Here is a 144,179-nt window from a genome sequence, read left to right as displayed (position 1 = left end):
TATTCCATTTGATCCTCACAACAACTCTGGGGAACAAATAATACAGGGATTATTATTCCCATTTTACAGGTTAGGAAACTAAAGCTCCAAGAGGGCAAATGACTTGCCCACAGTCACACAATGAGATAATCATCAGAGTTAAGATCTGAATACAGGGCTTCCTGGCTCCAGTTTCAGGAGTCTGTGTACTAGAAGATGTTGTTTTGTTTTATTTTACTTCAGATTAGTCCTAAAATTTAAACTTGAGTATAAGAATGCTATTTCTGGGGTAATGTAGAGACAATACATTTGTCATAATCTGTGAAAGGATTGGTTAAGACATGGCCAGGTATGTGTTCCTAGAAGCAATGGCCTTCATACCCCGGACTTGGTCAACTTCAGTCCAAGAGTTGAGATTTAGATGCTGAATGGCTTAGACTGACTAGAGATGGCACTTATATACTTGGCACACTACCTGAAAATGTGTCAAGAAATATTACTGTGTATTATAACATTAGTGCCCACTTGTCAATACTTCCTTTTTCTCAATTATGTCTCCAGAACAAAACACATTCATGTTCTATTTACATGACTTTCTATCCCCATTCCTAGGGCTGGCTACATGTATCTTCCCCTCTTACAGTTTGGCCTGTTTTGAAGTTTTCAACTCTGCCTAGAACCAACCTGTTTATCATATAGTTTGTGTGATAAACATGATAATGAACTTGGATTGAATTGGTTCACGACACCAGAAAGGTTATGACCTTTTGCACATGTGAGCTAATTTATTACTTAACCAAAAACATTCAAAAGCCTTACTCAGGCTGAAGCATGATGACTAAAATGAACTAAATCCCTCAAACAGCCCTTATGACGGTCCCTGATAGATAGAGTGATCCACCTTCCACAAAAAGATTTCATAACTTTATTGTTGGAAAGGAATAGCTAAAGTTATGCTGAAAATAGTTTCTGAAATTAAAATTGTATTCTTAAAAGAATGACAATGATGCTAATTCTTTCATTCTCTCCTTCATCCATCTCAAGAATCTGCTCCTGACTCCAGATATATATTTTTTTCCTCTACCATCCTCCGGTATGTTTCTTATCCTAGAAGATCTCTCTGCCCCTATGGCCCCTTCCTCTTGTTCCTCTGAAACCCCTATTTTAAGGAAGGACCACTAGGCCAACCATGGTCACTCCTTCATTCCTCTCTGAGCCCCACTCCTGACCACATAGGTATCTCCTACCCTCTTTTTAGATTTTTTTTCATACTGTCTTCCCTCCTTGAGGTAAATTCCTCAAGGACAGGAACCGTCTTTCTTTTTGCCTCTATTTGTATCCCCAGGACTTAGTACAGTACCTGGCACATAGTACACTCTTAATAAACATTCATTGATTTGACTAATTCCTGTTTTTACTTGAGAAGTGTGAAACAATTTGGATGGTTTGTTTTGTTTTGTTTTCCCCATAACATAACAATGAAATTCCATATGATTTACTAATACAAGAGTACATTAAGAATAGATAACTTTCTTCTGTGTTCAAATTCCTACCACTTTCATGGACAGGTAGAGACAGGTAAATGGGCAGGTGATGCCTACTCCCTTCCCTTTTATATACAGAGTAGACTACCTACCTGTATCTCTTTGTGTATATGTCAAGAAGCACCCTAGCCTCCTAGTTTCTTTCTAGAATTCTATCTCCTTTAATCTAGAGCTTGGAGTGTTAAAAAATCATTTAATTGTTCATACATTTTATCAGAGTTGGAATGGCCTCTACTTCCCATTTAGACTAATATATCCTTCCCAACTTTGGTGATCCAAAGGAATGTAACATTAACTTTACAGAGTAGAATAGGTTTATTGAATGGAATCATAATTTTAAAAGATGCAATATTAAAAATTTTAGCTGTTCTATCACTATCTTAAAGAAATGAAAAATCTATACTTTCCCCTCCCCAATCTTTGGCTGAGCATTCCAATGTACCCAAGTGTCTGTGTGCATGTCCTAGTACACCATTTTCAAAGTCAAGAGGGGAAAGAGGAGGAATTACCTCACTAACATCCAACCAAAAACCACATTAAAAGATTAAAAATAAGACACTATCTTGGACTTTTCCTCAAGGATAGCCTCTCATCATCTCTTTTCCCCAATCCACACCTTGAATCCCTGCTCAGCATAGTGCTATGTACAATTTCTACCTTCTCCTCTAACAAGGAGCCATTAAATCATTAGGGTCACCAGTTTCCAGGAAACTGTGGCTTCACAGGTAACTCAGAAAACTTTGCCCAAGGGGTTGGGGGAGAAGGAGAATCCAGTATTCCTTTTTCATGAGCAGAGTGACTCTTATCTATAATGTCTTTGCAATACATTTACTGAATATGCTGCATCACTATCTGACATCCCTAACTTTACTGCTATAAAGTAGTCAATTCCCTTTCTGTTAAAATTCCTGGCTGAAGTACTACATTAAGATAATAACTTGAGCAATCCAATTCCTAACCTGTACTTCCTGTTTTCTACTGAATAGATAAATATAAGAAATTTTAAAGTCAGAATTCAAGCTCTTTCCAAAGACATATGCCATTCCCCCTCTCATGAAAAATTTTGTAGCCCCTGCAAAATTACAAGGACACTTGCATATCTGTCAATATCATAATAAATATTAAAATGCAATATAACTAAGATAATCATTCCCACATCTTGGGTAATTATCCTAGGGTGCCATTTATTCAATATCCATATTACTATTGCATCCAGCAAACAGCAAAATGCAAATTCTAGCAACAGGGCTACTTCAATGACTACATGTCTAAATTATATACAGAACATATTCATGTACCTGTAGCAATAGTATGTATCTCTCACTAATGCATTTATAAACAAACATAAAATAGACCCAAAAAAGAAGGGAAAGAAAAGAAAAGAAACAAAAAATGCAATTATTGCTGTGATCTCCTTGAGGGAAGGAGCTGTCTTTCTTTTTTTATTAATCATATCCCTAGCACTTAGCACAGAGCCTGGCATGTATTGAGCATGTAATAAATATTTATTAGATTATACTAGATCCTTTAGATAAAGAGTTCTTAACCTGGGATCCACAAATTTTATTTAACTATTTAAAAACATTCTGAAAAGGGATCCATAGGCTTTACCAGACTTCCAAAGGCGGGGTCTATGACACAAAAAAGAATAAGAATTTCTGCCCTGGATTTATGCAACAAATGAACTGTAATACATCATCTTTTGCCATCTCTTGCCATTCTCTGGCATTACTGTGTATGCTGATAGATTACAAACTCTCAGGGAGATTAAATTAGATGATCACAGCCACAAAGCCTAGATTCTAGGTTATGTATCTTCTCTTCTCTCTAGTTCACTAACACATCATCAATCGCCTACTTCAAATCAGATATCCCAGAGAAAAAGCAAACTCAGCATGCCCAAAGCATAACTAATTATCTTCCTCCTCTCTTCCAAAACTTCCCTATTTCTCTCAAATGCACCACCATTCTTCCAGTCTCCCAGATTCCTAATCTTGGCATTATCATTGACTCCTCTGCCTTGTCCCACAAAGCCAATCAACTACAAAATCTTTCCATTTATATCCCCACATCTCTTGCATCCGTCTCCTCTCTAATCACAAAGCTACCACCTAATTCAGGTCCTTGTCACTTCTTGCTTAGTTTATTGCAACTATGTCTCAAGTCTCTGCCTACTATAGTTTGTCTTCCACACAGCTGCCAAAGTGATTTTCCTGAAGTGCCAATGGAACTATGCCTCTCCTTTCTCAACAAACTCCAGTTTATTCCATTGCCTGTGGAATAAAATTTATATTCCTTTTAGCTTTAAAGCCCTTTACAACCAAGCCCTGACCTATCTTTCCAACCTCATTATTTATTATTCTTCCTCCCATATTCTACAATCTGTACAAAATGGCCTTCCCTTGGTTCCCCACACAGGACAATACCATCTCCTATCTCCGCTTTTACACTAGCTATGCCCTATGCTTGGAATGTACCTCTTACTCATCTCTCCTCCAAATAATGCATAACTTCCATCAAAATGCAGTCCATGCCTTAACTTTGACATGAAGTCTTTCCTGATCTCCTCAACTGCTAGTGGACTTCCTCTCAGACTATCTTATATTTAATTACTTTGCATTTATTCCTTTATATTTATGCTGTATATACTGATAAAGTCAGATTCCAGATTCAATTGCTATGTAGTAATGATATAATACAGACAATATAATATGTAATTTATGTAATGACAGCTAGGTGGTGCAGCGGATTAAGTGCCAGGCCTGGAGTCAAGAATACTCATCTTCCTGAATTCAAATCTGGCCTCAGACATTTACTAGCTGTGGGACTCTAGGTAAGTCACTTAACCTTGTTTTCCTCAGTTTTTTCATCTGTAAAATGAGCTGGAGAAAGAAATGGCAAATCACTCCAGTAACTTTGCCAAGAGAACTCCAAATGGGGTCATGACTGAAAACTACTGAAAAAAAACAACATATGTAATATGATAATTACATATAATACAGATGTGGATGTATATATTATATATATTATTTATATTTATATTATAAAATAACTGACCCATGTGTGATATACATAGATAGACTTTTAGATCTGGGATCTGGAAAGCACCACTCCCTATCTCTAAAAGGAAACTTCAATTTCTACCTTTGTGGAGAGTAGGGAGAAGGTCTTTAATATGCCACCAATAGTAACGGCAGAAGGAATCCAGATCTCCAGAAGAGGCATTGGGTTAGAAACATGTCTATCTACCACACCACCAACACTTGCTGCTGTCATGCAAGATTTTTCATTCTGATCAAGTGCACTTTCATGTTGCTTCAGCTCTTTATAAAGATATTTCAACATCTCTGAGAAGGTTAAAACTGCCCAAACTCTGAGGTATAGTAAGGATAGGAAACCTCAAGTCCCATTTTTCTGGCCTCTGATAGTTTACATCCCTGATACAAATCCATAAATCTAGCACATTTCTTCAGAAAAGTTAGGAATAAGCAAGGGAGTATGCAGCACAAATTTTGTCCATTGGAAAGTATATCTGGTAAAAGTCAGTTTGGCTAAAAATAAATCATCATTTTGAATCACCATTAAATGGATTAAGACTTAATGAAAGAGTACAAGTGGGAACAGTCATCAGAACCTATAGATGAGAATCTTCCTTGCCCTCAACTTGAAATTTTTTACCTTCTTATCTCAAATCCATCAAGATAAATAGGATGTGAAGCATATGAAAATCTATTGGGGGAAAAAAAAGGAAATAAGCATTTACTAACACAGTGCTATCAGTGCACATCCATTTCAGCCTGTAGTGACCTTTTGCTTTGGATTCCAATGTAGAAAATAGATCTTTTCCTTCAAAGTAAGGTGTGTCTGGGATGTCACCTTTGGGCATGTGCAGAGCAAATGATTGCAAGTGATTAAGTAGTCTGTTGACTGTCACCAGCGTGAAGAATATGACTAAGAGACCACTCCAGCCCTAGCATACTAGAAAAGGATGATTAGTTTCTATGTGCTACATTTTCCCATGAAGAAACTGAACTACCTGTATAAATCATATACCTCAACATTTTTTCAACTAAATGGCCTTGACTCTGAACTTTCTTAAAGCTGTATGCAGCTGCCTACAACTAAATAAATTTCTAGATGGGTAACTTCATTTATGTACAATTTACCAAATGTTTTCCAAAAATATTTGTGATCCTTTAATACTGCCTTATATACTAGGTTTGGTCTGTCAGGAGGCATAATTATAGCATAAAACATTAACTTTACTACTTAGACATTTCATTCTCTCTTATCATTGAATAAAAAGATCCCAGGTGTTTCCAAAAGGGTTGCTTTTCATTTTATTTACATAGAATTGCTATAGATTAGGAACATAGAGTAGAATTGGAAAGGAAGGAGCTTCCAAGATTATCTGAATCAAACCCCTGATTTTACAAATGAGGAAACTAAGGCCCATGGTTAAGTGACTTGCCCAACACCCTCCAGGGAGTAAGTTTCTGAGCCAGTAGTTGAACCCAGATTTTGGATCTGGTCCCTTCCCTATACTAATGGTTCTCAAACTTTTTGGTCACTAGACCTCTTTACACTCTTAAAAATAATTAGAACCAAAGCAGCTAGGTGGTGCAGTGGATAGAGCACTGGCCCTGGAATCAGGAGGACCTGAGTTCAAATCCAACCTCAGACACTTAATACTTACTAGCTGTGTGACCTTGGGCAAGTAACTTAACCCCATTACCTTGCAAAAAAAAAATTTATTGGAACCTTGTCCCACAGATCTCCTGTCTATGTGGGTGATGTCTATCAATATTTACTATATTAGGAATTAAAATGTCTTAATATTACAATCAAAACAGTTGTGATCTTGAAGGTCTCCTAAAGGGAGAATCTTTACAGGTCCCCAGACCACATTTTAAAAACCATTACCCTGTACCATGCTTACACACCAGCACTTCTGCAGAGGTAATTTTGTTTTGTTTTGTTTTGGTTTGGTTTGGTTTGGTTTTCACCTTGAAGCTTTATTTCTATGTGCCTTTTACAAATTCATGTTCATGTTTGTTGAATACAGATTTCTGGAAACTTGTCTAACTTGCTGATATTAAACAGACCTACCTCTCTAAAATCCACAACATCCTCTGATGCCTTATCAAGGACTGGAAGTGACTGACCCTGGGTTCTGGAAGGTATCTATGGGGAGAAATTAAAATTTAAAACAGTCTTCAGTGCAGCATGACCCTCTTCTACTTCCAAAATGGCAGTTACTGAGTAGTAAAAAGGGAATAAAAAGTAGAAATGACACACGTGACAGATTCAAAGGAATATAGACTTGCGTGAACTGATGGAGAGTGAAATGGGCAGACCAGGAGAAGAGTTGGGCATGACCATGTTGGAGAATTCCTCAACACAGACATCTTAAGATCTTCCCAGGAGATTAATTCCTCCCAACTAGGTACATTTGACTAGGGGTCAATAAATCAAAAGGCAAAGATAGAAGATAGTTTATTTAATATCAATTAATTTACACAGTTTTAGGACAAATGGCAAAAAAAACTTATCAGGTTAAGCTCCTCATTTACTTTTCTAATTTCAGAGTTTAAGTGGAACAGGTTGTCAGATGATTTGGGAATTGGGGGATGAGGGTAAAAAGTCTTAACTTTGGGGTAAGCTTGGTGTGAAAGGTGTATTCCCATGTAGTAAATCTCATCATACCAAGTTGGTGAGGATGGAGGTCTCTAGTTAATCTCACCAGAATTTATTGGAGGGGAAATGGAATCCATTCAGAGTTTATCTTTATTTAAACAACCCTCAGGCTATATTATTTTGAGCTCTAAGACTACTATTTCTGGGGAAATGTTTCCCTACACTCATAGCACACAGGTTTTGCATATTTTCTCCACAATGACAATAATAATGTAAGGAAGAATAACCTTGAAAGACTCAAGAAGCAAAGCAGACTCATCATGATTTCAAAAGACTGCTGACGAAATGCATCTCTAGCCCCATTCTCTTGGCAGAAAGGTGAAGGACTAAAGGTACAGAATCAGGCATTCATTCTCAGACATTGCTGAAGTGTTGATTTGTTTTGCTTGACTACCGCACATTTGTTGGAAGAACAACTTCTACTCATATCAGAAAGAGAGGAAGGTTAGTTAGATTATGATAGACAAAATTTTTAAAGCACCAAAAATCATTTAAAATGCAAAACTATGCCTTAAACACTCACTATTATATAGTTTTTCAACTATAAAAAAGTCATTTAATTTTGGTCCTCTTAATGTGAAGACCAAAGATCAAAGAAATCATATGCTTTGGGAAGAACTGAACTACCTGTCAACCTGACGTTTTCAGGCCTTTGACAATCTGCATCCAAACTACCTCTCCAGTCTTGTCCTCCCTTTGTATACTCTACTTTCTTTTTTTTCTTTTTTTTTCTTTTAGGTGAGGCAATCAGGGTTAAATGACTTGCCCAGGGTCACAGCTAATAAGCTAGTAAGTGTCATGTGTCTGAGGCTGGATTTGAATTCAAATCTTGACTCCAGGTCTGGTTCTCTATCCGCTGCGCCACCTAGCTGCCCCAGCACACTTTACTTTCTAACAAAACTGGACTCCTAGCTATTCCCCAAACTAGACATTTTTTTCTCACTCCTGGACAGTAGCATAAACCATCACCCATCTTCATGTCAGCATTTCAAAGTCTTTATCTTCCTTCAACACCCAGCTCATGTGCTATACCCTCAATGAAGTTTTCCCAACTTTTAATACCTTCCCCCTCCTCAAATTGTTGTTCAATCATTTTACTTGTGTCCAACAAGAGTTACCCCATTTGGGGTTTTCTTGGCAAAGATAATGGAAAAGTTGGCCATTTCCTTCTCCAGTCTATTTTACATATGAGGAAGCTGAGGCAAACAGGGATAAGTGACTTCCACAGGGTCACTTAAGGGTCTGAGGCCAGATTTGAACTCAGGAAGATGTGTCCTCTTGGCTCTAGGTCTTGCACTATATCCACTGCTCTACCTAGCTGCCCTTTCTTCAAATTACCTTGCACTTAATTGTCTGTGCACTCATTTCTCTATAACAGATTGTAAGCTGCCTGAGGGCAAGAAAAATTTTGGGTTTTTATGTCTATATCCTCAGTACCTAGCACAATACCTCCTACAAAGTAAATACTTTGCCCATGTTTCTTAAATTGAATTGTGTATATACTACTGTAACCCCTAAAGGGAGAGGGGAAGTCATATATTATATGCTCAATATGGACGAAAACATGACTTCTAACTGGCAGAGAGAACAGCTGAGTCAAAGTTGTGTACCTCCATAAGAGATAGTGTTGGTGCAAGAGTTTTTCAAGGGAGAGACATGTGTGGTTGCGTCTCTTCATAAGAGACACACATAGAGAGGAAAAGACTTTGGTAGCTACAGACATTTAGGGAAAGCTAGCCCTACAATATGTCCCTGACTTCCAATTTGCCTCCCCAGAGACTTTAGAGAAGGAATTTCCCCTTGGGTGAAATAAGTATATAAGCCAAAATCTCATTTCATTCCTAGTTAAAGATCTCATTATGTGTTTTTCTGGCATATTCTAATCTCTGACCTCCTTTTACAATTTGCTTGGATAAGTGGATCTACCTGCTATTCTATATTTGTGATGATATTTTGTGTAACCAGCATTTGATGGGAAAGGATGAGCTTTCAAATGTAAGTAAAACGGCTATCTACCCCCTTTAGAGCAACCTTTGAACTTCCCCAAATCAGATATTTTTATGCCCTAGGCCAGCAATATCTAAGAGGACAGATAGTTCTAAATCTAGCCTGATCCTCCTTATATAGATAGGGATGGAAAAGGAACAGGGTGTCCAGACATGGTCCTTATCATATTCCCCTTAAGGTGGAAATCAGTTTCCCTAGGAGAACGGTGGACCAGAGAATCTGCCTGTAAGCGACATATCTATACTTTTATACAATCTATGTAGAGTCCTCTATCTTACGCTGGCATACTTCACTATAAAAAATACCACCATACAGTTTAAACAAAAGGGAGTTTCAAAAATTCTAATAAAGACAAATGAAGGAGTTCCCAGATTAGCTTTTAATTAATTTTCATTTTACACCTAAAGGGTTCTTAATCTTTTTTGTGTCATAGATCATTTTTGCAGGCTGGTGAAGCCTATGGACCTCTAGCCCATTGCCTTGTTGAAGATAAATTTTTATCCTATTTTCACAACTAGCTTTTATATACCACAGGGAGGAACAACTCCTCTGATCAGAGTCCATCCTTCTGAGTCTCAGTTAACATACTACCTTTAATTTCAGTTAACATATTATCTTCAATTTCATATGTCCTTTATCTTCTTTTTTAAGACTCCCTCATTACATTTTCCTTTTTATCTTCTTCCAAAGTGCAACAAGGCAAGGGGCTAGAGGGAGGTTTTTCATTCCTTCTGCCCCAGGAGATAATAATAGCAGCTTGTGGAAGAAATACCTAGCAGAAATAACCTGATAGCTTTGACAACACTACTGAACCCGAAATCTCCTGTCCAGAGGAGGGAAATTTTGAATTTCTCAGGCAGCGTGATCTTTATATTTGATCTACTCACCAGAGAAGGGAGATTTTCTTGGACATCTCCAACTTTTAAAGGCGCTTTATGGTTATGAGTAACCTCAAGTTTAAGAGTTCCCCACGGTCTAGAGAAAGAAAGAGATTTCCTGGTGCAGTGGACTCTTTGGAAAAAAAGAAGAGAATAGTCCACATAGTTCCTGCACAGCATTCTACTTTGAGGAAAAAAAAAAAACAAGCTCTCCTTGTAGAAAGAAGAGTATATTTCACATAGCATAGTTTCTCATTTGGAGGGCAAAGTCAGTGAGTTACTTGAATAGCACAAGTTTGATGGGAAAGGGACTACTTGTTTATTAGCCCACAATGTATGTTTACTTTCCAGGGGGAGGCTCAATCATTGGGTGTTATTATGAGTCTTGGGAAGACTATAGAACTCTGTGGGAAAGAGAAACTCAGTGGAATATTGAAGGGATAATGCAATGAAAATCCTGAACTCAGTTCCTTTCTGAGGAGGTGCTTATCTAAAATAAGCCATATCCTGAGCATATTAAGATATTTTCCTGCAGCAAATCTAGGCATGAGTAACAAACCAAAGGAAGATAATGAGCCTTACAAGTCAGTTCCCAGGAGTGAAACTCTGGATTCCCTACTTGCCTTAAAATGTCATTCAGTATGGGGATTAAGCATGAGTGCTATTATAATGTAAGTTGACCACTTAACAATTTCATTTCATTTGGCTGATTAAAGAGCAGAGCACCAAAAAACATAATTTTGTTAATCTTTTATTCTTTATTCTGCATCTACTCCCACAGGAAGGCAGAATTTTTCTGATTTCTGGGAAAAGCTTGCAAAAGCCAAGTAAGGAAAATCATTTCTTCAGTCCATGGAGCTCTGTTCTAGCTCTCATCATCAGATCCTACTTTACCTCCAATCTAAACTAAATAGGGTCCTGAGAGCTCTGGAATTACAAAGTCCTCATTCAGTACTGCGGCCTGACCTATAAGGGTCATTATCTTTCTTTGATTTGTTACCCATATCTAGAGCTGCTCCAGAAAAATTTCGTGGTATGCAGGGTACAGCTTATGTATAGATATTCACAAATATGGGTAAGAGGGGTCTTTACTGTTCCTTCATACTTTAAATATCTCAAAAGAGTAAAGTAGCCCAGACTGGAAATACAAAAAGTCAAAGCTGCCATGCTGATCAGTAGTGAGACTGGGCCCATGAATAACCCTTGTACTTCCAGCCTAATAGAGATAGGGGAATGCATTCTTTCTTTAAAACAACAACAACAATTTGATCAATTTGGATAGCACCTCCATCCATGCAGGCCACAATGCTTTATTACTCAGTCTTCATAACCTGAAGGTGATGAGGGAGACAAATCATCACCTGGTAGGCAACTTCCCCTTGAAAAACCTCTTTGAACTTAGTGAGGCTGGTCTTCTGGTGACACACCCATACTTATCCCATTATTAAACCTATACTTGAAGTTTTTCAGGCTGCTAGAACATTGGAACCATTGGTATAGCATTTGAGAACACTAGATCACCTTCATACTATGATGAAGGATTGGGAATGGGGAGGACTTTAGAGAAAGACCCAAATAAATAACACTCTGGAACAGTTTTCTTATATCTCAAGTATTTTAACCAGTAGGTCAAGAAATCAATTCTCATAGTCATGGTCTTTGTCTATCTCTACTTTTCAGACTAGGATTGCTCAGGAATAAAAGCCCAGGGGAAACTCTACTTTTGGGTACCTTGCTAGTGTCTGTACCTGAACATCACAAAACAGTGGGTAAAAGGAGGCAATTTTTGCCCATGATAACACTATAGTAATAAGGTCACCAAAAACTAGGAAACAAACAAAGAAAGCAAACAAATAAACAAACAAACAACAATCACTTTAACCAACATGGCTAAGCATTTTGTGATTTTGTGACTCTGATTCTTAGCAGGAAATATTATTACCTAATTATAAGACAGGATAATAGATGCAAAGGAACCAGGCATTCTTTCTTCAAAGCACTTTCCCTTGACTCATATGACTGAGAGATATCTTTTTTCATGAATTCTATCTATTCATAAAGAGATCTTACAGAATATCCAGCCAGGGGTCTTATGAGGAAAGCAAATGTTTAGTCTTAGTAGAGGAAGTATGATACCTACGATGAAGAGAAAGTCAATTTGTGAAAGGACAGAAATTCTTAACTTGAGATGTACAAATTTTTTAAAATTTGATGGCCATATTTCAATATGATTGGTTTCCTTTCTAATCCTATGTATTTTATTTTATTCATTTTTTAAAAATGTTATTCTGAGAAGGGGTACATGGGCTTCACCAAACTGCTAAAGTGATCCTTGACACACACAAAATTCAGAACCCTGACTGGCCTTGTAATCAGGAAGACCTGAATTCAAAGCTTGACTTTGACATGTACTAGCTGTGTGACCTTTAGCAAATCGATTAACCTCTCAGCACCCCCAAGCAACTCTCTAAGATAAACATTAGGGGCAATCAATCGGGAAGCATTTATTGCCTACTATGAATTAGGTACTGTGCTGGACACTGGGGGTACAAAGACAAAAGTGAAAGAATTCTTGCCCACAAGAACCTTATATTCTAGTTAGTAATCATCATGCACATACATGGAAATAAACAAACAGATACAAGGTAACCTTGGGGAGAAAGCACTAGCAGCTCAGAGAACCAGGCAACCACGAAATCTCATTTAAAAGCAGGCACTTGAGTTCAGTCTTGAAAGAAGCTCAGGATTCCAAAAGGTGGAACTAAGGACAGAGAACATTCTAGGCATGGGAGACATACATTATAAAGGCAAAGTGATGGAAGATGGAATGCCATGTGTAAAGAATGGCTAGAAAGTCACATGGCTAGATTGTAGAAGTTCCTAGTAGGAAGTAATGTATAAGGTTAAAAAGTCAGGTTGGGGCCAGGTTCTATGGAGCTTCTAAATGCCAAACAGAAGATTATAGGGATAATTACTATTTGGGGGGTTATAGATCCCTTTGGCAGTCTTAAAACCTGCCTTCTCAGAATAATGTCTTTAAATGTATAAAATAAAATGTATAGAATTGTAAAGGAAACAAATTTACATTTATCAAATATACAGTTTTTTTGGTAAATACAATTACCAAAATATTAAGACAACTACTGTCCTAGAGGTACCAGGGAGCCACTGAAGTTTTTGAGTAAGGGAAGGTGTAACTCAGTCAGACCTCAGCTTTAGGGAAATTACTTTGTCAGCTATTTGGAGAATGAATTGAAGCGGAAAGATATTTGAATGAAGGAAACAAATTAGGAGACTACTCGCAATAGTCCAGGGAAGAAGAGATTAGGGCTGAAACTAGAATGCTGGCTATTTGAGAAGGGACAGATACAAACAGTGGTCTGTTGGCAAAACATATCAATATTTTGCCCTTTTAAAAATGGTTCTTTTATAAATATCAGTTTGCAGGGGTTTTGCGAGTGATTTTGAAATAATGGGTTTTTATGAAAATTCTGAAATTGACACTGCCAGTAGAAAAAGGTAACCTTGTAATGTATTGTTTTGAACTAGAATGCCAATTAGTTGTGTTTAGTTGTGGACTTACAGCCACTGTTCAGTGCAAATTATGTGAACACACATAATTTGTTCCTGATTTAATTGCTTTTATTTCTTTAAAAAAAAAAAACCTGTAAAATAGCTCCCCCTCCCCCATGCTAAGGTTGATTTCTTTTGTTTATTTGTGTTAGTTTTGGTTTGTATGTTTTTCTTTAAAATAAAAATGATAGTATTAAAATAAAAAAACTACCAGTTAACAACTGGCTCTCTGAAATAAAATGTATGTGCAACACACTTTGAAGTTAAATCTACATTACTAACATTTTATCTATCTCTTTCTTAAGTCTAAACAATCAACAAAATGTTAAATTAAGCCCTGATTTGTAGCATTTGCCAATTTCTGAGGTGCAAATGCTCATACTGAAAATTTAACAATCAGCTCTTGAAAACTGGTATGAGTTACAACAGCACAGTCCTGAAAGAAGATTTGTTAACCAATTGGAAATGTGTGGTGATCAAGAGTAGAGGATAATACCAATATTGCAAACCTGGATGACTAGAAGGATGGTAGTGTTATTGACAGAAAAAGGAAGTTCAGAAAAGGTATGGATTTGAGAGGAAAGATAATGAATTCTGTTTTTGGATAGGTTGAGTTTGAGCTGTCTATGGCACATCTATTTCAAAATGCCCAATAAGTGTTTTGTGATATGGGACTGGAGCTCAGGAGAGAGTTAATAGATGGATATATAGGTTAAGGAGGCAGAAGGTTGGGAAAGTCATTCCTAGTAGGGAATGATTCAGAATAAGGGAACGAGAAGGTAAAAAAGCTTTTATTAAGCACCTACTATGTTCCATGCACTGTGCCTTAGCATTTTAAAAAGATTATCTCAGGGCAACTAGGTGGCGCAGTGGATAGAGCACTGGCCCAGAAGTCAGGAGGACCTAAGTTCATATCTGACCTCAGACCAAACACTTGACACTTACTAGTTGTGTAACCCTAGGCAAGACACTTAACCCTAATTGCCTATGAAAAAAAATATTATCACATTTGATTCTCCCAACAACTCTGTGAGGTAAGTGCTATGACTATCCCCATCTTACAGCTGAGGAAACTAAAACAAACAGAGGTTAAATGACTTGCTCAGAGTCACACAGCTAGTGTCTGAAGCCATTTTTCAACAACTAAACTGTTAGGAAGTTTTTCCTTTTATTGAACCAAAATTCTACCCCACATACACCACTCACACTCCTTTAACTTCTTTCCATTGTTCTTGGTTCTCTCCACTGGATATGGACAGAGAATTGAAAGTAAACAGAGTTATTACAATTAGTACAGTTCTGCCAGTGAACCAAAGATGATATGGAATCAGGAACTTAAAACAAGGTTCAATAGTATGTGTACTCTTTGAACAGGAAGAAAAGTTCAATTGGTTGATGACCATTGCAGAGAGAATACATGGAGATCGTAGATTAAAACCAAGTAATGGAGGATGTTCATATGACTGGGATGGAACATGCCCCTCAGGAAGAATGAGGGCTAGATCCTAGAATAGGCAAGAGATGGAAGAAGCCGAGCTTCACAGAAAGAGTAGAACAAGATACATTAATCAGGACAACCTATGAGGATATAGAATTAGTCAAGTGTGACTTAGAATTTCTATAAAACTTAAGTCAGAAAGATTTTGAGGATAGTAAAGGAAGAAGAATTGCAGAATCTTAGAATTAGAAGTCACCTGAGAGGCCATCTAATTCAATCATTATTTGAACAAAAATCTTCTCTACAAGACACTTGAAAATGGTCATCCAGTCTTTGCTTGAAGACTTCCTTTGAAGATACTTAAAGAAGCTCTTTTACAGAATGCTCATCATCATCCTTCCTTTTCTTGAACTCACTATCAACCAAAGTAGTCCATTTTGCTATTAAATGCAAGGAAGTTTTTCCTTACACTAAACTGAAATCTGTCTCTCTGAAACATTCACCCAGTACTCCTAATTTTGCTCTCTGGGGCCCAACAGAACAAATCTAATCTTCCTCCACAAAACCTTTCAAATACTTAAAGATAGCTAGCATATTCCTACAAATATTTTATTCTTCAATCAAAACAACCCCAGTTCCTTCAACTGATTTTGTAAGGCATTTCCACCAGTCCTCTCATCATTCTAGGTATCCTCCTCTGAATGTCTTGTAGCTTATTATTATCTTTCCCTAAAATGTGGCCCTCAGAATTAAACACATTATTACAGGTGTGTGTGTGGCCTGAACAGGATGGAATTTAGTATGACTAGCTTCTCTCCCTGTTAGGTGTTTTGTAATGAAGCCTAAAGGAACACAATTTTGTTTTTGCTGCCACATTACACTCTTGATCCATGATGAAACCCCAATTTTTCTCCTGTTTTGTTTTTGTTTTTCAGGGAAGCTAGTATCTAGCCGAACTTCTCATGTCTTGATTTAGGAAGTTTATTTTTTTGAAGCCAAGTGTAAAATTTTATATGTATCCCAGCATGATTTAGTGAATAAAGAGCTGGCCTTAGATCAGGAAAACCTGGTTCAGCTCTTGCCTCTGATATTACTAGCTATATGACCAAGTTATTTAACCTCTCCGATCCCCAAGCACCTCTTTAAGACTATAAGTCGTAGAAAATGTGTGAGGCTGCATTGTTAGAAGTTCCTTATCAGGAGCTCTGTATAACAATGGAATTGTAGGACCATTCTTTTTTTTTTCTCATTAGATTTGGTCCATTGTTCTACCCTGTCAAGATTTTTATGGATCCTGATACTGCCATCCAACATGATGACTGACTCTCTCAGTTTTGTCTCATCTGCAAATTTGATAGGCTGGCAGGATCAAAGACTTATAGCAGGGACCTTTAGTATTATCTAATCCAACATTTCATAAATGAGAAAGCTGAGGTTAAGAGAGGTATAGTGATTTGCCTAAGATTAGGTAGTAAATGTCAGAGCTGGGATCTGAACTCAGGTACTAAGACTCCAAATCCAGTGTTTTGTTTTGTTTTGTTTTTCCTACTTTATCATACTGCCTCTATGGCTAGACTAGGTCTTTACTCAAGTCCTTGACACATATTTAGACACAGGGTCAAGGATAACTGCTGGAGCTTTGTAGAATGACATCACTCAGGGCAAACAAAGAAGGAAAAAGGCAACGTGTGGAAAAGACAATGGATTTGCAGTCAGAACCACCAAGATTGAACTGTAAAATCAACAATGCAATAATTCAATTCAATTAACATTTAAAGAATCAAGTTGGATACTTCTAACCTATCAAGATAGAGAAAAATTCTTCTCATCTAGGACCCAAGGAATTTCCAAGGCCCTAGAACCATTAAGAATGCAAAGAATAGTGAAGGAGTCAGGCTTGAAGTCATTGCAGGTCTTCTAGATCCCATGGAAGATATCAGACGAGGAAATGCTTACATTGAGCAGTGGGTGAAGCCAGACATTTCTCCCCTGGAGCTAAGGTTGGGAAGGTGGTTGTAGGATTGAGTAATATAGTAGTTTTGCCAAACCAAATCTACTTCAGGCCAGACTAGCATTCAACACAGGCAAGATTTGAGCTGACTGACTCTGGGAACAAGATCTGGAAGAAAGTTGTCGGGCAAGGAACATGGAGGCATGAAGAAAGTTTGGAGCCTAGTTTCCCATACCTATGCATGGAAAACTTGGTTTAGCTTTTAAGGGACTCATAACTTTGTGATTTGTTCTTTTTGTTTGTCATTTAAAGGGAGGAGGATGGTAAGAAAAAACAGAAGGAAGGGAAATAAAAGGAAGAGAAGGGAGAAGAGGGGAGGGAAATTTTAGAAAAGGAGGGCAGGAAAGGAAAGATGAATGAAAGGAAAGAAAGGGAAGATGGAAGGGTAGAAATTTAGTTGACATTTTTTTTGCCTGTAACTGTTCCCTTTCCAGAGCTATCGTCTCTCTTAAATCTTATTCTTCTTTCTCTCTGTCCCTACTTATTCCCCTGTTGATCATAAAATATTTTAATACCAAGCTTTTTTTTTTATATTTGCTTTACCTTCTTTTTCTTGATTCAGATAAGACTGAGATTTATGAGATGGTTGTTCCCTCTTCCCTGATTCCATGTTTATATATTCTTCCTCTGATGCACCCTAATTATGAAGAAAATTTCCTCCCTCTTACCTCATGTATTCTTTTCCTTCCCCTAACTTTCAGAAAGCAAACAAAACAGCACAAGAACACACCCATTCCCTGAATTTTCCTTTCTTTATTCCCCCTTGGCTCTTTGAAGACAGTAAAATTCTGAATGGACAAGGATCGCTTCTCTCCGTATTAATATGGTGTAGTGCTCTGAGAAGATATCAATTATGTTGGTGATAGTCAGTTACTCTGCCTTGATATACATTACAATATCTTTTTTTTTAGTCTCTTTCATTTGCCCCCAGATATCTTCAGATGCCCTTGAGAAGAAATTTTGGCTGAAGGCTTGCAGTAAATAGTATCAAGTACAGGATTGAGTGGAAGGAGTGTGATGCAATAGAAAGAGCACTGGATTTAGAATCAGAGACTCAGTTCAAATTCTATCTTTACTTCTTATTAATACCCGTGTAAGCTTGGGGAATTCATTTAATTGCATTGGACCTTGGCTTTCTCATTTATAAAATGTTTAATTAGATATCTAAATGCATCCAAGATAAATCTGACTGGATATCTTAGCAAGGCAATATCTGGAAGTCTACACTATAAAGAATCTATAGCACTTTCCTGCCTGATTCAGTGCCAATAAACTGGATTCTGTTTTGGTACCCACCAACACTGAAAGCTATCCAGTTGAGCCCTGAAAACTTGTTTATCAAGTGCCTGTTACCACTATCTTTTCAGTCATACAGGCTTATATCCTAGGTATCATCCTCAACTCCTTTCTCTTACCCCCTCATATCCAATTCTTGTCATATGTACCTTCATAACATATCTTGTACATGCTCACTTCTCTCCTCTGACACTACCACCATCTTGGTGTGGGCCCTCATCTGCACATGCTTAAACTATTACCAAAACCTTCTGGTTGGTCTCCCTCCTCATTATATAAATTATATGAAAATACATGTTTTATTTACTCACAAACTCTCAAGTGGAGTAATTAAGACAAGGTTGTATCTTCACCTGCAGCATTAGAGTGGGACTCTGCTGTATGGGGGTTAGGCCCTATTTCTACTGCTGTCCAGGTGTCACTGCCCTGCTTTGGTTCTGGAAAAGAACCTCTTCATTATGGTCTCTGGTTGGGAAATTGTCTGAAACTAGAACTTGTTTCCTTCTGCATCCCTACACTGAAATCTAAAGTTGCCAGTTCCCCAGAGCCAAGACCTAGACCCATTCACTGTCATAGTCCCCTTGATTCTGAGGTCAGTAAGTCACAATAGTCTTGGTCTGTCTCCTGGGGTAGCCTCAACAGGAAGATGAGACTTTGACCTTAGACACCTAAGCTCCTCCTCCTCCTCCTCCTCCTCCTCTTCCTCCTCTTCTTCTTCTTCTTCTTCTTCTTCTTCTTCTTCTTCTTCTATTTCTAGACTGTACTAAACCCATCAAACATCCCTCTTTTCAAAAGCTTGAACTGTGTGTATGCTTAAGATTAACTTCATTGGAAGGAAGGATTCATTAGAGCACTCAAGTCACAAAATCAGCAAGGTTTTCAGCTCTGTTTCCAGCTCTGAACTTCGGGGTCCATTAGTATTGAGATCTTTCCATGCACTTCATACTGCTCCAACTCTGAAATGAGCAAGATACAGTTGTATATGGAAAATAAAGAGCATTTGATAAGTTTTGAAAGTCCATATCTATTTTTACAACATACCATAGATTTATTGTAATCTTTTCAGAATTCTTGTACATATGACATACAAATTTATTTACCAAAATTTTACTTAATCATAATCATAATCCATTTACATGAGTTAAGATTATTTCACACTCAACACGTTATAATAGGTGGAGGGTTGACCTCGGAGTCAGGAAGACCTGAGTCCATATTCTGCCTCTGAAATATATTAGCTACATTATCATAAACAACTCACTCTAACTTTCAGAGTCCCAGGCTATCCTCTATGACTATAAATTGAAGATAAGATTGCCAATCTGTACCAATGGAGGGAATTTCCCTTCCAGGAATTCCTCATAGTAATCAGATCATAAGTCTGTATGGAAAAATAAAACAAAACAAACAAAAACCCATCCCATGTTAAAAGTAAACATATCATTCTGAAGAAATGCTCTAATGTGAGAAAGTCAGAGAAACTTGGGAAGACTTGCATAAACAGATACGGAGTAAAAGCATATATTCATGGAATATGTTCATAGAAAGAGCAATAAAAATACATCTGAACTTAAAGTAATGACTAAAAAATACCAGAGGAGGGAATTTTTTAAAAACAAACAAATAAAAAACCCCACTTCCCTCTTCTTGGTAGAATGATGTCAACATGCTCAGTATGTTCGTTTGTTTCTCTTAATTACTTTCTTTGTTATAAAGGAAGATTTTATAACAAGGAGAGGGTGGTACTAGAGAGAAGTGATGGTGATATATAAAAAACAATATGCTTCAATGACAAAAAAACATTTTTAGCTTTTCTTTACACAGGAACAAAAGACAAAGTATGAGGAACATTTTCATGATGTTTTGCACACATTTGAAAATGTGTTCAATTCCTTTAGAATTATTAAATATATATGTATATGTATATCTATATATACTAGAAATTGAGCTTTTAATGTCATTTCTACTATTTCCTTCATTCCAAATGGGTGAATAAAAGGTTAATATGACTTTATCAGAAACAATAATCTATCATAGTATATTTTAGATAGAAGACTATGATCAAGTACTTCCATTCACATAGTGAATACCTTGTCCTATCCTGCAGGTGATCACTCCCACACCAGAGAAAGAACTACAATTAAAACATAGAAAATCATATTTCTACTGCAGATAAATGCAGTACCTGCACAACCTGGAAAAAATGTGTTATGACAATTGGATGTTTTTCCCCCCTCTTTTAAAAAAAATAAAAGCCTGAAGGAAATTCTAGCTCAAGAGTCTTTGCCAGATGACATAGCAATTCATCCTTTTCTCATTCATAAACAAAGGAGAACCTGAGTATCATCCTACATGAATACTCAGTTCTGACTTTTTTTTTTTTGGCAATAGAAATAATCCATTGGTTTCATCTGCTAAGCTTGGTAGCAATGGGTGTATGGTGATACTTAAAGGAGGACCATAACACTAATTCAGCATGCCAAACTAGTTTTTTCCTCTTTAGTTCATTTCAAATGATCTGAATTCCTTATGTAACTTATGTTGGAAACCTTTCTACACACAATAAGACTAAGAGAGTCTTTCTGCAGGTGATAGAGGGGGGAAAAAATCCCACAAATATGTACAATGAGTGGTTTTCAGTTAAGATAAGCTCAGTTGAGCCCCTAAATAGATTCAAGGAGAGAGACAAACAGACACAGAGGCAGAGACTCCACTTTAGTTCATTTGGGATACCGGCTGCTTCCAAATTATGCTGATTTTTTTTTTATATTATGGACTCATTCACCAGTACAGGATGCCTACTAAGAAAGTGCTGTAAACAGGTAGAAGAATGTTACTAATTCATTCCATTTGTTTTAGGTTGCAAATTTGTTGTGAGATGTGGCTTTAAATACATGCTCAAAAGAAGACATGAATGTAAAATCATTCTTTGGACCATATGGTTTCAGGGAGAAAGTAAGGGAGTCAGAAACCTGAATTCAGGACCAAACACTGTTACTATATTGTTTATGTAAGTCATTTCGATTTTTATTTGTGTTTTTGGTTTTGTATTTCTCTCATTTGCCAAATGAGGATTGTAATGCTTCCAACCTACTCTATGGAGCTTGTTTCAAGGATATTTGTACTTGTGAAATTAATTGAGGTCCCTTGATGGGAAAACATCATACAAAGTGTAAAATACTAGTATGTAAACTTTGTTTAATGCTGTCTTTAGAGACATTATTCTTTAGGAGATATGTCTTTTCAATTTTTTTTTTTTAGATAGCTTAACTTAACTTTTTTAGATAGCTTAACTTTCAAGAAAGAAGTTGTATGAAAAGAAAAATGTTTCAATGAGATAAATAATACATTGTAAGTAGTATATGACTTAGAAGTTTTAAAAATAATTCATTAACTTAATTTGTTGGGTTTGTTTTTAACTAAAGCAGAATTTAAGATGAAGCTCAGATGTTAGATCTCAGTCTTAAGTCTATTTCTTCCTATTGAGTTAATTTCTATGTCCCCCCTTTTTTTTCCAGGCAATTGGGGTTAAGTGACTTGCCCAGGGTCACACAGCTAGTAAATGTCAAGTGTTTGGTCTGAGGCCGAATTTGAACTCAGGTCCTCCTGACTTCAGGACCGGTGTTCTATCCACTGCGCCACCTAGCTGCCCCTATGTCCCTTTTCTTTGTAAGAATTACAGTATCACAGAATTGAAGGGCTGGAAAGGACCTCTGAGGCTAACTGGTCAAACCCATAACCAATACAAGAATCCATTCAATGATAAATCCTCAACAATTGCTCAGTCTCTGCTTAAAAACTTCCAATGAGGGACAATATGTTGGGAAGGAAATAAGCATTTATGTGGCATCTAATGTCCTAAGCACTATTTTTACAAATATTATCTCACTTGATCCTCACAACAACCCTATGAGGTAGATGCTATTATTATTCCCATTTTACAGTTAAGGAAACTGAGACTAAGTGACTTGCCCATGGTCACACAAATGTAACTCAGGTCTTCCTGACTCCAGGCCCAGGACTCTATCCACTGAGCCACCAGCTGGCTCTCTCATATTGTTTCCTAAAGCACCCCACTCCACTTTCAGATAGCTCTAATTGTTAGGACACTCATTCCTTGCACAAATCTTATTTTGGCTCTCTCTGACTTTCATCCTCTGCTCCTAGCTCTATCCTCTGGAGCCTAGAAAAACAAATCGAATACTTCCTCCATATGACAAGGCTTTGAAATTCTTTTTTTAATTATATTTTATTTTTTCCAATTACATGTAAAAACAATTTTTAACATTCCTTTTTTTTTAATTTTGAGTTCCAAATCCCCCTCTTCCCATCCCATCTCCTGAGACAGCAAGTAATTTGATATAAGTTATATAAGTGCAATCATGCAGAACATATTTCCATAGTAATCATGTTGTAAAAGAAAATACAAATAAAAATAAAGAAAGAAACAATAAAAAAGTGAAAATAATATGCTTTGATATGCATTCAGACTCCTTTAGTTCTTTCTCTGGGGGTGGATAGCATTTTTTTTATCATGAGTCCTTTGGAAGTGTCTTGAATCATTGTATTACTGAAAATGGTTAAGTCATTCATGGTTGATCATTGTGATATTGTTGTTACTATGTACAATGTTCTCCTGGTTCTGCTCAATTCATTCTGCATCAGTTCATGTAAGTCTTTCCAGGTTTTTCTGAATGCATCCTTTTTGTCATTTCTTATAGCACAATGCTATTCCATTGCAATCATACACCACAACTTGTTCAGCCATTCCCCAATTTGTGGGCATCCCCACAATTTCCAATTCTTTGCCACCACAAAAAGAGCTGCTATAAATATTTTTGTTCAAATAGGTCCTTTTCCCTTTTTAGAAAATCTCTTTGGTATACAAACCTAGTAGTGTCATTGCTGCATCAAAGGGTATGCACAGTTTAATAGCCCTTTGGGCATAGTTCCAAACTGCTCACCAGAATGGTTAGATCAGTTCACAATTCCACCAACAGCACATTAGTGTCCCAATTTTCCTACATCCCCTCTAACATTTGTTATTTTCCTTTTCTATCATATTAGCCGATCTGATAGATGGGAGGTGGTACCTTAGAGTTGTTTTAATTTGCATTTCTCTAATCATTAGTGATTTAGAGCACTTTTTCATATGACTATAGATAGCTTTGATTTTTGTCTGAAAAGTGAGGCCCTGAAATTATTTTTTATTCATTTTGAACTTAAATACATAAAAAGAAAAAAAGATTATGTCCATGTACACAACACAATCTAAAAGGATTAACTATAAGACCATGAGTTTACATTTCACACTGTTTACTTCTTTTGAAAAAAAAATATAAGCATTACCCATCATTTTATGCTTTCTGTGCTTCCTTCTACATGTTCTTTTATTCTCTGCTGTGCACTTTTTATATTTTCCCTCCCTCTCCCTCCATCCCCACCCTAGAGATGGCTACCATTATACACACACGTATATATGTATGTATATATATAATGTATATATATATATATATGTGGAGAGAGAGAGAGAGATGTAAAATACCATACAAACTTCTATTTATCAGTTCTTTCTCTGGAGGCAGATAGCACCTTCCTTCATAGGTCCTCTGTAGTTAATGTGGGTATTTATAACACTCAAAATTACTTAGAAGAAAAGTATCATGATCCCTTTAAGTTCTCCTGGCTAAACATCCCCATTCCCTTCAACTGATTCTTGTATGATATGTTCTCTAATCCTCTCTTCATGCTGGTTACTCTCTTCTGGATATTCTTCAGCTTCTCTATGTCTTTCCTAAAATCTAGGCACCCAGAAGAGAAAACAGTATTCCACATTGCCTGACCCTAGCAGACAGTGTAATAGAATTATTACCTGCCTTATTATGAACATTATGTCTTTCTTAATATAGCCTAGGGTAGTATAAGCTTTTTTTATTACATGTAGAGTCATATCCATACTAAATTTGTAGTTCACTAAAACCCTTAGATCTTTTTCATACAAACTCTTGTCAAGTTATACCACCATCATTCTGTATTTGTGAAGTTGATGTTTAAAAATCCAAACATGAAACTTTATATTTATTCCTATTAAATTTCATCAAATTCAAGCTCTAAAGTTTCCTTTTAACTCTAAGTTTTACCTGTTGTCCTAGTTGTTTGTTTGTCTGTTTGTTTGGATCCAGACTCTGCCATCCAATTTGTTAGCCATCACTACAAATCTCTTGTCATCTGAAAATGTGACAAGTAAGCCAGTAACAACTTTGTTCTTCAAGTGATTAATGAAAATATTAGAAAGCAGAAAACCAAGGACAGATCTCTAGAGTACTGAACTACAGATATCTCCAAGTTATCATCATCTCAATAATGGCTACTTTTGGATCCAATTATTAAATTGGTTCCAAATCAACCTAACTTTATTTTTACCTAACTTGTATGTCTTCAACTTATCCATAAGCATAGCATGAGAGACTTTGTCAAATATTTTGCTGCAAGTAAAGTCTATTATATCAACATTATTTCCTCAATTTATCTAGTATCCAATAAAAAAGAATATTAGGTTAGTCTGGCATGACCCACTCTTGGTCAAAAATAGTAACACTCTGGATTTGGAATCATAGGATATACAATTCAGTGTAAAAAGAACTGGCTCCATAGAGGATCTGGGTTTGAATTTCTGCTTTTGATAATTATTACCTATGTGATCTTGGGCAAATTATTTAACAACCTCTCAAGGCCTCAATTTCCCTACTTATAAAATAAAGAAGTTGTATTATATCACTTCTGAGGTCTCAGTTCTAAGATCCTATGACCTGGGTCCTAATCCTGACTATGCCATTAACTACCTTAGTAACATTGGAAGTCACTTAACCTCTTTGAGACTCAATTTCTTTTGCTTTCAATAAGTGAGTTGATTTCCGGAACCTCTTTCAACTCTAAATCCTATGATCATATGGTATTAATAGAGAGAGTACTGCACAAAATGTCAGCAATTTTAATTTTTTGAATAATAGAAAACCCACTGCATCTGCAATGACACCTAGAAAATCAATCAGAAATCATTCATTAAGGATCTACTATGTGACTGGCCATATGCTAGATACTAGGGATACAAATTTTTAAAATAACATAATTCTTGCACTCAAGAAGTTTACATGGCATTGGGGAAAATAAGATGTATATAAGTACATAAAAAAACAAATTCAGAGTTAATTTGGGGAGGAAGGTCACCAGCTGTTGGGGGAGATTAGTAAAAATTTATTTAAAAGATATTAAAGGGAATAAAGGATTCTAAGAGACAAAAGGAATGCATTCCAGAAATGGGGAATAGCCATTAGAAAGGTATACCAATGGGAAATGGAGTGTCATTATGAGGAACAGCAAGAATACCTTTTAGACTAGACTAAGACTTCTTAAACTTTGTCCATTCACAGCCCCTTCAGCACTTCTTAAACTGGACCCCATATGGAGTCATGACTCACAGTTTAAGAAGCACTGGACTAGACCAAAGAGTGAAGGAAAGGGAGCAATGTATAATAAGGTTGGAAAGGTAGGTTGGGGCAAGGTTGTAAAAGTTAAACAAAGTTTTAAAAAAGTTAACTATAAAAGTTAAACAAAGTAGCTTATATTTGATCCTAAAGGAGACAAATTGATCCTAAAGGAAGCCATTGGAGCTAACTGAGTAGGCAAGTGACAACATTAGACCACCTGCAAGTTAGAAAAATCTCTTTAGTAGATTTATTGAAAATAGACTAGAGAAGGGAGAGACTTAGAGTCAGAAATACCAATTAGTAGACTATTGTGATAGTACAGAAAAGAGGTAATGATAGCCTAAACTGGTGTGATGGACGTATGGCAAGAGATAAGGGAGTGAATGAAGGTTATTTGCTGAGGTAAAGATTACAATATTTGGCAATTGATTTGATATGTGAGGGAGAGTAAGGAGTCTAGCATAGTGCCAAAGTTGTGAACCTAGGTAACTAGAAGGATGGTAGCATCCTGAACAGAAGGGATGTAGGTTTTGAAGGAAAGATAATGAATTCAGTTTTGAATGTGTTGAGTTTGAGATGCCTATAGGACACCCAGTCTGAAATATCTGATAGGCACTTGAAGGTATGTGACTAGAGATCAGGAAAGAAACTAGGATGGATATATAGATTTGGAATTAATTTGCATAGTGATAATAATTAAACCCATATAGGTTAATTTGGTTACAAGATGAGAAAGTATAAAAAGAGAGAAATGTCTAAGACATAACCTTGTAAATAGATCCACAGTTTGGGGGTGAGGGGGATAAGGGTATGACATGGATAATGAAAAAGCAAAAAATAATGGGAAAGAATGGTTAAACAAAGAGAACCAAGAGAGTACAATGTCACATAAACAGAAAAGTATCTTTTTTTAGTTAAAAAAGAGAGAGAAAAGAAAGAATAATAGAGAAGGTGGTCAGTAGTGTCAAATGCTGCAGAGAGGTCAAGAAGAATGAGAATTGAGAAAAGGCTATCAGATCTGGTATTCCATTGAGTGATGAGATTGGAAGCCAGATTGTAAAGAGCCATTCAGAAGCGAGTGAAAGGAGAAAAAGTGAAGGTAATAAAAGTAGATCGATTTTTCTAGAAGTTTGGTGGTAAAGGGAAAGAGAGCTATAAACCTGTAGCTTGAGAAGATAGTAGATTCTAATGAGAATTGTTTTCAGGTTAGGAGACACTTGGGCATCTTTGTAGGCAATAGGGAAGAAACTAATAAATAGGTTAAGAATGAATATTAGAGAAGGAGGGGGGCAGTGATAATGGGAACAGTCTGATGGAGAGGATGGAAGGGGATAAGATCAAGGGTACATATAGAAGGGTTGATTTTGGTGAAAAGAAAGGTACTTTATCAGGGACTATAGTAAAGGTAGAGAGAATGATGAAAGACATCAGGTGGTTTTGTGATTCAGCAAAGGAGGATGAGTCCCAATGAATGATATGTATTTTCTCAGTTGTTGTTTATCCTTCATTTTTGAAGAGGACCATTGACATCATGGAGTGATGTCTTGACTTGCACATGAATTGGATTTAAGTGAGGCAGAGTTGCACAAAGTCATCAGCCTCACTCTTTTTTCCAGAGTCATCAAAGTCCAGTGCAAGACAAAAGTCAGGGGATGACTATCAATGGCCTGGGATGCAATGGATGACTTTCGTATCTTCATTGTCTGACTAAGCTCTAAGCTTTCCAAGGCATCTGCTTCAGCCACCTTCATGGCCACTGGAACAAAACATTCTCTTCTGCCTCTGCTAGGGTAAGCCTTTACATGCTTGGAGTAGCCATACCACTGACTCATTGATGGGTTTGAGGTCAGTTGGTTACTCTCAATCTGGTTTAGCCCAAATGCTACAGCTTCTTGGAGTCACAGGTGAGAGACAGAGATGAGTGTAGCTCATCCACCTTTGGTACCCACCTGTTACAAGGAATGGGGAGGGGATTGTATATGAGGAAAAAAAGAGAAGGTTTGAAATAAATTTTGTTCTAAACAGAATTAGCAATAGAGAATGAACTATGGAGGAGTAAAAGGACTGTTTTATATGCTCAGTTGGGATTAGATAACATAAATTTGTAGTGGAGCTGACTTGATAAACTGCACAATTTTTCCTTCATCTCTGTTCAGCAGCATTTGAGTAGGAGAAAAGGAGGCTGAATTGGTAGCAAACTAGACTTCTGGTTTGGTAAACTGTGAATAGCTATAGGACAAAGCAACAAGGAATTCCAGAGTAGAAGATGGTATGAATTAGAATTGATCAAAATTAAGAAGAAAAGAGAATGTAGAGCAGGAGCAAAGGTTTGGAAAAGTATGGAAGGACCCAGGGACCAGAAGTGGTCCTGGTCAGGACATAGAATGGATTTAGAAGGGTAGGGCATAAGGAGAGAGAGAATGATGGGAGGTTGAGATTTGAGAAAGTGAATTTGGAGTTTTGATCATTGAAGTGGAATATTTGTGGATGAAGTTGTGATACAGGGTGTGACCATTCCTGAGTGTAGCTGAAGTGGTGTGGAAGAGTAGGTCAGGGGAGTTGAGGAGCCTGAGAAAGTTAAGACAAAGTGTTTCATCAACACCATATGTTGATGTCCCCTGGTTAAAAGGCTTAGAAATTGAGGCAGAGAGGAAGAAGTGAGAATTACTTGGGAGTTATGGATAATTGCTACAAAAATTCTGACTGGGTAATAAATTTGAATGAAGTGAATCTTAAAGAAGGAAAGGTTGCTAAGCAATAGAAGCAAAAGGAGAATGTAGAAAATTGAAAAGGATAGTGGGAAACATGCATAATTCCAACTCCATTTCTAGAACTGGTATGTTAAAGGCATAAAATAAAAAGTGAAGTTAGTTCTGTAGACAGTGACCAGACAAACAGTGACAGATCTTCAGGGAGGTCTCTATGAGCATGAATATGTGGAAGGAGCCCAAGAAGAAGAAATCTAAAATGAAGGGAAGTATGTTAACTACCAAAAAGAAAAAAAAAACTGTTCCAGAAGGTACAGTGAAAGAGGTGAGCAGGGTTAGAGTGGGACATGGGAGAGGTAGGGTTGAAGTGAATGTAAATCAAGCAATCAGATTCAAAGGATTGGAAAAGGAAGAATGGATAGGGTGTATTTGTTAGTAACAGGAGTTGAGTCCAAGAAGAGAGCATTTGAGCCTTCCTTAAATTGGTGTTCTCTGTAGGTAATGGAAGGCTCAGACTCCTTGTGCCTCAGACTCGTCATTCAGGTAGTAGTCTGTATAGGGTGAGAGAGATAGGTTCCTTTAGGTCAGGGGGCAGCACTTGAGGACCTAGAGGGCCACATGTGGCCTTGAGGCTACAGGTTCCCCACTCCTGCCTTAGGTGGTAGTCTGGGGTGGGAGAGGGGGAAATCCATGAGCTGTTTCTATTTCAGGCCATTGGTGTGATAATAATACCTGTTCTGACTTACAGAGTTGTTGTAAGTATAAAAGTTCACCTTTGTCCACTACTATCATCCAGCTTCCTGCGGGCCCCCCACCCCCACCTCATTCAAATTAATGTAATCCCAGACATCCTAGATTATAATCACAAAATATGAAGGAAGTGTGAAGGAATTTCCCTACAACCCCATAACAATGTAGTCACACTTGATGAATTTATACTTAATGTGTAAACAAGACATCAATTACACCCTATAATCCTTTTATGAAGTGTGAAGTGAACCTCTTTTGGTCATTACAATTAGCTAGCAAACAAGTCAGTTGTGACTCTCAGAGTTTTAAAAAGCTGGAAGAATTTCCCCAGTTCACCATTTCAACAAAAGACCTTTCCAACAAAGAAAGGATATAGAGCAGGAGTTCTCAATCTTTCTGTATCATGGACCCCTTTGGCAGTGTGGTAAAACCTATGGGCCTGTCTTCAGAATCATGTTTTTAAATGCATAAATTAGAATACAAAGGATTACAAAGGAAACCAAGTATATTGAAATAAATTATCAAAACTTTAAAACAAAACCAGTTCATAGCACCAGCTTAACACCCCCTTAACATACTATTATGGTCTTTTTAAGGAGAGATGCTGAGTTGGAGTTGCAACTGTCATTCTATGAGGCTTTTCTCTGTGGGGTTAAGAAGAGATCTGTGTGTTTAACTTTGATTTATCATAGAAATTATGGAGAAGACAGAGAGAAAGAAGGTGAAAAGAAATTCATTTCTTATTTGAATTTTCTCAACTGTTAGAAGATATGGCCTAACAGAAAACTGAAGAGATGTTTCCCTGCCAATGCAAGGGGATAAGCAGGAAAAGAGAGAAAAAGGAGACTGAGTTACCTTCATTCATTAGGAAACTTTGTAATATTTGTCTTTTGAAGAGATTTTATTTGTTATCCTGAATGAACCAAATTGTATGGGACTGTGTTCTCAGAAATAATGAGAAATTATATGCCATTACAGTGAGGACTTGTTATGACTTCAGCTGTAATCTTTCTCACAGTTAAAATACTATCAATATTTTGTTATTGATATAACCCCGTTATATTTGGGGGGATTGTCCTTCCTAAACTGTTATGCATACATTATTTCATTCAATTCTCAAAATGACACAATGAGTTAAGTGATATAAGTGCTATTATTCCTATTTTACAGATAAAGAAACAGGTTCAGAGAAGTTAAATAACTTGCCCAGAGTCACACAACTAGTGTCAAAGCAAGGACTTGAACACAGATCTTTTCTGATTCTAGGTCTAGCACTCTTTGTCAAGAAAAAATATACTCTAGACTGGTGTTAAAAATAGAGATCTGCTACTTTTATTTTTATAGAGTGTGAGAAACCATGAAGAAAGAGTTCCAAAAGTGAGGATTTGTTCTCTGCAACACTTTCCCCCTTCTTCCCCAGTCATGCTAAAATGGCCTATGTCATAAAGCTATACTACTAATATCCACATAGCTATGCCATTACTGATGACCAAAAAGGATCTAACAAGTTTCTACCTTTTTGACTGGCCTAGCCTTCTTACTGATTATGTATATAGAGAGGTTGATCAGGGCACACACCTCATCAATTGAGTACTCTCCAGTCCACTTGGTGAAATTACAAGATATAAGTCACTGGAGACAACAAAGTTTTTAAAAGACTTGAAGACAGTGTAAAGAAGTGTTTATACTTTGCTGTTGCTTTAGGAGATATAAAGATGCTCCTCCATCCATTTGATGGAATTTTAAGGTGGCTAGGCACTGGATGGTGGAAGGATCAGTTACACCCCAGCCAACCAGCCAGTCAACTCTATAGACTGTATATAGCCTCCCTAAAGTCTTCATTCCCAGTGGTTTAAAAGTCGGTGAGTAATGGAATGCTTTTTTTTTTTAGAAAAAATTATGCTTAACTTCAACCTTTTGCATCTTTTCCAGAGATGGGGAGAGCCACGCACCTTCCACCCTCAATGGGATCTTGCACCAGAGCCACTTGCTGAATAAGATTTGCTGCATTCAGCAGAGAGCAAGCCTCTGAGAGTCCAGCTGCAGAGTCAAGGGGAACCACAGAGAGGAGCAGGAACATGGAAACCAGATGAGCAACCCCAGCAGAGGCATTGCACTAGGGGGAGCACCATGACGACATCATAAAAAGAGAAAAGGTGTTTTCTCTAGGGTACCAGAGAGGTGAGTTGCCTTGACCATGTGTATCCTTTTGGTTGTAAGATGTCTTTGCTGATCCCCCTAAATGCTTGTGCCTTTTCTCTGAGTTTAAAATTTATTCTCTCTCTCTCCCTCTCTTTCTCTCTCTCTCTCTTTCTCTCTCTTTCTCTCTCTATCTCCTTTCTTTTTCTCTCTCTCAATATAAATATATATATATATAAATGTGTGCATACATAAATGTGTATATACATATATACACACATATGTATATTTTTTTCAGTCATGTCTGATCTTTGTGATCCCATTTAGGGTTTTCTTGGCAAAACTACTAGAGTGGTTTGCCATTTCCTTCCCCAGGTCATTTCACAGGGGAGGAAACTAAAAGAAAGAGGGTTAAATGATTTGACCAGGGTCACACAACTATTAAGTGTCTGAGGCCAAATTTGAACTCAAGGAGACTCATCTTCCTGACTCCAGGCCTTGGCATTCCATCAACTGCACCACCTAGTTTATGTGTGTGTGTGTGTGTGTGTGTAAGCATATTATTTGTATGTAATTGTTTGCATTTTCCCCCTACTATAGAGCTTCTTGAGAAGCTGTCTATCACTTTTAAAATGTAGAAAAAAGTTTGAAGATAAAAACTGGATGACATCTAATTCATTCCAAATATACTATATCATACTACTGTATGTGTAGGCTCTGTCTCCTGGCTGTGAAATAGCAGGAATAGGAATTTCTTTGTTTTTGTTTATGGTTTTTGTTTTTTTTTTTTAAAGAAATGAACACTATAGTCATCTCACATGGGATGGTTATTTGAGTGGTCTATAATTCCCTTTTCTATGTGTGTGTGTATATGTGTGTGTGTGTATGTGTGTGTGTGTGTATGTATTTCTATATGAAGTAGGGGAGTCCTCAGGACAGTCTGTAAAATAAGAGAATTGGACCAGATGACCTCTGAGGTCATTTCCTCCTCTAGATCTTATGATTCTATATTTTCATCATGTAGTGATGAATATATTGGCTATCAACCAAATACTTTTCTCTGAGAAGGACTTAATAACTAAGATGAATTTAAGTATGAGTTCACAATATTTCATTTAAAAAACATGAGCAAACATGTTGCTCACCTATGTGTACTGCTAATTCAAGCCTTGTAATGAAAGTATGTGGTAATGTATATGTAATATTAGTGATAACAGCTCACATGTGTATGCACAATCTAGTAAATCATTATTATGGGAAATGAAAAAGTCTCCTTCCTTATTGAGTTCCCCTTGTAAAATGGGGATTTCCAAATTATGTGTTTTATAAGACCCTAAATCCAAGTTTCTGCATTTGGGCATTGAAATTGAAAAGGGAAGGATCTACACCAAAGAATTCAAGATTTTAGAGGCAGTCTGACCTAATAATAACCCCATTAGTGGTTTCTCTTTCTTGCTATCAGGAATGCAAGCAAGTAGATCTATTTTTTTTCTTCTTTTTCTGTTTGTAATTGTTACCATACCAAAATCTAAAATGAAGTTTAAAGATAAATTGAAGAGACAAAAGAAACTTTCATTATGTGTTAAAATGGGTTAGAATTCTTTTTTTATTTACATTCAAACCTTTATTATTTAGCTGAGGGATTCAGAAATCAAAAGAGCTAAAATTGAAACTTACTACCTGGCTGGTCTCTGTTCCTTTTTAGCTAGATAGGAATTTTGCCAGGAATGTTTGAAGTTTCGGGTCAAGTGACATCCTGCTTCAAAACCAGTGATTCGGCATACTTTTCTGAGCAAGTATTGTAACTCCGCATGTTGTCTTAGATTTTTTAAAAAATCTGCCATAAAAATATCTAAAGTAGTTAAATATTTGTATCAAGTGTAGAACAGAAATTGGGAGTGGGAGAGTGTCCTCTGTTGGCACTTAAACAGTGTGAACAAAGACTATTAATTAATAACCTAGAAACATTACCTCTATATCAGAGGTTCTTAACCAGGGATTGATAACTGCACATTAAAATGTGTATGTATGTGTGTGTGTGTGTGTGTGTGTGTGTGTATTATACATGCAGATATATGGAGAGAGAGAGAGAGAGAAAGAAAGAAAGAGAGGGAGAGAGACAGAGACAGAGAGATAGAGAGAAAGAGGCAGCTAGGTGGTATAGTGGATAGAGTATCCAGTCTGGAGTTAGGAAGGTCTGAGTTCAAATCTGCCCTCAAACACTTGCTAGCTGTGTGACCCTGGGCAAGTTACTTAACCCCTATTTGTCTCAGTTCCTCATCTGTAAAGGGGACACACACTGGAGAAAGAAATGGCAAACCAGTTTAGTATCTCTGCCAAGAAAACCATGGACTTTATCTGTGGGGTCACAGAGAGTTGGATATGACTGCACAGCAACTATCTGTATGTATGTATATGTATATAAATATATATTTACACATATGCATATATATATATCACTATTTCAATATAAGTGGTTTCTTTTGTAATCTTATATATTTTATGATCTAAAAACATTATTCTGGGGTAGCTAGGTGGCACAGTGGATAGAGCTCTGGCCTTGGAGTCAGGAAGACCTGACTTCAAATCCGGCCTCAAACACTTGACACTTACTAGCTGTGTGACCCTGGGCAAGTCACTTAACCCTGATTGCCTCACCAAAAAGCAAAAAACAACAACAAAAAACAAAAAAGCATTCTGAGAAGGTTTCCATAAGCTTCACCAAATTGCCAAAGGACTCCATGATGCAAAAAAGACTAAGAATGTCTGCTCTACATGTGTAGTTTCACTTCTCTTGGTTATGCAATCAATTATTGGAAAGCCAGAAAAAAGAACATAATAAAGGAACAACCAAAATGAGTGAGGCTTAAACAATGTCCAGTAAATAATGACCGCTTATAGGAAATGAGACAATGTTTTTATAGCCTTTTGTCTAAATGGACCAATGCACTTGGAGTTCACAGGACTTTTAGAATAAGAAGGGACCTTAAAGATCATCTAGTAGTTCAACTCCTTCATTTTACAGATGAGGACACTCAGCAATATGGATAAAAAGTAGCAGAGCCAAACTCAAACCCTGGACTCTGGATTACAAAACAGTGTTTTTTCCACTATATCACATTCTCTCTCTCTCTCTCTCTCTCTCTCTCTCTCTCTCTCTCTCTCTCTGTATATATATATATATATATGTGTGTGTGTGTGTGTGTGTATATGTCTGATGTCCCTTCTTTACTAAGAGACCTGAGTCAATTAATCAATGAGTATTTAAGTGCTTACTATATGGCAGACACTCTGCTGAGTCAAGTCAAGTAACCTCTCTGTAAAATGAGGTAGTCTCAGTAATAATAGCTAATAATAATAATTGCTAGCACTTATATAGTGATTAAAGGCTTGCAAAGCACTTTACAGATATTATCTCATTTTATACTCACAACAATGCTAGGAGGTAGATGCTATCATTATCCCCATTTTACAGATGGGGAAATTTAGGCAAATGGAAGTTAAGTGATTTGCCCAGAGTCACACAGCTAGTAAGCACCTGAGGAAGGACTTGAACTCAGGTCTTCCTGATTCCAGGTCCAGCCCTCTATCCATTGAGATACCTAGCTGCCTCACTGACCTCTAAGATCCCTTCCAATTCTGAATCTATGACTGCAATCCTATGACTGTTTTTCTACCTGATGTGACTGTTGTAATTATAGCTGTAGTCCCTTCTAACATTTTACTCATTATACCTAATACGATTTTATTTTTTCAAGTCATGAATGAGTCAGGTAACCATTACACAGTAGCATGTAGATATGCTGCCACCTGCAGGACACATTGGTACATGGAACCAATTTAGGATTTGGTTCATTTGAATCATGGGATTTTACAACTGAAAAAGACCTCAGAGATAATCTAATCTGAATTCACATTTTATAGAAATGGAGGCCTGAAAAGATGAAGTGATTTATCCAATGTCACATAGTGAGTTGATGTTAGATCTAGCATGAGATTGCAGGTCTGTAGGGTTTTACCATACTCAACCCGGTTTCTCAATATTCTAGAAATAACATACAATATTTTTGTCACATAGGAGTTGCTCTTTTCTACTCTGACTTCTTTGCTTCTTCTAGGGAGACAATATGACTCAGGACATCCTGTAATTGTCTAGACTTTTGAATAATTAGAATTTAAATAATTCAAATTCTGCCACTATTTGCTGCCCCCACGTGGTCAAGTATTTAACACTTTGGAATTTAGCTGTTTCCTGTGCTAAAATGAACTAATAATAACACTCGAAAAGGTCTGTGATTTTAATGCTTACTGACATAGGTCCTAGTCCTTCTACAACTTGGTAAGGAGTCATCATGAGCTGCTGTGGTCAAAATTTTTTTTTTTAAATCATAAAAAAATTTTTGCCAATTTTCTAGTGATGAGCTTTAGTGAACTTAGTTAGCTAGATTGATTCTTAGATGGATCCAGGAATGTAATATTCTTGTTCCTACATTCCCTATTTCTGTGGACGGTATCACTCTCATTCCAGATTTGCAACCTTAATGTTGTTCTTAATTCCTTACTCTAACCCACCCAACATAAGCTGCCAAAACTTGTTAATTCTGCCTCCATAGCATCTTTTGCGTCTCTTCTTCTCCTTGTCATCACTCATATAACCATCACCCTAGTTCAGTCCCTCATAACTTCTCATCTGGATTATTGTAAGAGGTTACAAATTAGTCTCACTGTTTCAAATTTCTCCCTTTCCTAAAGGCATCTTCTACCTCAGGTGCCAAAGTGATATTCCTAAAGCGCAGGTACCAGACCATGTCCTCCATCTGACAAGCTCTAGTGGTCTCTAAAGACAAATACAAATTCCTCTGTTTGTCATTTAAAGACCTTCACATACTAGTATATGATTTCATTCTGATTTTCCAGACTTAAAACACATTATCCTTTTCGTGCAAATTGATCCTATATACTGTCCCTCACACATGACATTTCATTACCTGTCTCTCTGCCTTAGCACGGACTGACCTCATGCCTGGAAAGTACTTTTGCCTTTTAGAATCTCTAGCATAATTCAAAGCTCGTCTTGAGTCACTTCCTATTTGAAGCCTTTATTGATCTCCCCCAATGTTATTACTTTCCTCCATAATTATCTTGTATTTACTACATTGCACTTACTGAATATAATTACTACGTTATATTAACTTTGTACATATTTTGTAATCTGCTTAGTACTGTGCATCTCCCTCACCCAAAATGGAATGCAAGCTTTTTGAAAGTAGGGATTGCATTTATTTTTATCTTTGTATCTCCAGAGCCTAGAGGAGAATCTGGCACAGAGGAGGAACTTAATAAGTTCTTGGTGACTGATTTACCTAGAAGGTGCTTCTTGGTGGACTGACCATGAAATCCTAGGCAATAGGCTTGGAGAGGGGACAATCAGGGCTGATGGTCTGGAGTTCATGTGAAATAGTGGAAGGGGGGGCATTTCAGATGTTAGGGGCTGGAGTATAGGAACAGTGGGTCAAAGAACCACTAGGGAGAAGATGCATGGTTCCTTGGATATTAGATACATCTTTGACCCACCAGTTATATTTATTGAGTACAAGTGCTGTCAGCACTTTCTAAATTTTAGCAAACTGGAGCAAAGCTCCTGTTATCTCACCCTAGTTATATCTCTGGTGGTAAAATTGTTGTTTGTCCTTCATTCTGGAAGAGGACCAATGATATCAGGAGGGTGGTGTCTTGACTTGCAAGTGAATTGGATTTAAGTGAGGCACGGCTGTGCAAAGTCATCAGCCTCACTCTCTCCTCCAGAGTCATCAGAGCCCAGTGGCAAGACATAGGTCAGGACAACTAAAGATGGCCTCTGGAGATGAAATTGAAAGGAACAGAAGGTTAGAAGACCTTGATTTGAGTGAACGTTTTATGCAGAGGTGATATAAAATGAGTAGAAATCTTTAAGGAGGTAGGTAGTAGCAGAAAGTAAGAAAAATTATTTTTGCAGTAGTATTTGGATGAATGTTTTATCTGTTTTATGGCTCATGATGGCCAAAGAATTCATCAACTACAGGCCAATCTTGCCACTGCACTCTGATCCTCAGAAAACAGATGTTCTGTTGTTATTGTTATTTGTCCTTATTCTCAAAGAGGAACAATGACATCAGTAAGGTGATGTCTTGACTTGCAAGTGAATTGGATTTAAGTGAAGAAGGGCTGTGCAAAGTCACCAGTCTCACTTTCTCCTCCAGAGTCATCTGGGTCCAGTGGCAAGATATAATTTAGGATGACTAGAGATGACTCCCAATGCAATGGGAGATGTTGGCCTTTTTAAGCTAAGATTTTTCCCAGGTCTCGGTTTGTCTGAGGTCTAATCACCCATTCAGTGATTAAAGCTAGGTAAGAAATGAGGCAAAAGATGGCCTTTTTACATACTCAAAAAAAAATCAATCTGGGAGGGGAAGAAGACTTTGTTACTTTTTCTATTTGTATTCTTAGTGCTTACCACAGTTTATTCACAAAGTAAGCACTTAACATATATTAAGTACCTAAGACACATTTTTAAACACATACATTCATTCATTCAAAAATGGCACAGTCTGCCTACTGTATGGAAACTGAGTAAATGTTCTTTACTAGCAGTTACAGTCAATGAGACTGAGCTACAGAATCCATGGAAGAAGTATGTAGATCTAAAGTGTATAATAGAAGTAGAAGGTTTGAGAAACAGAATCCAAGTAAGATGATGCACGAGAGCATTGTCAGTGAAAGTTACAAAATTATTGTGACCAACTCCAATATGAATTCTGGTGTACTGGAAAAAACGCTGGACTTGGGTTTGTGGGTTTCAATCTTGGTTTTGCTTCTTACTACCTTAGACAAGCCACATAAACTTTCAGAGTCTTAGTTCCCTTACCTGTAAATTTGAGAAGGCTGGTTGTACTAAATGATCACTGAGGTCCCTTCCAGCTCTAACATCTTGTCAAATTCATCCTATATTAATTTCAACTGGGTTGGTTATTGCCATGTTATATGTTATACTGTTTTCAAGAAACATTTTCCTTATAACACTCATAGTAGCGTTTACCATTTGTTTATTGCTGCACTCTGAAAACTGGCCTCTATTCCACTCTACTGAAACTCCTCTCTCAAAAGTAACCAAAGATATCCTAATTAATTGTTTTATCTTTTTTAAAATTAAATTTCAATTTGGCCACTCTTAAGAATTTAACACTGCTGACTATTCTCTTCTTCTTAATATTCCTTCCTTCTTCTATAAAACTTTACCCATCCAGTTTTCCTCTCATTTCTTTGACTGCTTCTTACCTGTCTTTTTTCCTTGTTCCTCTTCCTCCTGAGCCCTAAATGTGGGTCTCCCCTAAGACTTTGTATTTGATTCTCCCCTTCTGACTGAGTCAGAGGAGGTAATGTTATTAGCCAAACAATACTAGTTATGTTCACAGTCAACACTTCAAGAAAGTAGGGCATTTCTAATAGGAGGGAACATTAAGGCACAAGCCAGTCCTGGAAAGGCTCTTAGAGGAGGAGGAGATTTCTCTTTCTCACCCCTCAGCCCCACCAAAGATCATGTGATATAACAGGGGATCTATTCACTCATTAGGAGACACTCATTCTAGCATTTGGAAAGTGTTTTAGCTGAAATTGAGGAAGCAGAGAAACTCAATCCACAGATGAAAAAGGAAGAAATGGGACCTCTAGCAGCAGAAAACAGAACCAGCTCATGCTCTCAAGAGAGCATTAGCCCTGATAATAAAAAGTCAAGCTTTATTTCAGAGAGGAGCAGACCCTGGGAACACAGTTGAGTGACCCATGCAGCAGAAATGATGCACCCAAGTGGGTTTGATCAGAGTTCCAGGAGGAGAAAAAGGACCTCAGGGTCTCCTGTTGTACCAGCATTTTGAATTGCCTTGACCACATGTATTCCTATTCCCTGTGCCTTACTATCATTGTACTCTAAGTTTGGCATCACTCTTTCCTGGATGCTTTGTAAATCTCTAGGAGGGTGTGCCCCAGGTTTATGGAGTAAATGTCTTGTATTTCTTGCTCTCACTATGCTATTTAAGTAAATGCCTTCGCTTTAAGCTAATCTACTAGCTGACCATTAATGAGTACCACACCAGTGGCATTTTGTGAAACATAGTTTTAGAAGTAACCACCTATAAGGGATAACCTATGGGTTATCTTCTCCCCACCCATCCCCTATAGGAACCCAACTTTGGGTATGAATTGGGAAAATATTCCAGAGAAAGTGTTATGATTATTTACACTCTTTTCTTTATCAATTTCTTACTTTCCCCATGGCTTCACCAACCATTTGTTATAGATGACTCCCCATCGTCTTCAGTTTTCAACCTTTCTCTTAAGTTCCAGACACAACTCCAGTTGTATACAGAAGGCTATCCCCAGGATGTTCTGCCAGAAATTCAAACTCAACATGTCTCAAACGATACCAATTATCCTAAGATTGTAGGGAAGCGAATCCAGGGGTCATCTCTTCCCAATCCCTTATTATGCAGAGGAGTTAACTGAGGCCCAGAGAGGATAAGTGACTTGTCTAAGAGAACACAGGTAATTAAGTAATAGAGTCATGTCCTAAGACTTTAAATACAGCCCTTTTTCCACTGTACCGTGATCCTCTGTTTCTAAAAATATGCTGCTCCCCCTGGCTTCTCTGTTTCTATTCTTGGTACCATCGTTCCATCAGACAATTCAATTAAATTTAAAAAAATTATTAACCACTTCATAAGTATGAAAGGCATTGTACTAGGCACTGGGGATTTAAAGATAGAAAAAAAAGTGTCTCCCTTTAAAAAATTTATAATACTGAGGAAGATAAGACATACATAAGTAAATATAATACAAATTAGTAGACTGAGGACCTTGTATTTTCTCCTATAAAAATAACAGGGGAATAATATGGTCAGAACTCTGCCTTAGGGATATTATTTTGGCAGTGATGTGAAATACAGACAGGAGTGGGGAGAAGACAGGCTACTAAAATGTGATTAGGGCCTAAGCTAGACTGGTTGTAATGTTTATGTATATAAAAGGTATTTATATTCCTTGCTTCCAGTTTTCCTGCTTTCACTTACTCCTCAATCTTTTGCAGTTTGGTTTTCAACCTCATTACTCAAACTGAAATTACTCTCTCCAGAATTACCAACAATCTTTTATTGTTGAATTGTTTTTTTAGTTATGTCTGACCCTTTGTGACCCCATTTGGGGTTTTCTTGGCAAAGATGCTGGAGTGGTTCTGTCATTTCCTTCTGCAGCACATTTTGTAGATGAAGAAACTGAGGTAAACAGGGTTAAGTAACTTGCCCAGAGTCACATAGCTAGTAAGTGTCTGAGCCTAGATTTGAACTTGGAAAGATGTCTTTTTGACTCCAGGCCCTACACTCTATCCAATGCACCACCTAGCTACCGACAATCTATTAATAGTTAAATCTGATAGTCTTTTCTCAGTACTCATCCCTTTTGACCTATTTCCTGCATTTGACACCACTGAAAACTCTTTCTTTCTCGAAGCTGGTTGGATCAGAGTGAATATAGTGCTAGTTTTAGAGTCAGGAAGACCTGAGTTGAAATCCTGTCAGAGACTTAGCAGCTGTATGACCCTTTGTGAGTCAATTAATTTATTTTTCTCAGTTTCCTCATCTGTTAAGGGGGCATAGTAATAGTACCTACCTTCCATAGTTGTTGTGAGAATAAAATGATATAATACTTGTAACATATTTTGCAGACCTTAAAGCACTATATAAACATTAGAGTTATGCTCTTTCCTCTCTGGGTTTCTGGAACACTACTGTCTCCCCTAATTCTCCTTCTACCTCTCTGACTATTCCTTCTCAATTTCCTTTGCTGTCTCACACTCTCAAATTATAGGTGTTCCTCAAGGCTCCATCCCTGGGACTCTTTTCTTCTCTGTCTATACTCTTGGTTTTTGTGACTTCTTCAGCTCCCATGGATTTAATTGTCATTTCTATGAGGATGACTCCCAGGAATTTATCAAGCCTTTCTCACTTCTGAACTTCAGGCCTGCATCAACTACTGCTTATTAGATGTTTCTAACTGGATATCTCTGGAAAACATCTCAAGCACAATATGTCCAAAGCAGAAATCATCTTTTCATCAAAATGCACCGCTTTCTAAAATGTACCTATTTCTGTCAAAGGCATCACCATTCTTCCACTCTCCTAGGCTCTGCCTTATCTTAGATTCTGCATTAACCCTATATGCCCAATCAGTTGGCAAATTTTGCAGTTAAATCTTGTTTCAACCTCCACAACATCTCTTGCTTCAGAATCTTTCTCTTTACTCACAAAGCCACAACCTTGGTTCTGGCTCCTTATCACTTCTTGCCTAGATTATTGAAAAACCCTCCTAATTGGTCTCCCAGCCTGGAGTCTCTCCTCATTCCAATCCATACTCCACACAGCAGACGAAGTGATTTTCCTTAAGAGAAGATCAGATCACATCACTCCTTGCTACTCAATCAATTCAGTGACTTCCTGTTGCCTAGAAGTTAAAATAATAACTTGGCCTTTATCTTTCCAACCTCATTATAGATTCTGCTGTTTCTGCACTTTACATTCCAGCCATGCTGGCCATCTTGGTGTTCTTCACACACAGTACTAGTTATCTTCGTCTCCGGGCCTTTCTACTGGTTGTTCTCAATGTCTGAAACACATTGCCTCCTCATCTCTGCCGCACAGCACCTCTTTTTTCTTTCAAAACACAGCTCAAGCACCCCCTTCTATACAAAGGCTTTTTTGATCCCTCTCTCCATTTCCCCCAATATCAAGTGCCCTCATATAACTAATTTAACTACCTTGTATTTATTCTGTTCATTCAGTATATGCTTATATAAACATATGTTTTTCTCCCTGATAGAATGTAACTCTTTAAGTATACTTATATTCCCACCCTAGAGTGACTGGTACATAGTAGGTACTTAATAAATGCTTGTTGAATGATTGATTGACTGATTGCCAGTGGCTTGCCTTTGGGTTGGATTTCTGAGAAATACTTTCTTCTACAGATTCGTGAGCTTATACAGAAAAATGCCAAAGTTTTTGTTGGACTAAATTTCTGATTTAATCCTTAATTCTAATGAACCTCCATGTAGTTACAGTAAACAAGGTAACACACACAGGACCTTTTTTTTTTATACTTCACATATTAGTGTATCTTGCAGCCATAAGATGAGCCAGTAGGTGACTGCTTAGGGCTAGAAAAGGCCTAACACATTCTTTCTAGAAGCTGAATAATGATTGGAGAGAGATATAGGAAAATAAGCTGAGAGGGTAGAAGAATTTTTTTTAAAGAATATAAAACTGAGCACATTTATAGGCATCAAGGAAGGAATTGGGGAAAAGAGGAGAGAGAGTATATATGTGTGTGTGTGTGTGCGTGTGTGTGTGTGAGAGAGAGAGAGAGAGAGAAAGAAAGAGAGAGTTAGCTTCAGCAAAAAGAAAGCCCACTTCATCCTGAAACAAAGGAGGAGAGTAGAGAAAAAGACATAGATTTTGAAGTCTGAAGGACAGTCACACAGGAAGATGGAGATTGTTCAAGTTAGATTAAAAGCCTGAATCTTCTCAGTAGAGGAAGATAAAAGGTCTCTTTCCTGGGAGAGACTTGGACTGAGGGTAGAATTGGGAGCTTGAAGAAATAGGAGTCAGTATGGCTTTTGTGGGGAATGTGAAAGAGTGATAATCAAAGGCGAATAAAAGAATTTCTATGCCACAAGAGGGCCAACCTGAATTAGCCAGCATGAGTTTGTAGTGGACTTACAGGCTCTGATTTGGAATAAGTTAAAAGATTTGAAGCAGATACTGCCAAAACTCCTAAAGCCAGAAGTGAGTAGTTTAAGAAGCACTGGAAGGAGCTGGGAATGAAGCAGCTAGGTAGCTTAGTGTGTAATAAAGTGCTCAGTTTATAATCCTGCCTTAGACACTTACATTAAGCCTGGCAAGTCATTTAACCAGTCTGCCTCAGTTTTCTTATCTGTATTATGGGTATAATAATAGTACCAATACCCCAGGGTTGTTGAGAGGATCAAATGAAATAATATTTTGTAAATTGTAAAGTGCTATGCCAAGTTTAGCTATTTTTATTATTGTTATTATTTCAAGGTACCTACTACCACATGAATCTCACACGAACCTAAGCAAAAACATTTTACTTTCAAGTAACAAAGAATTGGGAGATTAGGTGTAGGCCATAAGGACAGACCAGTTGAGCGGATTATAGCCTCAGGCAACCGCTTGAGACTTCCTTGACCAAGTAAGTGAGTTCAAGGAAAGTTCAAGGGTTTTCTGAGGCCTGCAGACAAATGAGACCCAAATTCTTTGGGGGTAAGGAGCAAAGGGCCCTTACCTCATCACAGGGATTTTTAACTTTTTTGTGTCATGGATTCCTTTGGCAGTGTAGTGAAGCCTTTGGACTCCTCAACATAATGTTGTTAAATGCATTTAATAAAATACAAGTAGATTACAAAGGAACCTGGTTATTTTGAAATGCAGTTATCAACATATTATCCCCACAAATTCATCCTAGTGAAGAAGCCTCTTCTATAGAGCAATCACAGGATAGAATGTTAGACTAGAAAGAACCTTAGGGAAATCAACTCAAACCCTCTCATTTTACAGAAACACATCTAGGCCACAGAAATTAATGTTTGTCCAAAACTATACAGTTTAGAAATATGAAATGAAACTCAAACTTTACTTTTTTCTTTGTTCCTGAACAAAGATCAAACTTTCTTTATAGACAACAAAACCAACCACTTGAATTTATGATATATTCAGAGCAAGACTACAAAGAAGAATTTTACCTCTTTTTAATGGGTAAAATGGCCTCTTGTAAGGGAAAGAGAATACTACAGAAGATACTACAGAAAGGATTTTGGAAATTGAAAACATCCTGTTGTACAGAGTGGCCTAACTCAGCGAAACAGGAAATAAAAATTAACGGGAGGTAAGAAGAGTCAATTGTTCAGGCTTCTGGAAGTAATAAAAAGCAATTTTAGCAAGTTAAAAGCTGTATTGTATGTAGTAGCTAAGGATTTCCATTTCTATTGTCAGTCTTCGGCTAATCTTAATATTTCCACTCAAATTCTCATGTCCACTTTTTTTTTTTTTTAACCAAAGCTGGACTGTTGAGTAACAAATCCTCAGTCCTGACTTGACTTGGTCAAAAGACAGTCAAAAGACTGGCTAGATTTCTGAACCCAATTCACAGTGGAGCTCATAGATTGGACAACAATAGGTCCTTGCCCAAGCACCACTTAATGGTTATTTTTTGTGCCCTCCAGACTCAGAGTGAATGTAAATAGTAGCTATTTCTCTTTTGGCCAGCAACCCTGAGGGTCTTTCCCAACTAGATTTTTTTTTTATTTGTTTAAAGGGGCCATCCCTTGACTCACTTCATTTTTAGGGGGGGGCGGTGCAATGGGGGTTAAGTGACTTGCCCAGGGTCACATAGCTAGTAAGTGTTATGTGTCTGAGGTCTGATTTGAACTCAGGTCCTCCTGAATCTAGGGCCGGTGCTCTATACACCACGCCGCCTAGTTGCCCCCCTTGACTTACCTCTTAAAGAGGCCTATTCACTACCTAACTCAAAGTGAGAACCTGAAAAGACCTTAACTTAAAAGGGCCAGGGTCTCCCATTGCCTGGGCCATCTCCATTCATCCTAATGAATATCTGGCCAATGGACCCAGATGGCTCTGGGAGAGAAAGTGAGGCTGGTCACCTTGTACATTTCTCTCTCACTCAGATCAAATACAATTGCAAGTCTTGTCATATTCTCCCTGATCATGGTCCTCTTAAGGACAAAACACGACAACAAACTCAGTCTGGAAGGGACACACAACCCATAACATCGAGCAGTCTTTGTATGTATTTGTTTGCATGTGACTATAAGCTTCTTGAAGGGAGGGACTATCTTTTGCCTCTTTTTGTTATCCCAAGCGATTAGAACGGTACCTAGAACATAGTAGGGACTTGATAAATGTTTATTGATTTGAATTGAATTTTGCTTCTTTTTGTATCCCAGTAGGTGCTTTAGTAAAGAATGATTGATTAATTGACCCGCGGCTTCTCTTGCACAGGATGGAAGGGAGGAAGTAAAGAGAGGCTTGGTTGCAGGACTCACTAGGTCTTAACTGGGAAAACCTTTCCTGGGACAGCTTTCTGCTTTAACGATTTGAGATCGCAGAAATATAGTGGAAGAGCACACAGAAAAGGGTCTGTTAAAAATTTTAAATTTAAATGCAAAAAACTGGTGGGTGGGGGGATGGGAAGCAGGAACAATGGTTCCGAGGAGGGGTGGGGACAATGGCTGGAGAGGGTGGGATCCCACTCAACCAACCAATTCAACTCCGGGCAAGAAAGAGGAGGGGCCAGAACCCTCTCTGGCGGTCTCTGCTCTGCTCCTCCCTTAGCCTCTGGCGGCGTCGGAACCTGGCCTGTAGTCTGCGATCTATCTGTATGTTTCGTGCGTACCCTGCTCTCTCCCGCCCAGCTCTTCTGCAAACATGGCCTCTGCAGCTGCCGCCCCTCCTGTGAAGGTAAGTAAGAAGCTGGAGGCTGTAACCTAAACTCCAAGAAAGAGGGAGAAGCCCAGCAGAGGAGGTGGGATTGAGACCCCTGGGCGACCTCTCCATGCACCCCTGGGAGACCGACGTGAACTATCCTGGGGAGAGGGGAAGCTAGATCCTCCATCTCCCCTTCTGCACTAGTGGACCACGCTTGCCGAAGAAGCTGCCCTGCTTCGGGGGCACCTCTGCAGCAGTCCACACCCGGGCCTGGACTCCTGGCATGAGCGGGAGTCAGGAATGGGCCCCCCTGGCATGAGCGGGAGTCAGGAATGGGCCCCTCCTATTCACCCTTTTGTTACGGATTGCAGTGAGTGTGGCCTGGGGTTTGTGGGGTGGGCATGGGTTGGAGAGGGAGGATTTGTAGTTTCCAAGATCTAGAGCACCAAGGGGTCTTAGAGGTCGTCTGTTCTACAGCCTCTCTCCCATTCTACATATCAAAAAAAAAGCATCGCTGGAGCGGATCTTGTAATATCTGACACACAGCTTTTGCCCTGCTGGATAAGTTACAGTTGCTTCCTTCCTCCTTTTCTCAGCTACTCTTTTCCGCCCCACGTGTGCACACGTGGGTAGTCCTGTTCAGATTTACTTTGCAGGCTGAAAATACAGGGGACTGCCAGTCATGTAGCGTCCCACCCAAACTTTTAGATTTGGAGAGCCCAGTGCCTGCAGCTACGTGAAATGTGTGATATATGACTGAAGTTAAAATGCCTTTTTTTTTTTTTTTTTTTTTTTTAAGTTCTCTCAATAAAGAGGCTTTTTGCATTCAAGTCTCTTCCTCTAGGCCAGATACTGCCGTGAGATAGTCTGGCTTAGAAGAGTGTTTGTTTGGCAACCCTGAAAGATAGAATTTTTTTTTTTGGTCTTGCACTTCGATCACTTGCAAACTGTGTTATTGTGTAGTGGGAAGTTTTGGCAACCGAGAAGGTAAACGATCTTTGGCGGAGTGTAAATCTCTTCCCTAGGGCTTTTAGACATTTATTCCTCTGATGGTATCATTAAAGAGTGGAGAATTACACTGCATATTTTTTAAATTAAAAAAAGTCATGTGGGATTCTGTTTATTATTAACCAAGAGCATAGTTAATGTCCTTCAACTGAAAATGACTTGCCAACACTTTATTCTGGAAAATTTTCATTTTTTTTTTCGAAAGAACTTAATTTATTTAATTCCTATTCACTACAGCCAATCCATATACAGTGGTATTCCTTCACTTACGTTTTACTCTCTGGTTTCCCTTCCCCTCTCACTATATCCACATTTTTGTTGCAGTCCTGTACTGGCTCCCAGGTATTCGACCTTCATTTCCTAGGAATTCAGGACCTTGCTCACCAGTCTTCTTCTTACTGAAACCCCTGTCCTCATGCTTAGGGGGCCCAGTGAACACATTGATTTCCCCTTTGAAAAACTAGGAACCCACTATTTCCCTCAGCTCTCATGCCCTTTATTCCATTCTACCTCAGACATATTCAGGGATTGTCACATCTGTTCTTCATTTTACCATCTCCAATAACTGTTCTACTTCCATGATCCAGAATTTTGAAATTCCTTTCTCTGTTTACAGCCTTAATATCCTTCCATTTTTCCCACTGCCTAAATTACTAAACCTATTTTTCTAGTCTGTCTGACACTCCTCTGACCACTCTTAACCTCCCTTCTCAATCTTGACCATATAGTTAACTAATTCAGCTGTATTCAGATGGCCCCAAAAGTCTTAGTAGAGGTTTAATCCTTTTGAGTTTTAAGGGCTGTTACCCCAACCACCTTCTTGCTGTCTCCATTCTCACTTGAGTACTGCAGAATTCACATTGGAGAAAGACACAACACTGGGTACACTACTAATTCATGTTATCTAATCTCAACTAGGCCCTCACTCGTGTAATATTTATTCCTTTATTATCTTTGTTATTTTTCCCATAGCCATTCCAACCACTTGGCATAGTGGATGGACCTGAAGTATGTAATATATAGTGCTAGACCTGGAATTCCAGGAAGACCTGGAATCATACCTGTCTCTTACTACCTGTGTAACAATGAGCAAGTAGTTTTACCTTTCTGAGCCTCAGTGTCCTTATATTTAAATTGAGAGAGAGTAGGGATTACAGTATCTATCTCACGAATTTTGTTGTGAGGTTAAAATGAGAGAATATGTGTAAATCACTATGCTCCCTCGAATGCACTATGTCAATGCCCCTTTCAGCAGAGTACCTCCTCTCCTACTTTATTGAAAAAATTAGGGACAGCTAGGTGGTGCAGTGGATAGAGCACCAGCCCTGAAGTCAGGGGGACCTGAGTTCAAATGCGGCCTCAGACCAAACACGTGACACATACTAGCTGTGTGACCTTGGGCAAGTCACTTAACTCTGATTGCCTCACTAAAAATATATATATAAATTAAAAAAAAATTAAGGTCATTGGTCAGAAGATCCTTGTTTTACACTTAAAAAAACCCAACTGTTATCTCATTCTCTATTCCTTTGCATCAGTTATTAATGAAGAGATAGCCCTCTTAATTCCCACACACTCACACACACACACACACACACACACAGAGTTTAACTCTTTGATCATCTAATGAGCAAGCTTTGCTTCATTTTTTTGTCTTTATATTCTCAGTACCTAAGCAGTGTTTAGTGTATAATAGATGCTTGTAAATGATTCTCTCCTGTCTACTGGATCCTTCACTGCTGTATGCAAACATACCCAGTTCTTCCTTGACCTCTGAAGCTATCCTCTATCCTGTATAGCTTTCCCTTTCACTGCCAAACTTCCCCCCAAGAAGCCATCTGCCTGCACTTCATCACCAGCTGTTCATTTCTCAAACACTTAAAATCTGGCATCTGACCTCCACACTTAACTAATGTCCTCTCCAAGGATACCAAGGATCTCTTAATTGCTCAATCTGATGACCTTTTCCCAGTTCTCATCCTCATTGACTTCTCTGAAACTTTTGATGCTTTTAACCACATTCCTTCTCCTGCATACTTTTCTCCCTTATTTTACCTAGCAATGCATTTTTTTTTTATTTTTCCTACCTATCAGACTCTTCCTCCTCAGGTTTCTTTGCTGGATCTGTTCATATCCCACTGTTTCAGTCCCACTCCCTAACCATAGGTGAACCTGAAGACTGTATCCTAGGCTCCCTTTTCTATCTCTTAGTTTTCTCATCACTTCCCGTGAATTCATTTACTATTGAGACCTAGTGATTTCATCAGCTCTCATGGATTCAATTATCATTTCTGTGCTGATTTTTTTTTTTTTTTTTAGGCAAATTAAGTGACTTGCCTGGGGTCACACAGCTAGTAAGTGTTAAGCCTCTGGTCTGAGGCCTGAGAGGCTCTCCTGACTCCAGGGCTGGTGCTCTATCTGCTGTGCCACCTAGCTGCCCCAGTGTGCTGATAATTTTCAGATCTTCTTATCTAACTCAAACCTCTCTGCTGACCTCCAGGCTAATATCTACAACTACACATTAGATACCTCAAACTGGGATGTCCAGTAGATAATCTTAAACTTAACATGGCCAAAAGTGGACTCATTTTCTTTCCTCCTACACCCACCCCTCTTCCACCATATGACACTACCATACTCCCAGTCTCCTAGGTTCAAAACCTACTTGCCATCCTTGACTCCTCATATTACCTTCCATATTTAATCAATTGCGAAGGCCTGTAGATTTCCCATTTGTAACATTTCAAATACACCCCCTTCTTTCCTCTGCCACTACCACCACCCTAGTGTAGACCCTCTGTCTCTTAATGCCTGGACTATTATAATAGCCTGCTGGTGGGTCTGCCTGCCTCAAGTTTCCTCCTATTCCATTCCATCTTCCATTCAGCTGCCAAAATAGTTTTCCTAAAACTGTCTGATCATGCTACCTCTCTCCCCACCATTCAGTAACCTCTGATGGCTCCCTATAACCTTCAGGATCAAAGCTTTTTTTTTTTTGGTCCAAAGCTCTTCATATCTTCCCCCACCCCCCACAATGTAGTAATAGTAATTGGATTAGTAATTCTATCCAGTGACACTGACCTCCTTGTTATTCCTTTCACAAGACAGTTCAATCTCTTGACTACTGTCTCTCATGCCTAGAATGGTCTTCCTCATGTCTACAGCTGTCAAGTCCCAGATAAAAGCTCAACTTCTAAAGAAGCCTTCTGAACTCTCCTTAATTCTAGGGCCTTATTTGAATATTGTTTCCCAAATTGTGAGCTCCTTGAGGGCAAAGACTGTCTTTTGCCTTTCTTTATATCCCCAATAAACATTCGTGAAGGGCCTACTATGTGCCACATATTGCACAGTGTCTGGCATTCAGTAGATACTTAATAAATGCTTACCAGCTGAATGATTATCCTTATGCTGATGCCCCTGTCACATGGGCTGTAATCTGTGGATGACTAGAGCCAAACAGAGCAGGCTAAAGACAGAGTGAGGAATCAAACAAGTTTACTTTCAAAGTGAGGAAAAGGACTTGCCAGCAAAGAGAATCTAGACACATGTGCTGAGGCCCCGCCCCTAGTGGGGAGGGGGGCCTGAGGCAATATGAGATCTCAATACTGTGGCTATGTAGTGAGTTGTAATTCTGACAATGAGGGGTAATAGCAACAATGAGAAAGTTTGATTCATAGCAGGGCTTCATGACCGGAACATGGGTACTTGTTGGGTGCTTGTCAGAACTTGGAGACACCTGGTGCTGGTCAAAACAATAAGATAATTATGTGATTTTGCCAGAGAGTGAGTGCAAAGGATTGTTATTATGCCTAGCTTAGAACCCAGCTTGCTTAGCTCTGGAAAACAGGGTGTTTCCTAATATCCTGACACTCCCAAACCTAAAACTCTAGCCCCAGTTGCCCTCCTGACTTCTAGTCAGGAACTAAGATCAACAGCTACTTTCTAGACATTTCTACCTGGATGACTTAAACACATCTCAAATTAAAGATATCCAAAACTGAACTTACCTTCCCTCCATGAACCTATTATTCTTCAAAACTTTCTTATTTCTTTTGAAGGCACTGTCATCTTTCTAGTCACTCTGTCTAATCCATCTTCCTTATGGCTGCCAAAATAATTGTCGTAAACTACAGGTCTGACTATGTCTTTCCCTGCTTAAGAAACCGAAGTGGCTCCCTTTTGTCCCTAGGATGAAATACAAACTCACTGTCTGGCTCCCCTTACCATACATGTTCAACTCCTATTCATGTATTCCATGTTCCAGCCAAATTGCCTAATGTCTGTTTTCTAAATTTGGAATTTAATCTCCTGCCTTTGGATCTTTGCCCAGACTGTTCCCCTCCTCCCACCATACCTGGATTCCACTACATTTTCACCCCCATCTCTTGGATCCTTAGCTTTCTCAGAACTCAGCTCAAGGACCACTTCCTTTGGAAAACCTTTCCTGATTCCCTTACTTAAAACGAGTATTCTTTTTCTCCTTAGATTATCTTGTTTACAAGCACACACTGCCCCCCCCAATAGACTGTAAGCTACTTGAGGGCAGGAACTTTTTTCATTTTTGCCTTAGTATAGCCAGAGTCTAGTACAGTCCCTTGTACTTTACTAACTGAATCCTAGTCAATGACTTTGTAAGTTGTTAAGTCATTTCCGTTGTGTCTGACTTTTTTTTTTAAACCATTTGAGGTTTTCTTGGCTCTTTTAAAGATACTGGAGTGGTTTGCCATTTCTTTCTCCAGTTCATTTTCTAGATGAGGAAACTCAGGCAAACAAGGTTAAGTGACTTGATCAAGGTTACACAGCTAGTTAGTATGCTTTGTGAGTACCACTGACTAACTAACCACTCTGCTTACTGATCATTTATCTCTTCCTTGCTTTGCTGCAGCTGGGTGGCTAGGTGGTAGAATGGATATAGCACAGGGCCTGAAGTCAGGAAGACCTCAGTTCAGTTCCCTGCTAAAATACTCTGTGATCCCTAGACAAGTCACTTAACCTTTGTCTGCCTCAGTTTCCTCAACTGAAAAATAAGGGATAATAGTACCTACCTTCCAAGGTTGTCATGAGTATCAAATGACATATTTGTAAAGTGTTTAGCACAATGCCTGGGACGTAGTAGATATTTAATAAATGCTTATTTCCTTCCTTCTTATAGCCAAATAAGAGTTGAAAATGCAAAGCAAATTGTATTGGAAACTCTTTATCTACATTATGGAAGCTGAATGCTACCTTTTCATCTAGGCTAGTCAGCTATACTAGTTCCCAGTCTCATAATTTACACTGGCCAGATTCTTGAGCACATTAAAGTTAATTCTATTTCATTTTTTTTCCCAATTACATGTAAAGACAATTTTTAACATTTGTTTATTTTTTTTAAATTTTGAGTTCCAAATTTTCTTCCTCCCTCTCACCACCCCCTTCTTAAGATGGTAAACAACTTTATATAGGTTATGTATGTGCAATCAAGTAAAACATATTTCCTTATTAGTCATGTTGTAAAAGAAAAAACAGGTCAAAAGAAAAGAAACATGAAAAGATTAAGAAAGTGAAAATAGTGTGCTTGAATCTCCAATCAGACTTTATCAGTTCTTTGGATGTGGACAGCATTTTCCACCCTGAGTCCTTTGGAATTGTCTGGGATCATTGTATTGTTGAGAAGAGCTAAGTTATTCATAGTTGATCATCACACAGTGTTGCTGATACTGCGTATGGTGTTCTCATGGTTCTGCTCACTTCACTTTGTATCAGTTCATGCAGGCCTTTCCAGGTTTTCTGAAATCTGCCTACTCATCATTTCTTATAGCACAGTAGTATTCTATTACATCCATATACCACAACTTCTTGAGCTATTCCACAATTGATGGGCATCTCTTCAGTTTCCAATTCTTTGCCACCACAAACTTTTAACTTTATTAATAATCATTGCCGTCAGGAGGATCAAACCTATTTGACTTCTGCTGTTACTCTTGCATTTAGAAACTTTTACAACACTTTTTAATGTGATATTGTACCAACTTCGAAAAGGAATAATTTTCATAGATCTCATTTGACTGAGCGGCAGTCTGCCATAGTGGATAGAGACCAGCTGAAAGTCCCTCCTCTGATACATACTAACTTTGTGACCCCAAGCAAGTCACTTAATCTCTCAGCCCTTTCTAAGAGGAAGTTTCAGAGAAGGTGCCAACCTATCTTAATAGAGAAAGTTTACTTGTTGGAATATTCCCTATAATCAGTGATTGTAGGTCTAGTCTCTATCCCTAACCTCATTTGTCTACAGCTTTTGGTAGGCAAAAAAGAAAATGGGCCTTTATACTAGTACTATGATAATACTGACGTTGACAGGATTGGATTGGATTTAACATAATTTCATCTTAATAACCTATTGGGCTATGATTAAAATGAATCTTATCTGGGGAAGACATTTCTTAGATTGGTAGACCCACTTCTATAACATATGAGTAAATACCTTACATTCGCCTATTTTAATTTTCCTCTTTCCCCAGAAGAATGGGAATTTATTTGCTGATATACCTCATCAGAATCCTGAATGAGCCAGATTTTTGCTCCATCCCCATCCTGCTCTTTGGATATTAAGGGTCAATGAAAATGAAAGAAGTTAGCATAAATCTTTTCACATCAGCTGTCTTGCAATCTCAAGAGTCACTTCAGTATCTTGCATCTTCTCTGACAGTGTCTGTAATACTTCAATTTAATTTAATACTTCAATTATTTTTTATGAGGATTAATAAATATGCCATATTATTATTTGTATACCATGTTACATTCTCTCTTTTGAAATCATATTGAGACAGGGGACATGCAGTTTTATTCCTTTGTGCTCATGTTTCTAGGAGGAACTTTATTTTTATTCCTATAAAAAAGAGAAAACATCTAAGTAAAAATTGTAGCTGCCTCTGATTGGAGTCTGCTATAGGTACAAGGAGGGGCCACTAGCTTATATACTGTATACAAAAGCAATTTCATTTACTTTAATATTCCATTTCAATGGTTATTGCCACCCTTTGAAGTTTTCATTAGTTAGATTCATTATGTTATATAGTCATTGACTCTGTTCCTAGCTTTGCAAGCGTAGGAAACCTATTAACCTGAATTAGTTCTACTAGTGAATTTTCTGGTTAACTCTTAAATTAACCACAAGCCCTTTCTGCTTCTGATTTTGTTGATGAAAATCTTTCTTAAATGTTTTTGTACATTTTCATGGGTTGATCATTTGGACTGCTAGTTACTTATTCTGTATTCTGTAACTGTAGGAGGTTGAATTGGAGATAGATTGGCCCCTTGATATTATTAAAGCTTGGTAGTTGCTTAGTTTTACTTATTTTCTTGTCATTTTCCTCTGTCAAAAGTCAAGTGTAGACAAAATCTTTTGATTAGTTGAGGACCCTGCTTACTTAGGCCTATGGTGATAAGTTACCACCAGTGTGGATGTCTAAAGCACTTCATGCTAGGAAGAAGTACAAATCACAGCTAAGAAATGAACATGGTTGCTGTATAACAGTATTGCTTTTGGAAGAAACACATTATTGGTGATTACTTGAAAGAATGTTCGACCTCTCTAGTAGTAGATAAAGCATTTATTAATTACTGACTATGTGCCAGACACTGTTCCAGGCACAAAGAAAGGCAAAAGTTAGTTGTTACCTCCAGGAGCTCACAATCTAATTAGTGGGGGAGATAACATGCAAACAGCTAGGCACAAACGATATATACAGGATAATTTTGAGATGATCAGTAGAGGGAATACAGTAGCATTAAGGGGAGTCACAAATGGATTCTCACCAAAGGTGGGATTTTAGTTGGGACTTGAAGGGAATCAGGAGGTAGAGATGAGAAAGGAGAGTATTTTAGGCATGAGGGAGTCAGTAAAAATGTTTGGAGTGTGGGGATGGGAGTATTTTGTATAAGGAACATTTAGGAGGTTAGTGGCAATGAAGAGTATGTGAAGGGATATAAGATGTAAGAAGACTAGAAAGAAGTGAGGGGCAGGTTACAAAGGGCTTTGGATGCCCAACTGAGGGTTTTATATTTGATCATAAGGGTGATCTGAGAACCACTGGAGTTTATCAAATAGAGGTAAAGAGGTGGAGAGAGAAGGGTGACATAGCCAGATCTGGATTTATAGGATGATTAATTTGATAGCTAGAGGACTCTGATCCTGAAGCTCTTCTGCCCTTTGTGGCTAAATTCCCCCAAAAGACCATCTATGATAGAGATGCCTCCATTTTCTCTCTTCTCATTCTCTTCTTCCCTAACAATCCAGTTTCCATCCTTATCATTCCACTAAAACTGCTCTTTCAAAAATCACCAGTGATGTCTAGTTACCAAATCCAATGATCTCTTCTCAATCCTCATTCTCCTTGACCTCTCTGTAACCTTTGACACTACTAATAATCCTCTTCCTGATACTCTTTCTTTTAAGTTTTCAGGACACCTGGTTTTCTTTCCTGGTTCTCCTGTCTACCAGACTACTCCTCAGTCCCTTTTACTGAATCCTCATCCAGTTCAAGCTTTCTACCCATAGGTGTCCTATAGGGTTCTGATCTGGGCACTCCTCTCACTTCCTAATATACTGCTTCACTTGATCTCATCAGCTCCTATGGATTTAATTACCATCTCTATACTGATGATACTCAAATCTTCCTGTTCTGCCCCAGCCTCTCTGCTAACTTCCAATCCTGCATCTCCAATTTTCTTTCAAACATCTCCAACTGAATGCGCAGTAGACATTTTAACATGTCCAACATGTCCAAAACTGAACTCATTATCTTTTCCCCTAAATCCTCCCCGCTTCTGACTTCCCTTTATCAAAGGAGACAACACTATCCTCCCAGTCCCTTAGGCTCACAACCCTAGATGTCATCCTCAACTATTCACTTTCACCACCACCCCCATGACCACCACCACCCCTACAATCAATCTATTGCCAAGGCCTGTGAATTTCACAATATCTCTAACAGCCTCTCTTCTCTTGTCTGACACCAATATTACTGTAGTACAGACCCTTATCACCTCACACATGGACTATGTCAGTAGCCTACTGGTGAATCTGCCTGCCTCAAGTCTCTTTTCACTCTGATCCATCCTTTATTCAGCCACCAAAGTGATCTTCCTAAAGTGCAGGTCCACTTCCCTACTTAATAAAATTCCAATGGCTCCCCATCACCTTCAGGATCAAATACAAAATCCTCTGTTTGGTATTCAACACCCTTTATAACCTAGCCCTTTCCTACCTTTCCAGTCATCTTATAACCTTACATGTACTCTTTGATTCAGTGACACTGGCCTCTTCGCTGTTCCATGAATAAGACACTGAGCGTTTTTTTTTCTGGCTGTCCCCCGTGCCTGAAATGCTCTCTCATCTCTGCCTATTGGCTTATGTGGTTTCCTTAAGTCTCAACTAAAATCCCATCTTTTTCAGGAAGACTCACATTTAATTCCTAACGTCTTCTTAATTGTAGTACCTTCTTTCTTTTAGTTTTTTTTTCTATTTATTTTGTGTATAGCTTGGATGAACATAATTGTTTACATATTGTCTCCCCCATTAGACTGTAAGCTCCTTGAGGGTAATGTCTATCTTTTGCCAATTTTTGTTTCCACAATACTTAGCACAGTGCCAGGAATATAGTATAAACAATAAATGTTTATTAGCTTCTGACTGGAAGGTGAACTGGAGTATGGAGAGACTTGAAACAAGGAGACAAAACAGCGGGCTATTGTTGTAGTCTAGGTGTGAGGGGTTAAAGCATGCACTAAGATGGTGGCAGTGTCAAAGAGATAAGAGGGCATATTCAAGAGATATTATGAAGGTAAAAGTGACAGGACTGTTTATCCTGTATATACCTTATTTGTACATATTTACATGCTTATTTTCTCTGCCTTGCCATTAGACTGTGAGCTTCTTGAGAGCAAGTACTGTCTTTTGCCACTTTCTGTATCCCCAAGTGCTTAGCACAGTGCCCAGCACATAGTAATAAATGTTTATTTACTGGCTGACTTGGCAACAGATTGTGAAGAGACCGGGATGACACTTAAATTTAGAGCCTGGGTAAGTGGGAAGATCATGGTGCTCTTCAACAGTAGGGGAGAAGTTTAGAAAGGGGGAAATTTTTTTGTGGGGAAGACATGTTGAATTTAAGATGTACAGGGAATTCAGTTGAGATGAACTATAGGTGTGAGTCTAGAAATTATGGAGAGAGATTAGGGCTGGATAAGTACATCAGAGAACCTTAGACATTGAGGTTCATTTAAATGTAAGTTACTTGGGAAATTTTCTTAGTTGTGTTGATATTAAGCTTCTAATAAAACTTTTTTTTAAAAAAAGATATATTTTCATGGGAAATGATTAGCGAAATAAAATATTTCAGTCAGCAAATATTAGTTAAGCACATTCTGTGTACAGAAATTTTGGAGTGGGCACCAAGCACAGGGAGACAGTATAGTGGGATAGAATGAGAAGTTTTGAGTCATGAAGATCTGAGTAGGAACTAATGTTTTCCCTCACATCCTCACATCAAACTTCAGTGTGACTATTGGCATATTAGACTTTCAGAGTTTCAGGTGTCTGCATAATGGCGGTAATAGTACCTGTGTTATCTGTCACCCTTACAGTGGTATTGTAAGGTTCAATTGGGAATGTATGTAAATTGTTTGGCAAGCATAAAAATGTTATAGAAATGTCATTTATTATAATTAGACTTGGAGACAGGTGACTCAGATTGTAATCCCAGCTGTACCTCTGATTTGACTTTGAAAGCCACTTTACCCATCTTCCCTTCATTTCTAAAATGAGGGGATTGGGCTAGATGGTTTCTAAGGCCCCTTCTGGCTCTAACAGCCTGTAATTCTACAAAGAAGGCATAGCCCCCACCAGAGCTTATGTCTTACTGAGGCAAATAAGACATGAACTTAAAATAACCGTGCCATGTGGTAAAATATAGTCGAGATATGAGGGTTACAAAGTGCTATCTGTATTCTACTAGAAAGTAAACTCCTTAAGGGCAGGAACTGAGTTTTTGTTTATTGTGTGTCCCCAGCACCTAGGATAGTGCTTCACATGTTAACAAATGAATGACTTTAGCAAGTTAAAGACTGAGCAAAACAATAAACAACACAGGTGAAAGGAGCAATATATATCTATCATATAATGGATTTGGCTTCCATTTTCTACTTAGTTAATATTTCTATGGCTTTTGAAAAATGTTTTAATAACTTGAACTTTACATGGTTTTAAATTGTACACATTTTATTTATGCTTCCAAGGCTGTACCACAAGGTGGCACCAAAGTGCAAGAAATAGCTGTGTCAGCCCTGAAGGGCACTAGGAGTCTGATCATCCAGCAAAGCCATGCAGAGATTCGGTCTGTTTTTAAGAGATGGGCTTGATTAAGTTTAATTTTCTATAATGTAGTAGCCACTGAGTTAAATTAGAACTGGTAGAATTTATGGCTTCAGTCACAGATAGTAGAATTTCAGATGTGGAAAGGAACCTTGAAAAATGATCTAGTTCAGAAGTTCTTAATCTGGAGTCTGGAAAATGAGGAGAGGCATAGACACAGATATACATAAGAGAGATAACTATTTCACCAAATTGGTTTTCTTTCTAATCATATGTATTTTATCTTATACATTTAAAAACAACATTCTGAGAAATCCATAAGCTTCACCAGACTGCCAGAGGGGACCTTGACACCAAAAAGTTTAAAAACCTCAGATCTAGACTAACCTCATCATTTTACTAATGAGAATTAAGTCCAGAGAGGTTGCCTGTGTTCACATAGTTCCTTAGTGAAAAGGCCAAGCCAACAGCCTCTATAATTTGTCCTTCTGAAAAGCTTTAGTTGGTTCACTTTAGACATTCTTTATTTCTACCATCATTATTTTTGTTGTGCAAGATTGGTACTGAGAGTTCTTTTCCCCTGATAAATATTCACTTTTGAAGTTAAAAAGTAATTTCACAAAATTCTAGTGACCCTCCCCCTACCCTATATCTGCTTCTAAAATGTTTTTAACAATGGAAAGATTCCAGAACTCTTCTAAACCAGGTTATGGGTGCTAAAAATGAAATAAAAAAGACTTTTAGACACAGTCTTCATGTCCAGGATGTCTTTTTTTTTTTTTTTTTTTTTTGGTGAGGTAATTGGGGTTAAGTGACTTGCCCAGAGTCACACAACCAGTGAGTGTTATGTGTCTGAGGCCAGATTTGAACTCAGGTCCTCCTCACTCCAGGGCTGGTGCTCTATGCCTGCAATACTTAGTGCCCCCCAGGATGTCTTAAAGGGCAAATTTGATGGTTCTCTTTTTGTTCTTCTTTTTCTTTTGTGCTCATCCCAATTTTATTTACCTTTAAATGCTCTTCTCAAATCCCATCATGACAAGCTTTCCTCAACTTATATCTGCTCAGATCTCATTTCCTTGCACTGTGGGTTGCATTTAGTCCTTGTACATTGTAGCAGCACTTGGTGCTATACTATTTTGGGGATGATGTTTAATTGTACCCTGTGTTAATTCCTCTCCATGAGGACCATTTTCTTTTACATCCTATGTCTATGACAGTGTTGGTCATGTAGTTAATGATCAATATATATTGTATCAATCAATTCATCAATATTTATTAAGTGCCTGTGCAAAGCTTTGGAAGATTATAAAATGCTTTGAGGAAATTTGAAGGTAAAGATAGATTTAATGAATTTTAAAAGTGAAGTTATCAAAAAAATTTTAGGAAAAATTTATTTAGGGTAAAACTTGGGAAGAGGATTGTACTGCGATCCTTGAGACCTAGTCTGTAATTCTGACCTTACCCATGTAACTAATAAGCTATATGACTTTGGGCAAGTCACCCGACCCGACCGCTCTGGATAGAAGTTTTCTCATGTGAAAAATGAAGGAATTGAATTCTGTCTATTTAACTTGGATTATGAATATGGAGAAAAAAAAAACTGAGAAGACACCAGTAACTGTTGGTCTGTATGTCTGCTTTCTTATTCTTATTTAAAAAAAAAAAAAAGATGGGACACAGTAGAAAGAGGCCTGGACTTGAATTGGGAAGACCTGATGCTACCTGTAACAGTCTCTGGCCATATGATTAGTGAACTGATAGAGCTTCAGTTTTCTCTTTTGTAAAAGGAGAATAATAGCATCAGTATTACCTCCTACTATTGTGAGGAAAACTGTGCTTTCCAAACTTGAAAGGGCTATTATCTATGCATATATCAAGGTTATCCTTGATGAAAAAACCTGAGAAAGGAACACAAAGGTTTTTTTACAGGTAATCTTTTCTGAAGCATGTTACATTCTTATTGTCCACAGAGCTAACTGAGCTGAGAAGTAGAGAAAATAAGACAATATTGTGTTTTGCTTTGTTTTGTTTTAATTTCAAGAAAGTATCTGACTGAGTAATCAGGGTGTCTCATACAGATGTCAAAATCATTCACAATTCCATGACATGTTTCTGTGTAGATCATTGTTATTCAATGATCTGATTAATATTGACATTAAGATGATGACTTTAGGAGACTGATGATGAAGCATGCCTCCTGTCTCTTGGCAGATATTTGATGCAGACAGAGATGCAGAGTATGACGATCAGACATGGCCATGTATTGAGTTGCCTTCCTATTCTATACTTATTTGTTATAGGGTTAGGGAGCTTATTTGAAGGATATAAGTTTGGCAGGTAGTAATAGATGACATTAATAAAATATAAAATGCACAGAAGAAAACAGTGGAGTTCAGAAGGGGACATAAACAGGGTAGTTTTATATACATTTAAATAAACTGTTAGAGACAGTCTCACATTCAGTGCTTTTTTGTTCTTTGTTGAAATGTTGGTGTTTTTATTCCTCAGTAATCTTCATAATAAAAAGAAAAAAATTTGATTTGGCATTAAGCGAAGTCTTAATATGTATTCACCCAAAGTGTTCACCAGTTAAGGGCCAAAAGAAGCAAGGCCTACCATTGATGATGAAGTCCTCCAAGGTCTCCTATTCACAGATGATATGGTGCTGATAATTCATTGAGTCTTAGAACACTAAAAATGTTCTTGAGAAAAAATAAAGTGTGGAAAATTCATATTGGCCAAGCTGTGGCATGTAGCTGGATGAGCAGTGTGTATCTGGGACAAAAGCTTGCAATGGAATAATGAACTAGTACAGTACTAGAGTTGCAGGAGGCAATCAGGCTGATTGCATTTGGGAAATCATGCAGTGTTTTCAAATTGCTGCCTGCTGCAAAAACCTACCTCAAACACCAATATTCTTCTGACAGTGTTTAATGGCTGTGAATCATTGGACACCAAGGCTCCAAAACAATTAAAACTTCAAATAACCCAAAGACAAGCAAGGAAAAGTGATAAGGTGAATGGAACATGAACAAGTTATAGCCTTTTGCCTGTGACTACTTCCTGTGTTCAGGAAGTGATACGATACCAAGGGCTTATGTGATCAGAAAAGGAAGTGGTCCAGTCATGTAACAATGAAAGAAAATGTATGTGGTATTCTCATACCACAAACTGAAGATGTATGAGTAATACTCTCATAACACTTGGAGTGGCATCATCATCATTCCAAGATAATATAGTGAAAGCCTCCTATACTTTGTATGGCTCTTTGTAGAAGGTGTATGAGAAAATAAGGAAAAGAATTTTTCAGGATGAGAAATCAATCAGTTAGCATTTATTAAGTACCCAATGTATGCTGAGTGCTATTTTAGGCACTAGAGAATGCAAAAATCAAACAAAGTGGTCTTTTCAGGAGTTTTCTATTCTATTGAGGAAAGCAACATGCATACCTGTAAGTAAATACAAGGTAATTATTTCAGGGATAAGAGTAATTAGCAGTTTTAATGGGGTGGGGAGTCATCAGTAAAGCTCTCTTGTAGGAGATATTTGAGGTGAGCTTTGAAGAAAGGTAGGGAATCTAGCAGAGGCAGAGATGAAAAGAGAGTATTCCAAGCATTAAAGATAACTTATGCAAAGGCAACAGAGAAGGAAAATTATAATGTTGTGTGCCAGACTGCAATGGAATAGAATATTTTGCCATAACAAATGATGAAAAAGGATGGTTTCAGAGAAACCTGAGAGGATTTTTATGAACTGATGCAGTGATGTGAGCAGAACCAGGAAGACAGTTCATATGACTACTACATCATAAAGAAAAACAACAGTGAAAGACTTAAGGAGTATGATCAGTGCAATGGCCAGTTGCAACTCCAGGAGACTATTGGGTCATGCTTTCCATCTTTTTTGCATAAGGGTAGTAGAGTAGGGCACCTAGATGGCACAGTGAATGTAGCACCAGGCCTGGAGTCAGGAAGACCTGAATTCAGATCCAGCTTCAGACACTTAATACCTGTGACTGTAAGTCACTTAACCCTGTTTGCTTCTGTTTTCCTCATCTGTAAAATGAGCTGGAGAAGGAAATGGCAAACCACTTCTGTGTCTTTGCCAAGAAAACCCCAAATGGGGTCATGAAGAGTCGGACACAGTTGAAATGACTACCGTAGATTAGAGATGGAGAGACACACATTTTCAAACCCATCCAATACCTGGATTTGTTTTGCTTCACTGACTTGTTACTGGGGGGAGGGGTTAAAGGGGAGTGAGTGTTGAGGATGAACAGTAGTGAAACTTTAAAAAGGGGGGAAGAAAAGAATGTCAATGAAACACTTAAATTTGAGTTTTGGAGTTCAAGGAAGTTCTAAAGAGGACTCAGGCAATCTGGGTAATGCTGGCACTACCATGTTGTAATCGCATTATTTGGGGAAAAAAAAAGAAACAAATTGTCGGTAGTTAGGAGTGGGAAGCTAAGCCAACATAGCAGGCATTTACTTTGTTGTAGACAATCCTTTTTTTGTTATTTTTTTTTGTGTATTGAGATATTCATGTTAATTACATGTTAATTTTTACAAAGTTCCTAATAAGAAAGAAAAATCTTTTAAAAAAGACTACTTTAATACCTTATGGATACCATGTATACCTTATTTAATACCATGGAGATGGCCCTGGGTTCTTGAACTCAGTTGAATAGAAGCTCTGACAGGTTCTACAAAGCTGGAAGGTCTTTGAGTATAGGCTCAGCTAGGAGCAACGTAGCAAAATTTGAAGAGGCTTAGCAGCAGATTTTACCATGAAGTGGGTTTTTTTGTTTGTTTGTTTTTTGGAGGTGGGGGGAGGCAAGACACACAACTCAGGAAGACAGCTAAGACAGATTATGCTCTACATTGGAGGGAGATATACTGAATTGACACAGGACTCACTGATTCTTGAAGTATAAGGAATACTGAGCTCTTAAGTAGGTGGAGGAAGAAGAGAACAGAACTCTTCTAAGAAGGTTTACTATCTTAAGGGAATAAAAAGTACCTTTCTCCTAGTAATTTAAACTTCCTCATTTCATTTCATTAAACCATTAGCAACAAATTCTGAGTTAGCTACTTTATTCTGTATATAGGGTAGGCATTTACCTCAATAGTTACATTAAAAAAAAAAAAAAAAGCAGGTGCCAAAGTATACCTGGGCTAATGTCTTCCTAAAAGTTTCAGTCCTTCCAATTGGCTTGAACTTTAGCAGTGGTTATAGAGAGAAGATGGCAGCATACTCACAAGTTTAAAGGAAGTAAGGAAATAAGTATTTATTAAATAATTACTGTGTGCTAAGTACTGGGGATACACATATGAGCAAAAAGAAAGATAGCTTCTGCCCTCAAGGTTCTTATCTTTTAACAAGAAACAACACAAAAAAAGGGACCTGAAAACCAGGATTGAGAGGGGTGAAGGGAGAGATGAAGGAAGAGGGCATGGTTTTGAAATCAATAATGGGAAAAGGCTGGGAAGGGAATGAAGGCTGGCTTGGGCCTCTCCACAAAATGGAGGCCCCAGGATGAACTCAGCAAGAAGAGAAGGGGTGGGCCTTGAGAAGGCCTCGTGGGTAGCTGCACTTTCCCGAATGAGGAAGCCCCAAGCACTGTGGAAGTTCTGCGATAAGATAGCAACAGAGGCATGGTTTTGAATTCTGGAAGTCAATTAAAGGGCTAACAAGGGAAGTAAGGCTGCTATAGGCTCTTCCTCAGAATAGGGACCTGGTAGGAACTCAACAATGGAAGAAGAGGACAGGCCTTGAAGAGGGATAAAGGAATCATGAATAATTGTTTCTTAAGATTGTATTATGACAAACCACATGATCTTTTTTTCTTTTTTTCCTTAGATTGGGATTATTGGTGGAACTGGTCTGGATGATCCTGAAATTTTAGAAGGAAGAACTGAAAAATATGTTGACACACCATATGGCAAGGTTGATATCTTAAATCAAGTGTTGCTTATTTTTTCTCTTGGATGTTTTGATTTTTTAAAGTGATGACTGCATTTCCTTACAAAACCTCCATATTATTTACCATATTTATTGATGTCCCCAAATGTAGACCATGCCACTAAATTGAGATATTTTTTGAAAGCGGAAAAAATGTATATACTAACTAAAAAATAACAACTATAGGCCACATTCACATTTTACACAAGCTAGATTTGAGGAGAATGTATGGCTTGTTTTCCAAACTGAATATGGATATGCCAGAGTTTACATACCAATGTAGCAATATCATTAGATTCTGGGTACCTTAATCATCTATGGTGACAGCAAGTAATGAGATAAAAAACAAATCCTTAACAGAAATGTGAAAGAAACTAATACCTTTCCAGAGATAAAAAGTTAGAATTAACATTGAGTGAAAAGGAAAGGAACTCACTCAACTAAAACCCAAACAAAACAAAAGCTTGTCCATTCTGATGAAATACTCCAGAAGTAGGAAAATAGATATGAGTTGAGACTCAAAACTTCCCAGTTCTTTGGTTTACAGAGTAACTGTTATGTCATCTCCTTTGAACTAGTTCTGTAAAGCACAGTAACCCCCATTATTAGTAACTTCCCAAATTTCTTTAACCTATATAATACTTCAGGTATTAGACCTTAGATAAAAAAATCTTTTATTTTCATATGTTTAGGTGTAATTTCTGGCTGGTTTTCAATAATAATTGAAAAAATTCATTATTTTAAATAAGAAATTTCAAATGTTATTATTGGCAATGTTAAGTTAAGGACTTACATGTTGGCATCATAAGAAGGCATAGTTTGGGGTTTTTTTGTTAGAATATACAGAGAAGATAGGAAATGGTAAATAATTCTTAAGAGACCCATCTCACTTCAGTGAAGGTAAAACTGAACTTAATTGTAAAATAATGGCATGATCATAGAATCAAATCTAGACCTGCAAAGGACCCCTAGGCACCATCTAGTCCTACCTTCTCATATTGTTTTTTTAGGCCATTAGCAAAAAGTCACAGCTTTCATTTTTCTAGATTTGTTTTTTTTTTCCTTTCTTTTTTTTTTCTTATTTCACATACTCGACATAAGGGGAACCCTTGAGGGTTCTCTGAGCATGTTTTGACAATTTTAAAAAATCATACCTCTAGTCGGTTTGAAGGATCTTTTTTTTCCCCTACTCTACCAAAACCTAGTAGTTCTTACTTGGGTGTGTTATTCAGTGTCTGGGTTAGGTGGCTTAATAAGAACATGAGACTAGAAGGAGACTAGATTGATCTGCACAGAGGCTGTCTCACTTGGTACAGAAGTACATGTACATGCCTTACAAGGCTGAATGTGCTTCCAGCCAGTAGGCAAGAGAATTTAAACCATTGACCACAGAGAGGATCAATGAAGAAACCATGAATAGCCCCATTAAAACTCCTGGAAAACTCAGATCACCTGTTCACCTGGCAGTGTAGAGTTTTCATGTGTGAAGGTAGAAATTTTTTTTGTCATAGGCTGTCTTCTCAGGATGAATTATTGTCTTAAAAATGGTGATCTTTTAATTTCTCACCAATGTCTCATGTCCTTTTCTTTCTGTATCACGTGCAGCCATCAGATGCCTTGATTTTGGGGAAGATAAAAAATGTTGACTGTGTCCTGCTTGCAAGGTAAGGAATCACAGATTTAGAGCTAGAAAGGACCTTAGAGGCCATGGAATCCAACCCCTCCTTTTACAGATGATGAAATTGAGACCCAGAGAGGTTAAGTGATTTGTCCAAGGCATCAGTTAATAAAGTAGCAGCAACAATGGTCTGCAGAGATGGGATTTGAACCCAGGTTCTATGACTGCAAATCTGGTCAAATCCTTTTCATTGTGCCACACTGCCTCCAGTTATAACTTTAAGGTTTATTTTATTTTATTTTAAGTAGGATTTGACATTTTTTAAAAATCTTTTTTGGCAAGGAGGGAAATAAGGGTCTTGCCCTTTAAAGTATTATCAGTATTTTCTTTTGAACTTCAGCTAAATGTCAAATTAAAATTGCCTGTTGGTTAATCTCTCAGTGTTACCCAAAACCTTGCAAAATGGCAAAAGTTAAAATGTGGTGAATCTAGTGAAGCCACAGTCCTGTTGGCTTATCTCCTTAAAATGAAAGATTTTCAAAATGAAGGCATTTACTTCTGGGATGATAAAATAAAACTTGTTTGTTTTTAGATTGAAAAAGTGGTGATGAGTGCTTTCCTTGACCAAAAAGATCACTGAGTGGAGTCAGAATTGGATGGCTCCTCAGATTTCAGTTAGAAGAGCTGATTTCTTGTAGTCTTGTTCTTTTTGACTTTTCTGCCACAGAATGGTCAGTTTTGAAAGAAAGCATTTTTTGATTATTTAATCAGTGCTCTCTTTTGTGGTGTTGGTATGTTCTGTTGGTAGTTGTTAAAGCTTAAACTCATGAATTGATGAAGGTTTCACTTCCTCCTCCCATTTTATAATGGTATGCTTAATTTGAGTTGAGTAAGTTATTGGTTACCCTGAAGCGTTCTTAATATTTTGTCTCCACAACTATACCAGAGCTGTCCTTGTTTATAGAATATGAATGTCATAGCTGTGGGATTTATAGTCAGTTTTAGGCTCATTTGTCCTTTATCCAAGTCCTTTATTATCACCTATCTGGTATATATTTTCATTGGTTGGTTTCCTATCACTAGAAATTTTTTTTCCCTTCAGTTTCAAATGTGTCTAAACTACATAATAGCTATAAAATTTCTGTCTCCTCAAAAGAAAAAAAAAGTTATATTACATGTCCAAAAATATGAGTCAAACTACATTTCTGTAAAGGAACCACTTCCCTTAGTGGGATAAACCTATTTTAAAATTATCAGTGGGCCTGTGGTTTTATCTGAGTGAACCTATGTTCCTTTTACCAGAGATTAAGTTGAGTTTTGCATTTTTGCACCATGATAAATCACATGATGTAGTTTTTCTCTCTTGAAGTGTTAGTGAATCAGGATGAATGTGAAGTGGGCTTAGATTAATCAGATAGTCCTAAACAAGTGTGTCTCTGGTTGTATGCAGATTCTTTCACTTTTTCAAATACTATTCAAAATAAATGCTAGAAAGAAAAGCACATCAATAAAGTATTTAAAAATACACAGAATAAAAAGAAATTAGAGTGGTACGAACAAGGCAGTTTTGTTACTACGTCACTAAACGTATGATATAATTTCAAAATATACAAGCTTTTTTTGTTCTTTGTATTTTGAAATACTTGTGGTTGTAAAGTTCATAGCAGAAAATTTTTTAAAAAGTAAATCCTAAATTTCATAGGTGCTATCGTTAGCTAATTATAATCAATCATTCATGGTGCTTTTAAAAATAATTTGGCACATAAAAATTAGGTTTGTTACAATGGCATTCAAAAGAGAAATCTAAAAGATTTGACTTGTGTTTTTTCTAATGGTGAGCACTTAAGGCTTTTTGTGATTCTTCTAACAGCCCGGCACAGTACCAAGGGCAGGATGTTAATGTATATTACGTACAAGGGGTGAATGTAAACACCCACTAAGCAAAAGTAGGATTGTTTGTACAGTTATCCCTTCTACATCACGATTTTTCCCATCCTGGTTTCAATATATTTAGGGTCAGCATAAGAAATTAAATGAGAATTTGGAGGGAGTTTTGCAGAAGCTGCAGGTGACACATGAAGGCCAGCAGCCAACACAGATCCTATGACCAAATACTTCACCCCAATTTTACAATAAGGTACTGTGAACACCCCAAAAAAGAAAAAGAAAAAAATCTGACTTCTTCTATGGTACGGGCCAAAATATTTTACATGGATTTTCCAGATCGCAGGGGTGCCGCGCCCCTAACATCCAAGATGTGAAAGGGATAACTGTACTGATAAAATTTGCCTGAGATATCTGGATGCTTTTAAAAATTTTACCTCTGGGAGCAACAAGGTAGTGCAATGGATAGAGCACTGGCCCTGAAGTCAAGAGGACGTGAGTTCAAATCCAGCTTTGAGACACTTAACTAGCTATGTGACATTGGGAGGTCACTTATCCCCAGTTGCCTCCAAAAACAAAACAAAACTTCACCTCAGGCTTTTTTCTTTTCTGGTCATAACCACCTCACCCCACCCTCAGGATTTGAGGTTTGGAGTATTCATAATAATACTTTTGATAGTTACCTCTTTGATGATAAGCTAAATAGACATTTAAAGGTTAAGGAACCCTATAATACCCTGCCACTATCATAAAGAAAAGAAGGAATGGTCCTGGTCCTACCTGGTACCTTGAGCATGTCTGCCTTTAAGAAAGCAGAAATGTTAAATAATCTGTATGCTTCACAAACCTTAACGTGCCATATAAATGTCAGATGTACTACTATTTCTATCTTGTATTATTCTTTATGGGAAAATCAACTTTATTTAAATAATAAAGTCTTCATAAGAATATAATAGTAACAATAATGCATAGTAATGGGCATTTTACTTCTGTAATTTAAAAAAAGATCTTAGGAACAGTTAGGTGGCACAGTGGTGTCAGGAGGACCAAAATTCAAATGTGACGTGAGACATTAGCTGTATGATCCTGGGCAAGTCATTTAACCCCATGTGATTCTTCCTCCTACACCCCCCCCCCCAAAAAAAGGCCTGTGCTTTCTTCCTCTTTTGTCTCTTTCCTGTAGACATGGAAGGCAGCATACCATCATGCCTTCAAATATCAACTTCCAAGCAAACATCTGGGCCTTAAAGGAAGAGGGCTGCACTCACGTTATAGTGACTACTGCTTGTGGCTCTTTAAGGGAAGAAATTCAACCTGGAGACATTGTCATAATTGATCAGTTTATTGACAGGTAAGGAGTTATTTTTTGTTGTTGTTTGCTTTTTGTTTTTGTTTTGTTTTTCTAAGAAGCTTCAAACTCCTGTAAGATCATGAGTCATTAGGTAGTATGTGAGAAAATGCCTTTCCTCTGCTGGATGGGTGTAATCAGGCTTGAGTAGTCATGTTTAAAATGCAGGTGTGGGGCAAGGAACATTTTAGGGTGTTAAAAAAAATAGTGTCAAGAATTCAGATGCTATTGTTTCTGTAAAGATCAGTTACTACCTCAAGCCCTGGCAGTAGGCAAAGTTCTGAGTCTGTACTGGATTCCCAAAAAAGATGGGGATGAATTGGAGGACAAAATGTAGACAATAATGGTGATTTCAGGACCTAAAGTTACTGGGGAATCGTAACAGAGGTGTTAGGTAAATTAGATAAGGAATGAATATTAAGCTCAATTCTAGAAGTGGGATGGATATTAACTTTATAGCTATAAATAATTACCGTTCTATATCCCAAACTCTTTTGTCCTCTGTAGTAAAAGTAGGTTTGGCAGGACTTTTGCTGGACTCAAATAACTTTTTAAGGGGTGGTGCAGAGAAATCAGATGAAACTGTAAATCTGTTTATGTACAACTTGCTATTCCTTTGAAATACATAATAAAGTTATCTTGGAACTTTTTTCTTTCCTCCCTTCCCCCCCAAGAGGCTACCATTGGACGTGTGTGTGTGTGTGTGTGTGTGTAAGTAAAAGCTCTGTATACATACTTCAATTTATCGGTTCTTTTTTCTGGATGTAGATAGCATTTTCCTTCATAGGTCCTTTGTAGTTAATTTGGGTATTTATAAAAGTCAAAATGACTTAGTTGCTCAAAGTAACATTGCTGTTACTGTGTACAGTGTTCTCTTGGTTCTGCTCATTTCCCTCTTCATTATTTCATACAAGTCTTTCTATGTCCTTCTAAGATCACTGTAATTATGTAGCCTTCAATTTGGGAGAGGAATGGGGGGGGTGTATGTGTGCTGGAATTATAGTCAGGAAGACTTTTGGTACTTATATTTTTTGAGACTCTAGGCAAGATTTTTCTGTCTTCTTAAAGAGTTCCCACAGTGACAAAAATCAAGGTACTTGGAATATTGATATACATTTTAGGATTTTATCCCCAGAGTACTGTGATATATAAAGCATGTAAAGATGAAGAGGTTTTGTTTTGGTCTCACAGAGAAGCATGAAAACATATCTGTATTCTCAAGATAGCCATTTCACAGGGATCAGCATTGTGCATGCCCTTCCACATATAAGCTTTCAAAATGAGAGTGGCCACATCAGATTTGTATGACCTCAAAAACATTGATGAAGTCTCACAGCCTATGTTGAGATTTTTTATATTCTGAACATCAGTCCTCCATCTTATTCAACATTCCAAACTATAAAATGCTGAAAATCTCTGTGTGTGTGTAAAATGGAGCTAGTTGGGTGAGGGTGTGACTGCCATAAATTTGAATTTACAGGAAAGTTTCTTAACTGGCATTTTAAAATGAGATTAACCATTTCTCATTTCTAATTGTGATTGATGAAACAGGATTAAGTAAAACATACTTGTCAGAAACTCAGATAACAAAGGACTATGTTATCTTTTTCATCTCTGTATTACCCCGCCCCAAAAAAGGGGAAAAAAAACCTTCATAAAGTTGCTATTTCACAATAACAAACTTCTTGAATTGTCCTTTGCTCCAGTTCCCAGCTTTGTGGAGTCACTATAACCCGACGTATTCCATTTAAATGGTAGTGACTTTTAGCCAGAACTGCTTGGTCATGGAGGGTTATAATTCATTCATTTAACAAGCATTTATTAAGTGGCTACTTCTACACAGTACAAAATATTCTCTGCACTCAAGAAGTTTACATTTCAGGATGTATGTATAAAAGGGAGGGAGGGGAGAGAATAATACATATCAATAAAAGGTGATTTTTTGAAAGGTTTCAAGGACACTAACAGCTGGTTTGAATCAGGACAGGCCTGTGAGTAGGAGGTGACATTTTAACTGAACTTTTAAGGAAGCTAGCAATTCTAAGAGGCAAATGTAAGTAAAGAGTTTATTCCATGCACAGGCAACAGAATATGAGAGGTCGAACTTGTGTACAAGGCAGGTCAGTCGTGAGTAGAATACAGAGATCATGCAGGAAAGTAGTATGAAATCAGTTGGAAGAAGAATGTGAAGCCAGAATATAAAACATTTTAAAAGACACAGAGGAGTTTGTATTTTATCCTGGTGGTAGTAGGAGGACATAGAACTTCTTGAGCAGGGCAATGATGTGGTTGAACTGTACCTTAGGAGTATCAATTTGGCAACTGTGTGGAGGATACCTATCTTAGCAACCATGGACCGGTATCCTGAGGCAAGGCTGGAGTGTTTTCTCTCCTTCAGTTCTAGATGATCTGTCCAGAATATGATGCTCTGGTGAGGCAAGCCTGTCTCCCCCTGCCACCCCACTTCCCACCCCACCACAGTCATAAAGAGGTTGAAGAACTAGTAATTAATGTCTCCTACAAGATTCTCTTGAGGTCCCAGGAATCTTGTTCTCCTTTCTCACAGTTTACTGGGCCAGATTTTCCTCTTGTAGCATATTCCTTTATTGTTATATCATTTCTTTCTCATTTTTTGGTAGAGATGGCCTTAGTGATACTTTGCCCTATCTCTTTACTTCTGTTCTTTGGGTGGGGGGGGGGGGGGGGGAGAAAGGTTGTTTCCAAGATTATTTTCCTTTTCTAAATAAGGTTTTTAAGCCCAGTGGAGTTAGTGTTTTACAAGGGTTTTCCCCACTACCTTCATGCCTTTGCTAACAAAATTGCCAGAGTATTTGTGTGTACAAGTTCAATCACTATTATGGATTTCCCTAAGTACAGAGTATGTAGGAGACTGGTTTTTCTTTCACTTACCTATTGGACTTGAAGTGAAGATGGGTATGTACATGCTTGTTTTATTTCCAAAAGTTTGACTCAACTTTGAAAGAATTACTTCTCCAGGGTGATTTCCATTATTTATTAAGTGACTATCATATCCTAAAAGCACAGTGGTAGGTACAGTCCCTGCCCTTAAGAAGCTCACAGATATTATATTAAGATCATGTTACTGAACCCATGTACTAAGCAAAGATTTATCCTTCTGTAATTCTCTTCTTTCTTCATTACAGCATGGCTCTGTATCTTATGTTTGTCAATGCTTCTGAAATTTCTTTGACATTTATTATTGGTTGAGGAGAAGCTATGTGAATGATTTGTGTTTGCCAACTGAGGACTTTTGGTTCTTGAGTTTCTCATAATGGCCTCACGACCTGCCAGAAAATTCATCCTGATAGCTTTCTCATCATACCTTTGTCCTCTAGACCTGAGCCAAATAAGTCTACTCTGTCCTGTAAGATAACCTTAAAGTTCATGTCTCTCCTGTCTCCTCTTCTGTATTATTTGCCCAGTTCCTTTGACTCACCTTAATATAACATAGTTTGAAAATTTAGGTATCACCAGCTACTACTAGCTACAAAAAGTCCCACCTCTGACACTTACTGGCTTTATGACCCTGGGAAAACCATTGACCTGTCAGTGCCCTGAACTATCTTAAGACTATAAGTTGCAATGAAAGTACTGATCTTTATTGGCAAAGGAAGTTCCCCACTGGAAGCTCTATATATGGAAGAAATCACAGGTCCAGTCTCCCTTCCCCAAAAATCCTTCATAAAATATGACACCCCAAACTGAACATAGTTAATGTCCCTAATCCTTAGTTTCCTCACCTGTTAAATGAAGAAAGTTTTACCTTACTTAAGCTGTGAAGACAATATTTTGTAAATTTAAAGCACTTGCCCAGTCTTCTCTGACTCTCTGTACCACACAAGGCTGTCCCTGATTTGGGGATGAAATGATCTAAAATCATGAATTAAACCTGGATAATAACTCTGAGCAGTGGTCATGGATCCCAGTTTCTACCCCTTGTGATGAGTGTCTCCCCTCCTCACCATACTGCCTTGATTTTTCTCTTAAAGAAATAATCAGTAACAAGGTGCTTCATAATAGGAAAGATTTTAGTATTAACTCTATGACATATACTCCTACATCTGCATCTTTTACAGTTGGTTTGTGGCCTCTGCTTGTCCCCAGTGCTCAACATTGTGCCTTGTGTGTAGTGAGTAGATGCTTGATGAGGGTTAATTGAATTAATTTAAATTTCTTTTGTTGATTTTTTTTTCATTGTGTGTGGAGGGTTGGGGTGGATGTGAATTTGGGAGCTTTACTCAAAAATATCTAATAATTCTGGCCATTACTTCACCACTACCATCATCTCCTCAGCTGAAATCCTGCCTCTTACACTTACTTACCTGTATTACTTTGAGCAAGTCATTTAACCATTGTCAGGCTCAATTCCTTATCTGTAAAAATGAAGGATTGAACTAGAATTCCTCTGAGATACCTTCTGACTTTGGTTCTCTTATCGTATGATCCTATGAAACTTTTCTGTCCAAAAATTTCTTAATTGTTAAAATTGTCCTTTTCTCAGTCCTCATCTTCATTTACTTCTCTGAGGTCTTTGACACTGTGAACCCTCTCCTTCCTCCTAGATACTCTCTGCTCCATTGGTTTTCATAACATGTCCCTACTTGTCTGACTGTTTTTCTGTCTCCTGTGCTGGGTCATTCATGTCATACTTTCTAATCATAATTAGAGCTGTTCATCAATAGAATAAACCAGCTTCATGAGTTGATGATTTCCTGTCACTGTAGATAGTCAAATACAGTTTGATTGTTCACTTGTTGGGGATTTTGTATAGGGAATTCTTGTCCAGGTATGATTTGGGCTAGGTGACCATCTCTGAGGTGTGTTTTGACTTAGATTTTATCTGAAGATGAGACTAGCATGCTGCTTGCTTAGCAGTATGAGGAGTAAGAATTCCTTTTTACATTGTACTTTTAATACTGCATACTTTCAGAAGTAAGGGAACCTTTTTATTTAAAGGAAAGAAAAGCTTTTTAATTTGCATTATCAGAGTTTATAGGTTATAATTTATTATTTCCACAGGTTGGTGGAATACCTTCTAATACTTAAAAAGTCATAAGATAATAGTTTTGGAATTGGACAGTACCTTAGAGACCATCTTATTCAGATGTTCAGTTTTACAGGTGAATAAACTGAGACTCAGAAAATAGCCTGTTTAGAATTGGGTATGGATTTTTTTTATTTTTTTCAATTAATGAAAATTTTCTTTCTCTCACTCATACTTTTCCCCCCTTAACAAGCCTCCAAAGAAACCTGTCAAAGTCAGAGTGAGTGAGTGTGTGTGTGTGTGTCTCCTATAGGAAGTGGGTAGCAAGTTTTCATGAGTCCTCTGGGAATGTGGTTACTTATTTCATTGACCAGAGTGCATAAGTCTTTCATCGTTGTTTGTCTTCACAATATTGTTGTTACTGTATAAATTGTTTTCCTGGTTCTCATCAGTTCTCTCTGCATCAGTTCATATACATGAGAGATGTGTTGGAACCAGTTCAAATTTGCTGATTGTAAAATTTTCATTGTGAACATTTACACTTTGGAAAATCAACCAGTGATACAAATCAAGGCCTGATTTATTGTTTTGTTGATTGTCTAAACTTAAGAAAGCGATGGAGAAAATATTTAATATGCAGATTAACATTAAGTGTGTCATACATACTTTTTTTTCCCTAGAAGTGCCAGTTGTTAAACACAAACTAACTTACTCCTGATATAATTCTTCCTAAGTTTCTTTAAAACCATCTTTACCATCATTTCTTAGGGCATAATAACATTGTATCACTTTTATATACTGTTACTTGTTCAGCTGTTCCCCAATTGATAGAAACCGCCTCAGTTTCCAGTTCTTGGCCACTGAAAAAGAACTATTATAAATATTTTTGTGCATATGAGTACTTTTCCTCTTTTTGTTCTCTTTGGGGCATCGACCATTATGTTGAAGCATGGGCAGTTTATTACCTTTTGAGGCATAGTTCCAAATTGCTTTTCAGAATGGCTGGACCAGCTCACAGCTCCACCCACTGTACTAATGTGCCCATTTTCCCATAAAATTTGGGACAAATGTTGAAAGAGGTGAATTGGGATAATGGAAAAAGCACTCAGAAGGACCAGGTTTTTTTAAACCCAGTTCTTCCACTAATTGACTCTGTGACCTTGGGCGGTTCACCTAATCTACAAGAGTTAGTGTCCTTGGCTTTGAAACAGAAAGTTTGGGCAAGATTACTCACACATACAGATTTGTCTGTTTTGAATTTATCTCCTCTTCAAAGAATGTGACTTATTAGAAGTATCAATTATTAAAGAAATGGTTTGGGTGATCTATTTTTGTTTAAAATTTTTTTTTTTAGTATACTTACCAAAAAGTCCCTCTTTGTGAATGTTTAATTCTGGAGGATTATGTCATTCTTTTCTCTTTTCCCAACTATGTCATAAGCTTTTGAAAACACTTCCCACTAACACTCTTTGAATAGCACCACAAACAACACATATGCTATTAATAATCTGGACCTTAATTTGGGGGCAGGGGAAGGAAAATCAAAACCCAAATCATTTATTTCAATGTTTTCTTCCTCTCCTCCCTTAGCTTCCCCTTCTCCCACCTCACAATTATTTCATTAATTCATACTTAAGTTTTTCTTGATTTAGAAAAATGTTTCTTGGGATGGGGGGAGGGGTGTGTATGTGAATTTTCTGGCTATCTGAGTTTTCTAGTTAATTGAAGAGCAAACGTTTAGTGTTGACCTTGCAATTGAAAATTTTTATACAGTGTCCTATTAGATTTTCTTAATTTCATTGGTGTAGGAAATCCAAATGAGTAAAGTCCCATATCAGTGATCATTGAGGTTAAAGTTAATCCAGATTTTACTGCCCTACAGTCAGATGTGATGTAGACAAAGGATAAATAAGAGGTAATTGCTAGGCAAAAAAGGCCAACTTTGGTTAAAATTCAGATGTTCTCATTTAGTGAAAAGAGTATTGGACTAAGTACTAGACTTAGACCTGTGTACTAACTAGTATCATCTCAACCTATTGTAATGTACTGAACTTAGAATCAGGAAGACCTGGGTTCAGGTAACCTTCAGTATTTACAAGCTGTGTGACTATTGGCAAGTAACTTAACGACTCGTGTCTTCCAGCCTCAGTTTCCTCATCTTTAAAATCTTGACAATAATAACTGTAGTACCTGCCTCATACAGTTGAGAGGCTCAATAAAATGATATGTATAAAATGTTTTGCAAATCTTAAAAGATTATATAAATGTCAGGTACTGTCATCAACAAGGGAGACCTTTCCTTCCTCTTCCAATGTAGATTCTATAGAGAATAGGTATACTGGAGGAAGAATATCAGTAGATATCTTGTTTGTCAAAACCCAAAAAAGATGCCACCAACAAAATAATGGCCTCAGGTGTCTATGTACAGTAGTAGTGGCCTACCCCCTGCTGTTTTCAGACTCCATGTCATTCATTCTGCTGCAATAGCACTGCTTTATTGAGGTTTCTCTTACACTCGACTCGTTAAATCTAGTAGCCCTTCTTTGGACCTTCTTCTTGATCTCTGTAGCATTAACCATGTCAGCTGTCCCATCTTTGCTACTCTTCCCTTACTATTTTGGTATGTTTAATTCCAAGTTCTTTTGTTTCTCTGACTATCTCTTTGGGGACTCTTCTTCCTCCCCCCCACTAAAAGTAGGCATTCTCCAGACTTTTAGTTCCACATTTCCAAATACTTGAAGAATATGCCCATCTAGATGTCTACTCTACCTTTCCCTTAACACCAAAAGCTGCTTCTCTACCTGCTGTATTACCAGTATCCCACATTTAGGTTGTAAGACTAGGTAAGTATGGTCTTTGAGCCCTCTTTCTCTTTCCCCACATCCTGTTGTTCTTCCCTGTATAATAACTCTCAGATGGGAATGGAAAAGACACCACTGGTTCATTCCCCTCCATTATTACTTCATGCCTGGACTATTTTCAGAGCCTCCCATCTCATCTTTCCCTTCCTCCACCTCCCCCCCCCATTAAATCATCACCGCTCCAAAATTAATGTATTACCACTCTCTGCCTAGACTACCTCCCCTACCATCCTTCCCTATTTAAGTGCTACCCATCCCTTAAGGCCCAGTTCAGAAGCTACCCATCCTCCATGAAGAATTCCTTGGTCATCCTAAGTAGAAGCAACTTCTCTTCTCAGAATTTCTTTAGTATATACTGCCTTATAGTCTATATCTATGTGTATATGTATTTGTATGTGCATGTGTTTAATATATGTGTAAATGTATGTATGTATGTATGTATGTATGTATGTATGTATGTATCCATCTTTGTATCCCTGATGATGCTTAATTCATTCCCTTGCCTATTTGGTACTCTCCAAGTAAACAACTCAACAAACATTTACTAATTACTGCTCTATGAAAGACCCTCTTAGGTATTGGGATACAGAGACAAAAAAGAGACAGTTCTTGCCCTCACGTATGGGGCAGGAATAAGGGGTGGGAGGCAGTTGGGCCATGGCTACAAGCATACCAATAAATACAAAGTAATTTGAGGAGAGAGAAAATACTAGCAACTGGGAAGATCTTGGAAGGCTTTACAGATGAAGTGGTAGGTCCCTGAGTTGATATCACCTTAGGGGAAGACAATGATACTGAGAGGCAGGGTCTAGGATTGAACTTATCCTAGGCATGGTGGGCATCTTGGGTAAATGGAAAGATGGCAAATGGTTAATAGTCCAGCTGGGCTGGAGTACTGAGTCTTTGAAGGCTAATAATAAGTAAATAAGTCAAGATATGTAGATTAGATTAGACTTTAAATGCTGAGCTGAGGAATTTATATTTTATCATGGAGGAAATTGAGAGTAACTGAAGGTTTTTGAGTAGGAAACTAGCGTTAAGTCTTGCCCTTGTGCATTTTAGACAGCTAAGCGTGAGACACTGTTAGGTACTAAGGACACAGAGTTTTTTAAAATGGTAATAAACATCGTTTTTTGAAACCAGCACTTGGGGGCAGCTAGGTGGTACAGTGGATAGAGCCCCAACCCTAGAGTCAGGAGGACCTGAGTTCAAATCCAGGCTCAGACCAAACACTTGACACTTACTAGCTGTTGTGTGACCCTGGGTAAGTTACTTAACCCCAACTGCCCTTAAAAAAAACCAAACAAACAAAAAAATAACCCCAGCACTTAATGCAGGTATCCACATAGCAGGTTCTTAATATTTTTTAAATGAATGAACACAACTAGGGGCAAAGAGTTATCCTCTACCTAGCTCTGTCATCTCCCTACCCATATTACTATTTCTTTCCTTGGGCACTACTGGAAGAAGAGGCCACAGTTCCTTCCTATCTGGTTCTTAAGCTCTCCGTATGAGTAGCAATTGTTTCATACTTTGTACTTGTATCCACAGTGCCTGGCATATAGTAGGCATTTTGAAAATACTTGTTGCACTCTTATCTGTTCTGGAGATTGTAGATGCCTAGAGGTTTGGCCATTTCAAGTAAGTCTTGCCGAAGAGGGAAAACAGGGAAGTGAAGACAATAATTTCCTAATGGTTTGATTTTATAAACTTGGACAAGAGGGCAGTAAGGGTTGGAGATGTTTCCCTTAGAATAATTCCACAAAAGCACGTGTATGCTTTTGAATAAAACTTGTATCTTGAATAATACTCTTTCAATTAAGAACATTTCATGCTGGCTCTTTTTAATGTCTCTCAGACTTAAAAAAGTTTTAATTTTTTCCCTTTTGGTTCTTTTATTCATTAGATGAGACAGGGAATGAAGAATAAAATCTATTTTTAGAATGGGTAGCTCTTAGAAAGAAGACATCTTATCTTCCATGTAGTTGCATAAATGAAAGAAAAATTTATAATTTATCAAGTTCTTTCATATTAGTTTTGCCTGATTCTCATGAGCAGCCCTATAAACAGAATAGATATTAACCTCATTTTACAGATTAAGAAATTAAGGCTCAGAGACTCACAAAATCTTTGCATCAGAAAGGATCCCAGAAGCCTAGATTTGGGCCACACTATTCCTGATAAAGGCTCTACCCGTGACCATCCAACCTTTACTTTAAGGGCTGTAGGGAGGAGAAACTCACTACCTCCTAACACAGCCTATTTTACCTAAGAATAACTGACTATATTTTTCTTTCATAGCGCTTTTTTTTTTTTTGTAACTTTCATATATTCTTCAAACAAAAAACCGAACAGGTATGGTAATGTGTGGTACAGTGAAAATTATGCTGAGCTTGGAGTCACGGGGCCTGAGTTTAGATCTTAGCCTGGCCATTGGTATGACCTTGGCCTAGTCATTTTACCTTTTCTGAATCAGTTTCCTCAGATGTAAAAAGAGGGGGTTGTACTAGATGACTTCTTATTACCCTTTCAACTCTAAATCAGTAGTCTTAGTTCTTCTTCTGAGACCAAGCAAGAAAAGTCTCATCCCTAAGTCTTTAAAGCGCTTGAAGACAGATATCGATGCTCTTCCACCCGTCACCCTTTTAAGTCTTACCCAGGCTAAGCATTCCTGGTTTCTTATATGACATAATCTCAAGAACATTCACTATCCTGGTTTGTCTCTAATTTATCAACATGTTACTTAAAATGTGGTAGCCAAACCTGAGTGTGGTACTTCGGATGTGGTCTAGCCAAGGTGGAGTAAGCTGTTGTCCCTCTTAATGGAGGGAGCTAAGACCACATTAGCTTTTGTGGTTGCCATATTGCCCTGATGACTCATTGACCTTCCAGTCCACTCAGTCCCTCTTTTTTTAAAGAGCTGCTGTCTAGTCACACCTTTCCCATCTCATACTGGTAAAATTGATGGGTTTTTTTTTTTGTTTTTTTTGAGTATCAAGTATAAGACTTTACAGTTATCCTCACTGAATTTCGTCTTTTTCCATTCAACCCCCAGTGCCAGCCAATCTGATCCTTTTAGATCCCAGGTCTCCCATCAGATAGTTAGCTTTTCCTCCTCTTCACTTTTTGAGTTATTCCCAATGCCGTCTAACTTAGGCCCTTTAGACAACTTCCCCTTTTGTGCCTCCCCTCTTCATTATTTCTTGCTTTGTCAAGAATTTTATTCTTAAGAGCTTCCCATCCCTCTTGGGCTTACTTCCCCTTGAGAATTTTAGTCACAGGAATCCTACTTCCTCTCTCTGAATCCCCTGATGCTTCTTCTCTTGCATCATCATCATCATAACAGCTTTACAGTTTGCAAAGCATTTAACAAATATCTCATTTTACCCTCTCAAGAACCCTGAGAAGTAGATACTATTATTGCCCCCATTTTGCAGATGAAGAAACTGAGGCAAACAGATTAAGTAACTTCTCCAGGGACATACAGCTGATAAGTGTCTTCTGCTAGATTTGAACCCAGGTCTTTCTGAATCTGGGTCCATTTTTCTCTCCACTGCACTGCCCAGTTGCCTCTAGGACTCTGCTTAGTTTTGCTTTACTTTGTAAATTCTAAAATAGAATAGTCATTTCACCCAATTTTCTTTTTTTCTTTTTATTTATTTATTGGCTAAGCAATGGGGTTAAGTGACTTGCCCAGGGTCACAAAGCTAGTGAGTGTCAAGTGTCTGAGACAGGATTTGAACTTAGGTCTTCCTGAATCCAGGGCCAGTGCTATATCCACTGAGTCATCCAGCTGCCCTTCACTCAATTTTCTTTACCATGCAGTTCCTCCTACAGTCAGCTAGGTGGCATAATGGATAGAGCTCTGGGCATTGAATTAGGACTATCTGAGTTCAGATTCTGACTACTTTTGTAGCCCTAGGCAAGTCACTGAACTTCTGTCTGCCTCAGTTTCCTCAGCTGTAAAGTGGGGATAATAAAAGCACTTGCCTCCCAGGGTCATGAGGATTAAATAAGATAATATTTACAGAGTGCTGGCACATAGGAGGCACTTAGTAAATACTTGCTTCATCCTTCTTTCCTCCTTCTTGGTAAGAATATGATCCATAAGAGTAGTTCCCCCTAACATTTTCTTCCATGGTTTTGAAGGTTGAAATGATGTTTATGGTAATCTAAGAATCTATTAGCTATTCTGGTTTTTGGTTTGGGTTTTTTTTTTTTATTAATTTATTTTGATTTATCAACAATCACTTCCATATGCTATTGAGTTTAAAATTTTTCTCCCTCTTTCTCCCCACCACCCTTCCCAAGATGGCGCACAATCTGATATAGGCTATATATATATATATATATATATATATATACATTCTTATTAAACATATTTTCACATTGGTGATGTTGTAAGTAAAAATTAGAACCAATAAGAGGAACCACCAGAAAGAGGAAACAAAACTCAATAGAAGAAGAAAAAAAATAGCAATTCAACTTCCATAGTTCTTTCTTTGGATGTGGATAGCATTTTCCATCATGAAGCCTTTGGAGATGTCTTAGATCCTTTCAATATTAATCATCGCACAACATGGCTGTTATTGTGTACAACATTCTCTTGGTTCTGCTCACTTCACTCAGCATCAGACCATACAAGTCTTTCCAGGTTTTTCTGAAGTCAGCCTATTCATCATTTCTTATAGCACAATAGTATTCCATTACACTCATGTACCACAACTTGCTCAGCCATTCCCCAATTGATGGGCATCATCTCAATTTCCAATTCTTTGCTACCACAAAAAGAGCTGCTATAAATATTTTTGTACATGTGGGTCCTTTTCCCATTTTTATGATCTCTTTGGGATACAGCCCTAGAAATGCTATTGCTAGGTCACAGGGTGTGCACATTTTTATAATCCTTTGGATATAGTTCCAAATTGCTCTCCAAAATGGTTGGATCATTTCACAACTCCACTGACAATGCATTTAGTGTTCCAATTTTCCCACATCTTCTCCAACATTTATCATTTTCCTGTTTTGTCATGTTAGCCAATCTGATAGGTGTGATGTGGTACCTCGGAGTTGTTTTGATTGGCATTTCTCTAATCAATAGTGATTTGGAGCATTTTTTCATATGACTATAGATGACTTTAATTTCTTCATCTGAGAACTGCCTGTTCATATCCTTTGACCATTTATCCATTGGGGAATGACTTGTATTCTTATAGATTTGACTTAATTCTCTATATATTTTAGAAATGAGGCCCTTATCAGAGAGACTAGTTGTAAAAATTTTTCCCAATTTTCTACCTTCCTTCTAATCTTGGTTGCATTGGCTTTGTGCAAAAACTTTTCAATTTAATGTAATCAACGTTATCCATTTTACTTTTTATAATGTTCTCTATCTCCTGTTTGGTCATGAATTCTTCTGTTCTTCATAGATATGATAGGTAAACTATTCCTTGCTCTCCCAGTTTGCTTATAGTATCAGCCTTTATATCTAAATCACGAACCCATTTTGACTTTATTTTGGTATATGATGTGAGATTTTGGTCTATGCCTAGTTTCTGCGATACTCTTTTCCAGTTTTCCCAGCAGTTTTTTTCAAAGAGTGGGTTCTTATCCCAGAAGCTGGGTCTTTGGGTTTATCAAATAATAGATTACTATAGTCATTGACTACTGTGTCTTGCATACTTAACCTATTCCACTAATCTACTACTCTATTTCTTAGCCAGTACCAAGCAGTTTTGATGATTGCTGCTTTATAACACAATTTAAGATCTGTAATGGCTAGACCACCTTCCCCTGCATTTCTTTTCATTAGTTCCCTTGATATTTTGGACCTTTTGTTATAATGAGTCTTGTTATTATTTTTTCTAACTCTATAAAATAATTTTTTTGGTAGTTTGATTGGTATGGCACTGAATAAGTAAATTAGCTTTTCATTGTCATTTTTATTATATTAGCTCAGCCTACCCATGAGCAACTGATGTTTTTCCAATTATTTAGATGTGACTTTATTTGTGTGAAAAGTGTTTTGTAATCATGTTCATATAGTTCTTGGGTTTGTTTCGGGAGGTAGACTCCTAAATATTTTATAATGTCTACAGTAACTTTAAATGGAATTTCTCTTTCTATCTCTTGTTGTTGGGCTTTGTTGGTAATATATAGAAATGCTGATGATTTATGTGGGTTTATTTTATAGCCTACAAGTTTGCTAAAGTTGTTTATTATTTCAAATAGTTTTTTACTTGATTCTCTAAGTATATCATCATGTCATCTGCAAAGACTGATTGCTTTGTTTCTTCTTTGCCTATTCTAATACCTTCAATTTCTTTTTCTTCTCTTATTGCTGAAGTTAACATTTCCAGTACGATATTGAACAACAATGGTGATAATAGACACCCTTGTTTCACCCCCGATCTTATTGGAAATGCTTCTAGCTTGTCCCCATTACATATGATGCTTTGCTGAACTATTTATTATTTTAAGGAAGACTCCATTTATTCCTATGTTCTCTAGCGTTTTTAATAGGAATGGGTGGTGCATTTTGTCAAAAGCTTTTTCTGCATCTATTTAGATGACCATATGGTTTCTGTTAGTTTTGGTGTTGATATGATCAATTATGCTGATTGTTTTCCTAATATTGAACCAGCCCTGCATTCCTGGTATAAATTCTACCTGGTCATAGTGTATTATTCTTGTGATAAGTTTCTGTAATCTATTTGCTAATGTTTCGTTTAAAATTTTTGCATCTATATTCATTAGAGAAATTGGTCTATAATTTTCTTGCTCTGTTTTGACTCTTCCTGGTTTAGGTATCTGCACCATATTTGTATCATAAAAAGAATTTGATAAGACTCCTTCTTCCCCTCTTTTCCCCAATTGTCTGTATAGTATTGGAGTGAATTGTTCTTTAAATATTTGATAGAATACTCATGTAAATCCATCTAATCCTGGAAATTTTTTCCTAGGTTCATCAATGATTTGTTCAACTTCTTTTTCTGAGATGGGGTTATTTAAGTATTTTACTTCCTCTTCTGTTAATCTGGGCAATTTATATTTTTGTAAATATGTATCCATTTCACTAAGATTGTCAGATTTGTTGGCATACAGTTGGGGAAAATAGTTCCTAATTATTGTTTTGATTTCCTCTTCCTTGGTGGTAGCTTCACCTTTTTCATTCTTGATACTAGTGATTTGGTTTTCTTCTTTCTTTTTTTAAACTAAATTAACCAAAGGTTTATCTATTCTATTGTTTTTTTCATAAAACCAGCTCTTAGTTTTCTTAATTTCAATTTTATTAATTTTTCCTTTGGTTTTCAATATTTATAATTTGGTGTTTAATTGAGGTTTTTAATGTGTTCATTTTCTAGTTTTTTTAGTTGTATGCCCAATTCATTGATCTCCTCTTTTTCCATTTTATTTACATAAGCGTTTAGAGATATAAAACTTTCCCTAAGAACTGCTTTCACTGCATCCCATAAGTTTTGGTATGTTGTCTCATTATTGTCATTCTCTTGAATGAAATTATTGTTTCTATGGTTTGTTGTTTGACCCAATCAGTTTTTAGGATTAGATTATTTAGTTTCCAATTATTTTTTAGTTTATCTTTCCATGGCCCTTTATTACATATAATTTTTGTTGCATCATGATCTGAAAAGGATGCATTCAATATTTCTGCCTTTCTGCATTGGCTTGTGAAGTTTTTATGACCTATTACATGGTCAGTTTTTGGGTATGTGCGTGTACTGCTGAGAAAAAAGTATATTCCTTTCTATCGCCATTCCGTTTTCTCCAGAGGTCTATCATACCTGACTTTTCTAATGTTCTATTCACCTCCTTAACTTTCTTGTTTATTTTGTGGTTAAATTTATCTAGTTCAGAGAGGGTGAGGTTGAGGTCCCCCACTAGTATAATTTTGCTGTCTATTTCTTCCTATAATTCCCTGAACTTCTCCTCTAAGAATTTGGATGCTATACCATTTGATGCATAAATGTTTAGTAATGATATTACTTCGTTGTCTATGGTGCCTTTTAGCAGGATGCAGTTTCCTTCCTTATCTCTTTTGATAAGATCTATTTTTGCTTTTGCTTTGTCTGAGATCAGGATTGCTACCCCTGCTTTTTTTACTTCAGCTGAAGCATAATATATTCTGCTGCAGCCTTTTACCTTTACCCTGTGTGTGTCACTTTTTTTAAATGTGTTTCCTGTAAACAACATATTGTAGGATTATGGTTTTTAATCCATTCTGCTATTCGATTCTCTTTTATGGGAGAGTTCATCCCATTCACATTCACAGTTATGATTACTATCTGTGTCTTTTTCTACATCCTTTCCCCCTCACCCCGTTTATGCTTTTCTTTCTCCTTTTTCCTTTCCTCCCCAACTAGTGTTTTGCTTTTGACCACTGCCTCCTTCAGTCCCTCCTCCCTTCTATTAGCCCTTTCCCTTTTCTTCCCCTTTACCCTTACTGCTTCTTCCCTCCCTTCTTTTCCCCCTCCCTTTTCTTTCCCCTTTTCCCTCATACTGCCTATAGGGCAAGTTAGATTTCTATACCTAACTGATTATGTTATTCCTTTCTTGAGCCGAATCTGATGAAAGTAAGGTTCAAACAATGCTCATCCCCCTCCCTTCTTTCCCTCTGCTGTGATAGGCTTTTGTGTCTTTTCCTGTAATGTAGTTTACCCTTGTCTGCCTCCTCCTTTTTTAGTACATTTTCTTAGATCAGACTAGTCCACTTACTTGGATCCATTTAACCCACTTGATTAGATTTTTTTTTTTAATCATTACATCAAAGTCAACTTATATCCACCCCCTTTATGTATACTCCTTTAACATGGTGTAATAACAATACAGTTCTCAAGAGCTGTGTCATCTTCTCTTGTAGGGATGTAAACAATTTGCCCTTATTAACAACATATTGTATCTTTCTGTCCCATTTACCTTTTTATGTCTCTCTTGAATCTTGTACTTGAAAATCACATTTTTTGTTGAGCTCTGGTCTTTTTATCAGGAAGGTTTGAAAGTCCCCTATTTCTTTGAATATCCATCTCCTCCCCAGAAAGATCATGTTCATTTTCACTGCATAGTTGATCCTTGGCTGCAATCCAAGCTCCTTTGCCTTACGGAATATAATATTCTACACCCTACGGTCTTTTAATGTAGAAGCTTCAAGGTCCTGTGTAATCCTGACTGTGGTTCCATAATATTTAAATTGTTTCTTTCTGGCTGCTTGCAGTATTTTTTCTTTGACCTGGTAATTTTGATTTGGCTATTATGTTCCTTGGTGTTTTCAATTTGGGATCTCTTTCAGGAGATGATCGGTGGATTCTTTCTATGGCTATTTTACCTTCTGGTTCTAGGACTTCAGGGCAGTTTTCCTTTATGATTTCCTGAAAGATACTGTCCAGGCTCTTTTTCTTTTTTCATCGTGATTTTCAGGTAGACCAATAATTTTTAAATTGTCCCTCCTGGATTGATTTTCTAGGTCAGTTGTTTTGCCAATGAGGTATTTTACGTTTTCATCTATTTTTTCATTTCTTTTTTGTTTTTGTTTGACTGATTTTTGCTCTCTTATAGAGACATTAGTTTTCATTTGCTCGATTCTAATTTTTAACAAATTGTTTTCTTCTATTAGATTTTGTACTTCCTTCCTCAATTGACCAATTGTATTTTTAAGGGATTTGTTTTCTTCAATGTACTTTTTTTCCAATTGGCCAATTGTATTTTTTAAGGACTCCTCTACCTCTCTCATTTGATGTTTAAAATCCTTCTTGACCTCTTCTAAGAAGGCTTTTTGGGCTTCAGACCAGTTCATATTCCCTTTTGATGTTGCAGATGTGAGTTTGTTGACAATGTTGTACTTCACAATTTCTGTCTTGATCTTCACTCTTCTCATAATGTGAATCTATGGTACGTTTCTTTTTACTCATGGTGTTTCTTTATTCCCTGGTCTTTAAAGAGATTGAGCTTTCCTGCCGGGGAGCAGAGGGCACTGACCCAAGCTTCTTGTGTTGGGAGCCTGGGTCTTGGTCACTGGCTTTGTGTGCTGAGGCTTCTTGTGTTGGCAGTTGGAGGCTGTAGGGTTCTGGCAGCTTACCTGGTATTGGGCTGGAATCAGCAAGGCTGGAACTTTCCGGCAACTCTAGGTTGCCTGCTTTTCCTTTCCTTTAGCTTTTTTCAGCTCCTTTCAGATAGGTGTTGCAGGATGTTTATCTGCCTGGGGCCCTTTGTAGTACTGCTTCCCTTAGTTTTGCTGAGGCAGTGGGACACTCCTTTGCTATACAATGCCAAGATACCTGGTGGTTTTCTGAGCTGGTTTCCACGAGTTTCCCGCCCTCACTGAAGCACTTGGAGGTCCAGGTGTTGGTGTTTGCCTGCTCCACCACCTGGGTTTCAGGATCTCCTCCCTGGTTGGCAGTTGGAGGTTGTAGGGTTCTGACAACTTACCTGGTGTTGGGCTGGAATCAGCAAGGCTGGAACTTTCTGACAACTCTAGATTGCTTTTCCTTTTCTTTAGCTTTCTTCAGCTCCTTTCAGATGAATGTTACAGAGTGTTTATCCACCCTGGGCCCTTTGTAGTGCTGCTTCCCTTATTTTTGCTGAGGCAGTGGGAGACCTGTTAGCTGTAGAATGCCAAGGCACCAGTTATCTCCTCCTGGTGTGCTAAAATGGGGCTTTCTGCTAGCTGGCTGGGGCACCTCCCGTTCTGTACTGCTCCCCTTACCCCAGAGCAAGAGGGGCCTTTCCTGTTAATCCCTCAGGCTACCTGGGCTACTGCAGTGCTGCTCCCTGTCTTTCTTCTGGTTCAGCTGTTCCAGGGTTTTTCCTGGGGCGATATTTTCTGGGCTTTCAGAGGTTGATAGGAGAGGGTGAGAGTGACTACCTTTTTACTCCGCCATCTTGGCTCCCAGAAGGCAAAGTCCTGGTTTTTGGTTTAAGGAAACTCCAGCAGATGTTACTATACTCCTGGATCGTGCCATGGTCCTAAGTTTGTGACTGATTTTCCAAACTCATCTGTCTCTTCATTATTTTCAGCCCACTGTTGATGATACAATCCCACAACATTATGACTGGTTTTTCTCCTTCCTTTGACCTTAGACCAGTTTGTTTCTCCCTTTCTGGTTCCTGGATTTCCTTATGTGACTTTTTTTCCACATTATATAATGCTAGTCCAACCAACCTATCTCCATCCCCTCCACTTTTATCTATACTATATAATAAGGTATACAGTTCCATATTCAGTCATGGGCTGTATCTACTGGATCTCAGAGATTCCTGTGAAGGCAAATTGGGCTCCCTCTGTTAGTATCTCTGGAATTCTTTGTTTTTAGGTCTAGGGGAAAAAGGAAGGTGAGGTGTAGGGTAGTATCTAAAAAAAGGTACCAAGGTCCAGTTAAAGTTTTTCAAGGGTTGGGGGAGAAATCCCCTGCTCTCGAGAAACTCAGTCTGCTGGCAGAAAGGACAAAGATGAAGGAGCCAGTGGAACAGTGGAAAGAGTGAGATTGAAGATACTGAGAAAGTAAAGCTCATTGGAAAACCAGGAGAAGGTACAAAGGGGAGATCGCAGAGGATTCAATAGGAGATAGGATGGTACAGTGCAGAAGACATTTAATTTGAAGCGAGAGACCTGGGTCTTGACTCTGCTATTTGCCTATGGATTTTGGGCTAGCTGTGGTGTTTGCTATATATTGCAACGGAGAGGTTATATGCTATTAAAGAAAATTGCTTTGGACCAGATTATCATAATCCAATCTTAGTGACAGTGGGGAATATGGACAAGGGTAAGTAGGGTGCTTCTGGACTTCTTTGCAAATCTACAAACAAATTCTCACACACAACAGTAATCCTGAAGATCTAGGGTTTGGCTTAATTTTTTTCCTTTTGTGTTTCCAAGTTTTAGTTGCAACCACTAGAGGGGGATATCCTCACATTTTAAAATCTTTATTTGCCTACTCTGTTAAGTGAGTGTAAGCATGCCTTGTCACTAAAATTTTTTAAGGACAGGGTGTAGTAGGTGACCTAATCTTAACCTTTATAGTCTGAAAAGATTTATAAGGAAGCTTCTTGTTGTCCAGTCTAAATACTGACATGATTATGACTCTGTATTTGTGTATAATCCCAATTAATTTATAGAAAATTATGTGATTATTGGTATCTGGAGTGTTTTTTTTCCTCTAGCAAAATATATGTGTGGGGAGCAAGGAAAGCAAAACTTGTAAGTTTATTTTTTTTTTCACTTGAGAATAATTATAATAGTTATTTATAATTTTTATCTGTATCATCTATTTTTACCATTACTTTAATTTTCCTGGAAAGAAAGACATAGGTTCAAGTTTCATGTCAGACAGATTTTGGTTATGTGATTCTTTGCAAGTCACTTAAATTCTCAGTTGTCTTGGCAGTTTTATAAGACTCTTAAGTTGCAGAAAAGTGGCCAACCTGTGCTGGTAGAGGGTGTTTTCTCACGTGGCACTTCCCTATACCCATAAAATCACAGGTCCTATCCTTATTTCTCCCCTTTTCCTACCCAGGGAGCCATCCCTTGTAACAAAGAATTTTTTATTAATTTATTTTAATTTATCAACAGTCACTTCCATAAGCTTTTGAGTTTAAAATTTTTCTCCCCCTCCCTCCCCAAGATGGCACACAATCTCATATAGGCTATACATATACATTCTTATTAAACATATTTTCACATTAGTGATGTTGTAAGGAAGAATTAGAACCAATAGGAGGAACCATAAGAAAGAGAAAACAAAATAGAAGAAAAAAATAGCAAATAGTATGCCTCTATCTGCATTCAAACTCCATAGTTCTTTCTTTGGATGTGGATAGCATTTTCCATTATGAGACCTTTGGAGATGTCTTAGATCCTTGCATTGCTGAGAAGGGCTATGTCTATCTGCGTTAGTCATCACACAATGTGGCTGTAACAAATAATTTTTTAAAAGAGCTGTTCAAGAAAAATCATACTATATGGCTGTAAAAGAAGAATCAGTCAGCCCATTTTTCCGTATCTAGCAGTATATGCAATAGACCACACTCATACCTATCCCCATCTCAGCAAAATAACAGAGGGGGAGGTATTTCAATCTCACCTCAATTGCCCCAATCTCACCTCACTGTCCAGCTCCTTCTCAGCAGATAGTTTTACTGATGAGGAAATGGGAACCTCAGTGTCAGTCAGTCATCATACACTTATTAAGCACTTAGTATATGCCAGGCACTGTTCTAAGCACTGGGAATACAAAAAAAGGCAAGAGACAGACTGCTTTCAAAGAGCTCACAGTCTAATTGGGGAAGACAACATGCAGGAAAACAATTATATATTAGTGAGCTACAAATAAGAATTAATCATTTTCACATTTTCCTAACTTAGACATTATAGTTATTTAGTATTCAGTTTAGCCTTATTGTTATTTTTATTTTCATCGTTGTAGATGTTGAACATTTTTTGTCCTTTATTTTTCTGATCTAATTAATGATAGGTCATTTTAAAACTCGAATTCTGAAATAATCTCTTTTTTTAAACAACAACTAAGCTAATTGTCAGTTGGGGATTACCGAATGTTCGTCAGGAACAACACCAAATACAATTGTTTGGACGACTAGTATGTGGTTGGAATTCATGGGTGTGTTACTGTCAAATTGTTTGCATGTTGTAAATTATTTCTGTGGTACCAGAACTGCATTCCTTATTCTCACGTGGCATTTTTTTTTTCTTCCCTTGCATGAAACTATGCTTCTTGTTTTTCCTTTTTGTTTTGTTTCCCATGGAAGTGGATCTGAATCTACAGTCTTATTAATTTGACATGTTTTTGGCTATATGGGGAGTTAAGCAGCAGGTGAACTGAATGACTCCTGAAGTCCGTTCCAACACATAGACTCAAAGGCCATTTAGTCTAACCTATACCTGACCAGTCATCCCTTCTACAACATTCAACATTGCCCTAAATTTTTCCTGCTTTCAGACTCCCCACCAAAGAACTTTAGCATCTCCCAGATGTTGCAGTATGCCTTAGGTTGACATTTAATGAAATAACAAATCAAATTTGTCTTTTTCCAGAATGAGGGAAAAGCTGCTACATCTTATGGCAGCCTATTCTATTTTTGTCAGGCAGCAACAGGCATATATTAAGCTCTTATTCTGTGCCAGGCACTGTGCTAAGCTCTGGGGATAGGAAGAAAGGCCGAAGCAGTTCCTGCCATCACAGAGCTCACAGTCTACAGTCAACAACGGATATATAAACTATATACAGGGTAAATTGGAAGTAATTTCAGAGGGTAACTATTGCTTAGCAAGATTTTCCTTATATTAATACTGCATTTACCAATCTGTATTTTCCATCCCTTTGGCACAAGCAGAACAGTCACTTGAAGACCGCTTCCTAATTCTTCTCTTCTTCATTTAGACATCCTTAAGCCCTGTGGCTGATTTTCATATTTCATATTCTGCAGTTGTTGCTTGTCCAAGATCCAGTTTGGAGCAATACCCTTCCATTTTAGTATCCATCAGTGCTGTATCTATAGGGTAGTTTTTCCAAGCTTCATTATTGGGATGGTTGCAGAAGAAGAGAGTTCACTCCAGTTCCCTCCACTTCTGCAAAATACTGTGAATGAGAAGAATTACCTCTTTAACCTTCTTTCATTTCCTCTGGCCCAGCCTGCCTTCCAAGTAATACAGAGACAATAATTATTTCTCCCTCTGGCAACTTAATTCTTACCTTCTCAGAGCTGCACCTGGATTCAGAGTGACTTGCCTTCTTCTCCTCCTCCCCCCACCCTCCAAATGGAGCTGAATCATAAGCGCCTTTAGCAGATTTTCTAGCTAAGGATTAGAAAAGAAACATTTATGTATAGTATGAAGGTTAGTGTAAACATTACTGTAGAGTATAGTATGAGAATGAGTGGAAAGACCTTTCTGAAATGGAACTTCATCTTTTTCTGCTGACAATTCCTTAATGGCACCTAGCTCAACTCTGCTTTTCTTCCCCTCTTCAAACTTTCTTCCATCTTTCTTCCAAATTAGAGGTTTTTTCCTAGCTTTGCTGCTCCTTCGCTGAGTAAGTACACTCAGGAAATGGCAAAAGGAAGGCATAAAACCAGAGCAGAGGAGGAAACAATAGGGGGCATATAAAAAGGCCAAAGTGGTGTTGGCTGGGATCTGCCCAACCATTTGACTCAATTTTAGTGGATGGACCCTCAAGAAATTTTGGAAAATATCTTTCTTCCAGTTGACTAATATTTACTTTTTATTAGGATTGAGACCTGAATTTGTTTGGCTTGTGTATTGTTATAAAGTACACTCAAAATAAAAAATTGCCACGTATAAAAATGTTTGTAAAATTTCCTAGTTTATTTTGTAGCCATCTATGTTGAGTATATATAATCTTATGGATTTGTGAGGAACAGACATTTTTGAAGTAATATTTCTTCCTTTCTCTTTAGTAAAGAAGTATCTCTAAAGTTTTTTTAAAATTATTTTTATTTATATCATTTGTTTTTACATTACTACATTTCACAACATATTCTTCTCCCAACCCATAGAGGAAAAAACCCAGTAAGACAGATCAGTAAAACTAACCACTTTATCTGATGTTGGATATTATACGCAGTGTTCCACACCCATAGTGTCTGTTCACTTCATATTTATCTTGTGGAGCCAGGCGTAGGTGGTGTAATTTCACAACACTTCGTTTTGATTATTTAGCTGTTGCTGCTCTTTCTATTTATGTTGCTGTTTTCTTTATCTCTAGTAAATATGTTTTTTAGAAGAAATTTTTGTTTTGTAAAACTGAGCATGGGGCAGCTAGGTGGTGCAGTGGATAGAGCACTGGCCCTGACTTCAAATCCGGCCAAATCAGACAAATAGCACTTAACGAGTTGTGTGACTCTGGGCAAGTCACTTAACCCCAATTACCTCACCGGGAAAAAAAAAAAAACTGAGCTTATGTTTGTTAAATTTTTGTGTGTTGTAAGGGGAAAATATATGGTAGAGAATTGAGAATTATTTCTATCAGTCTTCTTAACATAGACAATTGTTCTACTTTGCCAGAGAGTTTGAGTTATATTCTTTGCATGTCTTGTTTGGGACATGTCTATTGTTTTGAAGCATATTATTTGATCATGGGCTTTTTTGGTGTTCTTTATGGTTTTGCCATCTTCTAAGCTCTTGACTTGCAAGTTATATTTTGAACGTTTCTTTTTAATTCAGTCATTTGAAATTTAGAACACAACTTTTCATAGAAAAGTTGGAAGGACCTTTATGAAATATAAAAATGGAAGGAAAGCTAGAATCAGAAGAATGGTTGCTGTACATTGCTGAATGTGATCATAGGAGGTAGAGTGAATGGACAGAGAATCCCAGTGGGTACATTAGAGGAAGAAGCTGAAGTGTTATATATTATGTGTAGAAATTAATGTAGTTAATAGTCTGTATTGATGTCTGATGCTGTTTGTTTTTTAAAAAAATAAATTCAGTTGGCAACTTTTGTCTTTACATTAGAGACATTTTAACCCCCACTCCCAGAGTTAACTCTCCTTTGTTAAAAAGAAAGGCAATTAAATAAGAAGCTTCCAATGGAGCAACCATATCTACCAATTATGTGCCATCCTAGTTGTCTTCCACTTTTCCTTAGTGTGGTTCGCTATCTCTTTGGAACCTTCAGTAGTTTTTCAGTGCTCAGTTTGACTTCCGTTAGAAAGTCTTTTCATTTAATTAGTAGTAATTGGAGATAACTCTTCTCATGCTTCTACTTATTTTATTCTGCATGTTCTGGTGCAATTTTTCTCTCATTTCCTCTGAATTTCTTATATCTGTCTGTGCTTACTTTACCATAAAATTCCTATATGTCAGATAGTATTTTAATGACTGTCTTCCAGGTTTGACTTTTACAGGGTTTTTTTTTTTTACCTTTGCCAGTTTGCATGATATGAGATAAAACCTCGAGTAGCTTTGCCGTAGTGTAACAGGCAACTTTCTTGAGGTAAATAAAACCTTGACTAGTTTTAATTTACATATCTCTTACTATTAGTAATTTGGAATATGTTTTCATGTAGTCACAAATAAGCTGCAGTTCTTTTGAAAACTCTTATTAGGACGTGCTTGTGGTGTTTCGTATATTTGTGTCAATTTTCTATATATATATATATATATCAGACTTTTATCTATGATACAAATATTTTCCTTATCCTACTTGTTTCTTTTCTAGTTCTGCATTGATTTTAGTCTTTCAAAATCTTTTTATGTATTCTCAATTGTCTCTTTTATTTTACTTTGTTCTCCTCTATCCATTTTTTAGTTAAGAATTTTCCCTCAGTAATAGTTGGGAAAGGTACCAGACCTCATTTTATTCCTTTTTTTCTTTTGTACTGTGTGACATTTTATTGTCAGCTCAAATCTCCACCTGATTTCTGCTTCACTCTTTTTTAGCTTTTCCAGTAGTTTTTATTTCTAACAAGTTAAACTTCTAATAAAACATAGGATAAGAATGGGGAAAAAAATGTTATACATGGCTCTTTGGCTGCAAAAGCCTTGATGTTGTCATAATGTAAATTTGTTATAGAAAAAAAAATAGTCTCAGCGCTGTGGTTTGGAATGGTCCTGTTTCAGTGCTAATGATTAAATAGGGAAAAGTGGTAAACTTGTGATTTCTTGGGAATAAGGAATTCCAGGAAGACAAGAAGGCCCAACCTCTAGTCTTAGAAAGTTCCCCAGGGTACTGAGAAATTAAGTGACTTACCCAGGGTTACCTGGGTGGTATTGGTACTTGAACGCAGATCTTCCTAGCTAAGGCCAGCTCTTTTAACCACTACTTTGAGCTCCAACTCCATTAAATATAACATTGAATAAGTAGAATGCTGGTGCTTAGAGAAAGACATCTTTCATTCAGGAAAAGGTAAAATGGACATTTGTGGAGATTCACAGAACGGCAGAAATTAAAAATTAGAAGGAATGCCTCTGTTACATTCCCAACAAGTGGTTTTCCTATGTAGCCGAGCCCAGAAGAGTTTGGAAATATGCTGGGTTTAGTCTAAAGAAAAGGTAGAAAATTTAATTATCATGATAGAAAAAAGAGAAACAATTGAATAAGGGTTTAGGGTTTTTTTTTTTTTAAGGTAGAGGAATAATTGCTTACATAGTGCTTTATATCAATTACTGAATCCTCGTAACAGTTCTCTGAAGTAGGTAATATAGATAATAGGACTCATTTGATAGATGAAGAAATTAATGTTTAGGAGAGAAATTCAAATGAATAAATATTCATGGTCACCTGCTTAATAAGTAATGAAACTAGAACTTAAACCAATGTCTTCTCCTGTGTTCAGTATTCTTCCTATGTTATAATGAAAAAAAGGGTAAGAGAGATGGAGAGAAAGAAGGAAAAGGAATTAAGTGGGGTAGGTAGACAGAAGTAGTTATGAAGAGAGAAAAAAGATTATCATGGAGTAACTTTTTTCTTTTTTTGCCTAGGCAGTGGAGTTAAGTGACTTGCCCATAGTCACACAGCTAGTAAGTGTTATGTGTATGAGGCCAGATTTGAACTCAGGTCCTCCTGAATCCAGGGCCGGTGCTCTATCCACTGTGCAACCTAGCTGCTCCACTACCAAGGTTTTTTAAAGTAATATTTTTACAACCATAGGCATACCTAGGAATATAACCTTGGACCCTTGTTTTGTGGGACTTGTGAAGCAGTGACGTAGACTAGTGACCTATAAGTGGCAGAATTATTGGTATGTGTCTTAAAATTAGGTATTTTTGTACCTCATTTTCAGCTCTATCTGGAATTGTTTTGAGATTGTTACAACTTTACCTTTAAAGTGCCCCAAGACAGCATGGGGGCTGGGAGATTTGCTGGCCAGAAGAAAATCTCTGTTTTAACTTCAATTGCACTTTTGGTTTAAGCTTAAGTCACTGTTTTGGTATGTGATTAAATGGCAATAATGCATTATTTCTGGTAGGCAAATCTTCCTTTTGAGCTTTGGATCAGGAAAAACTGTTCCTTTTAGAGTCCCACACCTTGGGAACAGGAAATAAATGATGTTTTACTTTGCAGCAGCTATTTTAAACTCTGATTTCGGTTTCTCCATAACCCAAAGGAAAGATCAGATAGTTCTGTTTCCTGACTCACTTATGAATTCAAGCATTACTAGATCTCCAAAACATGAATAATGAGTGGACTTACTTTGGATTACCACTGAGGGGAAGGGACTAAGAGACATTTGATATTTTGTGATTCAAGAAGTCAGTTATTTCAAGGAGCATCAGAGATGTTTCTTTAAACAAGCTTTCTAGATCCGGCTCAAGATATGGTTTTAGCTTCCTCTTTATTAGCTGTGGCATTGAGACTTGAGAATAACAAACTGAAATCCACATAAAAATTATGAAACCCATCTTACAGCTGTTGGCATCAAACTCCTCTCTTCCATTAGACCAGAAACTATACTTTAAAAAAATATATATCAATTCTAACTTATGAGAAGGCTAACAGGGAGGCAGAACATAAGAGGAAGTGAAGAAACTGACGGTCTATCCATCCTTTGACACCTCGGTAGCTGAATAATTGAGATTTGATTGTGTTTTACTTTTCATTTATTTTTATAGGACAACCAAAAGACCTCAAACCTTCTATGATGGAAGCCATGCCTGCTCGGGAGGAGTGTGTCACGTTCCAATGGCTGAGCCATTTTGCTCTAAAACCAGAGAGGTTAGTAGAGTACCTGAAAACCCAATCCAAATTTGTGATGTACAGACTTCAGTGATGTGGTAGGGGGAAAAGACATTTGTCACCCACTGATTTTCGAAGTTGATTTGGTAACTCCTGTTGATTAGGCTTTTGTTCCCTTTTCCCCTGCACTATTTCACATGCATCTTCCCAAACGTGGGTCAAAAGAAGTACATCTTTCATTCATAGACATAAAAGTAGCTTTATTTCACTATGAAGACTTCAAATCCCTGATTGTCAAACACCTCAGAATGTATCCAAAATGGCTTCTTTACAGGAATCTCTTTAAGCCTCTTGTCCATTTTGTGAGAGTTAGTTTCATTAAAACTAGATAATATTACAATCTGTGAATCCATTTTCCTGGACACCTTATACACTATAATACCTCGCAATATGTTGACATCAGATGTGCACATGAGTTGCACATCTTAACCCCTCCACATTCTGGCACTCTTCTTCCTTCACGATACTTCTTGTATTGTACATAACATTAACGAGGGTACCAGTATCAACTGGCGTCTCGGTGGTGCAGTAGATAAAAGGACTGGGCATGGAATTGGAAAACCTGAGTTCAAATCCTACCTCAGACACTTACTAGCTGGGTAACCCTGCATAAGTCATTTAACCTCTGTTTGCTTCAGTTTCCTCAACTGTAAAATGGGGGTAATAATAGCATCTACCTCCCAGAGTTGTTGCAAATATCAAGTGGAATAGTAACTGTAAAGCACTTAGCACAGTTCCTGGCACTTAGCAGGCGCTATATAAATACTAGTTCTCATTATTATTGTTGTTGTTGTTTTCAACATCAGTAACATCATTATTATTATTATTGATTCATATATAAATAGAAGTTCTAATCTTTTTTCCTGCAGTCCAAGAGGTCATCCTAAAAATTCTGGTTTTGAGACCACTGCTTTAAATTATATAAAAATATGTATATACATTGCAAGATCTTGCATTCACAGTTTTGTCCATACATTCAGGAATTCGGGTCTGCCTGCCTTGTTTACCCAGCAGTACAGCTTCAAGGAAATATCGAACATATTGAGTTTCCTTTTCAGAAATGGAATATAAAGAATGGAATTAGGAGAAGGGCATATGGGAGTTCAAAACATACAAGTCATTACTGTGTTAGTGCAGCTGGTACAGGCAAGGAACTAAGTTTCTAAATCACTTTAGGGAACATTTTAGGGACTAGTATGTATATATACATTATGTGCATGTAAATTTTTTGCCACCAAAGGCCTTGGCACTGTCAATAGTTCAACATCAAGAACTGTGTTCTGTTCCCCAAGGAAGCCTTGTCTGGGAATCATGTTGTTCAGCTTTCTACTACAGCTCAAACCAGTTGATTGGGTAGGTGTGGCTGCTGAGGGAACTTAGTCGCAGACCTGGTTCCAACTCATGTCTAAGATGGCCCTAGCCTGATTACTGGTGATCACTACAGAGAGGAAACAGCACCCGTGTCATTTGTTGATGCTAAGGAATATGTCAGGCAGAGGCTTGACACAGCAGAGTGTTTTTTATTGCAGGGAGGAGTGAGGTGAGAAGAGAGTTGGGAGCAGTTCAGCAACATTGGACACTGGGTTTGGAGGAGTGCTCAAATGCTGGGTTTCCAGGAGGTTGAGTTAGAGGGTTTTCTTGGCTGGGTGCCGGTTTGTCATGAACTAGATGGAGACACAAGCACAGCTCTTAACCTTAGTTACCAAGGGAGGGTAGAACGGGGACCAAAAGAGATTGGGTCTGGGTGTAGGGTACAGTTCTGAGTGTCCACAGTGTCCCTTAATATTAGCTTTTAAAGAGCCAGAGTGACTCCAAGAAGGCATAATCAGCAAGATCACCAAACCCAACTTACTGCAAACTGATATAAAGTTTTCAGTGGAAATGACATTTTAAAAGAGGTATTGCCATCTCCTTTGGTGCTTTACCCTAAGAATGACAGGACCTTTCCTTTTGACTTGCAGCTAGAACCTTCTGTGTTTGTATGTTGTTTTCTCCATTAGAATGTAAGCTTCTTGAGAGCAGGGACTGTTTGATTTTTCTATTTGTATTTCTAGTTCCTTGCATGTAGTAAGCACTTAATAAATGTTTTATTCATTCATTTATTCGTATGTCTATACATTATGTTACATATATAATGTAAATATACATATTCATACATACACATAGAAAGACATAGTTAAGTGCAAACTTATGTGTGAGTGAAAATTTGATCATTTGTCTACAGATTGATTCTCATGAGACCACAAAGGACTGGGCAGGAATCTTGAAATTCAGTAGGCTGAATCAGTTATATTGCTCTATGAACAGAAATGAAAATGGCAACTATCTAGTCTTTGGTTTAGTTTTTTGGTAGGTCAACTATTCTTTTTCCAGGTCATACTCTGTAATCATAGGTGTCCCTCATGGTTCTGTCCTGGACCCTCTTCCTTCTCCCTCTATACTTTTTCACTTCATAATCTCATCAGTTCTTGTGGATTTAATTACAATCTCTATGCTGATGATTCTCAGATCTACCTGTTCTGTCCCGATCTCTCTACTGACCTCTGATCTTGCATCTCTAACTGCTTTTCAGACGTGTCAGACTGGATGTCCAGTAGACATCTTAAACCCGATATGTCTAGAACAGAACTCATTATCTCTCCTTCACCTTTCCAATTACTGTAGAGGTCAATTCCATCTTCCTAATCCCTCAAAAATGTACAACTCTAGAAGTCATCTTTGACCCTTCACTGTCTCTCACCACCCATATCCAAGCTGTTGCCAAGGCCTTTTGATTTCACCTCTATAACATCTTTCCTATATGCCCTCTTCTCTGACACTGCCACCACTCTAGTGCAGGCCCTTATCACCTCACCCCTTGATTACTGCAGTAGCCTGCTGGAGGAGGATCTGCCTGCTTCAAGTCTCTCCTCATTCCAATTCATCTTCTATATCAGCCACTATAAATGATTTTCCTAAAGTGCAGGTCTAGCCGTATCACTCCCCTGCTCAATAAACTCTATCCCTATTGCCTTCAGGATCAAATACAGAATGTTCTGCTTGGCATTCAAAGCCTTTCATAACCTGGCTTCCTCCTACTTTTACAGTATTTACCCCTTACTTCCTGACCTGTAGTCTTCAGTCCAATGACACTGGCCTCCTGGCTATTCCGCAAACAAGACACTCCATCTTTCTTGGCTCCAGGCATTCTTTCTGTCTGTCCCCCATGCCTGGAATGACCTCTGTCCTCAACAGCACCTATTTTTTTTCCTGCTTTCCTTTAAATCCCAACTAAAATCTCATCTTTTCCTGGAAGCCTTTCCCCACCCCTCTTAATTTTTGTGCCTTCCTTCTGTTACTTATTTCCTACTTATCCTGTATATCGCTTGCTTTGTATATGTTTGAACATTCTTTCTCCCATTATATTGTAAAGCTCCTTGAGGACAAGGACTTTTTGTTTTGCCTCTTTATGTCCTCAGCACAGTGCCTATCTCATAGTAGATGCTTAGTAAATGTTGATTGATACATACATATAGCCTTACTTCAAGGCCGAGCTGTATATCTATGATTGCACCACAGTGTTTGATGTTGTTTCAGCTGCTTCAGAGGACTTCAGCAAGAATGGAAATAATGAAAAAGCATTCTTTCATTTAGGAAAAATGGGCAGTCAAACAGCACTTCCTTTCATTCACTAAATGTAATAGAACTTTAATAATAACCTCAAAATGATTGAGGCAACTAGATGTCATAGGGGGTGGACTGTTAGAGACTACTGCAGTGTCAGGAAAATCTGAATTCATATCCTTCCTCAGATATTTACTAACTATGTGACCCTGGGCAAGTCATTTAACCTCTCTTTGAACCTCAGTTTCATCATCTATAAAATGGGAAAAGTAATGGCATCAACCTAACAGAATTGTGAAAATAGGATAAGGTAATATATATAAAATGCTTTGCAAACTTTAAAGCAGTATGTAAATCCCAGATGATGATGATGATGATGATAAAGGACTTAGAAGCATGAACTCAAAATTTTTTAAATATACATCACTTCCTCTGCAACTTCAGCTTGGAAAACCCATGCCCTTAAGTTATCTTTCCCTGTAGGCATTTTAAATATTATCTGGGCAAAATGATTCTGAACTGTGACACATTCAGTATAATGATCCAGTGTTGCTTCCATAGTTCATGGAAATTTGGGTATCAGGACTGCTATTAGGACAGTCGGGCAGCTAGGTGATGCAGTGCTGGACCTGGCAGAGTCAAGAGGGACCTGCCTGAGTTCAAATCTCATACAATTCTTGTGTGATCCTGGGAAAGTCATGTCACCACTGTCTGCCTTAGATTCCTCATCTGTAAAATGAGGATAATAATAACACCAACTCTTAGGGTTGTTGTGAAGATCAAATGAGATAATGCTTGTAAAGCACTTAAATCAGTGTCTGGCACATAGTGGGAACACACTTCCTTTCTTTTCCTTATTAAGGTGAGCAAAAGAAAACCTAGTCCCATAAATGTCATACAACTGTTGAGATTCAAGATGCTGGTTAATTGGTTAGACTTTGGTTTGGATCATTGAACCTTTTCCCTCAGTCATCAGTAACTTAAAAAATATTTTGTTTTTTCACTTGCTTTCTCTCAAAGTTTCTGCAACTTGGAATGTGTTTTTCCTTTCCACTTTTAGGTTTTATGCCAGCAAGTAAGAGATTCAGGCAGAGCTTTAATTCTTGAACCAATGATAATTGGTTTTTATTTCAGATTTTCAGAACAGCAGAGTTGAAAATATATTAGAATTTATGGCTGTCATAGACCCAAGTTTTCTTGAACTGGGGCCAGTTCTGGGCTTCATGACTACATTTTTCATTTGAATTTTGGTAGGAGCTGTTCAAGATCTCATCTTGATAAGGTTCTTGCATGAATTCTCCCTACCTGCTAAAATGATAGTTTTCCCCCTTCTTTCTTTCGTCTCTCTTCCCCCCTCCCCCACCATTAATAGATATCCTCTGAAAGAGGGAAAGGGTAGGGATATAGAGGTACCCCTTGTGTGACTTAAAACTACTTCACTGGGTCCATAGTCTCTCCTGTCTGGATACTCCATTCAGGAGTGCATATTGCAACCCATCCATATTTTTGTGTCCTGTACAGGCCTATGTCCTCCCATGAATACGTTGAAGAGTTGGGAATGTGCCTCTAGGTCTTGATTCATTGTTTCAAGTGTACTAATGAGTGTGCCACTCAGGCTTTCTTTCCATTTATTAACCCTCTTGATTATTACATGATCAAGAGGATATGTCCTCCTTTTCTACGCATTCATTTCCAAAAGCAAATGTCAAATTCCTGGCCATAAGTGGTACCCCAGTAGGGCTGGAACCAGATTAAAATGTAATTAGAAAGTGTTTAACAAAATAAACATACAATTCAATGTAGATAATGTTAACCTTTGTGGTTTTCTTAAGTCAGTATGTAGCCCATAGGGATCTGTTTCTATTTGAGTTTGACATCTTTGTCCTAGAGGATACTTATTAGCTGTGTGACCCTGGGCAAGTCATTTGACCTCTGTCTCTGTTTCCTCAGCTATGATAGGGATGACAACTAATAGCACCTACCTTCCAAAGTTATTGGGAGGACCAAATGAGATTCTTAAAGTGCTTAGCACAGTGCCGGGCACATAGTAGGCACTTAATAAATGTTCTTTTCCTTTCTTCCAAGCCTTTTTGTGATGTAAGGATCATAAGGGAAATCACCTAATGTTCAGATAACATTTTTATAGTTTCAGGTTCAGAGGATGGCTATTTAATCCAGATATTATATACTAGGACAATTCAATCATGTATCCATTGACAATTTAGGATTATAGATTTTTGAACTAGAAAGGACTGGGACTTTAGAAGTCATCTAGTTCTTCATTTTAAAGAGAAGGAAAGTCAGGGCCATAGGTTAAGCAAATTGTCCAACATGGTAAATTGCTCAGTGGCAAAACCTGAATTTGTTTTCAATTCCAAATCACTGCATCTCCTGTTACAACATGATGCTTTAATTACATATGCATCATACTGGAACTCAATATGCTGTTGTCAAGCTGAATTTCACCCCTCCTCCCATCTCCTATCCTACTGTCCCTCCCCTACTCATTTTTTACTTCTAGGTCAGTAGTTCTAACCATTTTTTAAATATGAGGATCTTCTTTTAATGTCAAATTTCACAGTCCCACACATGAAATTCTCAAACATTAGAAATTACAGAATAACAATGATAACACATGGTGTACATAGGGATTTGAAAGGTCTCATGGCCAACAACTCCATCCCATACAGACCAAAAGCATGCAATATTGAGAGCAACTGCCCTAGATTGACACATTGTCTTTTAGATGTACCTTTAAGAAACTTAGAGGTGTTTTTGATATGTATAAAATGGCTATGGGCTTCTTTTTGTTTGTTGGTTCCTTTTAGGTTCTCATAGAGACTGCTAAGAAACTTGGACTCAGGTGCCATTCAAAGGGAACGATGGTAACCGTGGAGGGACCTCGTTTTAGTTCTCGGGCAGAAAGCCTGATGTTCCGTGTTTGGGGAGGAGATCTGATCAACATGACCACAGTTCCGGAGGTGGTGCTTGCCAGAGAAGCTGGAATTTGCTATGCAACCATTGCTATGGCGACAGATTATGACTGCTGGAAAGAGCATGAGGAGGCGGTGGGTGGAATCTCTTTGCTTACAGTAGTCCCTTCTTTGATGAAAAATTTTAATAGAGCTAAGTCCATTCAGAGAAAGTTTTCTGTGCTCCTTAGAACTGGTTTTATGTTTAAACAATAACTTAGATTTCGCAAGGTTTGAAATCTGCTTTTGAAAAATGGAAATGAGACTAGCTTTTGGTGTTTACAGAAACACCACATTGTAGAAAAATTTCCCTTTTTCAGTTTTTAGGGGAAACTTTTATCTTGAGATTTGTCTTTGGAAGGGAGTAAAGGACAAACTAATTTCTAAATGATCAGTTATTGCAAAGCTATCTACATTTTCAGAATCTCAACGTTTTTTGGCAACAATTCAGGTTTGGTGTGAAATTTCCTTGGATTAACTTTTTGTTTACTTTCCTTCTGCCCGTCCACCCCTTCCCCCCCAAGAGCAGGGCTTAATACTTCTTGCTTTTTAAGAAGATAATTCATGGTCTAGATAATTCACAGTGCTCAGTTGAACCCCAAGCTATCACTGGCCCCTTACTGGGAAATTTCAAATCTGAATGTTCTTCACTGGGAAGCCATTGATTTCAGAAGTTGAAAAGTATTAAGGTGAAATGGAAAGAACATTGGTCTAGAAATCAGAAAATCAAGTCTTTGGAACTAGCTCTGTCACTAACTCTGACCCTGGGCTGATTTGCCTTCACCTCTCTGGGCCTCAGTTTCCTTATCTGTAAAATGTTGAGGTTGGATGAGATCTCTAAAGTTCCTTCTGTTTCTAAAAGTCATGTGATGGTAGAATAGGGCAACCAATCTGTTCTTTGCTGACTGTGATACTTGCAGATTGCTCTGGAGAGCCACGAAGTACTTTACAGTTTACAAACCACTTTCTTCACAACAGCCCTCTGGGGTAGTTAGTATTATTATTCTCGTTTTACAGATGAGGAAACTTAGAGAGGTTAAGTAACTTGCTCATGATCACATAGCTAGTAAGTAGGACAAGAGTGCTGGGCCTGGCGTCAGGAAGACTCATCTTCCTGAGTTCAAATCTGGCCTCAGATACTTACTAGCTGTGTGACCCTGGGCAAGTCACTTTAACTCTATTGGCCTCAGTTCCTCCTCTGCAAAATGAATTGGAGAAGGAAATGGCAAGTCACTCTTGTTTCTTTGCCAAGAAAACCCCAAGTGGTGTCATGGGGAGTCAGACATAACTGAACGACAATAACTCAACTCCAGGTCGTCTTATTTCATGTCTAGTGTTTTTTCCAACACATTGTGCTCCCTCGTTGGTTGTAGAAGTTCTGAACAAGTATATGAAGGGGCCAGAGCTAACCTTGGGGAAAATGCAAGTTCCTAAGATAAATCACTTTTGAAAGGTGAAAGTAATGCTAGGGTAGAGAGTATGAATGAATGATACATTTGAGTACAGGTATGTAATATAAATGAGGAGAGATGCTTAGACTCAGGCTAAGGGGAGGATACAATAAAAAGATAGTCATACCACCCCTGTATGATGCCTATAAGTCCCAGCACTCTCATGGATATGTCTAAGAAAAAAAGGCCTAGAAAACACTCATCTACAAGACTCCATTGCCAAAATGCTTTTATAGCTTGTCAGAAAAGTTGGCTGTGGAACTTGCAGAAATTCAGAAAGTGACATGTGGTAACTTAAATTTCAATTGGATTTAGCCATGAATAAACTTAAATTTAATTTTAAAAACTGCAGGTGCTAGCCTTTTTCCTGCGTTTTTTTCCTTAACTGAAGCCTTACTATTTGTAAGAAGTGGGGAAGTGCTGAGAGTGAATTTCTGCTGTTGAAAACACATAGATCTGTCAGCTCCCTCCAGAATTTGTTTTGTAGCTATAACTCACCCTGAGGGGTACAAGCAGAGCAAGAGTTTCACAACTGAGAGGTCCCAGCCCCTGATTGAACACTTAGGGATCCCTATGTTAGGTCAACCAGAATCACACATGCCCCATTGATCATTTGTTTTATTTTGCTTTTAATTTATATTATCTATAGTTTAAAACATGGTTTCTTAGGCCATGTTGGAGGAGGAATTGGAAGACAAGCACTCTTCACTCCTTTTTATTTCCTTCTGCCCAGAGTAAAAGGAGTATCTTTTCTCAGAGTTTCTAATTTTTGTTCTTGTGATACTCCATTTTTCTTTGAAATTGAAAACTATTTAAAAATTAAAGTGGGCTTTCTTTAGATAAATAAAAAGTTCCTAACTCTAACTCTGACCCTCACCCTAAATTGTGGAAGGAACCTTAGTGGTTATCTCATCTAACTCCTTGGGAAACTGAGGTCCAGAGAAGTCACTTATCCAGGGTCACAGAGGAAGTAAATAGAAGGTCCCCCATTTAAATATGGAGGGTTCTCTGATTCCAAATCCAGCATTCTTTTCCATTACCTCCTATTTCTTTTAGAAAGTTAGATGCTTAGTATCCACAGTGATATTTTTAAGTCATTTTACATAACCTAAGATGTCTCTTCATGAAACACAATTGTAGTCACAAAATGTAGAAGTGTGAATTGAAAAACATGAGGGCCTTTAATGTTACTTCTATTTTGTCTAGGTTTCAGTTGATAATGTCATGAAGACTCTGAAAGAAAATTCAAATAAGGCCACCAGTTTACTTCTCACTGTAATACCACAGATCGGATCTATGGAATGGACAGAAACCCTGCGCAGCATGAAAGTAAGCTTCTTAAAAATGAACTTGCAGCAGAAGACAAATAATAGACTAATCAGCTGCGTGACTACAATCAACTTTTTCCACCCCCTCAGCTTTGGTCTTCCTTTCCCTGCTTTTGTCTTCACCCTTCAGACTCCTATTCCCTCCTTTTTGTTTTCCCCACATTTTTCACTTCATATGTATTTTCTTGCCTCGATTGTCCTTCTGTACTGCCTCATATAATTTACAGACCCAGGGTTAGGAGAAACATTAGAGGCCACTTAACCCAACATGACCCTGACCAAGAATCTCAATTTCCCAAATGTCCAACAAGAGGTTATCCGGCCTCTGCTTGGAAATAGAAAACTCACTACTTTCCAAAGCAGCCTACTTCACATTGGAATACCTCTAATTCTAATACTTTTTTAGCATGATGACTGCCTTCCTATGAGAGATACTTAATGTAAATAAAGCCTGAGGCTGAAGTTTGGGAATACTGTTTCTTTGCTTTTGGTGATATTTTGAAATTAATAATGATAATAATAACTGTTACGAGAGAAAGATGATGGGAAATTTCCTTGGTTTATCTTTCTTTTTGTCTCCCTCCCCAGTTAGAAGAGAGCATACTGCTGTTTACACATACATACACACACACACACACACACACGAGTTACTGTGCTAGAAAGGTTCTTTTCAAATACTACAGAACCCAGAGCATGCTCTCTTGTTTTTATTTTACATTTCCACATTAGTTATGTTATGAAAGAAGAATCAGAAAAAAAAGGGGAAAACCACAATAAAGGAGAAAAAAAGAGAAAGTAATATGCTTTGATGCACATGTTCAAACTCCATAGTTCTTTCTCTAGATATGGACAGTATTTTCCATCATGAATCTTTTAGAATTGTCTTAGATCATTCTGTTACTGAGAAGAGCTAAGTCTATCAAAGATGGATATCACGCAATGTTAGCATACTCACTTTGCAGACATTATACACAGGAGGCATCCAATAGTCTTATAGGCTGATTATTAATCTTTATTTGTTTTGGTCAAGGAGGCAATCTAAGATTCTGCCACACTGGGTCTCTTCTGTGACATGGTAGCCGCAGATTTATAGGATACTTGCAGTTCTCTGAGAAGCAACTTAGAATAATGACCTGGCTTTATAACAAAGGGAAAACATGCTCAAATAGTACCTATATAAAAAGTGAAGTAGACTGAAAGATCAGAAATTATGATGTGATCCATTCTGAGCAGCTGAGTTTATAGCTTTGAATACCTGAAAAGGTGTGATAAGGAACAATTCTTTTTAAGGTTTTACTTAGAAAAATGCTTTTCATTGGGGAGATTTTCATCATCATCAACCGGAAGTGTTTTGTGAATACCTCCTATAGTAGAATATGGCTGTGAGGAATGTTTTTTTAAAGGCCTAGGTTATATCTATTTAAAGGCCAGATCATATCTCTCCAAAAAGCCTTTCTAAATGCAAAGTTTAGAAACAAAATTGCTAATTTGAGTGTTTAATAAACTTTTACTATAGCTGCATATTAGTTTAGGTCAGATTTATGGTACAATAGAGCTATATTTTTTTTTAATGTGCTCTGTGCACTTTTATTCTGCTAATGAGGCGTTGAGGTAACACTCTTCTCCCTAACCCCTAGCTCCAGCATTTCTGCCAATCTACTTCTTCCCCATGAAGCTTTTTCTTCTCTCCTTAACTAGTTTTCCCTTCTCTTAATTAAAGGTCTTTCATTCCTCTATTTATGCTCTTTCAAATTCTACCTTGTACTGAAATTATTTTATGGCAATAAACTTTGCCTTTATTAAGTGCCTACCATGTGCACTTGATAGGCTTTATAGGTTTAGTGAACAGAGAGCAGAAGACCTGGGTTCAAGTCTGCCTAGAACATTTACAGACTATGTGACCCTGGGCAACGCAGTTAACCCTTTCATTGCTATAGGCAGCTCATGTAAAGTCCGAAGTAGGAGGTAGATTGTCACAGATAACGGGAAGAACAATTAGTCCAGTTTGTCTGGATCCTAGAATGTATAAGGGAGAATACTGTTTAATCAGCTTGGAAAGATAGGCTAAAGCCAGATTATCAAGGATTTTAAATGCTAAATAGTACAGTTTGCATTTTATCCTAAAAGCCAGGGGGAGCCATTGAAGTTTCTTAAGCAGGAAAGTGATCTCTGCTTTAAGACTATTGGTTTAATAGTTGGGGGGTGGGCAGCTAGGTGGTGCAATAGAGTGCTGGGCCTAAAGTCAGGAAGACATATATTCCTGAGTTCAAATCTGGCCTCATACCCTTACTAGCTGGGCAGGTCACTTAACTGTGTTTGCCTGGTTTCTTCATCTGTAAAATGAACTAGAGATGGAAATGGCAAACCGCTCCAGTATCTTTGCCAAGAAAATCCCAAATGGGGTCATGAAGAGTTGGTCATGACTGAACAACAACAAAAGTTATATAGAACAGTGTTGTCTAGCTCTAAGGGAAACAATCGACCACTAAATCCATAGTTAAGTCTCCCTGTGGACCACATATTAACCTTATTTATGTTCTATTGTATTTTTTTTTTAATTTTGTCAGATAGTTCCCGATTACATTTTAATCTGGTTTGGGGGACAATAGGGAGTGTTTCTGGGGCATTTGGCCCTAGGGCAGCATGTTTGACACTGGGTATAGAAAAAGGATTGGAGAGGGGAAAAAGGCTATGTGCATGGAATTTAGTACTGGGAGGGATCTTAGCAATCACTCAGCCCAAGCTTCTCATTTCATAGATGAAGAAACTGAGGCCCAGGGAAGTTATTTGAATTGCCTATGATCAAATAGCTAGTAAGTAGCAGAATGGGATTTAAACCCATATCCTGACCCTAAATACAGTGCTATTCCTATTGTACCACACTACCTCCCTACTAGACTTTTGGTTGTATTCCTGATCTTGGGAACTAGATAGGTAGTGAGTAGAGACTACACTATTAACTTGGAGGTGGGAAGCACCCTAAGGAGTGCTTCTAATATAACCAGAGTTCTGTAGCTTCTTATCCCCAAATGAAATGAGTCATCATAAATATTAAACAGAGGAATTATTTTATTAACAATAGGAAAATAAGTTGCAAGAATAGAAAATACAAACCAAAGGTAGAAATGAAAGCTTTGTTTTAGTTGCCAGGTTTTTTAAATTAAGTAGAATTTCCATGTAAAAGTTTAAATCATCTATATATGAACTGTTAGGGGCTTGCAAAATTATAAGAGACAATTGAATGGAATTTGTAACACACTCTTCCTAAGAATCATCAGGGAGGTATCAAGGTATGATAAATGCAAAGAGTGCCGGATTTAGGGTCAAAAGACCTGGCTCCTAAACATGGCTGATCTAGGTATCATGGCATGTGTAGTGGGAGGAATATTAGAGTTGGATCTAAGAGAGTCCCGGGTTTAAGTCCTATTGCTACTTGTTAATAGTTGTGTGACCTTGGGGTTATCACTTAATCTCTCTGGTTCTTTCCTCATCTGTAAAATAATGATATTGATAATAAACTGGAGTACCTACCCAGGAGGGTTAATGTGAGGAGCAAATGAGATCATATGTTTCGGGTGCTTCAGCATTAAAATTTTCTGTCAGTAGATTTATAATTTTGTTGATGTGGGCCCTCCCTTTTGTTCTAGAGAAGAGGAAACTGAGTCCCCAGAAGATAAAGTAGTTTGCCTGAAGGTCATACCATGGCTTTCCTTTTCCCCTCAGAAATAGTGCCATGTGCTGTTTTCTAGTAAAGAAAACCCAATACATACCTTCAGTTCTTATTACTTGTTTATAATGACCTATTCAAATTCATTAATTTGTTTGACATCTTTTTTTTTTCTCAGCATATGGTCCAGTTTTCCATTATTTTACCAAGACATTGAAATGGTGTGGATACTCAGAGATGCAGAAGAAGTCCCCTCTCCAGTAATTTCCAGGATGTATAATCACCACAAATAATAGAGAATCACATGCTCTGTACCACTTGTGAAATAGTTGCGGTGATAAAAGACTGTATTTACTCAAGAGTTTACTTCTGCTAAGTCTTGGTAGCTTCAGAAGTGAACCTGAAGATTTCTAACAGTACTTGGAAACCGGCTGCCATCCCAGTATCTCTGATGTTTACAAGTTTAAAGAAAGAAAATACCATACTAAAGTGGATCATTTCTCCCAACATTAAATGCTGACAGTATATTTGTGCTCTAAAATGGAGTTAGTTTGTTGAGTCTTTTCTGTTAGAAAAGTACTTGGCATTCATTTTCATTGCCTGTCTTTCCAAGATAAATTACATTTATCTAGAAATGAAGACATAATTCAAGAAAATATGTAGGCATTTTATTGTTGATATTTTATCTATTTTTTAAAAATTGTTGCTGCTTTTGTGGACCTATAAATTCCTTTATATATGGTTTATTAATTTGAGTTTTTTAATTTTTTTAATAAAATCATTTTCTTGCCTACCATAAATTTTTTTTAAAATTTATGATGCATACTGAACAGAATTTCTGAGGAAGACCATTTGGACTTGACTTTTGATGTGTATCAAAAGATACAAAGAGTGTTCCAGGAAAGCTTAACCTTGAAATAGTATGTTTGCCTTTGCTTCTCTGTGGCCTACAACAAAACATTCTTTAAAGTGTTGTAAGCCTTTGTCATTTCAAATGTTTGTGATCATGTTTCAGTTCTATGCTATGTTGTATGTAGACTATGTACAAGCTTGCCTTTGAGATAATCTATTTCTCTAAAAATAAATCATACACACTCCTGCAATCAAGTTGTTAGCATTGTTAGGAAAACAAGCAAGTTGTGGGTCAGTGGTGGGTAGAAGAGAAAATGTGAGAAAATGGAGACTGAGCTGTTAACAGAAATCTTCCCCAAAACCAAAACTAATGGTGAATTTGATAAGCACCCTGCTGAAAATAGGGAGGAGGAGCAGGCCTTTAAAAGATCTAGAAGCACTGATGAGATGGTTAAACTATGCATTTTTCTTAAAAGTAAGAATGCTGGAGCATTGAGAAAGGAGGCAAAAATATTATAGCCCACAGTGCCAGTATTCCATTCCTAAACAGCAGTAACCCCAAGTTCATATAAAGTATCAATGCAGATATTGAAAGAACTGGAGAAATTCTGAATTCTAGAGCTTAAAGGAACCTCTGCAGTGATCTACTCCAGCCCATACCCAAAAAGTTTGTCTCTAGTTTGGGGCTTTTTTAAATTTTTTTTCCGATTAATCAATAAACATTTATTATGCACCTATTATATGCCAGGTGGGCAGCTAGGTAGTATAGAAGATAGAGCAGCAGGCCTAGAGTCAGGAAGATCTGACTTCAAATGCGATCTCAGACACTTACTAGTTGTGTGAACATGGCAAGTCACTTAACCCCTATTTGCCTCAGTTCATCATCTGTAACATAGGGACACACTGGAGAAAGAAATGGCAAACTACTACAGTATCTTTGTCAAGAAAACCCTGTGTATTAAAGTTCATAGGGTCACACAGAGTCAGACATGACTGAACAACAGCAATGTGCCAGCCACTGTTCAAAGGCGGTCGTTGACCTCAAGGAGTTTATAATCTGCTAGGGAGACAACATGCAAACAAATGCATACAAAGCAAGCTACATACAGGACAAATAGGAAATAACAGAGGGAAGGCAATAGAACATTTTTTGTAATCTTTGGCTTCGTTCCCCAGGCTCAAATTCATTTTGAATTTGAATTTTGAATTTTGGCAGACCCATCTTCATCCTCCATTGTTTGACCCTTACTTCTGTATTCTGTAGGTACTTTTTTTTTTTTAAGTTTAAAGAGTGTTGTAGGCTAAGCAATTTGGCCTAGTCAGTCAGATTCAAGCTTTTTCTGTTGAAATATAGTAGGCACTTGTAAGATAAGCCTTGGTGGTTTTGAGCCCACCATGACAGTCTCTCCTTAATGGAGGCTGTAATGCAGAATCATGGAATGCATGGAAACCATTGCTATAAAATTAGGCCATAGAAACACACTGATAATATTTTTAAGGTTAATCTAGCCATGTGTCCAAAAATAATGTCTAGCTAACAGTTTATCTCCTCTTTTTCAGCAGCATAAGTTCCCTTTTATTATGTATTCTCATGGCAGAGGGTACATGGATGGAAAAAAAAACAAAAACATTAAAAGTAACAGGAGTGAGGCAGAGGGAGAACATGGGGAGATGCAAATCGGGTAGCTCCAGGCACCCACCAAGATCAAGGTTTAAGTATCCCATTCTCAGAAAGGTACTTTTCCCAGCTACATAGGACCAAACCTTCACCTTGAATGAACCTGTGTTTTCCAATTAAGCACCTCACTTTTAAGTGAGTTTTAGTCTATATTAATATATATATGTCTGACGTTCCCTTTGTATATGACTCCCTTTCTCTCCCCTGCTCTGCCCCAATCTTTCCTATTATTTGTTAATAAAACCTGAGTGGTGAACTGGCCCTGAGTGTCATGACATTATTCATGGCATCATTTTCCTTGACATCTCTGGCTGACTCAGGGACCTTTCTTATTAAAATTGGGTCCTGAGACAGGGACTTCCCTTTTGACAGCCCCACCTCTGCTGGGGGCTTGGGCACTGTGAGCCCAGTCCTAGAAAGCAAGGTACAAAAGGGGAACCTCTGTCGTCCCAGGACTACCTTATGCCAGGGGACTATCACAAAACAACTATCGTAATAGGCAGGACACAAACAATATGGATAATGTAGTTAGTTCAAATGATTTTCATTAGATTAAAGTCTTTAGTGACAAGTAGTTATACCTCATCTAGAGAAATTTGGAGAGGAGTACACGTGAGGTCTTAATTTGATAAGTAAAAATTTTCTCCAAGGAAACTCAAATCTTTATGTGTCTCAGGGCTTCTAGGGCCTAGCCTAGGTGAAAAGTGGGTCACCACTGAGGACCAAGTTCTGGAGGAGTCTCATGGGTCTCAAGACAATGGTCTCCCCATGTGTTTCAGGAGTAAAAGATCTAATAACTAAGACTCCAAGGAAAAGGGATACCTGTGTCTTTCCAGAGTGACTTCAGCAACAAAACCCATATATCTGGAGCAGTACCACTCTTGTTAAAAAAAAAAAAAAAAAACCAGAAATGAGAACAAATAAAGCTAGCACTTAGGTCTTTTTTTTTCCTGGAGAGTGATAGGTTTTTTGTATTATTACAAGGGAGAAAGGTGATTTCAAGAAAGAGAAAAAGAAAGAAATTGGAGTATGGCTAAATAAATTGTGGTATATGATTGTGATGGAATACTACTGTGCTATAAGAAATGATAAGTTCAGTGATTTTAGAAACACATGGAAAGACATGACAATGAGCAGAATCAGGAGAACATTGTATACAGTGACAGCAATATTGTTTTAAGAACGACTTTGAGCAAATCATTTTGACTTATAAATATCCAAATGAATTATAAAAGACATATGAAGAAACTATCAGTATCCAGAGAAAGAACTGATAAATAGAATTATATATAGAATGATTTTACATAACATATATGCCTATTTGTGTTTAATGGTATCTATCTCTAGGGGAGGGGAAGAAAAAAAAGAGGGAGGAAGGAAGGTAGCACCCACAAAAGAACAGTGAAACAATTTTCTAGCCCAAGACAACTTAGAAGGTCAGCAGGAGAGATCTGTTGCACAGAGGTATTACACTAAGCACAGGACATGCCAGCATGGACCAGGCCCCAGCAAACCAGGAGCGGGCTTTGGGGTGACTGAATCAGTGGTAGCACTGGTGGTTTCCAGACCTCTCAGCCCACCAATGGTAAGGTGGTTGGACAATTGGTCGGAATTTATTTTGAGATTACAGGGGTCCCTTTGCTGTCACCAGGGGCAGGACTCTGTTGCATTGCCCATATTTGGATCTAGGTCATAGTCCTCACTTTCTGTCTCAGGGCAAGGAGGAGCACTAGCACAGCAAGGCTTGAGAGCAGAGACCCTGGTCACAGTTCCAGGGTGAAAAGAGTGCTTGTGGTGACTCACAGACCAGAGTACAAACCAGGAGAGTAGTAAACATAGCCTCTCCCTAAATCACACTACCTAGGAAGAACTGAAAACTTACAGGTTCCCAGAATTACCTCTGAAAACAGCTGCCCAAAAAACTTGGAGTTTGAGATGGTGCCCCCTCCACCCTGGAAGCAAAGTCACCCTTTAGTATAGAACTAGAAGTAAAAAAAAAATAGGCTGGAAAATGAGCAAACAGCAACAAAAGATCCTGACTATAAGAAGTTACTATAGTGACAGGGAAGATCAAGACACACACTCAGAAGAAGACAATAAAGTCAAAAATCTTATATCCAAAGCATCTAAGAAAAATATGAATTGGTCCCAGACTAAGGAAGAGCTCAAAAGATTTCAAAAATCAAGTAAGAGGTAGAGGAAAAACTTGAAAGAGAAATGAGAGTAATGTAAAAATATCATTTTGGTAAAGGAGGCACAAAAAAATAAGGAAGCAACAACATAAAAAACAGAATAGGCCAAATGGAAAAACTGACCTCGAAAATAGATCTAGGAGAGCTAATTTAAAAATTATTGGACTACCTGAAAGCCATAATCAAAAAAAAAGAGCCTAGACATCATCTTTTAAGAAATTATCCAGGAAAACTGCCCTGAAATTCTAGAACCATAAGGTAAAATAGAAATTCAAAGAATCCACTGATCATCTCCTAAAAGAGATCCCTAAAATGAAAACTCACAGGAATATCATAGTCAAATTTCAGAGCTCCCAGGTCAAGGAGAAAATACTGTAAGCAACCAAAAAGAAACCATTCAAATATTGAGGACAACACCAGGTTTAGCAGTTTCTGCATTAAAGGATCAGAAGGCTTGGAATATGATATTCTGGAGGGCAAAGAGTCAGGATTACAACCAAGAAAATCCTACCCAGCAAATCTTGAGTATAATCCTTCAGGGAGAAAATGGACATTCAATGAAATAGAGGACTTTCAAGTATTTCTAATGAAAACGTCAGAGATGAATAGAAAATTTGACTTTCAAATACAAGACTCAAAAGAAGCATAAAAAGGTAAACAGGAAGGAGAAATCATAAGGGATTCAATAAGGTTAAACTGTATATTCCTACATGGGAAAATGATACTTGTAACTCCTAAAAACTTTCTCATCATTAGGGCAATTAGAAGGAGTATTCATAGACAGAAAGCACAGGAGTGAGTTAAGTATGTTGGGATGACTATCTAAAAAAATAAAATTAAAGGGAGAGAAAGAAGAATGCACTAGGAGAAGGGGAAAGGGAGAGGTAGAATAGGGGTAAGTTAGCTGACATAAAAGAGGCAAAAAGATTTTACAGTGGAGGGGAAGATGAGAAAAGAGGGAGGAGGGGCACATGAACCTTAATCTCATCAGAATTGGCTCAAGGAGGGATTATATGTAATAGGGATAAGCTAGAAGCATTTCCAATAAGATTGGGGGTCAAACAAGGATGTCTGTTATCACCACTGTTACTCAATATTGTGCTAGAAATGTTAGCTGTAGCAATTAGAGAAGAAAAAGAAATTGAACCAATTAGAATAGGCAAAGAAGAAATAAAGTTATCACTCTTTGCAAATGATATGATGGTATATTTAGAGAATCCTAGAAAATCAAGTAAAAAATTACTTGAAATAATAAGCAAATTTAGCAAAGTTGCAGGATATAAAATAAACCCACACAAATTAGCATTTCTATATATTACTAACAAAGCCCAGCAGTAAGAGATAGAGAAATTCCATTTAAAATTACTGTAGACATAAAATATTTGGGAGTCTACTTGCCAAAACAAAACCAGGAACTGTATGAACACAATTGCAGAACACTTTTCACACAAATAAAGTCAGATCTAAATAATTGGAAAAATATCAGTTGCTCATGGGTAAGCCAAGCTAATATAATCAAAATGACAATTCTACCTAAATGAATTTACTTATTCAGCATCATACTAAACAAACTATCAAAAAATTATTTTATAGAGCTAGAAAAAACAATAACACAATTCATCTGGAAGAACAAAAAGTCCAGAATATCAAGGGAACTAATGAAAAGAAATGCAAGGGAAGGTGGCCCAGCTGTACTAGATCTTAAATTATATTATAAAGCAGAAATCATCAAAACTACTTGGTACTGGCTAAGAAATAGAGTGGTGGATCAGTGGAATAGGTCAGGTATGCAAGACACAATAGTCAATGGCTATACTAATCTACTACTACTACTATCCAAAGACTCCAGCTTCTGGGATAAGAAATCACTATTCAATAAAAACTGCTGGGAAAACTGGAAAAATATATGGTAGAAAAGAGGGAATAACATATACACTCATTTGGGTGTAGAAATCTATTGTACCATATAGGGAAGTAGAAGGGGAAGAGATGGGGGGGGTGCTGATAGAAGGGAGGGCAGATTGGGGGAGATAAAAGTCAGAAGCAAAACATTTGAGAATGGACAGATTGAAAGGAGAGAGAGGAGGATAAATGGGGAAAACAGGATGGAAGGAAATGCATAGTTGGTATTCATTATTGTGCAAAAAAATTTACAGTGAGTCTCTAATAGAGACCTCATTTCTCAAATATATAGAAATGGAGTCAAGTTTATAGAAATAAGTTATTCTTCAATTGATAAATGGTCAAAGGATATAAACAGACAGTTTTCAGACAAAGTAATCAAAGCTATCTATAGTCATATGAAAAAATGCTCTAAATCACTATTGATTAGAGAAATGAAAATTAAAACCCCTCTGAGCTAGCACCATACACCTATCAGATTGGCTAATACGACAGAAAGGAAAAATTAAAATACTAGTGCCCCATTGGTGAAGCATACTGATTCAGCCATTCTGAAGAGCAATTTGAAACTTTGCCTGAAGGGCTATAAAACCATGAATACCTTTTGACCAAGCAATACCACTACTAGGTCTGCATCCCAAAAAAGATAAAAAACAAAAAACAAAAGGAAAAATGTGTACAAAAATATTTATATCAGCTCTTTTAGTGGCAGCAAAGAATTGGAAATTGAGGGTATTTCCATCAATTTGGGTATGGCTGAATAAGTTGTACATGGTTGTAATGGAATACCATTGTGTTTTAACAAATGATGAGCGGGGAGGGGGCAGCTAGGTGGCACAGTGGATAGAGCACTGGCCCTTAAGTCAGGAGGACCTGAGTTCAAATTCAGCCTCAGACCAAACACTTGACTAGCTGTGTGACCCTGGGCAAGTCACTTAACCCCAATTGCCTAAAAAAAAAAAAAAAAAAAAAAAGATGGTCAGGATGATCTCAGAAAAACCTGGAAAAACTTACATGAACTGATGTAAAGTAAAATGAGCAGAACCAGGAGAACATTGTACACAGTAACAGCAATACTGTATGATAATCTACTTTGAATAGCTTACCTATTGTCAGCAATACAATTATCCAAGACAATTCTGAAGGACTTATGATTAAAAGTGCTGGCAATCTCTAGAGAGAGAATTGGTGGAGCCTGAATACATATCAAAGATACTTTTTCTTTACTCACCCTTGGGGTTTTTTTGGTCTGTATTTTCTTTCACAGCATAACTTACATGGAAATGTGTTTTGCAGGACTACACATGTATAATCTATGACAAATTGCTTGCTTTCTCAATGGGGGGAGGAGGGAAGGGAGGGAAGGAGAGAATTTGGCACTCAAAATTTGAAAAAAGAATGTTAAAAATGATTATACAGGAAATTGGGAAAAAAACAAAATATTAAATTAAAAAAAGAAAGGAAGAAAAACTAAGTTAGTTTGAAAGCAACAATGAAGGCCAAAAATTTAAAAAAAAAACATTAGTTAAAAGTATAATTGGATCAAAATCACTCTATACTGATCTTGAATGCAGTCAGTAAAAAATGCCAAAACTCACAAGATGGAGTGATTTTCTATATAACTTGGAGATACATTTATTGAATTGATGTCATTGAGTATTGCATATATTAACAATATGTTTTGTTCTTTGTTTTACATCTATACTATTGTTTATGTTATTATTATTTTTCTAAATCTTCTTATATTGTGAATTTTGGGAAATCATAGTATAAGAAATGAGGTAGAAGGATGATGCAATAATATCATTAAAAAATTAACTCCTCTTTTGATCTGGATGCTGTGAAATTATTAAAAGCTGTTGTCATAACGCTGCAACCTATTAAGCTTTTAATCAGGTATATTTTGGTTGAAAAGGAAGAATAATGCTTACTGTGTGGGAAGAGTACAAAAAAAAAAGAGGATGTTGAGGAATGTTTTTTCAAAAGGCCTGGTAAACATTTTGTTAACTAATTGTTATTACAACATGAGAAAAAATAACTATATTTAACCCTAAGCTGTGACTTGATGTGTATACACACACACACACACACACACACACACACACAGAAAGAGAGACAGACAGACAGACAGACACAGAGATTTGCTATATGTGGTAAAATTTCTTGAGACTATAATTTGATATTGTTCTGGGTTTTGATATGGGATATGATTGAATTATCATTAAGCCAATAATCTACCATTCAAGAGAAATGACTTGTGCTGCCCAAAGGGAATGATATTTGAGAACTGCTGTAGGTAAATGTCTGTGCTAGAGAAAGTTGAGGGGACAACTTTGTGGAGGTTAGGGTAGGATTCTCTTGACTTAATTTCCCCTTTGTGCTATTCCCTTTTTAAACAGGAAAATTTCCCATCTAGTTAGTTCTGAACCTGGCCATGATGCACTGTGAATAATGTGGAACCTTGTTGCATAATTGGCTGCTCCAAAATAAAAGGTTAACTTTGATTCCTACCTGGAATCAGACAGAGCTCAGGGAGTTTTCCTCTGTTATATTTATATCAGGTCAATCTGTGCCCTTGAAGGGATAGTCTTGATATTATTATAATCATGTCCTTTTTTTTCCCTTTCATAGCAAATTTATATAACCAGGGTAGGTGAAGTATAAGATATATCTATATCTATCTTTATCTCTATAGGAAAACTAAATCTTCTTGTTGCAATATTCAAACATCTCTGAGTTACTAATAATGGGATACAAGTATGAAACATCTTATTGTTTTTAATCTGAATTTGTACTCAACTTTCTATCATCCCAAGCATCTAAGCAAATGAGTTCTTAGGCTTACCATGCCACTGCTAATAGTTATGTGTTCATGTGCAACATTAGGTCTATATGATGCCACATCTTTTCTAAATGTTGTGATGATGAGGGATAGATAGAAAGAATATGTTGTTATGTGAGACAAATTCTATAAACTTTCAGATGAACTGTGGGTAGACTACTTTGACGTTCTTCCTATGGGTCTGTTGTTTATAAGGTTGGTTCCATAAGGTCTGAACTAGTTTTTGCCATATGAACTAATTGCTGGAATGCCAATCTGATTAGATTTTGTTATGACTTCTTTCACTAGTAGGCTTTAGCAGAGGAGGCAGAGGTATTGGATAGCCCAGGAGGAGGCAGGAGCTGGGGCAGCAGCAACCACAAGAACAGGACCATCCCCAATAGCCCCATCTCTTCAGCAGGAGCAGCAGCAGCAGGGGGTGCCCTCTGCCTGGTTGCCTCAGTAAGGTCTGCTTGTCAAAAAGGACTACCTCCTATGCATTTTGTCAATACACGGGTGATGCATGGGAAGTCTCTAAGACCAAAAGGTAGATTGTTATAAGATAATGGGCTTCCCCCACCCCAACATCTCTGGCTAGCCCATGGGTCTTTCCTGGGATATAAATTGGGTCCCCAGACAGAGACTTTCCCTTTTGACAGTGGCACCTCTGGGGAAGCTTAGGTTCTGTGAGCCCAGTCCTAGAAAGCAAGGGTCAAAAGGGAAACATCTGTCCTCCAGAAGACTGTCTAATTTAAATTTCTTTAATGTTTACAGTTTAAAAACACACAATTCTAAATTAAAAGGATATAAAACACAACTCCCTTTCCAAATTCAGGATCTAGTGGAAATCATGGTGTAGGCCATATAGGATCTGCCCCCTAGACCAATCCTTTTATCAGTAAAATCATCAGCCCTGCCAAGAATCTTGAGGGGGCTAAGCCCAAAGTTTGTAACCACAATAGCTGCAATAGCCCAAGGACCTAATCTAAACTCCTACTACTGGGAAGCAGATTGGCGTGGTGGATAGAGAGAGCCAGCCTAGAAGACCTAGGGGTCAAGTGTTACCTCTAACCAGCAGGTAATATTGACTGTGATACTGAGTCAGTCACTTTACTCAGTGCCTCAGGCACACTCTAAGGCTCTAGGGTTGCAGAACAGTTGCACGTGTTTGTTGATAGAAGTCTTCTCACCAGGAGTTCCCTACTTTTCATTTTTCAATGTAATCATAGCTATAGACCCCCATTTCTGCTCTCCTTCATCCACCCCTCCATATATTGATGAATTAACTCTGCATCCACATAGATCTCTCCAGATAACTCCCATTTCTCCACTTCATTGGGATTGTTTTCCTTTGTGTCTTCCAAGTTTCATTCTCAAGAGTTTTCTACACCTCCTGGGCTAACTGGGCACAAAGGTTTTTAGTCCAGGGCAGTGGTGTCAAACTCAAAATAGAAATAGATCCTGGCTACGTGTTAACTTAGAAAAACACAAATTAGCATCATGTATGTTGTATTGTATTTTTATTTATTTTCTTAAGCATTTCCCAATTACATTTTAATCTGGTTTAGGAAGTACTGGTTCAGGAGTTTTGCCTGCAGCATGCTTCCTGTAAGCAATGAGTCTGACACCTCTGGTCTGGGATCTATCCAAGCTCTCCTTCTTTAGAATCCTTTGAAATCTTTCCTAAAATCTAGGGTACAAGTCAGACTACACCCAGCTTTCTTCTCTTTTCAATCACAAACTTTTAGGAGGAAATGGATGCTTTCCTGCAATGTTTCCATCACTTCCAGCCTAGCAGCCTATTTTTCTCTGCTAGTAAGAAGCAGATCCAGTCTAGAATTCCTATTTATTGGTTCCTCCATCTTTTAGAGGCTGAAGTTATCTTCCAAATAAATGACATTTTCTTCTAAAGAAATTTTTTAAAATGGAGTTATCTCCCCAATTGGTAAATGATCAAAGGATATGAAGAGGCAGTTTTCAGATGAAGAAATTAAAGCCATCTATAGTCAAATGAAAAAAATGCTCTAAATCACTATTGATTAGAGAAATGCAAATAAAAACAATTCTGAGGTACCACATCACACATATCAGATGGGCCTACATGACAAAACAGGAAAATAATAAATACTGGAGAAGATGTGGGAAAATTGGAACACTAATGCATTGTTGGTGGAGTTGTGAACTGATGCAACCATTCTAGAGAGCAATTTGGAACTATGCCCAAAGGGCTATAAGAATGTGCATACCCTTTGACCCAGCAATACCACTCATAGGTCTGTATCCCAGAAAGATCATACAAATGGGAAAAGGACTCACATGTACAAAAATATTTATAGCATCTCTTTCTATGGTAGCAAAGAATTGGAAATTGAGGAGATGCCCATCAGTCGGGGAATGGCTGAACAAGTTGTGGTATGTGAATGTAAAGAAATACTATTGTGTTATAAGAAATGATGAGTAGGTGGACTTCAGGAAAACCTGGAAAGACGTAAATGAAACTAACTCTGAGTGAAGTGAGCAGAACCAGGAGAACTGTACACAGTAAGAGCTACAATGTACCAAGACTAACTTTGACAGACTCATCTCCTCTCAGCAATGCAAGGATCCAAGATGATTCCAAAGGACCCATGATGGAAAATACTGTCTACATCCAGAAAAAGAACTATGGAGTCTGAATACAAATCAAAGTACATTATTTATCTCTCTTTTTTTTCTTATTTGTTTCTTCTTTCTAGTGGTTTCTCCCATTGATTCTAATTCTTCTTTACAACATGACTAATGTGAAAATAGGTTCAATATGAATGTATATGTAAAGCCTATATCAGATTGCACATTGTGTTGGGGTGGGGGGAAGGGAGAGATGGGGAGAAAATTTAAAACTCAAAATCTTATGGACATGAATGTTGAAAACTAAAAATAAATAAATTAAATTTTAAAAAACCCCATCACCTAAGAAAAATGAAGTTATCCTCTAAAGAAATTATTAGCTGCTCTTTTAACAGAAAATATCTGGATAAAGGAGGTGTGTGAGGCTTATTATTTATTTTCCAGACTCTTTATCTGTCCTCCTCTCAGGGTGATTTGAAGCTTAGTCTGATGATAAAACCAATTTTGTCACTCTTCCTAATGCTCTTCTTCCCAGTTATGTCCACCATATTACTCTCCAACATTGTTCTTCCACAAATTCTGTCTGGTCTTCCTTATGGTTCCTGTATTTCCTCCCATGAGTATATCCTACTTTTTACTTATTTTGAACTAGGGATAACCAGAGTCATATCCCAATTATGGTTTCATCCCTCCAGGTTTCTGTAATACCTGTGAGGTCAAATTTGTCTACTTGTGTTAGGAACTGTAGTTCGTCTTGCCTCCTCTGAAATCAATTACCCAATGTCCCACAACTAGTTAGTGGAAATAGGCTGATTTATCAACTAAAATGCACTGTGTTCCTTAATTATCTCTCTCTTTTCTCATCCTTTCAATAAAAATTCCCATTCCCACAGTCAGTCTCAGTTCAATGCCAGAAGGAAAATTATCTGATGAATATATGAATGCTTAATAGTCTCTTAATCCTCCCACAGGTAGATTTAAAACAACAATAGCAACACTTGCTAACCCAAATGAATCTCTAATTTCTGGCATTTCAGGCAGTATAAAAATGAGATTAAAAAAAATTCCTTATAGGATTAAGGGAAAACATTTTGAGGTGAAATGGTTGAGTTAGGTAAACCAGTTCTTCTGTGATTCTGCCCCTAATCAGCTCTTCTAATGTTCCTGGTCCTTCTACTTCTAAAAATCACAGATCCTTTAAAGCTTCTGGATTCCATGGCAGGAAGTGCAATGACTGGCCAGGACTGAGGTTGTAGTTTTAAGACTGTAGTCTCTTCCCTTTTTTGAAAATTGGGAGCTACAAATCATGGACTGATTGAAAATCTAACTCTACCAATCAATAAGTTTCTCTCAAACCTAAATATATATCCTTCTACAGGCTCTTTATTTTATCTTCTAATTTGTTGGTGAAAAAATACTATTTTGGGCCCTAGAAATAACATTCGAGTAAAGCTGCAATCCTGATGCATTGGTAGGTTTTGTGAATATCATTTTCCAAAGAATGTGTGAATTCACTTAACAAGCTGCCCTGAAAGAATCCAAAGATCTCATCTAACTTATTTCAAGATGAAAGTGGGTAGCAAAGGAGGGTGGGGGTGGGGATGGATTAAGATTAAAGAACAGTTGTCAAAAATTTGAAGTGCTTCCTTCCATTAAGAGCTCTTTGTAAAAATAAACTTATGCATGTGTCTATTATACTGTAATGTATTTTATCGATGGTCATGTGTTTCTATTGCATGTGCCTCCTATTCTTAAATACCTTCTCCTACTTATGAAGACTTGACCTATTCATGTGAAAGACCCCTGGTACCCTTCCCTGCCAAGGTCCATCCTTGCCAAAAAGCTGATACCTTCAGGATGTCAAGGAATCAAGAAAAGATATATTCCTGATTTCTCCTAAGGCCACTCACACTTTATCCATAGTATTTGTTAAAAGAATTTCCCCAGAAAAGCAATTTTTAAAATGGTAATTAGAAATATATACAGTGAACAAATAATGTAAATAAAAGAAACACTAAAAAGAAAGTAAATGTTGACAATTATAATGACTTATAAAGGGATGAGGAAAATCACCTTTCTTATATTAGAGAATTGGGAGTCTGGTTTCCAAATGTTTCATTTGCTATCAGAAGTAATCACTCTGTTGGTTAATTTTGCTTAGTCGTTTCTCTTTGTGATAAGGGAAGCCTCAGTGTCAGTGTGGGGGGGGTGTGGTTTTATATACAGAAATGACTGGTGGAAAAACATGTAACACCATTAAAAAGTTTTTTTAATGGTGGTTAGGTTCTCTATCAGGATCAATATCCGGTTTAGTCAGGCAGTAAACAAGTATCTATTAAGCATTTGTGAAGTGCCATATACTGTACTAAACGTTGAGGAAACAAAGAAAGGTGAAAACAGTCCCCAAAGCTTACATTTTAATGAGGGTGTCAATATGTAAATAACAAGGTAAACACAAGATATAGATATAGATATCTATCTAATAAATGAAAAGTTATCTGACAGTAGAAGGCACTAGCATCTAAGTAGAAAAGGCCACCTGCAGAAGGTGGAATTTAATCTGAGTCTTTAAGGAAACAAGGAAACTAAGAGGAAATGAGGGAACGAAACTAAATTATGGATTTACAAAAGGCTTTTTGTGCACTAGCCTGGAAACCTAGAAAGGATTCCTGATCAGATACTGATTGGACTAGATGACCCCTAATGTTCCTTCAATTCCAAGTTTCTGTGATTATGAGACCATAAAATTCTCACAGTCTCACATCAAGTTAGTCTGTCTTTTGAAAAGATATATAATATTAAAAACCAGAATCTGACAGTATGTTACTTGCAAGAAACACATTTTAAAATGAGACATACAAATAGAGAAAAAAAAAGAGTTAGAGTAGAATTTATTTTACTTCAGCTGATGCAAAAAAAAAAGCAGGGTTAGCAATCATGACCTCAAGCAAAGTTAAAGTTAAAATAGATTTAGTTTAAAGAAATAAACAAGGAAACTACAGTGATAAAAGGTACTATAGAAAATGAAGTAATATCAATACCAGACCTATATGCATCAAATGCTATAGCATCCAAATTTTTAAAGGAAAAGCTAAATGAATTACATATGGAAATAGATAGCAAAACTATAATAGTGGGGGACTTCAATCTTCCTCTTTATAATCTTCAGAAATAGAATCTTAGATAAGCTAGTAGATATAATAAATATCTGAAGAGGATTGAAATTGGAAAGGACAGGAATATACCTTTTTCTCAGTGGCTTATGATACCTTTACAAAACTTGCCCACATATTAGGCATAAAAATTATAGTTAAGTGCAAAAAGCAGAAGTATTAAATGCATCCTTTTCAGATCATAATGTAATTAAAGTTATATTTAATAAGGGACCATGGAAACACAGATTAAAAATTAATAGAAGACTAAATAACTTAATTTAAAGAATGAGTGGGTTAAAGAACAAGACATAGAAACAATAAATAATTTTATTAAAGAGAATGATAATAATGAAACAACATATCAAAACCTATAGGATGATGGGGGCAGCTAGGTGGTGCAGTGGATAGAGCACTGGCTCTGAAGTCAGGAGGACCTGCGTTCAAATCCAGCCTCAGACCAAACACTTGACACTTAATAGCTGTGTGACTCTGGGCAAGTCACTTAACCCAAATTGCCTTTAAAAAAAAACCCAAACCTATAGAATGCAGCAAAAGCAGTAATCTGAGGAAATTTTTTATCTCTAAACGTTTACATCAGTAAAATAGAGAGAACAGACCAATGCAATGAATAGGCCATAAATGAGCATCTTAGGGAAAAAAAGCATCAGGACCAGATGGATTTATAAATGAGTTCTACCAAACATTTAAAGATCAACTAATTAAATATTAAATAAATCATTTGTAATAATAAACAAAAAAGGAATCCTACCAAACTCTTTTTATGAAATAAATATTGTACTAATACCTAAACCAGGAAGAGCAAAAACAGGTGAAGAAAATTATGTACCAATTTCACTAATGAATGTGGATGCAAAAATTCTAAATAAAATACCAGCCAGGAGACTACAACAATATAGCACAAAGATTAAATGTTGTGACCAAGCAGGATTTATATCAAGAATGAAGTGATGGTTTAACATAAGAATAACTATTAACATATTGATTATATCAATAATATAAGTGAAAAAAAGTTATATGATCATATCAACAGATGTAGAAAAAGGTTTTGATAACATACAATACTCATTCCAATTAAAAAATACTCAAAAGCATAGGTATCAATGGATTTTATCTTAAAATGATAAGAAGCATCTACCTAAAACCATCAGCAAGCATTATTTGTAATGGAGATAAGCTAAAAGCCTTTACAGTAAGACCAGGAGTGAAACAAGGATGTCCATTATCAATAATATTATTCAATACTTTGTTAAAAATCCTAGCAATAGCAATAAGAGAAAAAAATTGAATGAATCAGAATGGGCACTGAGGTAATAAAATGATCTCTCTTTGCAAACAGCATGATGACATACTTGGAAAATTCTAGCGAATCAGTTAAAAAGTTAGTTGAAACAGTAATTTAGCAAAGTAGTAGGATATAAAATAAACCTGCATGAATCATCAGCATTTCTATATATCACCAACAAAACCCTGCCAGAAGGGAGAGTAAGAGATACCCCATTTAAAATAACTATAGGCTGTTTAAAATATCTGGGAGAATACCTGCCAAGACAAACTTAGGAACTACATGAACATACTTATAAAATACTTTTTACACAAATAAAGTAAAATTTAAATAATTGGAGAAATATTACTTGTTCATGGATGGGCAAGGCCAATATGATAAAAATGACAATTCTGCCTAATCTACTTATTCAATGCCATCCCAATTAAACTACCAAAAATTATTTTACTGAATTAGAAAAAAATAATAACAAAATTCATTTGGAAAAACAAAAAGTCAAGAATATCAAAGGGACTAGTGAAAAAATGTAAAGGAGAGAGGTTTAGCAGTACTAGATCTTAAACTATATTATAAGGCAGTAATTATTAAACTATCTGGCACTGGCTAAGAAATAGAAAGGTGGATCACTGGAACAAAGTAGATGTACAATACACAACAGTAAATGATTATAGTAATCTTGTGTTTGATAAATGCAAAGATCTAAGCTTTGGAAATAAGAATACACTATTTACTAAAAATTATTGGGAAAACTGGAAAGCAGTCTGGCTTTACTAAAGGTAGAGATTAATATTTTATGGCAATTACCAAGATAAGGTCAAAATGGATACCTTACCTATTTATAAAGGGAGATATAAGAAAACTAGAAGAACATGGAGCACATTACCTATCAGACTTACAGATAGAAGAAGAATTTATGAATAAACAAGTGATAATTTGGATAATAATGGATAATTTTTATTACATTAAATTTAAAAGGTTTTGTACAAATAAAACCAATATAGCCAGGATTAGAAGAAAAGCAAAAAACTGGTGAAAAATTTATAGACAGTTTTTTGGATAAAGGTCTCATATCTCAAATATATAAATATGTAGATAACTTTGTCAAATTTACAAGAATATGACCCATTCCCCAATTGATAAAAGGTTAAATGATATGAACAGGTAGGTTTTTGATAAAATCAAAACTGTATATATATGTATATATATAGTCACATAAACATATAGTAAATATAAATATATATATATAAATATAGTCATACACATATATAGTCATATAAAATGCTCTAAGTCATTATTGATTAGAGAAATGCAAATTAAAACAACTTTGAGATATCATCTCACACCTACCAGATTGGCTAAAATGATAGAAGGGAAAAATGACAAATTTTGGAGGGGATGTGGAAAAATTGGGACATTAATACACTGTTGGTGGAACTGTGAACTGATCCAACCATTTGGAGAGCAATCTAGAATTATGCCCAAAGAGTTATTAAACTGCCTATACCCTTTGACCCAGCAATACCATTATCAGGTTTGTTTCCCAAAGTGATCAGAGAAAAAGGAAAAGAACCTATGATTTAAAATATTTATAGCAGATCTCTTTGTGGTGGCAAAGACCTGGAAATAGCACGGATGCCCATTAATTGGGGAATGGATAAACAAGTTGTGGTAGATGATTATGATGGAATACTACTGTGTTATAAGAAATGACAAGCTGGTTGATTTTTAGAAAAACGTGGAAAGACTTGCATGAAATAATGAAAAGCAAAATGAGCAGAACCAAGAGAATATTGTAATAGTAACAGCAATATGTTCAAGGAATAATTGTGGACAACCAAGCTATTCTGAGTACTATAAATACTCAAACCAACTATAAAGGACCTATGAAAGAAGATGCTATCCACCTCCAGAGAAAGAATCAATAAATAGAAGTACACATAATATGGTTTTACATATATTTATAAATCTGTGTCAAATGGTGGCCTTCTCTAGTGTGGGGTGGGGAGGGATGGAGAGACAGTTTAGAACTTGAAATGCAACAAAAAAAATTAATTTTAAAAAAGAAAAGATATGTAATAATTGAAAAGTTACATTTTTTACAAGAGTTTTTTTATTTATTGGTGAGAGTGGGGGAGGAGAGACAATTTGTTAATTGAAAAAATAATTGAAGTTATATCACTAGTACATTAAATTTTACTTATCTAAAAAATTATTTCTTGATCTCACAGTATTGTCTTATATTGCCAGCCTCCTTTTTATAAGTTAACAACCAAGTTTCCAATTATTCACACAGGCCTCCAAGCACATCATACCTTCCAGATATATTTTCCCAACTTTCTTTTTTTACTCCTCAAAGCCCATATTTATTTTTCTCTATGTTGCCTCCCTCAGCTCTCTTCTCATCTTCACTACTATTTTCCCACTAGGATGAATTACAAGTCAGCTTACTGTAGTTTCCTGATTGTTCTCGTTGCTTTCAGTCTAGACCTCTCTAATCTCACTGGGTCAGAACATGTTGCAGAAAGGAAGGAAACAAGCATTTTACCATTGAGGCAACAGAGACAGATAGAAGTTAAGTGACTTGCCCAGAGTTAGTTAAGTGTCTACAGTTGGATTTGAACTCGTCTTCCTGATTCCAGGTCTAGTGCTCTATCACTACAGTGCTCTATCCATTGTACCACCTACCTGCCTCTAGTTGGCACAGCTGTTCTTTTAGCTGGCACAGGTGTTCTTCTAGCTGCCACAGGCTTTCCTGAAAACCTTCAATCACTTACTTTTGCCTCTGAATGCAAACTACCAAGCCTGGCATTTCAGGCCTTCTATAGGCTGCCTTCAGCCTATCTTTCTAGCAGTGGTTGACATTGGCTAATTGGTCAATCTGAAGTTATAAATGCCTGCTCTAGTGCTAGACACTAGGAATAAAAGACAAAAGTAAAGCAGACTCTACCCTCAAGGAGCTCACATTCTATTAGAAGGCAACATATTTATAAATAAATACATATAAAATAAATACAAGATGATTTTTTTTTTTGGTATGGAGAGGGAGATCAGAAAAGACTTAATAAAGAGGATGTCACTTGAGCAAAGTTTTGAAGGAAAAGGACTCATTGGAGTTTGTTGGATAGCAGAATGACATGGTGCAACTAATACTTTAGGAAAATCTCTGGCACCTTTGTATAGGATGGATCGAGGAGATAAGGTAGGAGTAATACTTGTTAAAACTCTGCATTACATACTGGGATAGTTTCTTCTAATGCCTTGATATGTAGACTGGGCTAGCTGTTCCCTCCTTTCATGTACCTTCCAAAAGGCAGAAAAGTTATCCCAAGACAACTGACTGACCCAGAAGTTTCAAGACATTGACATGGTTTCGTAGACACTGAGGACATAAAAAGGGCCAGTCCATGAAGTCTGTGCCTTTCAGATACAGTGCACTTCCATCGAGGTCACCATAGCCCAACACACTCTTCTAAACTGAGAGGTTTCTCTAAATCCATAATGTATACTACTTGCTGAGTATCCTTTCTTTTTTTCTTTCTTTAGTGTGTATATGTATGTATGTATGTATGTACATATAAATATACATGCATACATGTTTCCTGGTACACAGCAAAATTTATCACAGAAGACAAAAATCCTTTAAACAAATCTGACAGGGAATTCCCTAGGTACTTTCTCATATAAAACACAAAATGAATACAATTATTGTTCCATTTAAGAAAGTTTCGCAATTTTTAAAAGGTTGAACATCTTTTTCCCCTTTTAACTATAATTTAAAGAACTTTAATAAAGCAAGACAAACTTTTTGTGAAAAAGTGTTGATATAAAATGATGTAAACTAATAATTTATATTATTAATTTACTGACAGACAGGATAAAAGAGGAGATAGACAGCCGAGAAAATGCCTTTTCTTCTAAAACACAGAATTGTGCCCAAGTTGAAGATTTCAAAGAACTTTCAGACTGCAGTTTTGGCTTTTTGTACTTTTTTTTCCTATTACACAGTTTAAATCATATTAGGAATACAATCTAGAAACTGTGTACTACTTCATTTGAAAGAAGTTTGACATTGTGCAATTTTCTACCTCTCAAAAAGTGGCAGCAATCCTTGCATGTATTGTATTTCAAAGATCTGAGAAACATCAAAAATAGCAATGAAGGCAAAATTTGGCAAACATTCAACATCTTGTTTCTTATTAAAACAATGTGGGTGACAAGTAATTTCATGATTAAAAAAGGAATTTCTTTTAAATACATTTTATCTGACATTTGTACTGAATGATTTGATAATTCTTTAAGTAAGCAAAGGCTTTACTATACTCATTGTAGCATCAAGCACAGGTGTCAGATTCCATAGTCCATTCTCACTGATATCACTTATAACTTGGATATCATAACTGAAGTCGAGTTTGGGTAATGGGCTTCCATTCTGCCCTTCAAGCGGCTATACTCCATAATTTGCACCCATCCCTGGTCCCTAGTGGTGGTGGTGGACAAGGTGGTATCTGATTAAATACCTATTGATTCCATGCCTATCCATACATTTTATATGCAGGTACTTGCCAGACCATTAGGCATGTACTAGCTAATTTGTTGGGCATTTCCATACCACTGGCCCCACTGACCATAAGCCTGTGGAGATCCAATTTGTATCTGCGTGTTATGATTGTAAGAACATTTTAAAATCTACTATGTGAGCATGAGTCAGTCGAAAAGGTCACATTCACCATGTCACTACTGCAGTTCATTAAACACCACTCTAAAAGTGTGGAACTGGATTTAGCATATCAAGAGTTTCTTTGCCCCAATAGGATTTCACAACATGTCCTTCAATTGTAGTTCCATTAATTGAAACAATTGCATGTGCACCACTCTCATGGGAATAGAACCATACAAATGAGTATCCTTTGTCTGGGAAGACTCAAATTTCTGTTATCTGTCCAAATGGTGACTGGCATTTTAGTTGCTCTGTTAGTCCTGAAGTCCCCACAATACACATTGCAATTGCTTGAACTGGACTGATTTGGGGCAGCATCATAAGACATTTGTTTGGTCAAATTTGGTCAAATGACTCATATGTGACTCAGAACTAGAGGTTTTCATGTTGCCCAGTTAGTTCTTATTTGTCTTCCTCGAAGCCACTGTCCATCTGCTATATGGCATTTTCTGCATCCCATTTGTTGAAGAAATAAACAAAACCATATCCTTTTGACTTCTTTGTTGCCATGTCTTTCACAACTTAAACATCTAATGTTCTTCAAAATGGTGCAGAAGCTGCTTTTATATATTTGATTGTAATTTCTGTACTGAGATCACCAGCAAAGACACAGGAAAGACTTACATTGCAGCAGTTAAAGTATTTGCCATTTTTTTTTCAAAAGTTGTTCAATTATTTTACCATTTCCTTTATGTGAATCCATGTTCAAGTGAACTAAAGACTTGTGAACACAGTGTGCTGACAACAGTACTATTGCTTGTATCTTTCTTCTGACTGCTGGGGATTGTTGCCCGATTCACTTTTACCTCCTTGCCCATTATCTTCTGTCCATCCATAGCAATTAGTGATGCCGCTGCATGACGGTGCTCATAAAATTCCACAAAACAGTAAGGATCATTTCCAGCCATATCCATAATCATCTTGCAGTTTATGCACAATCCAATCTGGAAGAACAGCTGGAGAATTAGAGCTTCTGTCACATCTCGGGAAAGGTTTCCTACATACAAGGTCTTGGGCATGTTCTTCCCCATGGCTGCAGCTGCGGCAGCAGTTCCTCCTCTTCCTGTTCCCAGGCCCCTAGTACCTCCCTTGGCAGCCTGGCAGTAAAGAGTACAGAGGGGGTTGATTCTGTCGCTATCAGTGAAGCCAGGTTTCATCTGCCTCCTGCAGCAGCAGCAACACAAGCCCACCCACTGTTGTGTCTGAAAAATGAAGTCCCGACACAAGATGGGTAAACAGGATGCCCAGGAGCAGCTGAGCAGCCTGGGCCATGTAAGTACAGAGAGAATCCACTCTCTCTCTCTCTCTCTCTCTCTCTCTCTCTCTGTATCCTTTCCATGCTAGGGCTAAGAAAACATCCTATTGGTAACAATTAGATGGTCTACAAGTGTATTATTTTGTTCTAATCCCAAATCTATAGCAAAAGATGGATCTGAGGGGCAGCTAGGTGGTGCAGTGGATAGAGCTCTGGCCCTGGATTCAGGAGGACCTGAGTTCAAATCCGAACTCAGACACATAACACTTACTAGCTGTGTGACCCTGGGCAAGCCCCTTAACCCCATTGCCTAGCCAAAAGAAAGATGGATCTGAAGCAGGCCTGACCAGCAACAGGAGAAGAGAGAAACAGAAAGACCAATTAGTAGGTCATTGCAACAATCTAGGGTGAAGGTGCTGAGGTAATAATGGATTAAATGGTGGCCATGTGAAAAGAGAGGTGACAGATGTGAGAGAATATAGAGGTAGAAACAAGATCTGGCAACTGATAGGTTATATGGGGTGGTGTAGGGGTGAAGAATTTAGAATGACACTGAGGTTGTGAACCTGGATGACTGAAAGAATGTCAGTGCCCTTACCATTACATTTGGAAGAGGAGTGGATTTGGGAAGAAAGAGTTCAGTTTTGGAATTATTGGGAAGCCTACAGGACATCTAGTATGAAATATAAAATAGAGATGTGTGAATGAAGCATATGAATTAGGGAGTCTTCATAGAGAATGGAAATTAAACTCACAGGATTTGATGAGGTCACCAAGTGAAATAATGTAAAGAGAGGATAGAAGATGACATAGGACAAATCATTACCTTATGCCACATTCCACAATACATTTTAAATGGATACATGACCTTAATATTAAAGATCATATTATAAATAATTAGAAGAAAAATAAATCATGTACCTTTCACAGCTAAGGGTAGAAGATGTATTTTTACACAAAACAAGAAAAGAAGGCAATTACAGAGAAAAAATAGATAACTGATTAATTGAAACTGAAAGGTTTCTGCACAGACAACATTAATGCATGTAGGATAAGAAGGGAGGAGATTGAATAGGGAAAAAAAATCTTTGTATCAAATTTCCGTGATAAGAATTTAGTATTTAAGATATATAAGCAATTAATGAATATATTTAAGACTAATATTCATTCCCTAATAGATAAAAGGTCAAAAGAAATGAATAAATAGTTCTCAAAAGAACTGTTGAGAATTCACAATCATATAAAAGAATTCTCCATTTCATCAGTACTAAGAGAAATACAAATCAAAACAGCCCTGGAGTTTCAACCTCACACTCTGAAAATTGACAAAAATGATAAAAAAGTGGCACTGGTCAATATTGGAAGGATTATGGAAGGATAAGCACACTAATAAATAGTGTTGGTGAAGCTGTGAGATGATATATTGACTGCTCCTTCACCAGATCACTAGGTCTCCTTCACTAGATCATCATCCATATCATGCCCCCTGAGTGTGGATATTTTCCAAAGCTCTGTCCTGGGCTTTCTTTACTTCTCAATGACCTCATCATAGGTTTAATTTATTATCTCTATACATATGATTCACAAATCCACATATTCTATTTGGGTTCAATCTCTCTAGTTGCCCTATTTCAACCTGGATCATCTGCAGACATCTCTAACTCAACAGGTCTAAAAGTGAACTCATTATTTTTCCTCCCAAACTCATTCATCTTCTGGACTTCTTAGTATTTGTCAAGGACACCACCATCCTTCCAGTCACTTTATGATAATGAAGATGAAGATAATGATCATGGTAACAATGATAACTAAAACACATATAATGCTTTGAAGCATCTCCAAAATTACTTATCCCTCTCCTCCATCAAAACTCTCAATCCTTCTGTGTAAACTGCATACATTAGTTTGCTTTATTCTAATATCTAGCCGAAAAAGTAAAGCTAAGTCACTGTAATAGCTTTCCCAGATATACTTGCATATTAAAGAAGCCACTTATTAATGGAAATGACTCTCTAATTGGTGGGATGTACACAATGTGACAAAGAAAAGTTAAGGACTTAAGGCAGTTTGAGGAAGAGCATTCTCCATGTTAAAATAAAATCACCATACAGGTGAGTTGCCTATTCTGCTGACAGGAAGACCAGCCTTGCCCACATCCAACTTTCACCTGTTCATAATGCTCAACAGTGACTTCCTCATTTTTCTTTTCCGTAACTCTGCCCCAACCAAAAGAATGGAGTGTGATTCTTGGCACACCAGTTTTCAAGGATTACTGACCCCTAGTCTAACTTGACCCATTAGGATTATGATATTCATTAATTCATTCAACAAATATTTACTAAATATTTACCATGTATGAGTCCCTTTGCTAAGTTAAATGACCCTAACAGTCTGACAAGGAAACTGATTTTAGCTGTTTTTCCAGTTGGATCATCATTAAAAAAAAAAGTATGTCTATATGTGACTGTTTCTTGTTTACCATAGCCTCCTTTCATATTTAAAATGGGTACAACCACAGGAAGCTCAATCTTTTTAACTGGGCACCCACATATTGCCTAGATAACTTTCTGACTTTCTATTCTGATTTTTTCTTATATCCTCATAAACAGAGATAAGATCCACCTGAGTAAGCTCTCTCCTGCCTCTTAATGTTTGCTTAGAATTCAATTCAGTTTTTCCCCAATTCAACACTTATTAAATGTCTACTATATACAAGTCTCAGAGCATAGAAAGATGTAACAAGGCATTATCCCTGAATCCTAGTGTACAGAGCATAAGAAACAAGAATCTTTCTATCCTCTACCCTCATCAGAACTATGTAGAATATTGGGTACAGTTTGGAACGTTTTAGGAGAGGCAGTGACAGGCTGGAATGTATTAAGAAGGTGACCAGGATGGGAAACAAATGTCCCTTCAGAACCTTAATGTCTTAAAAAGGTATTGAGGAAGTTAAATAAGAAAACACCAAAAGAAAATAACAAAGAAAATAAGAAAAACAAGTTCCTAGGGGTTAGATGGCTCAATTCTCATGATTTGAGTAGGGTTAAAGGAGGAATACACTAGCTTAAATAGGAGGAGGCAGACATTGCTATTTCTCATAATTAGGATGCATGAGAAGATTATGCAAACATGAAGGAAGGAGTGGGGTAGTATGAACCTCCTCACTCTTATCCAAAATAAACAAAGGAAGACTGAAAATACATATGTGCAAATAGATTGGTGAAGAAATACTTTAAACTCAATAGAGAAATAAGTGGAAATAGGGACTAGAGAGTTATGTTAGGATAATACTGAGAAAGGATTCTAAAAAGAGGTTATAGATTACTCTTTAGACAACTGGGGAAATGGCTGAACAAATTGTGGTGTATGAATGTAATGTAATGTTATAAGAAATGACAAAAGAGGTGATCTCGGAAAATCCTAGGTAGTATGAACTGATGAAGAATGAAGTGACTACAACCAAGAGAATAATATCTATAAAAGCAACAACATAGTAAACAAAAGCAACTTTGAAAGGCTTAAAAACTCAAAGCAATGACCAACTATGCTGAAACATATTACTCAACTTTTTAAAAAAAAATCTATTTTATGTTCAATTAACAGAACAAAAACAAGCATTTCCATAACACAGTAAAATAAAAAAGGATGATTGCGCATGAAACTGCAAACCTACCATGTTCAATTTGTTATTCCCTCCAAATATACAAGTTATCATGTAAATTTCTTTTTTTACTTTCCCTGCCCCCACCCCAGGAGATGGCTACCACTAGTCACAAATAGGTATATATATGTAAAATTATTCTATACATACTTCTATTCATCAGATCTCTCTGGAGGCAGATAGCATCTTTCTTCATGTGTCCTTTATTTTTAATTTGTGTATTTATAATAGTCAAAATTTCTTAGTGCTCGAAATCATTCTTAAAATAATATTACTATTGCCATATACAATGTTTTCTTGGTTCTGCTCATTTTGCTCTTCATCATTTTGTGCAAGTCTTTCCATGTTTTTCTGAGATTATTGAGCTCACCATTTCTTATAGCACAGTAGTATTCCATCACAATCATACACCACAACTTGTTTATCCATTCCCCAATTAATGGGCATCCCTGCTATTTCCAGTTCTTTGCCACCACAAAGAGAGCTGCTATAAACATCCCCTTCACATTCAAAGTTATAATTACTATTTGTGAATATTCCTCCATCTTATTTTTACTCACTATTTTCTTTCTCAGTCTCTCTTTATAGCCTATCCCTTATACCTTATCTTCTCCCCCCACCCTCAAGTTCCCCACTTCACCCACCCCTCTAAAAGTCCCTCCCCCACCCTGTCCCCCAGTTTTCTCACCTCTCTACATGTTCAGAAGATTTCTACACCCTTCCAGATGAGAAGTGATTGATAGATACAAAGTGCAAAGAAATACATTTTTGGATATGGTCATTGTATGATTTCATTTTGTTTGACTACACCTATTTGTTATACGGTTCTCCCCTCCCCTTTCTTTCTCCAGCTAATTGGGAGATGGTTTGGGGAAAGAGGGGTTAGTAATAGTGATGCCTTTCCAAAGAGGGGCCATTAAAACATTTCTTTTAAATGCACAGAAGAGAACAGAAAGCAATTCAAAGAAGCATAGACAAGCCTGGCAGTTTTGAAAATATCATGAAGTATTTATCAAATATATATGTGTGTGTACATGTATATATAATATTATAAAAACAAGTTGTTTGAATGAAGATTGATGTTTCATACAAAATCTTCTTTTTGCATTTTGCTATGTGTTTATAAATGCTTTTTTGTTTGTTTAAATTCAGAATAAAAATAAATAAATGAGCAAATAAACACATACATATATATATATATATATACATAGTCAGGGAGAACAAGATCTTCATGTATGTGGAAGAAAAAGTTTCACATTGTTTCTACTTGGCCTCCAAGAGCAGGACCAAAGACAATAGGGAAGAGTTGCAGGGAACCAGATTTTGTCCCAATGGAAGAAAAAAACATCCTAACAATTGTCCAATGGAATGAACTGCCTTGAAAGGTAGTGAATTCTCAACCACTAAAGATCTTTAAATAAAGGCACTACTGAATAGACCAGGAAAAGAGTTCACTCAGTAGAAATCTGTTTTTAAATGTTCAAAATGTATAGTCATGGTACTCTACAGCAAACAAAACTCCCCTCAATAGCATATGAATTGAGTGAAGAAGAGAAGGTAGAGATTTGATTCAGTAATAACCCTACTAGAAAAAGGAGTTCTAAAAATCTCAGATCCCTTCCTGCAAAATACTTATGGCCTTGAGAGAACATAGTATATTACCATGAGTTCCAAAGGGACTAACATTCACTCAGTCTAAAAATTAGGTGTAGATAGTTCTCACTTTATGTAAATCTGCCTTCCATAAATTTGATTCTCCAGGGTAAGTGGGGAGGTAGAACATAACCTCAAGCAGGCTTGGGGTCCCACTCAAGCTCCTGCCAGGTGGTGGCAGCTTGGGTGAAACTCCCAGCCAGGGATATTCTTCACCAGGCACTAAAGCCCTTGGCTTTGGGGGCCCAAGCACTGAAGGTGCTCAGAGGCTGCAGAACCATGGAGGGGGCAGGGCCACATAGAACCATGAGGGGAGGGAGAGATCTGCAGAGCAGTCCACTTGCATTAAGCAAGAACTATGTTGGTCCTTGCCTATAAAGAAGTTACCTCAATTTACTGTAAACACTATTCTCTCTTTATTCTCTTCTCGCTCTAGTCTTTAAAATGCTGGTTTGAAACTGGTTCTCCAGAGCCAGTTTATCCCAAGGAACATACCTTTAACAAGTCAGCAATGGGTCACCCATTAAAATGGGGAAGTGAATTGTAGGAGGCCTGACCTCCCCCTCCTTTTTTTTTTTTTAAACTTCCCTACTCAGCTCCCACCCCCAGTCCAATGTTCTCAAGTTAAAGCCAGGCCTTCCTTTTTAACTGGTTCTCACTATGTTTGTGTTGTTTCCTCAATTTATTTGAAATCACCTCAAGGCAGGCAGTGTCTTTAGTCCTATAACAGTATCCAATACATCAATGTACATAAAGTAGATGTTTATGAAATGCTTGCTCTGATGTTCCAAAGGAATTGATTATAGAATTTATGTGTGTGGACATAAGTAAGAGACATATAATTGTCTATTAAACTCCAGGTATCATAATTTGTTCAACCATTGCACCAGCCTTGTTTCCAGTTCTTTGCTGCTACAAAAAGTGCTTCTTTAAGTGTTTTGGTGTATGTAGAAGTTTTCAATGATAATTTTTATGACAAAGATAGAAAATTCCACAGAAAAATATAAACAAGAATAAACTAGGATGGAGAGGTTCATCTGTTTTATGATCTGCATCCTTGCAGAGTATACCCACATCAATAAAATCAAGGATTTATTGAAGTATCTCATAACCCAAGCAGAAGATGTTCTTTGATCAGAAGTGAACTTTGCCTACAAAATGTGTACAAATTTAAAATAAAAACCATACAGTCTTTGAGTAAGAAGGCTTCTTGAGGACCCTCTTGTTCAAAACTTACCCAAAGCATGAATCTACTTTATGGAATCCTTGTCAGGGGGTCATCTTATTAGCTCCTTCACCTATGATGTGACGTAATGATAACAGAAGACTCTGCCTCTTTAACTGATTAATGTAACATACTGTACCAAAATCAACAGGAGAAGGCTGATAATACTAATAATTATCTGATGAGGGCTTCACTTCTGGCAAAGGCTATAGAACAGTTGCTTTCTTGATGAGCAGAAGCTAGAATAAAAATGGGAACTATGAAGTAGAAAGGAAGGCAAAATGTATTTAAGTGTAAGACAATGACTTTCCAGTCAGGAGGAATTCAGATTTCTCTCCTTATCAACGTATGCATAATATGACATGCAAATATGACTAGTTACTGAGAAATTTAGATTATAAATAATTAGAAACCACTAAAATCTAGCTATACCCTTTTTTTCTAACCACTACTACCTTCAGGCCACTGTAATGAATCATTTGAGAAAACTAACTCAAAATGAGAGTGACCAAGTTCCCTGTTGAAGGGTGAATGTGGTTTGCAGTTCAGTCCAATTAGGAGGAAAATGGAGCTGCCCTTTTAAAAAGTCCTTATTTATTTATTTTTAACATTAAAAATTTTTTTGAGTTCCAGATTCTCTCTTCATCTCCTCCACCACCTATTGAGAAGGCAAGCCATATGATATCAATTATACATGTCTGCCTTTTATTTTTAAAAGAAAAGTTTATGATATAAATTTTCTGAAGCTGCTACAAAAAAATTTTGAATACACAAAGGAAATCTAACAGAGGGACTGTTGCTGGAAGTACGAGAGCTGGAGTACTGCTTTGCTCCACTTCCTGTTCGGTATTCAGTCATAGCTTTTAATGGACTGGGTTTAGTGCTGAGCTCCTCTAAATAGGCAGATTAGGCTCTCTATCCTCACAGTCATTGGCTCACTAACAAACCACAACCCCAGCATCCTGGAAATAATATTATAGTAGTAATTACAGTTTAGAAGTCGAAGGTGTTCACCAAATGAGAAGCAAAAAGGTACCCAGTGTACAAATATACCTAGGGCATGGGGCAGGTAACTTATTCTAACACAAATAAAAATGCTGAACATAAAAAGAATCATAATGTACACTCTCACAGAATTATTTAAACAGGATTAAGTAACAAGATGACTATAGTTATAGTTAGGTGGAAGTTAAGACTTTTCAGATCATACAACCAGCTGAAATGTTGCCAAGGGAACCTTTCAAAGCCATTTTATATTTCATCCCAGTTTAACCAGCTCTTGCTTTCTACCTGCCATTGAAACAGCCAAACTAATTCAGTTCTCTTTCTGTCAGCCTTTCCAAACTTCCCCTGCACAAACTTCCCCTGCCTTCAACCACTGCTGTCACTTGGCTCCTACTGATGGGATCTGTGGACATTCTGAATTCACAAGGTCCTCAGGACACTTCCCTATCAGGACTATTGAAACATTATGGTTAACTTAGAAAATCCCAGAGAATCAGCAAAGAAACTAGTTAAAACAATCATTTATTAAAAAGGTTCTTATTTGCTTAAGATCAGGGAAGAAAAAGAAACATAAAAAAGGAAAGACAACCAGGAGCCTCTTTAGCCTGAAATTGCCTGGTTGAATCTATGTCTCTTGTAGGGGGCAGTGGCAAGGTGACCATGATATCAGAGTAGAAAAGAATCATTCTTCTCCATCCTTCAAAGAAATCACACCCTGCCACCAGAACAGTCATAGTCAAGAGAGAAACTGTTTCTTCTTTTATCAGAAGTGGCACTGTGCTTCCCTGCTTCTGTCACAGGGCAATAGGGAAGACCAATAAGCAACTCACAGTCTATCATATCACATTAAAATGCCAAGTACTTTCACTTGTGGGTCACTACATGAATGAAAGCAGCCTCAAATCTCCCACAATGTTTAATGGAACCAGGCAGAGAATATCTACACTTATTTTATACCACCTATTAGGAAGTAAAATTTCTGAGCATGTTCCATGGCCTTGTTTCATACATGTTGTAGATGTTGTTGGCACAGCCATTTATTGACCTCTTTAGAAACTTGAAGGTCATTCTTTATATTCAGAGATAATGGTAATCATACTTCATTATAGATCAAATCTTTTTACTGTTAACTCTAAAGGGAAATATAAATTCTTCACATTTTGTTGTTATCACTATGGTATTAGTTATTATATTCACAGTCTTCATATCTGGGGATGGCAAAGGACAAGTGCCCAACTTAAACATGTTCCTGGATCTGCTTGCTTCACTGTGCATTGATTCATACTCTTCTTATCATGCTTTACTGAATTTTTCCTGCTCATAATTTCTTACAGTGTAACAGTATTCTCTTACATTCATGTAACACAATTGGTTTACCCATTCTTTAGGCAATGTGCTATTCCTATTCTCAATTCATTCCTATCATTTCCATTATTTCCTTTTATATCTAGACTGTTTGTTCCTCCAAATTAATCTTATTATTATTGTATCTAAGTCTATCAGAAATCTGTTTGAAAGTTTGGTTGCTATAATCCTAAATCTATTAATTAATTTACAGTAGCAAATATTCCAAGTATACTATCTTCTAATCATGTCTAATGAATATCCTTTCAATTATTTGTAATTCTTTAAGGAACATTTTGTAATTGCATTTTCATATCTTGAGTGTACATTGGTAGCTTAACTCTCAGATATTTTATGTATCTTGAAATTATATTATTTCTTCCTTGAATTTATTTTTGCTGTATAGAAATATTATTGATCTCTGGGCAATTATTTTCTATTCTGTTATTTTTTTTAAAGAAAGCTATTGAGGTGGAGCCAAAATGGTGGAGTAAAGGCTGGGACTTGCCTGAGCTCTCCCCCAAAACCCTCCAAATACTTTTTTTAAATGACTCTAAACAAATTCTATAGCAGCAGAACCCACAAAAAGACAGAGTGAAACAAATTTCCAGCCCAAGACCAAGTGGAAGGTTGGTAGGAAAAATATGTTGCATGGGGGTGAGATAGGAGCTCAGTCCAGCATGGGCCATGCTAGCACAGACCAGGCCCCAGGAAACCTGGAGCAGGCCTTAGGGTTACTGAATCACTGGCAACACTGATAGTTTCTAGACCTCTCAGCCCACAGATGCCAAAGACCTGGAAGGTCAGCAGGAAAGGTCTGTCTCATCCGTGTGAGAGTAGAGTGCAGTCCAGTGCAGGCTGCACCAACACAGCCCCAGGCATAGGAAACCAGAAGCTGGCCTAGGGAGCCACTGAATCAGCAGTGGCAGCAGCAGTGGCTACTTCTGGATTTCTCAACCCACAGACAGTAAGGGGGTGTAACAACTGGTCAAAAGGAGATTACAAGGGTCTTTTTGCTAGCACTGAGGCAGGACTCTATTGCTTTGCCTATCCTTTGATCTGGTTTGCAGTCCTAGGTGGCAGTCTCAGGGTGAGGAGAAGCATTAGCAAAGCAGAACTTTTGTGGCCACAGTGGAACTTAATAGTTCCAGGGCAGAAAAGAGTGTTTGTGGCCACTCACATACCAGAGCACAGGCCAGGAGAGTAGCAAACACATCTCTCCTTAGATCATACCAGCTTGGAGGAACTGGAAATTTACAGAAGTACCTAGAAGTACCTCTGAAAACAGCTGCACAAAGCCCCTGAAGCTTGGAACATTGTGTCCTCCACCCTGGAAGCAGAGCCCTATTTCAACAAAGAGTGAAAAATCAAGTAATAGGCTGGGGAAATGAGCAAACAATGGGAAAAACTCTGACTGTAGAAAGTTATCATGATGACAAGGAAGATCAAAACACACACTTAGAAGACAACAAAGTCAAACTCCTATATCCAAAGCCTCCAAGAAAAATATGAATTGGTCTCAGGCCATGAAAGAACTCAAAATGGAGTTTGAGGGGCAACTAGGTGGCGCAGTGGATAGGGCACTGGCCCTGCATTCAGGAGGACTTGAGTTCAAATCTGGCCTCAGACACATAACACTTACTAGCTGTGTGACCCTGGCCAAGTCACTTAACCCATTGCCTAGCCCCACCCCCCAAAAATGGATTTTGAAAATCAAGTAAGAGAGGTAGAGGAAAAATTGGGAAGAGAAATGAGAGAGATGAAACAAAATCATGAAAAATGAGTCAAAACCTTGGTAAAGAAGACACACACACACACACACACACACACACACACACACACAAAACCTGAATAAAATAACACCTTAAAAAACAGACTAGGCCAAATGGTAAGGTCCAAAAAGCCATTGAAGAGAAGAATGCCTTAAAAAGCAAAATTGGCCAAATGGAAAAGAAGGTCCAAAAGTTCACTGAAGAAAATAATTCTTTAAAAATTAGAATGGAGCAAATGGAAGCTTAGCTAATAACTTGAAATCAAGAAACAATAAAACAAAACCAAAAGAATGAAAAAAATAGAAGACAATGTGAAATATCTCACTGGAAAAAATAACTGACCTGGAAAATAGATCCAGGAGAGATAATTTAAAAATTGTTGGACTACCTGAAAGCCATGATCAAAAAAAGATCCTAGACATCACCTTTTAAGAAATTATCGAGGAAAATTGCCCTAAAATTCTAGAACCAGAGGGTAAAATAGAAATTGAAAGAATTCACCAATCAACTCCTGAAAGAGATCCCCAAATGAAAACTGCCAGGAATATTATAGACATATAGACATTTCCAGAGTTCCCAAGTCAAGGAGAAAATATTGCAAGTAGCTAGAAATAAATATCAAGTGTCATAAGTCACAGTCAGGATAACACAAGATTTAGCAGCTTCTACATTAAAGGATTGGAAGGCTTGGAATATGATATTCTGGAGGGCAAAGGAACTAGGATTACAACCAAGAATCACCTACCCAGCAAAATTTAGTATAATTCTTCAGGGGAAAAATGGATATTCAATAGAATAGAGGACTTTCAAGCATTCTTGATGAAAACACCAGAGCTGAGAAGAAAATTTGACTTTCAAATACAAGACTCAAGAGAAGCATAAAAAGGTAAACAGGAAAGGGAAATCATAAGGGACTTAATAAGTTTAAACTGTTTACATTCCTACGTGGGAAGCTTATATTTGTGACTCATAAGCACTTTCTTTTTATTAGGGTGGTTAGAAGGAGTATATAGAGATAGAGGGCACAGATGTGAGTTGAATATGAAAAGATGATATCTAAAAAATAAAATTAAGGGGTGAGAGAGGAATGTATTGGGAGAAAGAGAAGGGAGAAACAGAATGGGGTAAATTATCTCACATAAAAGGGGAAAGAAAAAGCTTTTACAGTGGAGGGGCAGAGGGAGAAAGTAAGGGGAAGTGAGTG

At 37.3% G+C, this 144,179-nt stretch overlaps 1 protein-coding gene and 1 pseudogene across 1 annotated transcript; one reads left to right on the top strand and one right to left on the bottom strand.

The window, feature by feature from the left end:
* Positions 1-45,938: 45,938 nt before the first annotated feature.
* Positions 45,939-110,936, top strand: MTAP (methylthioadenosine phosphorylase). Its single transcript, XM_027839061.1, has 8 exons — positions 45,939-46,086; positions 64,274-64,360; positions 65,981-66,039; positions 69,061-69,228; positions 96,689-96,791; positions 103,244-103,483; positions 106,045-106,167; positions 110,012-110,936. The coding sequence occupies exons 1-8, from the start codon at positions 46,054-46,056 to the stop codon at positions 110,048-110,050; spliced, it is 852 nt and encodes a 283-aa protein (XP_027694862.1). The 5' UTR covers positions 45,939-46,053; the 3' UTR covers positions 110,051-110,936.
* A 20,687-nt stretch (positions 110,937-131,623) lies between these two features.
* On the bottom strand, positions 131,624-132,091 carry LOC114025996 (annotated as a pseudogene).
* Between the last annotated feature and the right edge of the window lie 12,088 nt (positions 132,092-144,179).

The sequence above is a fragment of the Vombatus ursinus genome, unplaced genomic scaffold, assembly GCF_900497805.2.
Source record: "Vombatus ursinus unplaced genomic scaffold, bare-nosed wombat genome assembly UNPS02014832.1, whole genome shotgun sequence".
Taxonomy (NCBI): Eukaryota; Metazoa; Chordata; class Mammalia; order Diprotodontia; family Vombatidae; genus Vombatus; species Vombatus ursinus.
The sequence above is the reverse complement of the archived record's forward strand: the minus strand, read 5'-3'. Positions and strand labels throughout refer to the sequence as shown.

Excerpts from the sequence above, each read along its gene's own strand:
- MTAP (XM_027839061.1), top strand. The coding sequence starts at position 46,054 with ATGGCCTCTGCAGCTGCCGCCCCTCCTGTGAAG. Across the intron at positions 103,484-106,044 it reads GGAAAGAGCATGAGGAGGCG|GTTTCAGTTGATAATGTCAT; the intron begins GTGGGTGGAATC and ends TATTTTGTCTAG. Across the intron at positions 106,168-110,011 it reads AAACCCTGCGCAGCATGAAA|CATATGGTCCAGTTTTCCAT; the intron begins GTAAGCTTCTTA and ends TTTTTTTCTCAG.